This window comes from Indicator indicator, chromosome 13 (genome assembly GCF_027791375.1).
Source record: "Indicator indicator isolate 239-I01 chromosome 13, UM_Iind_1.1, whole genome shotgun sequence".
In the NCBI taxonomy this organism is placed as follows: Eukaryota; Metazoa; Chordata; class Aves; order Piciformes; family Indicatoridae; genus Indicator; species Indicator indicator.
In genome coordinates, this window is record NC_072022.1 from 26,541,586 (window position 1) to 26,676,072 (window position 134,487).

Consider the following 134,487-nt stretch of genomic DNA (forward strand, 5'->3'; position numbering starts at 1 on the left):
CAGGAGAATACTGGATGGGAAGGATGCCTACACTTAGCACTGACAAAATGTTAAGCAGTGGAGTTTGCTTCATAAGATGTTGTCAGAAGCGTTGCAGAGCTTCTCAATTTTTTACATATTTATGGGAAATAAAAATATGGCCACTAAAATAGTGCTGAAAACTTCTAAGGTTCAAAACCCACTCAGACCCACCTGCTTTAGAGCTTAAGTGCCAGCCACAAGAGCTGTATCAGTGTAAACTGCTGTAACAAACACCTTCACAAGCAACAGGCTGCATCAAAACATCAACAGTCACTACCAAAAGCACAAGGAAGGAGCAAATGGAGCTTAAGGCTTCTTATTATGTCAACCATGGCTTTTAAAACAAACAACCAAGTGTCCATCTGTCCCAGCTTTGTAGTAGCTATAATTCAATTTGTCTTCCTATGAGCAACTAATGTAAAGAATGCAGGGCATGGGGAACGTGATTGCTGTTGCCCAGCCCAGTGAACAGAACTGCTGCATCTGCATTGTGAACAATCTGGAAGCCGTGGGGAAACATTGATGAAAATCCTGATAAAAGACAATGAAAAAATAACCAGACTGTACAGTGAGAAAAGGGTGAGATGTTGTTTCAATGTCTGCACAGGATACATAATGCCTGTGTGAACTCTGCAGATAGAAAATCATCACCGAGCCACGCCTGACACACAGGGACCAATTCACAAGAGAAGGCATTGTCAAAAGTAATTATGCCCAGCTTCCTAATATGGCCCCAGAACATTTTTGAGACATGCACTTTCTACTGCAAGGCAGCTACAGTCGACACCTGTTGTACCTATCCTGAAGAGTAAACTTAAGGATCAGCCTTTTAACGTGAGGAGATTTACTTGGAGTGACACACCTGAGACAGCAAACATGCCTACCACAGCCAACAGGAATGCTGTAGATAAGGCACAGCAAACACACACACACACGTGTTAAAGAAAAATTGCTTTCTGCAGACTTTCAGCAGAAAAACAATCACCCATCTCTAAAGTGGAATTCACAGCACTACAGCACACAATCAGCCTCATTCAGTTACTGTTCACTAAATATATTTCTGTTTATGTCCAGCCTAAGTATTTTTCAGCACTGAGATAAGACCTCTGTCCTGACCTTCTGATTTTAGCAGAGAGATGGAGTTTAACAGGTGCACACCATTGATAATAAGCATCTTGTAGCCTGGATTAATGACCTCTTTATTATGCAAACCTGAGCATCCTAAGATAAAACTCCCCTTAAAGATGACCTGACTAATTAGCCCTCAGCACACTGGCACACTTAGGTGGAGAGCCCAGGAATGTATACCTCTAGGTCTGCATCATTCTGCTCTCGTGAGTGGAAAACCTTGTCAGTGAGGTCAGGTGTGGAAGCTGTCACACCACACATCTGCATTGCTGATGTTCTATGCAGTCCTGAGGAAGTCAGGTAAGAAAGATCAGTGTTGAGTGATCTGAAGGTCCTTCAAGGCAAGGAATTGTTTCAGCAGCACTGTTGTTGCTTTATGCTAGCATAAACTGCAAACTACCTTCTCATTTCACTTAAATGAGCCCTGTAATAATCTGCAGTAAAAATCTGTGTGGTAATAGCTGACTGCTCAGAGATGTGGGATTAATGCCTAGGGGTTTGACAACTATAATTGCTCAGCATTATTGTTAATGTGTCACTTCTCTAGTAATGTTCCAGTCCTAAACAAGGATCCTGGGTTTGTCTAGTTTGGGGAGAAGGAGGCTGAGGAGTGATCTCATTGCTTTCTGCAGCTTCCTGAGGAGGGGATGTAGAGAGGGAAGTGCTGAGCTCTTCTCCTTGGGATCCAGGGACAAGGACACCTGGGAATGGTTCAAAGCAGTGTCTGTCACTGCTCTGAGGTTGAGTCTGGACATTAGGAAAGTTTTCTTTACTGAGAGAGTGGTCAAACACTGGAAAACGCTGTCTGGCAAGAGGGTCTATGCCCCAAGCTTGTCAGTGTTTAAAAGGCATTCAGACAATGTCCTTAAATAATACGCTTTAACACTGGGGCAGGCCTCAAGTGGCCAGGCAGTTGAACTAGGTGACCCTTGTAGATCTCTTCCAACTGAATTTATTCTATTCTATTCAATTTGATTCTGTTCTATTCTGTTTGATTCGATTCTAGATGCAATTTCACTTCACAGAATCACAGAATGGCCTAGATTGCAAAAGACCTTTAACATCATCAAGTTCAAGCATTAGCCTAACCCTGACAAGTCCTCAACTGAACCATATCCCTAAGTCCTATGTCTTAAATACCTACAGGGATGGGGACTCTACTACTTCCCTGGACAAGTGTTGCAATGCCAGATAACCCTTTCAGTAAAGAAATTCTTCCTAACATCCCACTTAAACTTCCCTTGGCACAACTTCAAGCCATTTATTCTTGTTCTGTCACTTGTTATTTGTTTGAACAGACTGACCCCCACCTCTTTACAACATCCGTCCAGGTAGTTGTAGACAGCAAGAAGGTCTCCTCTGAGCCTTCTTTTCTCCAGACTAAACAATCCAAATTCTTTCAGCTTCTTGTTCTCTAGACCCTTCACCAGCTTTGCTGCCCCTCTTTGGACATGCTCTAGTACCTCAATGTCCTTCTTATAGTGAGGGGTCCAAAACTGAACCCAGTACTCAAGATGTGACCTCATCAGAGCTGAGTACAAGGGAACAATCACTTCTCTGTTCCTGCTGGCCACACTGTTCCTGATACATGATGCTGTTGGCCTTCTTGGCCACCTGGGCACATCACTGGCTCATCTTCAGCTGGCCATCAATCAACATCCCCAGGTCCCTCTCTGCTGAGCAGCTTTCCAGCCACTCCTCCCCAAGCCTGTAGCACTACTAGGGGGTGTTGTGGCCAAAGGGCAGAACCCAGCATTTGCCCTTGTTGAAAATCATGCAGTTGGTCTTGGCCCATTGGCCTAGCCTGTCTAGATTCCTCTGCTCACAAACAGATCAACAGTTCCACCTAGCTTGGTGTCATCTGCAAGCATACCACAGGTGCACTTGATCCCCTCATCCACACCATTGATAAGGATGTTAAACAGCACTGAGCTCTGGGGAACATCACTTGTGACCAGTTGCCAACTGGATTTAACTCCATTCTCCACAGCAGTGTGGGCCCAAATGTCCAGACAGTTTTTCACCCTGCTAAATGTGTGCCCACCCAGGCAATGAGCCACCAGTTTTTCCATGAGAACATTGTGGGAAACGGTGTCAAAGGCTTTAGCAAAGTCCAGGTAGACAATATGTACTTCTTTAGCTATAAAAGGGGTGTATGAAGCATCTGAATTTAATGATACTAATGTCTTCCCAAAGGAAGTAATTTAATAAATTTCATATTCATCTGCAATGTCATTCCCAGTAGACCAACTTGATTTTTTTTTTTTAATTTTTATTTTCACCTGAGACTAATGTTGGCCTAAGCTAGAGGAAGTACTACCTTGAAATTCAGCACAACTCTAGCATGGAACCAGAGCATTGTTGTAAAGTCTGAGTAACTTAAAATCATAGATTCATAGGAAAGGATCTTAAAGATCACCTAGTTCCAACCCCCCTGTCATGGACAGAGACACCTTCCACTAGATAAGTTGCTCAAAGCCTCATCCAACCTGGCCAGCTCGGTGGAAGTATTGCCACTGCTTCTTCCCAAATCTCTGCTAGAATCTCTACATCTTAAGAACTTTGCATCTCCACAAATTTTATCTTCTGCTAGTTTGTTAGTTTCAAGTATTAAGAAGTTTAGCACTCTTTGTACTAAGGAATGAGATGTATGTTAAAGTGAGGTATTGAAAGTCTTCTGGAAGAGTTTAAATTCTAGTCAGCACCTCTGTGCAAGTTAGAAAATGTAAGAATTCTCCATTCTACTGATGGAGAAGCACCTAGGACTTGGATACATGACTGGAGCTTCCCTGTACAAATACACATCCCTGTACAAGATACACTTACTGGGTTTAGTCAGGTGGTAGAGGGGGAAAAAAAAAGAGAAACAAATACGTAGCTGCACTGCCTGTCCTTATTGTCAGGGCAAATAAGGAGCAGGACTGGTGACAAACTCTTGCTTTCTACCCCTAGCCACATGTCCTAATCAGTAGGTCTTGTGGCCTCCCCTCCCAGAAGAATCACTAGCAAAGGGGAACAGACAGAGATGGAGCAGAGGGCAGGTTAGGAGCAAAGCACATGTACATGTGGATGTTTAGGCCATTTTCCAAAGGAGAAGCAGCTTGTAAAACCATTTGTATGTGGTTCTGTGGTCTCCAATTTCATTTTAACCTTTTCATTAAGTTTAAGAAAGCAGAGAGAGGTCTCAGAGCAACTGCTTTTTAACAGTGTTGTAAAGACTGATACGAGAGAGGTAACTATTTCTCCAATGAGAAAAAGGGCTCAGCATCAATTGACTTCTTAATAGATGCCACCAGGAGAAAAGCTTCTATTATAGTACGCATTATAGACCACTGAGATGATATAAATCAAAACAGAGACCTACTCACTTCACTGCTCACTTCACTTTTACCCTGGTAGCTAGAAGAAATCATAAGAATTCCTTAATCTGCTAAATGTGCACACTGCCATGTGTTAAGCATCACACCCCAAGCAAATACAAGACTGACAAGTTAGAGCCTAGCTTTTCAAAGCACATCTCTCATAGAACAGTAAGGTTTGAAGGGGTCTCTGAAGAATCATCTAGTTCAAAACCCCTGCTACAGCAGGATCACCTAGAGTAAATCACACAGATACACATCCAGGTTGGTTTGGAACATCTCCAGAGATGGAAATCCCACAACCTCTCTGTGGAGCCTGCTCCAGGGCTCTGCCACCCTCAAAGTGAAAAAATTTGTCCTTATGTTTACTTGGAGCTTTCTATGTTCTGGTTTGTGTCTCTGTCCTTTGTAATGTCACTGGACACCACTGAAAGAGTCTGGCTCCATCCTCCTGGCAGTTGCCCTTTATATACTCATAAGCATTAATGAGATCCCCCCCACCAGTCTCCTCTTCCCCAGGCTAAACAGCCCTAACTCTCTCAGTATTTCCTTGTAAGGTAGATGTTTCAGTCTTCTAATCACCTCAGTGGCTCTCTGCTGCACTCTCCAGTAGTTCCCTGTCCTTCTTGAAATGGGGAGCCTAGAACTGGACACAATTTTCCAGATGTGGCCTCACCAAGGCAGAAAGCAGAGCCAGAGGAGAACCTCTCTCAACCTGCTGGCCACACTCTTCTTAATCATCTAAAGGATACCATTGGCTTCTTGCCCAATGCAGCAGAAGGATCTTTTTTGAAGGAAACTAGGCCAAAACTTCAATTGCTCTAGGTCAGACAAAGAGAATGCCCATTAGGAAAGGAGAATGTGAAAGACTGAAATAAGCTGGAGTGACAGATTCATATTTTGGTTATTCAGATAGAAACATGAATCCTATTGGAACACTGCATTATACTGAAATCCAGAGCCAAGAATTAATTTCTATGCAGGCTATTCTAAGTTCTCAAATAATAAATGACCAGTTCAACATCACAGTGAGGTCAAGGTGAGAAAAGCTTCAAAAGCAGAGGGGATGACCCAGAACAGTTTTTTGTCATCAGAGAAGTTGTGACAGGGCAAGACAAAGATGCCAGGAGAAAAACTGGGATCAAACCTCACAGTAGAGTCTTGAACTGGGCTATATTTTTTTAATATCTCCAGGTATGCACTGTAGAAGCCTCTCTCCTAGCCAGACAGATTATTATTGCAGTTGCAGTGTTGTGAAAACTGAATCCCAGTACTTTAAACTTGGGACTGAACGCATGGAGTCTGTTTTCCCTTCTGTCTCTCCACATTTTGCAGAGACAGAAATTAGGTTTTATCCCAAAACATTCCCCACAATGTTTTATTAGTGCAATGGTTGGACTCACTGTGCACATTTACAAAATTATGGCCAATGAATCAATTAAGGAATGGCTAATTAAGTGCTTTAAAAGTTTATACACTCAGCACACAGTCCATTTACAGGAGCAGAAGTTTCTGTTACTGCTGTGTAAATCCCACCTATATTTCAAAGCTAGTTCTTAGTATTTGGTGGTTTGGGACATCTTTTTATTTAAGTTATAGACAAGCTCCTATTAAAGTAACATTATTAGTCATTACAAGTTGCAAGCTCTATAATGTGGAATGGTAATTTGACTTCTATGACATGCATTGTGATGTAATTTTTAAACTGCATTATAAAAAGCTCATTTTCCATAGGACTTGCACCTGTCCAGTGCACTTCATGAGCTGCTAGGAAGCACTTGGTCCATTCTTTCTGAATTCTATCTCTTCATCCAGTAGAATCCATTTATTTTTCCTCCTCACCAGATTTCTATCGAGGCCTGTGGTGTGCTGACAAATGACACAGTTTCCCTGGCTAGTTCCTATGCTCATATATTTAGCTTTCACCTAGTCTTAAATTTATCCTATTCCATCAAAAGCGAGGCCAAGATGTTTTTTTTGCTCAGCTTGTTCTAGACTTAGATGCTTTCCTATCGTAGCTCTCATCTCATGAGAGCTTGTCCCAAGCATTTCTCTCCTTTTTTTTCTGGCTTCTCCCCTTTCTATCCTCACATCCCATGATCTTTTCTTCCATTTAAACTGGAAGCCAATGGAACACCTATCTCTCAGGTTCTTCCTGTGACTTTTCGCCTCCAGGTTGTGGGGAAAGGAGTGTAACCCTTGTATGTACAATCCAGTCACACACAGGAACTACAGAATTTACAGCCTGTTCAGCCACAGACACCTGAAAAATCTCAAACCAGCATGTGTATACAGGTGTGTGCACAGAGGTGTGGGATTCTTACAATCATGGAATGGCTTAGGTCGGAAAGGACCTCAGAGATCATCTACTCCAACCTCCCCACCACAGGCAGGGACACCTCTCAAGCAGACTCAGCTGCTCAAGGCCTCGTCCAGCCTGGCCTTGAACACCCCCAAGGAGGAGGCAGCCACAGCCTCCCTGGGCAGCCTGTTCCAGTGTCTCACCACCCTCCTCCTGAAGAACTTCTTCCTAAGAACCAGTCTTAAACCTACACTCCCCCAGCTTCAAACTATTCCCCCTTGTCCTATTGCCTGTTGTCCACCCTTATGCAAAGTCCCTCTCCAGCCTTCCTGTAGGAATGCATCAGGTATTGGAAGGCAGCCATAAGGTGTCCCCAGAGCCTTCTCTTCTCTTGGTTGAACAACCCCAGCTCCCTCAGCTTATCCTCAGAGCAGAGGTGTTCTAGCCCTTGGATCATCTTTATGACCCTTCTCTGGACTCTTTCCAACATCTCTGTGTCCTTCTTACGATGGACATACTCTCTCTGTCAGACTGACAATCCTACAGTTTGGTTTGGTTTGGTTTGGATTGTTTGTTTGGGTTTAACATGCAAACCAGAAGGAATGATGCTCTTTGACTCCACTCTAACACAATACAAAGGAGCTGGGGAGGGAGGGGTGGTGGGGGCAGGGAGGGCAATCACCAGCAGTGGCTATTCTATTGTTATCTCTCAAAAACTTGGCAGAGCAACAAGCTAGACACAGCTGAAATGTGCTGGCTAAAAATTTCTCAAAACTTTCATCTGAGACAGACTCAAAACCACACCAAACACCATCACAGAGACAGTTTGTCAAAGGCACAGACACCTGTAAAATAAAACACCAAAAGACCAGAAAATATTTGTAATGTCTACTCACACATGACACTAACACCATTATGATTCATGGATTTTTCATGCACGTGATGTTTTATAAATTACTGCTATGCTCCAAAAGCCTTTTCTGTTGTTCTTCATCTTCTTCTCAAGGAGCACTTTTCTTATTTGGGCATTTTAAAAAGTAACCCATTTTATTTTAAAACAGGTCTAAAAAAATTGTCTCTGCTCTAACATGATTCCCCATCTTGGGGAAATTTGGAGGTCATCAGTTTGCAGTCCAGAGTTTGTTTACTTTTTGAATCCTTTCATGATGAAACTCATTTGCCATTTCAGGTTAGGAAGAAATCCCCTACCTAACAGACTTTCCTCAGTTTATTTTGGTGAAAGAGCAGATACAGGTCATTGTCTTGTGGAAGATGATGATTGCAGAAAAGGATCTGGGTGTCCCAGTAAACACCAAGTTGAACATGGGCCAGCAACGTGCCCTTGGTGAAAAGAAGGTGAAGGTGTCCTGGACTGCAAAGTACAGCCAGCAGGTCAAAGGAAGGGATCCTTACCCTCTCCTAAGCACTGATGAGGCCATGCCTGGAGTGCTGTGTCCAGTGCTGGTCTCTCCAGTACAAGAGAGATCTGGACATAGTGAGAAGTATCCAACAAAAGACCACAGAGATGATGATGTGTCAGGAAAGTATGTCTCTGATGAGGAAAGGCTGAGAGAACTACAGCTGTTCTGCCTTGGGAGAAGAAGGCTCAGGGGAGCTCATCAATGTCCACAGATCCTTGCAGGGAGGGGTAGACTGAAGATGGAGTCAGGTTCTGTGGTGCCCAGTGAGAGGGCCAGAGGCACACACTGACACACAGTGGGGTTGCCTCTGAACATCAGGAAACACCCTGTCCCTGTGAGGGTGACCAAGCAGTGGCACAGGATGCCCTGGGAGGTGGTGGAGTCTCCCTCCAGCTTAAAAGGCATGTGGACACAGTCCTGGGCAACCAACTCTGAGTGACAACAAGAGTATTGGACCTGATAACCTCCAGAGGTGCCTTCCAACCGCAACCACTAGTCCTGTGATTTTTTGGACTAACTCATCTGTTCAGTCAGGGTATCTCACACATCTGTAACCTTCACCATTTGCCATCACCTTCCGTCGCTCAGCTATGACTAGTAGGTAGAGTGTCACGTGAGCAACAAAGGACCTGTACTAGAGTCTTAATACTCATAGTGCTTGCAAGGGTGATAGAGCACAAACACTTATTAGCACCTTTCCTATATTCCTGGAAATGTACAGCTTAAATGTCTTCAAGGACTGCAACTGAGCCACAAAGAAAATACTGAAGTATGGGCATAGCTCCTCATCTCAGCTGCTGATGCACTCTCCCTGGAGGTGCTATGCAGTGCCAGCAGTACCATGTTACCCGAACAGAAGCACAACAGTGTAAGCCTTCATCTGAAAGCACTTGCCTCATGTCTTTTGTAGGGCCCCTCTTGCCACCCCGCAGTGACCCCACACCAACAGCTGCATTTCAGTGCCTGACAACGGGTCCAGACCATCACAGAATCACAGAAACATTCAGGTTGGAAAAGACCCTCAGGATCACCAGGTCCAACCCAGAACCCTGTTCTGCGAAGTTCACCCCTAAACCATATCCCCAAGCACCACCTCTAAATGACCTTTAAACACATCCAGGGTTGGTGACTCAACCACCTCCCTGGGCAGCACATTCCAATGCCTGTCCACTCTTTCTGTGAATTTTTTTCCTAATGTCAGGCATGTGCATGTACTCTAAGTGCAGGTGGCTGCAGGTGGCTGCGGGCCAGGCCTGATTTTACTCCATCTTCCCGCAGTGCTGTCGACCGCAGGTGCAACAAGCCACAGCATCCTGACTCAGGCTCTGCCCCGCCGTGGCACAGAATCACAGAACCACAGCATGCTTGGGGCTGGAAGGGACCTTTAAAGATTATCTAGTCCAACCCCTCTGCAGTCAGCAAGGGCGTCTTTAACCGGATTAGGTTGCTTCCGCTCCTTTCTAATGGACAAAGGTTATTTTCACCATGTCCCAAAACAAAGAAGTATGTTTTTCCATGTCTTTTTGCAAGTGAAAATACGGACGGAACGTCTCGCACACTACTCACGATACGCAAACCCGCACGCTACTTCGCGAGAAGCGTACACACAGAACGCCGTCCACACAGAGCAGCACTCTCAAGCTCCGCTTGGCCTGGGAGCCACCGGGGGCAGGGTGGGTAAGGGGCCCACCCGGCGCTGTGCCAGGTCCGGGCCGACCGGGGGCCGCAGAAGGGATGACGTGACACTGCCGCGGGACACGATGGCGGAGACCCCGCCCCGCGGCGACGCGGGGGACTCCTCAGGGCGGGGCCTCCGCGCCCAGCCAAAGACGTGCGGCGCCTGGCCCCGCCCCTATATAAGGGGCGGCCTCCGCTCAGTACCGGGAGCGCGGCTGTCGCCTCAGCTTCAGCCGTTCTGCGGACTTAGCGCCATGGCAGGTCAGTGCGCGCGGACACACCTCCCCGCGGGCGCCTAGCGCAGGCGCCACGGCTCTCGAGGGCTGCCGGCGGCGCAGGCCGCGCTCGCGGGGCCGCCGTATGTCCGCCGCGTGCCCCCCGCGTGCCCCCCGGTCGCGCTCTGTCCGCGCGGGAGCGGGGCGGGCCGTGCCGCGCCTATTTTTAGGTGGCGGCCCCTGGCAGCGGTGCGCGCCGAGGGCGGGCCGGGGCCGCGGGCACGCGATGGGGCCGGCTACAGCCGGCGGGGCGGGGGGGGCTGGGGCCGCCGCGGGGGAGCGTGGGGGCGCGCGACCGCGTCCCGCCTGGACCCTCAGTGAGGCTCGGCCCGGGGCTCTGTCCCCGCACAGGAGAGTCAAGCCCTCGTCCTTCCCTGAGAGGGTGAAGAGCATGTGTAACCTGTGTACGCGCGGGTACTTTGCAATGAGCAATCCCTTACCACTTCTCAGGGTACGCCTGGCTTTTTATTTCGGGATTTTTTTTTTTTTTTTTCCTTTCTTCGTTTCTTACCTTCTCTGAAGCTGTCAGCAGAGCTGGTTTAACTTTCAGATCTGGGAGTCTGCTTCCAGACGCACGTCCTGGTTAGAGACACCTGTCTCTTTGGGAATCTTGTACTCGGAAATGAAAATCACAGTCAGATGAGGCAGTCTGTAACTCAGGGAACAGGGCACAGGCAAGCACCTGTCAACTCTGCCCATGCCTCTGGAAATGGTTCTGGGGGACGTTTTACAGCATCTGGGGCAAGCACTCTGGTCCCTTCTTGCATGCTGTCAAGTGAAAGCCTGCTCCTAGTCAGACTTCGAGGATGCTCTTGGGTGCTGAGGCTCTTGCACATATGATACTATAGCCCATGAGTTGAGTGAGTGGTCAACACTATCTCTGAAGCAGCTCTCTTGGCCTGGGTGTACCAATGGTGAAGCTCACATTGTCTGTGGTTTTGAATCCATACTTACTGTTAAGCATGTTTAAGGCATAGCAGTGACTGCTGTTGGAACACAACCTGTGGTGCAGGAAACTGTTACAGAGAATGGAGAAGAGGGAGAGGATGGGAAGAGAGACCCACACAACAGAAGTATTTGTGCTTGAAGTAGAGTAAAGGTCTCTTGTAGATGTAACTTACCACACTGAGGAACAGCTGATCTTGCCAAAATTGCAGTGTGGATTCATATGTCTGAACATACTTGTCAATGTGCTTCAGGGAAGGTATGAGACAGAAGGTGGTGTATTGAAAACTTTGGGAAGCCATTCTGACAGATGCCTTACAGGTTGCCCATATCCTCCTGTCAAGCAGTCATTACGTTTCCTACTGCAGCTGGATGTAATAGGGAGCTACAAACAGGAAGGTTGGAACTAGATGATCTCTAAGGTCCCTTCCAACCCATTCTATGATTCTTAGCCTTTACTCCATCATTAAACTGACTTTATTTCTCCAAGTGTGTGAATACTCAGTAGTATGAGGAGACAGTTGATGTATGCCTGCTAGCAGTTCAGTGAAAAAGGCTACTCTTTCAGTGACAAGGTCACTTTAAGAATTACTGTTCTACTGCTGGAATAAAAACTCCAACATTCAGATGAATGTTGGGCACAATCCCACTTTGTCCACACCGGATTTTAGTGAGCTGTCTGTCAGCAGAGTGGCAGACTTCTATGCATTGAGTAGCTGAGGAGTAACAAGCAAAATTAAGCGGTGAAAAATGCTGCCCTGTTAGGAGGATGTTCACACCACTTAAAATGCTGCACACTTGCTATTTGTAAATCATCAAAGAAAGTTGTTATGCAGATTTGCTGGATTATATGCGTTATTACAAATTGGGAGCTAAAATGAGTTGGGGGGGGTGGGGAATTGGAAAAAAATTCTTCCTGGCATTGTAGAAGCTGTTTTGGTTTTTGGTTTTTGGTTTTTTTTGAACTTTGTAATTGCCCACTATAATCTAAATCCCTTGGGACTAGTTGGTTTTGCTGCTAAGCAAAATAGAAGGTTGTGTAGCTGGTCTGTAGAGCTTGCAAACCAGATCTGCAGAGCTTATAGACAAAACCAGGCAATTTTCTGTTGTCAACTGTCAAAATGGTATTAGGTTAAAAGATACTGATGACTGTCTTATGGGGCTGAGGAGCTGTACCAAGCAACAATCTCTTTGGAAGTGGAGTGGTCAGTATTTTAACCTCCTTACAGGCCTTGGAAGTAAGTCTTTAAGTGCCCAGAAATCTCACTCTTGATCCTGATCTAAACTAGTTAGCAATCTGTAAAGAAAAGAAATCATGCCTGCTGAAAAACTTGAATGTGATTATTTACTCCTGAGATTACATGATGGTTAGGAAGAAACTTTCGTTGGTGTAAAAAAAAAAAAAAATGGTTTGGTAGAAAAGAACACGCTTTTTGATAGAGTGCTGTGAGTCAGGAGTACTACATGATGACAGCTAACAGTGAGTTGAAGTTTAGAAGCTATTTGTTTGCCTTTTTTTTTTTTTTTAAGTCCCATCCTGGCAGTTTAAAAGAATGTGACGACTGAAAGAATGCAAAGCTTGTACTGTGTGGCCTCGCTTAACAGTATATGACGAAGTGATCCCTTTTAATCTAGTTGTGAGGTACAGCTAGAGCGCAAGGTTAGACTCTATAGTAACAATACAACCTTATCTTTTTCTGCTTGAAGAGCAAAGACCACTGCTGCAAGTCTTAAATTGCTTGCTACTGCTTACACTCCGTTTAAATCTTGCATTCTTGTGATAAAGCTGTAATCATGGGTGGCAGAACAACTCATCCGCAAAATCCTGAGCTAGCAAAACTTAATACTGTTGGCCAAGATCAAATTCAGTGCTTGCTTCCATTTGAAAACGAAACACAAGTTTTATGCTACCCTCATTTTGGGACTCAGAGCTGAACCTAGAGTTAAGTACGAAACTCTGTTACTAACTTCAGACCAAATGCAAGCTTACTAACTCCCAGTACTTTTATCTTTAAAATAGTGCATTAGTGGCCCTAATGAAGCAGTTTAGACCTTTTGGATTGTCTCTGACCATTGGCATGCTTTATTTAACCTGTGAGCAAACTGGAAATGGTTTTCTCTTGCAACAGTCTCAATTTTTGTTGTTGGGTTTTTTTTTTTTACTACCTCTTGCCACATGTCAAATTACTAACAGCACGTATAGCTGTGCAAGGATAATCTGTTTCATTCAGACATGCAGGGTTAAAGGCCACACCTCAGGGGTCTCACAGCATGGCTACCTACCAATACTAGGTTTCTAGTACATATGTCTCAGGATATCATAGTGGATCATGCTAACTTGGCTAAGTTCTTTCTTTTCCAGACCAGTCTTTTGTGACTCTAGCCACAAATGACTCCTATGTGAAAGGAGCACTGGTACTTGGTTCATCCTTGCAACAGTACAGAACAACAAGGAAGCTGACTGCACTCATAACTCCTCAGGTCTCTGATCCTATGAGGTAAGATCCCTTGTATACTTCAAACTGCCACAGTTCCTGCTGATCTGAAGGCTGGAAAACAGATGTTCTTTAAACTTTCAAAAGTCTAAAAGCTTAAGGGCTAAGCTTAGCAGACTTCAGCTTACACTGTCTGCAATTCTGTAAGTGCTTCAGACACAAAACTGGTAGATTGTTTTTTTTCTTTCCTCCAACACAATGATTTTGATACTTTGTAGCTAGAGTATTAAGCTGTGACTTGATATTGACATTTCAAACAGATCTTTGCTCTCGTCTAGTCCTACTTAGACCTGTCCAACAGTTATTAATATTGCCTATGCATTCATTAGTGCTGTGTGTATGCATGTGGAGGTGGGAGTATGGGGCTGATATTTGTCTTGCAGAAGCATTCCCAATTGAAATCATGTACTAGAAGCTCCTTTGAAATCTAGCAGACACTTAAAATCAGACTTTATCATGAGAGAAGAAAATTAACAGAGCTAAAGTAGCACTAATTATGTCAAATTATCAGATCTACAGAGGCATCTAGTGAGGTCACCACAGTACAACAGGCAACTACTTCCTAAGGTCTCTCTAAAATAGTCTGTGTGGAGCAGGCTGGGTGCCCTGTCCACATGTAAGAGGAGGGTAAAAGCTCAATTAGCTTAATAGCTACATGAACTAGAGATGACAAGTCAAGATGCCTTACATGGGGAAAGTCCTTCTGAAAAGCTCTCTCAGTTTACAGAGACAATAGAGGAGTGGCTCGGTAATAAGTGGAGTGACTGTTCCTGGAGTCTCTTGGCAGCTAAATGGCCTTATCAATATAAAGATATTATAGATAGAAACATCCATTCTACCATATTAGGCAGGTGTGCTCTTAAGATGAATCATAAATGTGCTCCTGTGCTATTGTGAGCTAGTTAGTATTATGCCTTTAGACCAGTAATGCCAACCCACCTACCAGTGTAACTGGGATTTCCATTTCTCACTCAGCATTCACTAACAGGTTTGCCTTAAGTTCACAAGCAACTGTCCATACCACACTGTCAGTATAAATTAAGCCTTCCAGGGCAGAGTTCTAAAAGTGGCTCAAATTGTACTGATAACTGCTGAGTGTTCAAGATGCCCTGGAGAACACTGAAACTTTATGGATGCTTTAAGCAGCATGAACTCCTTAACTAATGGTAATGCTTTACTGATGGGAAAGCAAAGGCTGGATATCTGCCACAAATTTCACTATGCTGTTGGAAAGTTTGTCACCTTTAGGGCAACATGATACTGGATCAAAACACTCCTGTACTCTCAGTGATGATTAAGCAAGTCTTTCAAACTTTGTGATTAGCAACTGGGTCTGGTCAAATGCCCCTGACAGTCACAAATCCTGAACAGTGTTGTAACTACTGCATAAACTTCTGTCTCAACCGTTTAGGATTCAGCTGCTGTTCTCCTCAGGCTGCTCTAACATTTCTTAACTGCCTGCCCAAAGTATACTGAGCTTTTAAAAAACTGGATTCTGACTGAAAAAAAAAAAAAAGCTTTGTGGAAAGTTTATAGTACATAGCCAGGACCTACTGGAGTTGGTAGCAATGCCAACTATTTGTGGAAATGGGAAAAAAATCAAAACAAAAACCATCCAAACAAAACCAACAATCAAACAAAAAAACCTCCGAACAGCCAACCCAAACAAATTTCTTTGTTCCCCAAAATGAGCCCACTACAAGCTAGAAGCCTTGAGGCAGGTGTGCCTCTGTGTTCCAACACATGGAGTTAGCTCTTAGTGATGCTGTAAGAAATGCTGTCAAGTTCCCTGTTATTCCCCTTCTCTTTATGGAATCTGTCTTGTGGTCTGGTGCTGGAATAACAATAAAACTAAACCTTGGCTATTGATTTTCTCCCCAGGAAAGTGATGGAAAAAGTCTTTGATGAAGTCATATTGGTAAATGTCTTGGACAGTGGGGATTCAGCACACTTGGCATTAATGAAAAGACCTGAGCTGGGTGTCACACTAACAAAGCTTCACTGCTGGGAACTGACACAGTTTTCAAAATGTGTGTTCATGGATGCAGATACAATGGTAAGTGGTTGTCTCATGGTTCCTCCTAATGACCTAGTATTAGGGATTGTTGAATTTTATTTTTTTTTTCTGTGGATTGTTTTTTGGTTTTATTATTTAGGGTTTTCGTGGGGGAGGGAGGATAGGTGTTAAGATGAGAGGTAATAGAAGCCTTTTTGCTGTTTAAAGTGGTAGCTCTGGAAACTTATGTACTGCTGTTTTCAAATCTAAAGTAGTAGTAACATAATCTGTGGGGACTCTCTGTAAAAGCAGTCTTCCATAAGAAAAGAGCATTGGTACTTCCTTCATGTCTTAAGGTGGATATCAAAAAAACATTAAAACATGATACCCCGATTCCTAACCTAAAAAAAAAAAAAACCTAGAAGACTCTTTTTTTTGCCCCCTTTACAACTAGGTTTTGTCAAATATCGATGAACTTTTTGAGAGAGAAGAGCTGTCTGCAGCGCCAGATCCAGGCTGGCCTGACTGTTTTAATTCTGGAGTTTTTGTTTACCGACCTTCCATTGAAACATACAATCAGCTGTTACAGTTTGCCACAGAGAAAGGCAGCTTTGACGGTAGGTGGCAACTTGTATTTCAGTGTTGTGTTAGACCAAAATGGCAAGAGTGGTTGGGATGGCTCAGGAACTACATACAGGTCATGGGGGCTCTGTATGATAGAATTCTGACCTCAGTGTAGCTGCACAAAAGCCTATATCCTTCTCACAGCAGAGACTATCATTGCCATGTGTTGTAAGACTACTTTTTTTTAGACTACATAAAATAAAAACACTTAAGAGTTTGGCCTCCAAACTAGCAGCTGTAAGCATGAGCAATGTAGAACCACCTAACAAGAAATCTTAAGATGTGGCAAGCAGAGTACATGCCTTAGCAAGTGAAATTGCAGAACTGGGCATCATGCGGTCCTAACACTCCAGACTTGAATCTTCTATGCTAAGTCAAGCTGCTCTAGACATAACAGTACTGTTCAATTTGCGTGCAGCTTCAGAGAAACACATTTGAATTTGCAGCTATCTCTTCATATGCTCTATGACAGCTTCCTGTCATTATCAGCTGGTGACTGTCTTTTTCCTAATATCAAGTGCTTGTAGCTTTGGCTGCTTCCCACCATAGGGCACTTGGAACTGGCCACTGTGCCAAATGTTAAGCTTCAGAAGCCAAGCTCTGCTGTCCTGTAAGTCTCCTGAACCTATTACCAAGCACGTGTTGCTTGAAAACTGCTACAGTTAAAGGCTTCTGAATGTCTGTCACTGCATCCTGATGTAACCATTGTGGTGCAAAACGGTCCAAGAGAAAAAGCCACAGAACACTACAGAAATAAGACTACAAAATGAAAACTCTTAATAGAAGGTATTACTTGCCTGTTTCCTTACCTTCCATACTTTGTAAAAAGCCAGCGTTCCCGATGTCACTCCTAATCTGCAGAATAATCCCTGTTACTGGGTGGACTCCTGTGTGTGGCCTCCTTTGAGGCATAGGAAGTCTCATGTAAATATGAGGAAGAATTTTTTTCACTGTGAGGGTGACAGAACACTGGAACAGGCTGCCCAGGAAGGTTGTGGAGTCTCCTTCTCTGGAGATATTCAAAACTCGTCTGGATGTGTTCCTGCGTAATGTGGTGTAGGTGATCCTGCTCTGGCAGGGGGGTTGGACTGGATGATCTTTCAAGGTCCCTTCCAGCCCCTGAAATTCTGTGATTCAATGATTCTCCTAAAGAACATTAGCTGCAGTTGGATGCTTAGTGCTGCCATATGAATAAACTCTAGTGAAAACAAGTACTGCAAGGTGATGAAGGGTAGCTACTGACAAGGGTAGCAGTTGGTAGCTGTGGGAGTGCTCTCAAGTATTTGGTGTCAGTTAATCACCAGCTATGGCAAAAGCTGTAGCTCAGTACTGAGTTGTTGCTATTAAAACTAACAACAAGCAAAACAGTAAATAAGAAACCAAGAAACCCCCATCTTGTGCAAGCTGACTGATGAGTAGCACCAGGGTTATCTGAGACTTGGTGACTGTGTCCTCTGAGCTTTGTGCTTGACTGCTAGCAGATCCCATCTTCTAGGCCTAAGGCCCCTGTCCTCTAAAAGAATAGACTTGCTTCCACAATGTACTTTGTGACTTGAAAGCTAAAGCCACACAGTGGTGAAACTTCCTCCATGTCCTAACCATGAAACAACTGTTGCAGCTCTTAACAGCAGAAATGGTGGGTTAATGGTTTAGGTACCAGATTTCTAGATCTGTAATTTGTCCTTCAGCTTTAAGGGTTATTTCATTTTTATTAAATGGGAGCACTGATCTGAATAATGAGACCACAGAGACTTGTACTACCTGCATAAACTACTGCTGAGCTCATGAACTTGGTGGGGATAAAAGGGGATTTAAACACAAATTCATCTAGACAGTATTTAAAGTTCCTAGGAAACTTTTACTAAGAGAAACAAACACCTGTGAAGGGCCACTGCCCTTAGTAGGACACAGGGGTACAAGCTCAACAAGTTACCAGGTGATGCATAATTGAAGTCAAGCTTTAAGTACCCTATCAGCAGTAGTAGTGTCAAGCAAATGCAGGACTTCTCAAAGTAGTTAATGTTTATAACAGCAGACAGATTCCTGCTGTAATGCTGTTGCCCAGAAATGGTAGTGATAGCTAACTATGTACAAAACTGCTTTGCTTGAACTTCACCTTTTTTAGATAATGAAGAATATTTCATGTGATAATTCTAACTACAATCTAAAAGTTGTGGAGGGTGAAAAAATGCTTTCAAAAGAAATCTGGTAGCACTGCTATCCTAAGAACATTGCTATTGCTTCAACATTCCTCTTGCTCCTTAGCCTGGAATCTAAAATGTTTGCTTTTACTTGAAGATACAATGCAGCAAGGCTGTAGGTTGGCAGCTAATGTAACTGCTGCCTGATCCTTTTGCCTTATGTCTAAGGTTTTTACAAAACTACTGTTAAGTCTGAACTAGGACTGCTAAATGCTGCTTTTATGTGCTGCTTTAACAGCAGTGCATGAAATCTGTTTTACATACTCCCCTTTTTTTTTCAATCTGAGTGAGAGGAGGTCCTGTGGAATAAGTTTTCATATGTTACTGCCCCTTCAGTTATGAGTTATCTGTTCTGAGGGGGCATCCCAGGCTTTCCTCTCTTTTAGATGATCTTACTGTTAACATACATATTCTTAACACAGCACCAAATTAAAATGAAAGAGCTGAGTAAAGACCAGAGGACTAGTGTTTAACTTATCTCATGATGGGCATGACTCCTTCAAAACTGCTTTCCTTCCTTTGAGTGAGAGGCCAGTGAGAGGTTTGCAATTACTGGACTGAGTCTCTAAGCAATTCCTCACTCTGCAATCTGCATGTCCTGCTGACAGCTGTAACAGGATACCTAGAATTTATATTTGTCAGTGCACTGCCTTAGGTCTAAGTTTGTGCCCAGTGTCTAGATTCTTCAGTTGCAAAAAGCAAATTCTGCTCAAAAAGCAGTGAGGGTGTAAAACCTAGTACTGTCCTAAATCTAATCATAGGCCAATTAAAAAAAACTAACTTTCCTAGGACAACAGAGAGTGAGGGCTTTAGAAAATGAAGGATTAACATAAAACTTTGTCTTGTCTAAACTATGCATTTACCTACTTCTTAGCAATGCTACTTCCAAGTACATTACAGCTGAAGGGAAGACAGCAAATGAAAGCTGAGGGACTCCTTTAATATCCTTCATAAGAGGAACTATTAGCACTTAAAGATTAAGTATATTCATTGCAATAAAGAATTAATGGATATAAATAAATAGTTTTTACTGCTTTTGGCCAAAGGCTACTGACAGACCAACTTCAGACTCATTTGATCTGCTTACAACCTCTGCTTGCAAACGAAGACAACCCCCTCTCAACACAGTAGGTCTGGCCATAATTTAGATTGTAATCCTCACTCAGAGGATAGTCATCAGCTTTTTAGTGCAGAACTAGGAGTGCCTGTTGCTTGCTAAGGGTTTTGATGAAGCTTTATAGAGTTGTCACCAAGACTCCCTGTGCTTTCCTTATTGGATCCCAATGTTTGTAGCTGCATCCAGGGCTGCAGGTCTAACAGCCAACTCATACCCTAATTCTGGTGTTGAAGATGCTGATCAGCCATCTATAAGCACATATAGTAAAAGTAATTGTTTACACTTGACCTTCTGAGCTACAGCTTTCTTGAAGCTAAACAGCACTCAGTTCTGTCAAGTCCTGGGTTTTAAGCAGTAAAGGGAACTGAGTGGGAACTAAATTGGGGGCAGTTTGCTGTCTTACAGCAGAAGTAGCCCCATACATACTATCTTTTTAATTCTCTGCATTTTATTTATATATATTTTTTTACATTTCAAAGACTGCAAGGTTTAAAGGGTTGTTGACAACTGGAACTCTAGTGCTCTGAGCCAGACTCCTGCTGGACATGACTACTGCATTAGCAACTCTTAATTAGTGAAGTGATTGAAAAAGATCTTAAAGAAGCTTTGTGATGTCTGTAGCCTATTAATGGTTTCTCTTTTAGGTGCAGATCAGGGGTTATTAAACACCTTCTTCAGCAGCTGGGCGACAACAGACATGAGCAAACATCTACCATTTATTTATAATTTGAGCAGCACTTCAGTATATTCCTACCTTCCAGCATTTAAAGCGTAAGTTCAAAATCCTAAGACTTTCAGAGCTTATATAAACTTAATTTCTTGTACAGAATGAACAGGCACAATGTAAACCCTCAGTTTTTCTAAAGGGAGATCATTACTGTCACTGACAGAAGATATAGTATTTTCCTCTCTTAAAAAAAAAAAAAGTTTAATCCTAGTTAAGTGAATCATCCCATGACAAATGCAGAGTGAGAGCTGTATCTGTAGCTTAAACAACTCATTCCTGATAGTAACACTGATTTAGAGGAAGCACATTTGGCAAAAGCAAGTAACCATCCTCCAGTATGGGATGCTGTCTATTACAGCTCTAACCGAAGGCTAATGATCTTGAATCAGCTTGAGCTGGCTTCAGCATGTCACTGGTGGTATTGATCCCACCTAGGTAACTTGCTTTCTCCTCGCTTAAATCACTTAAGGTATTTAACAAACAGTGCTTACATTTTGTCTGATCAGCCTGTACCAATTCAAATAAACATGGTGAACAAAGACTTGCATAAAACTAGAATTCTTTCCCAACAGTCTTTCCAGATCTTGAACAGTTCCTTAAGTCATAGCAAGCTGGAACAAAGGCTACAGTATGTTTCCTGTGCAAGGAAAACTGTATCCTCCCTAGCTGTCAGTATTACATTTGGCATGTGAGTAAACCATATGTCAGTGGCAGGGTCACTCAGTGTTGCAACAAACATAGGAGGAAGGGGAGGAGCAGGGGAAGCTGAAACCTTACACAGAATCTGATTTAAGTGCTGCAAAAACAGCAGGGGAAGGGGGGAGGGGAAGTCCCAATTGCAGGAGAACAATCTGATCTCTGAATGACATCAGGTTACTAGTGTCCAAAGCAGCAGCTAGCATAAGCAGGACTGTTGCTGGCTCAAGATCAAACTATGTCTTGTGATCAGAATACCATTTGAAATCCTGTCATGCTAGAAGTGGAACACTTATTTAAAGAACTATATGCAAGCCTAAGAATGACTAAGTAGTCAGCATTCAATAAGCTAACCAGCATCTATTGTAAAGTATGTCTTGTTCCATGGCTGGCTGGTGGTCCATTACATGACCTTAAATTTACAAATGACCTCCTTGCCACAAAAGGCTGCTTAGACCTGGGGGCTCCTGCCAAAAATTCCATGTAACTGACGGAATCGATTGCTGAATGGAATTTAGCAGAATGTTGGAAGTACAGCCCCTTTTAAGTAGTATCCCTGTCCAATAGGTGAAACAATTTCCCGTGGTTAGATCAGCAGCTACGCTCCTGATAATCAGCAGTTGGGATGAAGTGAAATTTAAAGCTAGTGACATCAATAGCTAAGTTTTTCGCAGCTTTGTAGAGCGAGACTACATTTCACAGCAGCCTCAGTAATCCTTTTTCCAAAGGAAAATGCCAATTCATGACAAATGCTCTCTAACTTCAAAACATTGATGAAGGACTTTTCTGGGAGATAGGGAAAGACAGATTAGTTGCTGAGGCCAGTGTGGACATAAAGCTTCCTAACAGTTGAGCTTAAATGGCAAAGGAAAGTATTGCAGACCTAGAAAGTATCTAGAAAGCAGATACTGGAAACGTCATAGAAGCTTGGTGTCTATCAGCTGTTGTAGAGATCTTAAGTGGACAGAAAAACTAAGAATACACTCCTCCATTTGCAGTAGGTCTAACATAACACTTGTTAGGCATTCTCTAGTTTACATAGCCTTGATTTGTGAACAATGACAAGTTTTCTCAGCTGTTAAGTAGTCCTGTGACAGCTAATAAAACTATGGTAGTTCCCTTACGCCAAATCTTAACTCTTTGCTTTGAAAGTTAAAGCTGAGGAACTGACCTCTTGAAGACTGATCAATTGTGTTCAGAACATTAAGCATGAATATTGAAATGCAGTCAGGGAGCTGGGTCTCCTTAGTTTGGAGAATAGGAGACTTAAGGAGTAACCTCACTGAAGTTTATAAAGGTGTAAAGGGTGAGTGCCAAGAAGATGGAGCCAGGCTCTGCTAGGTGGTGCCCAATGACAGCACAAGGGGCAGTGATGGAAGCTGAGGCATAGGAGGTTGCATGGAAACATGAGGAAAAGCTTTTTCACTGTGAGGGTGACAGAGCATTGGAACAGGCTGCCAGGGGGGTTGTGGAGTCTCCCTCTCTGGAGATATTCAAAAGACCTGCCTGGATGCATTCCTGTGCGATCTGCTCTAGGTGATCCTGCTCTGGCAGGGGGTTGGACTGGATGAGCTTTCGAGGTCCCTTCCAGCCCCTAACATTCTGTGATGCTGTAATCTTACAATAGTATGAAAACTACCACCCACATGCATGCTGCCTTGTTTTGAGTATTCTAAAGTTTTGGAAACCAGCTGAGTCCTATTCCAAGTGACCAGGATGTACCTAAACTGTTAAGCAAACTAGTTTGGCATTATTATTCATTTCATTCAGGTTATGTGGAGAAGAAATCCTAACATGCTACAAACTGAACTAGGTGAGACAGTTGCTGGCAGAGACTGGTTTTGCTTGTTCCCAAAACTGACTCAAGCTGAGCTCTAGTTCTGGAACCACAGAAGAGTGGAATGAATGCCATCTTGCTAAGTGCTGAGTGCTTAAAAAGGGGTGCATCTCATTTAACTCTTAATACCAATGACAAACTGGTAATATTTGGGCCACAGCTAGAAGTCTATGTTGAACATGGAGTTAAAATAGCTTTTAAGAAACAGAAGCCCACCAGCACCATGCACCCCACTCTTGGGTTAACTAAGGTTATTTTGAAAGTATTTGAAAATAATGGTTGGTTGTCTGGCAAGACCCAGCTGCACCAACAGCTCTCTGAATTCTCTGAAATGCTCAGGTTATACAGAGCTGTTATTTCACAGGGACACAGTTATCCTGCAGCAAGGCCTTCTAATGCTGCTTTTTTCTAGGGCTGTAAACTGAAAGGGTAACTCTAACACTGCCCCTTCTCAACCTAATGCTTGTCATGCCTAACTGTCTGGATCACTGACTTTGGAGTAGAATCTTTTTCACTTTTAAAACCAGTTCTGATTGCAACGGCTGCTTGAGACTGCTCTCTCCTGAGCTATGGACATCACTCTACCTAAAGACTTGAGTTGGCTGTAAGTACTTAAGTAGCCCAGACCATTAGGTTTTGGCTGTATTCTGACTAGTGTAATGTAGAATTCTGGTTGCATTTCTATTTTCCTGTTGTATAGTGATGCTTTCAGTCCCAGTAGGTGTTGGCAGTTTGATCATTTAGTGTTTAGCCTCCTAAATACTATTGCTGTTTTGTGGACACCTACAGAAACTGCAGGTTAAAAAAAAAAGTAGCCTGCCAGTCAAAACTCTGTTTTCTAGACACCTGCACAAACTGTGGGTTCTAACTTTTTCTGTCCAATAGGTTTGGTGCAAATACTAAGGTGGTGCACTTCCTGGGAAGTACAAAGCCATGGAACTATACATATGACTCCAGAACAAAAAGCATAAAAGGCAAGATGGATGACTCTAAAATAGTTCACCCAGAATTCCTCAACATGTGGTGGGACACCTATCTAGCTCATGTTTTACCATTACTAGAACAGCATGGAGTTGCTAAAGAAGCCACAGGTGTAAACATGGTAAGTGCTCCAGTGTTCTTATACAAACTACCCAAGTATGGCTGGCAGGTTCTTCACCATTCTGCTCTTTTCCTTTCCCTCTGTCTCAAAGCATGGATGTGGTTTAGTTTGTGGGATGCAGGGTCTTCTGGTTTTCTGCTTTTAAGCTTGGAATAATTAATACTACAGAAGAGAAGCATGCTATAGTGGTCTTGAACATAGCTGTCTGCTTGCCTAAAACAAGCTATGTAAGCAACTAACGGTGCCCCAGAAATCATACTGTAGTGACCTCCTTAACACGTGCAGGGAAGGGCCCTCACTCCTAATATGTTGGAGCTAATAAGGTTCTCTAGCAGAAGCAGCACAGTTCAGCATGCAATAGACACATCTAGATCTTGCATGGTGAAAGAAATCTAAGTAATCCTAGGATAGCTAGACTGGCAGTGGTCAATCCCAATACTTACAGCCTAAGTAATGCTTCTAACTAGTTCTCATTCACAGAGTTCAGTAGCTTGCATCTCCCTGCAGACTTGCTAGCTTAGTACATGACCCAGTTTAAGTTCTCAACCTTTCTAAGACCAAAGTTACTGATCTCTTAAGATGTGCTTTCTCTTGTTAATCTTACATCTTTCTAATGAACTATTTGCAGCTATCGGGCTTGGTCTATGCTCTGGCTTTCTCTTGTGGCTTCTGTAGAGAGGTATGAAGAACTTAAACTTTACTTCCCTTTTTTTAATTTTTTTCCTTCCTCCCTGCTAACTTCTGTACCTCTGCTTTGTTATTTTGCTAGGAAAGCTGCACAATCCCTGCCCATTGGCAATGCTTGCTGCTGCGCATGAGAAACATCTGCTTCGTTGTCCCATTCTATGGCCTGTTGCTCACTTTAGCTGTGCAAAGTATTTCTGTATTTTTCACTCTGCCTTTCCTTTTAGGCAGAGGTTACAGAGGCAGTATCTCACATATCAATATCAACACCACCAGTATTACCAATTGTATCTTCAGAAGAACGCAAGGAACGGTGGGAACAGGGCCAAGCTGATTATATGGGAGTGGATTCCTTTGACAACATCAAGAAGAAACTTGATACCTACCTTCAGTAGAAATGCCCGTCTCAAACAGTGGTGATGCAAGGACTTGTTCCAGAACTAACAGCTAGAAAGGTGTAGATGGTGGTCAGTTACACTTGCTAGTAGCTTGTTGAAAAACTTCTTGGCTGAAGGCCTCTGCAGTGCTACAGATGAAGACTGAGCAAAAGCTAGGAAGCAGAATTCCTTGGGCCACCTATAACTGCCCAATTTCCAATTCTCCCTACTAGATAAAACCAGGTATTTTCAGCTTAAATTTTCCTTCTCTTTTGATCAATTGGCTCAACGTATTCCTTGCAAACTGGGTTTGTTACCTCACCTCATTAAGGTGATTTAGCATTGATTCCTTTGCTTGCTGTTTTAGATGTTAAAAAGAAAAAAAAATCTCTTTCATGGGATTGCTCATACACTGGAGTGGTAGCCAGTCTGCTTTACCATACATGTATTAATGCCACTGGGATACAGACAGATGTAATAGTCATAGCACTGCTTTGCTCTTCCAGTCACAATTGCACTGAAGTTTTGACCAGGTTCTTACGCACAGTGCCTACAGCATGGCAGAATGCCTTTTTCAGTTCTGTATACTATGGGACTAGTAAACTGGGTTTATCTGTTACCTGCAATGTTGCACTTGATACAAAAATAAAATGTTGTCATGCATTTCTGGCTTCCCTAAACTCTTGAGCAATCTTAAAAAAGGGAGCTCTAAAGCAGTCCCAGCTAAAATGTTCAACAGGTGTAACCCTTAAGCCTTGCTAATGCCATTTGAGCTGCTGTTAGCAAGTGTCTGGCTGTTAGTTTTGTAATTATGTACAGAGTATCTAATCAGTGGCTAGGGAGCTGTTTAGGGCTAATCCCCTTATTAGCTTACCCTAAGTGTAGGGCAGGGCTATGGGGAAAGTACCTACTGAAGCTATTCATGGAGCTTGAGAAGAGGGGAATCTGCTGGTGGCTAATGAAAGCTCATCCCTAACCACGCCCTGTCCACTGACCTCTTTATCCACAAGGGTGATGCTGTTTTGGCAAATGAAGACTAAATAGCTGCTTAAGTAACAGCACCTACCCTGATTAGGAAAACTATTCATTCCATGTGTGCAGAGTCAAAGGAAATGCTTTTTGGCCACACTCAGGCTACCCACTCCATTCTAAGACACATGGAAAAGCAGTAAAAATATCACAGGAACAAAAGCGTGCTGAAGACAGAGGTTGGCTCTTAACTGCACTAAGTTTCAGATCCATCCTTTTAGCCAACAGCCTAAACAGAACCAAATTGTTTAGTGTTATGTCTTTGACAGCTCTACTCTGTACTCATCCAGAAACACTAGGAAAAGATTCCATTATTCCCTAATAAAGCAGGATTTTGGCAGGAAGCTACTGAGGGTGCTAAACTTTCAGCCTAGAAATAAAATCAACAAGCTCTCACCATTTGCTGGTAAAGCAGAAGACAATCTGAGTATGAGAGCTAGTTTAACTTAGAGCAATTAAGTAGCAAAACCCAAGACTCCTTGGTCACTATTTAGCAAAAATACTAAGGATGAGGTCCAAGCCTATGTAGCTTGTAGCTATTTAAAAGTACATAGTATCTGAACTCCTAGTTGTAACTAGCCCTTTCCTGTGTGGATTTTTCTGTTGCTGTGTTGGGGTTATTTCTTTTTTTTAACAGATAAATTTGAAGTGTGCAGGCAGGAGAGATTAGCAGTTATAGTCTGTAGTAACAAAAGTATACTTTTTCCAACAGCTACAATTAGTAGAGTTCTGCATGCTCACAAAATACTCTGTGGGGAAAATGGTAAAATACTTTTGAAGACAGCTCAACAGTCTTAGTTTTGCTCCCCTTGTCTGTATTTGTACTAGAAAAATAGACGGCTGCTTTTTTTTTTTTTTTAAAGCTTGGAGTAAACAAAGTGCTAAGGGCATGAGACTATTCCAACCTAAAAATCTGGTTTAGCATTTAAGTTTTGTTACATTAATAGAAGAAGATAAGGAGAGATGCTGAATAAGATAAAAACCTGCATATTTTGGGTTAACAAATGTAGTTAGTAAAGAAAGAAAACTTCTAAAACCATTCTGTCCTAGCCTCTTTGACTCATATGATGGTCAAGTGTTTACCTGCAGCCTCAGGAAAGCAAATGGTATGACCTGTACCATACCCTATGCATCTTATTTTCAATAGAATCACCTTTATGTCATTATCTGCCACTATTTCCTTCATAATTATTGCAGGCAGCATTTGCAGAAAAACTGCAGTCTTTTTATCCCTTGTAATAGCATCACTTGATGTATCAAACCATTTTCTGTTGGAAACTATAGGTACTCAAAGCAGTAACTGCTTAGATTGTGACTCAAGTATTGGAACTCCATTTGCCTCTAAAGAGCATCTAATCTATGGTGTTCCTTAGATGGTGACAACTCAGAGCAACCCTTAAGAGTCTTATGAAGAACAGCTGAGGGAACTGGGACTGTTTAGTTTGAGGAAGAGGAGACTGAGTGGAGTCCTTATTGCCCTCTACAACTACCTGAAAGGACAATTATAGAGAGGTAGGTGCTGGTCTCTTCTCACAGGTAATTAGTGATAGAACAAGAGGGAATGGCCTCAAGCTGCACCAGGGTAGGTTAAGGTGGGATATTAGGAAAACTTTTTCACTGACAGAGTGGTCAAACTTTGGAACAGGTTAAGTCACCATCCCTGAAGGTGTTCAAAGGTCATTCAGGTGTGGTGCTTAGTGGTGAACTTGGTAGAGGAGGGTTAATGGTTGGACCTGATGATCTCAAGGGTCTTTTCCAATCTGAATGGTTCTATGAGTCTGTAAGTCAGAATGTGTGAATATGCATTTCTGTTTTGAAGAGTTTTTATGTGTTCTTAAACATTGTACAGACTAAGCAGCATTTCAAAGACATGGGACACTAGAAAGATTTCAGGAGTGCACAAGAAGTTTATGCATTTCTAAATGAACATTCAGGAGCAAAGTCATTTTTATCATTTATTTGAAGCCTTTATCCTTTAACCATGAAGACAACAAAAGTAAAAGTTTGCATGAGCCATTGTAACTTGAAGGGTAATATTAACTAAAATATTAAATGTATTATTTACTCAAAATACCACAGTTCTAAGCTATAAATCAATGAGAGTCTTAATTTCATTAATTTTGGCTTGTTTTACTTCACTTGCTGAAGGCTTTTTGGTAGCAAAGGCTCCTGCTGCAAGTTCCCTTTTCTTGTTTTGAATTTTCAGCATATTTTCTTCCACTGAATCCTTCACAATGAACTGAAACACAAAGAAGCCCTACTTTAATGAAGGGATTCATCAGTTACTAGTTAGTATAAGAAATTTAAGTAGTTTGTAGGGGTTAAAAAAAAAAAGAGAAGAGGTAAAAAGCCAAGCACCCTAAAGCACATTGCATGGTTCCATTATTACTTTGCAAAGAAAATGCAAGGGGAAAAGGGGTCTAATGCAGCTGGAGGCCAAGGGTTGGCATTTAAAGATATTTTAACACTTGGGAAGAATATCTAAGTAACAGAAAAGAGAAGCTGACTTCAATTTCCCAAGTATCATTGTTCTGACTGGGTATTAACAAGGCAGACCACCTGTTCTTCTGAGAACAAAAGCAAAACCATTCTATATACCCTCAAGACAAAGTGTAAGAGCCAGGCTAGGTGACAGCAATACCACTCTATTTAGTCACTCCAACTTGCCCTACAAGGCCATATAATGCTTAAAATTATTTCTGTAAAGGCAGTAAGATACATTTAACAAAAATCTTACAGTCCAAAGCCCATCCTTCAAAAGAGAAATCACACCACAGTTTAAAGTGTACAATGTCACTGTTGTTCTAAAAATGCAGTAAAGCTTTTGGGAACGTCTTTGGATTTATTGATGACCAGAGAAGTGTTGGAACAGCTCACCTCACAACTCACCTTAGTAATAACAACATTATGCTTCTGGCCCAGCCTGTGACATCTGTCAAAGCACTGGTCCTCTGCAGCAGGATTCCAAGCCTGTCCAGTAAGCAACGATGAACAAGTTAAATAACCTCCCTTCAAAATACAAAGTAAGATAGATGTATATGGAGCCACAGAAGAGTTATTGTATCATCACCTTTTGAACAAACATTGCTTTTAGATTATTATTCCCAACCTAATGTCTCACTCCTAATGAATCCCTCCCACTATAAAGAAAGCTTATGCAACTTCTGGTTACATTTTTGTAACCAGCAGGAGCTTGTCAGGAGTCAGAGACATCAAAACAAGCTTGTTACAGTTTTAATGCTGAAATAAATACTGCAGCTACTACCTGCCTCAGGAATCAGAGACATCAAAACAAGCTTGCTGGAGTTTGAATGCTGAAATAAACACTGCAGCTACTAACTGCCTCAGTACCCTTTTGCTCATGACAAATCTAAAGTAGGTAAGCACAGGCAGTTACTAAACAGCAGACTAAGAGCCCTGAATTAAGAAAGTCCACATCTGTTTCCATTAGTATATGCAATAATCACCAAGTTAAGTAAACTTACTGAACACAAAATGGAAGAGCAGCAGCTCCTACTTATGCTTGGGGTAGAACGCCAAATAAAAGGATTTGTGAAATGCCAAGTCTGTGCTATGTGCTTTTGAAGCATGTTTTGCCTGAAACAAGAAACTACTAGTTCTCAGACAAGAAATACTTAGATCACCCTAAAATGTAACAATGTTTTGTCTGTGATGAGCAAATCTCATGCAGTTTCCAGGCACCCTTACTAGGAGAGCCTGAGGGAGCTGGGGCTCTTTAGCTGGGAGAAGAAGAGCCTGAGGCGTGACCTCATTCATGTTTATAAATATGTAAAGGGTGAGTGCCAAGAGGATGGAGCCAGGCTCTGCTCAGTAATGCCCAATGACAGCACAAGGGGCAATGGTGGAAGTTGAGGCATATGAAGTTCCATGGAAACAGGAGGAAAATTTTTTTCACTGTGAGGGTGACAGAACACTGGAACAGACTGCCCAGGGGGTTGTGGAGTCTCCCTCTCTGGAGATACTCAAAACCCACCTGGATGTGTTCCTGTGTGATCTGCTCTAGGTGATCCTGCTCTGGCAGGGGGGTTGGACTGGATGAGCTTTCAAGGTCCCTTCCTACCTCTAACAGTCTGTGATTTTGTGATAATGAAAGAGTTACCTAGGAACTCTTCTTAATGAACCTTTTCCACAGAAGCAGGGAAAAACCAGCAGCAGGCTAAGACAAAAAATTAATTTTAGATTCTAAGAACTTGATGCCTAAACACACTTATGATATCAAGCTGCAAGATAAAAGGCAAACCTCATTAATCTAAGGCAGTGAGTGGAAGTGCAACAACTGATATATCCATCACCACAGGATGAACCTCCTGGCAAGCCTCAGACAGTAAACAGTTCCAATGCCAACCTGACTGTACAAACAAGATGATGTCTTCAAAAAAGTCCAAATATGCACAAGCAGGTTCCATTTTATCCTTGCTGTGGTTGAGAGGACACAAGGGTGCTACTCACCCTCTTCTTCTCTTTGCCCAGCAAAGGGAAACTGAATTGCAATACCTCTATACCATTTCTGTAATATCTCATACCTAGGATACTGTTTTTCACATGAGAAAATATGAAGGAGCTTGAGCCTCAGAAAAACTTCTGTATACTTGTGATACTTTCACATTAAAGGTTTGTATTTCTTCCTAAAGATGAGAATTCAGCAGACATTTTTGTATTCAAGCAAACATATCTTTTTTTTTTTTTTTTTAAGGGAGGCTGAAGGGGGAAGAAAGTAGTCTACAGTTGGATAAACATTCCTCCCTTGCACTGTGGTATAGAATCATAGAATGGTCTGGGTTAGAAGGGACCTCTGAAGGTCATCCAGTCCAACCCCCCCTGCAGTAAGCAGGGGCATCCTTAACTAGATCAGGCTGCCTCTGAGAAAGAATGAAGATCTGTAAGCTACAGTTCTACAACAAATCCATGGAACTTGAGTAGAAAAACCGGTTATTCCACTGACTCCAGAGCTGCTGCTGCTGCTTAAATCCTGTTAGTGCTGCTAATTCACTTCAAGAAATGCTAATGCATGACTGCATTTCATTCAACACTGCACATTCCAAAGTGAGATCAGAAAGGATCCACTGCCCCTCCATCAAACACTAACCAGCCACTGCACTTGGGCTGGTTACCAGCAGGATGAAGAGAAGTTGTTCAGTGGTGTACAAGGGCTGCAGCTGCATTTGGCTCTGGTGTGTAACTGCACACATTAGCCCAGTTGGTGCTAAAGTGCTTGCCATAGGTTCTTACAAGGGCTCACCCCATGGCAGTGTGTGCACCATACCTCATTAACTTGACAGGAACTCAACATCTTCCTGGACTTCCCCATAGTTTTCTTACTCAGAGAATTGTTTTAAAAATAAAGTAAGGCAGCTGGACTAGATAGTGTTGCAGGTCCCTTCCCAATGACCTATACAGAAACAACAGTTACAAAGATCTGCCATAGTCCATGAAAAACCTTTCTCAGGGCAACATCTCCGCACTCTGCTCCTATTTCATTTCTTTAGTTTATTCAGTAAATAGCTTTTGTTCTCGTGCTGTTATTTTCACTAACCTGGTGTCCAAGCCAGTACTTTTTCTTTACTAACTGTGTTACCAGATGCCCAAACCAAAGCTAGACTTAATTTCATTTACCTAAGTTTTGCTTTCAAATGCACAAGGTACAGAATGCCTCAGTTTCCAAGTACCTAAAAACTAGGATATCAGAATAGAGGAGTAAAGAATGGGGAAGGGAGGAAGTGAAGAGAGAAACTTTGATTTTGTACACTGAGACAAGACATGAACCAGTTCTGTTACGAAAATAATTTTGCTACCCATTAACACAATTCACATTTTTATTCCTCACTAATAATTTTGTATTCCTGAGTTCTTTAATGAAAAGGAAAAAAAAATCCTGAATTTAGATACTATCTGTCTAAGCCTCCTAGAACCACAAAAGGTCACCTCAGACTTTATTTATAAGTAAATTCACAAAAATAACAGAAAAGAGTAGAGCAGAGGAGCACTGCATTATAACACAGGAAAAGAAAAAAACACTGCTCCTGAAATTCCACTTTATGGACAGAACAAACAGGAAGCCACATTCAGAAGTATCAGAGAGGAAGAAATAGAGAAGGAACAGGTATCAAATGACACTGTAAGGTGTTTGTTAACAGCATTCTTTCTGTTCACAGCACAAAACCATTGTGTTAAAACAAAAACTTGCCAGGGAAACAAATGAAGAAAGGTCCCATTTGCCCCTTAATACTCAGTGTTGTTCATTTGCAGAGGCAGTTTCCTTCTGCCTCTTAGGAAAACACTAAAGGAGCTTCACCTAGCTTAAGCCAGATCATTATGAACAAGCCACTACTCACAGGATCCATTAAAAACACTCGGGAAGCTGCTGTCAGATTTAATCCAACTCCACCTGCTTTCAGAGACAAAAGCATTACAGTTGGAGATCCTGCTTGGCTGCTCTGGAAACACTGAATTGCTTCCACTCTTTTCTTCTGTGCCATTGACCCATCCAAACGAGTGAAGACAAACCCTGACTCTCTGAAGAGAAAATAAAAATGTTCAGTTTAACCACTCATTTTTTCTGTGCCAACAGGAAATACATCAAAATCCTCAGCTCCATTTCAAAACCTGTATTTACAATTCTGCCTTTAACTGGTGACACATTAAAAGTAACAAGAATGAGCTTCATGGCTTTTTTCCCCACTAAATGATGTTTAAGTAATCTGTTCCTCTTCTGAAGTTCTACAAATCAAAAGGATGCTACATAATCTTTGTCAGATCTTTCTAAAGCACCACCAAAGCACATGTTTATTAAAAGTGACATAATTTCTACTTACTTTAAGGGATTTTCTATCAGTGACAGGAAAGTTGTGAACTGAGACACAACCAGGCACTTAGCAGTCGGATTTTCCCTCCGTAGTTCTATCAGAGCATGCATTAGAGCATTTATCTGAAACCAAATGAAGACTTATGCAGCTCATTCTGACTTGCTTTGATTCCACACCTTCTGGTGCTTTGGTAAGTACACAGCAGTTGAGAAATCACTGTTCACTATTACCTTCTAAACAAATTAATCTGAAATTGGGTGAGGAGGGGTTCTTTCGGTTTCCAAAGGAAACTAAAGGTTGAGCACTGTCAATGGTCACAAACTACATGGTGATTGGCAGTGCTGTGGGGAATAGGATTCAGAAACCCATTTTCCAGACATTCTCAACTGTCAGGAGTCAACAAGTTCCCTACCTCCAGGGCATATGGAAAAAAGGAACAGAGTAGTGGAACTCCAAATAGGCTTAAAGCAAGGGACAGCCACAAGCCAAGTGCTCTGCTGTAGCAATGCTCAAGAAACTGAAAGAGGTTCCCCCAGGAATACTCAGGCAAATTCAGGCAAGACCCTGGATCAGATAGGACAGAGGATAACGAAGGGCATCTGAAGTGTTCCTGAGATCAGCATGAGTACAGAAGAGGAAAGGAATTGGATCTGAGGAAGAAAAACCATTTCCAGTTTTCTCATGTAATTAGCTATGATGAGGTAAAGAACCACTAATTAGAGAATACAAGCCACTGCACCAGGTCCAAACAATTTAGTAACAACAACAACAACAATTATTCTAGACCACAAAGTCCTAAATTAGTTCTTAGGTCTTCACGTAAGGATTTTTAGAGAATAAATTTATAACCAAGTTTTGAAAGGACAAGAGCTTCATTGCAAAGGAACATTTAAAATTCAATGGCTTAGGAAAGTAATCTCAAAATGGTCAAAGCACAAGGAGGAAGATATAGGTCTTATTTAGATTATTTAGATTTTGTAGCTTCTAACTCAATTAAGAGGTGAATAATTTCACTAGTACTACTCTCTTTCTAAAAAGAGGAATAAAAGGCAAAGCAACAGCTTCCCCTTCAGTACCTGAAGGGATCCTACAGGAAGGCTGCAGGGGGACTTTTCATAAGGATGTCTAGAGACAGGACAAGGGGGAATGGTTTGAAGCTGAGGGAGAGTAGGTTTAGACTGGATCTTAGGAAGAAGTTCTTCAGTACAAGGGTGGTGAGAGTCTGGAACAGGTTGCCCAGGGAGGCTGTGGATGCCTCCTCCCTAAAGGTGTTTAAGGCCAGGCTGGATGAAGCCCTGGGCAACCAAGCCTAGTTGAGAGCTGTCCCTGCCCATGTCAGGGGGGTTAGAGTATATTATCTCCAAGGTCCCTTCACCCTAAGCCATTCTATAATAGTGAAAGCTGTATTCAGTTAATACTGCACAAGTAAGATACTGCACAATGATCAGCATCCAATCATAGTTGGTGCTCCTTTTGTCTTGTTTCCCCTCTGCAAAATTTGTCTGTGAGGAAATTTAATTTTTCTCCTATGCTGGCTAGAGACACTGCATAGATTTTACAAGACTAATTTAAAGTCTCTTGTGCACATGTAAAGCATGCTCAGCATATTTACATAAAAACTCTGAAGTGCTCCAGAAAACCATAATGAAAGCTGAGGAAAGCACAATGAAATATACCTTTGAACTGGATGTCCATCCCTGATCAAACCTCTTCCCATTACTGGAGTCTGCTTCCTCTTCTTGGGGACATTCCACCAAGTGCTCTGCTCTAAGCTCATTCCTGCAGAGAGGGCATTTGGCATTTGGCTAGGAAAAAGCCCAAACATTAGAAGAAACACATGAAATCCAATCATTTATAGTGAGCACAAAAGATCACCTTTGCCAAGCACCTTTTAGGAAATCATTGTGTTGATGTTCAGACAAAAATACCCTCCAGCAGCACATTCATTCTTGTAGCACATTTTGTCAATGCTGACATAACAAATGAAAGTAGCTATTTGTGACAACATTAAGGCAACATCAAAACTATGTGTTTTGACACTCAGCCCTTCTTAAAAGTGGTCTGAGAGTATTTATACTTGAAATAAGCAGCCTGAGATTTAAAAGCAAGCAAATACTTGGGCTGTGGGGAGAAGACCACTGAAAACACCAGAAAAATAAACCATCTTTCAAAGACAAGATCTTTCTTAGCTACAAACAAAGAATGACCTTTTACCTCTTCAAAGCCTGCACAGAAATAATAGCAGTCTGATGAAATATGCTTTGTCAGGGCCAGACACAGTGTATCTTCTCTTTTCCCCCAACAGACGTGAGAAATGAGACATAATTTAACACCCAAAGCTTTTTTTTTCCCCTCTGAAGCAAGAGGCAAAGTTTAGAATATATATAATAGATAAGGCAAAGTTTAGAACTGTGTAACAGCACTTCCACAAGACTGCTCACAACATGTAACAAAAGACCGTGGGAGCCACACAAACACTCGACTCTGTGAAGCAAAAATGACAGACATGAAAAAGTAAATAAATCTGCCTAACAGAACAAGCCTTTAAAAGTAACTAACTTGGTTTGCACAGCAATCTGGTCACAGAACCAAAGCATCTTTAGGCAGGCTGCAGAGCAGACCTCACAAAGCACATGAAAGAAACAAAACAAAAAAAAACTAAAGGGCATTCAAAAGATGCTCATCCACAAGTTTGTTCTGGAGAATATCCAGAGAAAGACCATAAAGATGGTCCTGCAGCAAGGCAGCCCCTTCACTGTAGAAGATAGCTTGGAATAAGGAGAGTAGATGTGATTTTATTTCAACAAACAACTTCCCAAACAGAACAAGGGGCAATGGGTGGAGGCTGAGGCATAGGAAGTTCCATGGAAACAGGAGGAAAAGCTTTTTCAGTATGAGGGTGACAGAACACTGGAACAGCCTGCCCAGGGGGACTGTGGAGTCCTCCTCTCTGGAGATACTCAAAACCCACCTGGAAGTGTTCCTGTGGATCTGCTCTAGGTGACCCTGCTCTGGCAGGGGGATGGACTGGATGAGCTTTTGAGTTCCCTTCCAGCCCCTAACATTCTGTGATTCCAATACACAACTCTGGCCTCTTTTAAGCACAACAACAGATACATGCATCACAACAGACATGTGCAGTGAAGGGGCATCCAGCCACATGGAGGTATACAGTGCTGCACTGGATGCCATCACTTTGACCCTAGGGACACAGTAAGGTAAGAACTAGGGAAAAGCATTTGCAAATACTGATAGACTTGGAACACTTCAGTTTGCTAAGCTGCTCTCTCCATAGCCTGACCTCAGGGCAATAGTTTTTATAACCCAGCTGATAACTTACACTGCTCACCATTTCTGTTTTAAAAGAGCAGTATCTAGCTGGCCTTCTGGTGACAGCAGTTCGTGATCGCAATTCACTGTAACCACAGAGAAACCAACCTGTTCACTTCTGATGACTTCAAAGATGCATGGCTTACAGAACACGTGTGCACAGCGTGTTATCACAGGCAGGGTCAGGGATTCTAAGCAAACTGCACATTCTTCATCTGAACCAGAGCTCAGCACCAACTTCATTTTACTCACTAATGCCTCACGCAGTTCCTCAGGGGTTGTATTATCTGTAAACACAGAAAGATGCTTTAAAACCCAGGAATTTCCATACAGAAAACGCTTTGAGCTGGCACACATCTACACAGCTCCAGTGATCAAAATGCAGTTAGGACAGTTAATGCACAATGAGGATATAGAAATACAGAATGGCCTAGGCTGGAAGAGATTTTAGAGATCATCTAATCCAACCTCTGTGCCATGGACAGGGACACCTCTCAACGAGATCAGGTTACTCGAGGTCCCATCCAACCTGGCCTTGAGCACCCCCAGGGAGGGGGCATCCACAAACTCTCTGGACGATCCATTCCAGAGTCTTGCCACCCTTGTAGTGAGGCATTTCATCCTAAGATCCAATCTAATCATATTCTCTTTCAATTTAAATCCATTTCTCCTTGTCCCATCGGAGGACACTCCTGTGAAAAGTCCCCCTGCAGCTGTCCTGTAGGATCCCTTCAGGTATTGGGAGGCAGTTAAAAGGTCACCCTGAAGTCTTCTCTTTAACAACCCCAGCTTCCTCAGCCTCTCCTCACAGCAGATGTGTTCCAGGCCCTGGGTCATCTTTGTGGCTCACAATGTATAAAACACAAGCTGCCAAATCAGAGGGGGCCTTTTCATCTAGTAATAGGACAAGAAGGAATGGTTTTAAGCTGAGGGAGAGTTGGTTTAGACTGGATCTTAGGAAAAAGTTCTTCAGTATGGGGGTGGTGAGACTCTGGAACAGGTTGCCCAGGGAGGTTGTAGATGACCCCTCCCTGGAGGTGTTCAAGGCCAGGTTGGATGAGCAACCAGGTCTAACTGAGAGACATCCCTGCCCATGGCAGGGAAGCTGGAGTAGATGTGAGGTCTCTTCCAACCTAAGCCATTCTATGACTCTACAGAAAAGTATTCAGCATAATCTTACTTGGAAAAATGGGAATGGGGATTCAAAGAACCTCAGCTGCATGCCCAGTGATAAATACCTGTGTGACTCAATGCCTGATAGGAACCAGCAACTTTCTAATGGCAGCTGTTCAACCAGTGGCAATACCATAGAGATGGCACTGCTGATAGTTCAGATTGCTTTAGTTAAGCAAAGGAAATTAAAATCATACTTTCTAGTTACTAATTAATTTCTAAATAATTATTGAACAATAATCCAATCATTTCTCCATCCTGTATTTTTCAGGAAGATAAATGGCAACCTTCTAGCAAAGGTTCTGGTCACATCTCATTGGTCTTTCAGTTGTCTGAAGAAAAAAAAAAATAATCACACCTATAGCAATTTAATATTCCTATTCCTCAGAATAGGAATATTAAATTTGAGAATTTAGAGTGTTTCAAGCAGGCTATTCTTTCTTCTGGAAGAAATGCAGATAATTTTTAACACCATGCAGCTACATAGTTCTGTCCTGTCAAAAAAATCAAATCCCACTCTCCTTTCAGTCCTGTGTTCACCCTTCCTTACAGCTGTAACAAAGTCAACAGTTTCCTATTCTGCTGAAGAGGCAATGGTTCTGCTGACATGGCTACCAATCTACAAGCCATTCCCCAAAGCTCTTCCACATCTTCTCTCCTGAGGCAGAGAAAAATAACTGCTGTCAAAGCGCTTCTGTTAAGTTATTACAGCAACAGATGCATTGCTCTTTAACAAGCTGCATTTGGCTCTGAAGAGGATCTCTTCAGTCTTTTCTGTATGGGCTGTCATATCTTTCTTACTCCTGCTTCTAGCCCATGTAACTACTCATACACTTCCTTGCTTTTGTTCATATTTTAGTATGTGCTCAAGCATCCACTTCTTAAACACATTCAAACATACTACAGTAAAAATAAAAAGTCACAAACCAAAAAGTAGGTAAAGCTAAAAACCAAACTGAAAAGAAGCCAGTAAGCTTGGAAAACACACAAACATATTTCTGAAATTTAATACAAAATGCAAGTCCTGTTTTTAGCAACATGGGAACCAAAAGCATTCACTCACCAGCTGCAAAACTGGAAGGCATACTTATGCAAAGACGAGGATGACAGCAAAGCTGCCTTAATCTGAGCAGGACACCAAGGATGTCAGCATAGTGACCTAGTACAGTCCCTTCACTGAAAAACCTGAACAAGAGTTTGATTGTTAGCATGCAAAGCTACAGCCTGAAGTAACAGATGGCATTAGGTGATCATGGTTTAGCTGTTATAATTATGGTTTCATTTTTCACTTTCCTGTTTGAATACTTTTTATTAAATCCTCTTCTGTAACAATGATGTCGTGGTGTTAGGTCATAGGCTGGACTTGATGATCTCAAAGGTCTTTTCCAGCCTCAATAATTCTGTGATTCTGTTTATCAACTGCTACCAATAGCATATTCTACTAGAAGAAATGCTAACAAGTGCTGACAACAATTCTAAGGCCATTCCTTACATATCTGCTATTTTTCTGTTTCTTGACAGAACAGTCATGCAGTAGCCTCTACTTCAGGAGCAAGCAGAGGTTACACTATTTTGCAATGATTAGCTCATGGCATCCAAACTGACACATGTAGCTACTAGAGTGAGCCATCAAAACTTCCAAAACACAAGTTTGTGATATCAAACTTCAACCTTCAGGACGATAAAAAGCCCTTTATTTACCTGCTAATAGCAGCTTTGCCCTCATTCTTCACAGACTGATAGATCTGTCTCTCCTCCTCTGTAAGTGTAATGTGCTGAATGAGTACTTTACGTTCTGGTAACTCCAAAACAGGCTTTCCTTTGACTTTGCTTGTTTTAGTTCTTCTGAGAGTAATACTCCTAACAAGAGACTGTAAACGCCTGAAAAATACATAAGAGACAATACATTACCCAGCTGGGGTGGGGCAGTTGGTTTTTTTTTGATCTGGGTTTGGTTTTAGCTTATTGCATAAATACATCTTCTGCACAAAATCCAAGCCCAGCAATACAACATCATTCATTCAGCTGAAACACTAGGTAATTATAAGTAATTATAATTATTTAGCATTTATCAATTTGAATTAAAAAATTAAATAAGAACTGATCAGAGATGCATTTCAATGTTAAAAGTGAAGCAGTCAGACAGCCCAAGCACTGCCAGTCATACTCAATCACAGGCCCTCCATACCCAAGCCCTCCTGGAGCTCCCATTGTGATCGGACGTTGAATTGTTCTGTGCCACCACTCTCGGTCAGTAAAAGGTTTCAGTTTTAAGAAGGAAATAAGAGACCACAGATCTTTGACAGAATTCTGAATAGGAGTGCCTAAACAGAAAACAAAGAAAGACTGTAAAACCTCAAACCCCATGAACTACACATTTTTAGTCAAAGTGGAAGTTCTGTGCTGTCTCCAAACCATCCACCATGGACAAGGTCTCTCATAACCAGTTTAACAGCTCATTAAGTATAATACATATTATTTATTTAATTAAAATATTGAAACCCACTTAAATGTAGAAGAATGAGAAAACTGCAGCTCTCCCTACTAGGAAAACTTGGATGTTAATCCTTCTACTTCAGCTTCACCAGCAGTGGCTAATTTTAAAGATCCTTCTCTGGAGACTTTCCAGACCCACCTGGTTGTGTTCCTGTATAGCCTGCTCTAGGTGATCCTGCTCTGGCAGGAGGGGGTGGACTAGATCATAGAATTGTCAGGGTTAGAAGGGACCTCAAGGATCATCTAGTTCCAAGCCCCCTGCCATGGGCAGGGACACCTCACACTACAGCAGGTTGCTCACAGCCACATCCAGCCTGGCCTTAAAAACCTCCAGGGATGAGGCTTCCACCACCTCCCTGGGCAACCTGTGCCAGTGTCTCACCACCCTCATGGGGAACAACTTCTTCCTAGCATCCAATCTGAATCTACCCACTTCTAGTTTTGCTCTCTTCCCCCTAGTCTTATCATTACCTGAGATCCTAAAAAGTCCCTCCCCAGCTTTCCTGTAGCCCCTTTCAGATACTGGAAGGCCACAATAAGGTCTCCTTGGAGCCTTCTCTTCTCCAGACTGAATAGCCCAACTCTCTCAGTCTGATCTCAGATAATCTCTAGAAGTCCCTTCCAACCCTAACATTCTGTGATTCTGAACTGTGATCATATACCTGCATGGTCCCCATCAGTTTAAAATGAACCACTACATTTCAAAAAGCTACTGAGATTAGGGTAAGCACATTAAGAGTGTGAGCTGCTAACCAGACATAATGTGCTGGTTCATGAAGAGGTCATTTTTTACTTCCACCTCCACCAAACCTGCATATCAAGTTATTTGAAAATTTGTGTCAGCAAACTGAATAAAACCTGGAAAAAAAAGCCCAAACCAAAACCACCCCAAATCACGAAACCAAATTAAAAACAACTAAAAGAAGACATGCCTCAATCATTGCTCAAACACAAATTCAAAGCTATTCCAAATGAATCTGACACAGACAGACATTAACTATTGCCCAGAAAAAGCCAAAGTGGGAAACAAAAGTTGTTGTTATAGTATTGCCAATTATTTTACCTGTAAGTACCCATCTTCTGTGTCCCTCCAGATTTAAGGCAGCTTTAGTTTGCTGAGCATTTGGATTTCGTATAGTGTGGCCCTCATCCAACACAATCCTCAGCCATTTGACTTTGTGTAAAGGGCTCTCACCACCTCTGGTCTGAAACAGAGCTTTTTGTAAATCTTTGACTCAAAGTAAAATACTTTATTACACCTGGATTGAGCAAGGTATTAATATAACCATTCCATAACTGTGTGTATTGGCATCTTATTTATTCATCAGCACAGAAGAGCAAAATCTTTCAGATGTAATGATTGCCAGAAAGTGTTACCAAAATCTCCTCCTAACTGAGTATGGGGAATGAGCTACAGCAAAAATAAGCTAAGCTTGAAAAGAAGAAAAGCTTCAAAAGACAGAGCTATAGAAAATAGATCAGAGAACAAAATGAAAGTTTATATTACAGATAAAGATTAATCTTCAGGCTTTTAAAATGGCAGGAATTTCTATGAAAATATCACTTCAGAAATGCATCTCATGCAGGCAGAAACTTGGTTGCAGCCTCTGTGCAACAAGTACCTTGATGTTATGTTTTTATATGCTCTGCATTCTTTGAACCTGATAGGGGAAGGCAGAAATGGGAGCCTCATGCCACCAAAATCTGAGGAGATTTACACCCTTTACATTCTTTTCCATCCTTTCAAAGTCTCTTTAAGTTGTCACAATTGCAATCAAATAATTTTCTCTACAGGTGCAATCAACAAAAAGCCTCTCTGTGTTACTACAGAGAGCACATAACAAAGTACATAAAGCACAGCTACAGCCATAACCTGACTGCCTGCCAGAACAGCACTTAAATATACTGCCAAATTAGCCCAGACACCCAGAGTCCTGACCATGAAGGGACTTTCCAAGAACACTTTCTCATTTACTTACTCCATAATCAGTAGCTAAGATGTTGTATGTTGTCAAGACAACGTCTTGTCCTGAAAGAACTGAGGGGTCTTTGCTACGGTCAGAGCCATAATAAACATAAATCTTGACCTGAAAGTCTTGATGGGTATGTTGTTCAAACTGGTCCTGAAAGAGAAGTTGTCAGAAGTAATCCCAAAGATGCTGTCTTACTTTGCAATTGCTAGAATCATGCAGTCAGCTCTCAGTGAATAAAAGCCACTTCCTCTAGCTCTGTACCATTCGACATCCACTTATATAACAAAAGCTATTTGAATTTGGGTTTCTTTTCACCTCTTCACCCAGGTGAGAAGGACAAAAAGTAGGCACCTCAGTCACTGGAGCTCTAGCTCTACCTCTTAAACAGTATTAATTCACATCCTCATGGTATATGTATTTCAAAATCAAAGAACTACAGCATCATTAAGGCTGGAAAAGACCTCTAAGATCATCAGGTCCAACCTTCTACCTAACACCTCCATGACCACTAAACCATTTCAATTCTTTATCTTTCCCAGCAATGAGGCCACACCAAGTCTTATGACTTCCAGGCACTTTTGGAGACCTTGTACATGGTTTAAATTTTAGCATTGATTTAGTTAAAAATAAACTTACCATCCAATTGCTTAGGACAGACAGTGGACATACAATCAGTGTTGCCCTGGGGCCATCATCAGAACATTTCTTCTCAACTGACTGAATGCTAGTGGTACCTGAGAAAACAGGAGACATATTTAGTGGCTTAGCAGTTCACATTAAAGCAAAAGCAGAAGTTCAATAGACTTAGGCTTCTCTGATGTCCTCTCTAAATTTCTTCACCCAATCAGCATTGAAGGAACTTATAAAAAATTAAGTTCCTGTCTTTAAGTCAAATGTATAAAATCACAGACTGTATCTGGCTGGAGGAGACCTCCAAGCTCATCCAGTCCAACCCTTGACCTAGCACTGAAGGGTCAACACCAAACCATGCCCCCAAGCGCCAGGTCTACAAAGCGCCTGAACACCCCCAGGGATGGTGACTCCACCACTGCCCTGGGCAGACCATTCCAGTGTTTGAGAACCCTCTTTGTGAAGGAGTATTTCTTAACATCCAGCCTGAACCTCCCCTGGTGCAGCTTGTAACCATTTCTTCTGTTGCTTGCCACCAAAGAGAAGAGGCTGCCCCCTACTCCTTCCAACCTACCTTTCATGGAGTTGTAGAGAGCAATGAGGTGTCCCCTCAGCCTCCTCTTCTCCAGACTGAACAACCCCAGCTCCCTTAGGACCTCCTCATAGGGCATGTTCTCCAGACTCTTCACCAACCTCGCTGCCCTTCTCTGAACACGTTCCAGCACCTCAATGTCCTTCCCACAGTGAGGGGCCCAGAACTGAACACAACACTCAGTGTGTGGCCTTACCAGTGCTGAGTACCAGGGGATATCACCTCCCTGTTCCTGCTGGCCACAGTGTTTCTAATCCAAGCCAGGATGCCATTGGCTTTCTTGGCCACCTGGGCACACTGCTGACTCAAGTTCAGTCAACTATCAAATAATACCCCCAGATCCCTCTCCAAGTTGCAGCAAAGTGCAAAATTAGTATCATGTTTATCCCTTCATTACCTTTTCTCTTTGTTCTTCTTTTTAAACTAGTAGATGAAGATAGAAGAGCAGATGCAAAGTCTGTACTATCTTGGGTAGCACAGGAAGTTGCTGGAAAAAGCCAAACAGATTTTTCACACCATGCAGAGTATATGCATACATTGGGGTTTTAATATGTTTCATAAAAACCAAACCTGTTAACCAAATTACTTCTCCTCTGCAATACAATGATGTGGAATAACTGGGGTTGGAAGGAACCTATAGGAATCATTGAGTACCACCACCTGCTCCTCACAGGACTACCTAAAACTAAACCATATGGCTAAGAGCATCAACCAGATGCTCCTTGGACTCTTACAGGTATGTGCACAGAAATACAATATTTTATCCATGTTTCAGGTTACAAATCTGGTTACTTCCTGGTCTAGGTTGAGGATGTCCCTGCTGACTGCAGAGGGGGTTGGACTATATGACCTTTGGAGGTCCCTTCCAACCCTGACCATTCTATGATAGGAATGCATTTTACCAGTTATTAAGAATAGACAGTTTAGCATAGGTTTCACTCCAAGTACTTAAATTTAACCTAAAGTTAACTGCTTAGTCCAGAGTTCCAGAAGCCCTTCAGTTTTTCCCATGCAAGATACTTAGTTCAAGGAGTGACACATGTTCTTGCCTCCTCATGATCACATTTCAAGTGTTTACCACAAAAGATGGACTTAATGTTTTTCATTTGTTTTTCCAGCCCTAGTGCCTTGACAACAAGGATATGTCAAAGTCTAAAAAACTTAACAATTCTGGCCTTCACCCATCCATTTGACCCTTCTTAGAGCTTGTCTCCCCAACACAAACTCAGCTAAGGAAACAGCCTACAACATTTACAACTGAAACATTGCTTTCCCCTTCAGCAATTTCTAAAAATTTCTGCTTAAAGTTTTGGTTGAAAAACAAAAAACCCACAAACAAACAAACAAAATCCCAAAATCAAATTCAGCTAGTTAGAAATTCTTTTCACTTTGGCTTCAGAAAGCAAGACACCAGGTGTCACAGTAACCAATTAAAAACCAAAAATTCCTTGCAACTTACTTTCTGTTTCTTGCAGCTGCAATTCTTCAGACTCTACCAAGTCACTGCTTCCTGAGTATTTGGGTTTCTTGGCTTTGTCTCTAAGATACCATTATTAAAAAAAGAAAGAAAGAACAAATAAAACCTCACAGCTCTACTACAGTTTGATTTATATATTAAATCTAAAGAGCAGAAAGCAAATGACATTGCAAGTAAGATACCACTGAAAAAAATGTTCTCTTTAAAAGGTAAAAAAAAGGGAAAGCACAGAACACAGAGCAGCAGGGTGAATGATGTTCATAAACTTGGCACAGGTCATCACTGAGGTTCACACCAATTATCAAGAGTTTACTGCACTGGGAATGTTCAAACCCGTTAGAAAGCTCCACAACTTCACCAGCTCTAAGCTGTGTGTCAGAAGTATGCCTGTCAAGTATTTGACCACTTAAAAACCCAACTGATACTAGAAGAAAGATTCCTTCACAGCCAGTTTTTCAGATGTACCTCACTGATAGAATCAGACATCTTTACCACTGAAGGAGACATCCTAGCATGCAGTCATGCAAGCCATGTAGAATGAGTTAACACTTTTTAATACACTCCAAAGTGCAACACTGATACAGAACACATATGACAAATGTAAGCAGAGGGGTATGGAAACAGCAGGAACACATTTTAGGCCAAGGTTAATTGTAACCAAGTACCACTTTGTTTTTTATATCCAACCCACCACACCAACCAATAAAAAGATTATTCCAATTATCTACCTTTTTGGAAGACAACTTGAGTGCCTCAACACAGTAGTTTTAGGGTTTTTTACATTTGAAACACCAGGCTCCATCACACTGCTAGATTCTTCATAAAGAAAAAAAAAGTATGTATGAAAACATACAAAGTCTTCAGCTTGGCTATCAAATCAACTTTAGCATAACTTGATCAAGTACTAACTGCCTTAATTCTGCACAGCACAAGTACTGCTGACACTGATTTACAAACCATACTAACTGCAAGCATCTATAAATCCTCTTGATACAACCTGAAAACTACAGGTGTCATAAAATCCTACTAAACACTTGGCATTTGCTCATTACTTTAAAATATTTCCCCAAAAGGAACCTCCTACAGAATCTAATTTAACGTTTCCTGTTTTAAAATGCAAGACTCTAAACAGATGCATAACACTGCTCTTGTTTTATCCACAAGGAAGAGTAAAAAGGAAAGCAAAAGGAACCCAGAATCCATTTCCTGCATGTCTTAACTTTCCTGGCAAGGGGCAACTTTCTCACAAGGCACTTAAATCTTCTCACATGTCAACTGAAACATCTTTAAATACTTCTCTGAGATAGCTGATTAATGGTCTGTGACAACAAGCACTGACCACAGACTATGAGTAGCCCACTAGTAGCATTAATGATCACACAAACACTGCTGGACTTTTCACACTTTGCCATCACCTTTACATACTCTAGGTCCAACGCTGCTCATGCTGTTAGTATCAGATTCCTATTGAGAAATGGAAACTTTTATTCTTGTAGCAACTGGAAAAAAATGCCAAATCACATTATTAAACTAACCTGACCAGTGATTAATTACTGCTCTGAAACATGAAAGGTTTGTTTAGTGGCAAGTCAGTCAGTCACTTGGAGATGCTGAAAAAGCTGTAGGGTTTTTTTTTAAGTGGCCAAATACAGAATTCAAATTAAACTATAGAGAAGCAAAGGAGAGAAACCCAGTGTGCACAGCTGCCCTGTAAACAAAGCACATTAAAATGTCGACTGTGAGATATTATTAAAGTCACACACAGAGAATTATTTTGTTAAATTTTGACAAGTATGGCAAAACGAAACAAGCCTCCCAGCTTTGCAAGATAAATCATCTGATCCCAGCATTTAATTTGTTTCATCATCTTGAAAATCATGTCACAATGAAAGCAAAAAGCACTTCAACTACATTATTTAAGAAAAGCTTGCACACTGGTGTTAGTGAACTAATTGTAGCTTCCTCTCCACTCTTTATTTCAAGTATTTTACCAAAAAAAAAAAAAAAAAAAAAAAAAAAAAAAAAAAAATCAAGATTTATTTATGTGCTTTCTACAGAGACACTCTGTCTGGTACTTCCTCCAAACCACACAGGATCTATGCACATCCCTAAAAAAACACCACTTGTATTTGTGCAGTCACAGCTTGCATATAGGAGAAAGTTATAAGAAGTTTAAGAATTTGCAAAACGTAACATTGAAAAAGTTTATGCCTTCATAAATTATTCCTTACATTGCTAAGACTACAGTCTACAGCTCATTTATACACTCTGGAGTAACACAGTTCACCTCACTAGGAGAGACTGAGGGAGCTGGGGCTCTTTAGCTTGGAACAGAGGAGCCTGAGGGGTGATCTCATTCACATTTATAAAGATGTAAACAGCAGTGTTGGGAGGACAGAGCCAGGCTCTGCTCACTAATGTCCAGGGACAGGATAAGGGGCACTGGGTGCAAGCTGGAGTAGAGGAGGTTCCAGGTGAACACAAGGAAAAACTTTTTCACTGTGAGAGCAACAGAGCCCTGGAACAGGCTGCCCAGAGAGGTTGTGGAGTCTCCTCCTCTGGAGACATTCATAACCTGCCTGGATGCTTTCCTGTGTGACCTACTCCAGGTGATCCTGCTCTAGAAGGGGCATTGGTCTGGGTGATCTTTCAAGGTCCCTTCCAACCTCTAACATTCTGGGATATTTTCACTGATCTACACTCTTCTTGAATGTACTTGAATAATATTTTCTATTAAATGGATACAAAGTTCACCATACAGGAAGCTATTAGGGAGAGGTGTTTTTATTCATTGCTGTTAAATATTTTTTCTTTCACCTTACCTCACAAAACTTTGCATTTGTGACCTTTTCAGCAGGAAGAGGCTTGCCATCTTGAAAATTTGTGAGAATCAGTGCAATAGTAGTAAGTGTTTTACCCTGCATAACAGGAAAGAACATCATAGTTTCCAGAGATGAAAATGAACCAAACAACCAAAGAATCAAAAAACACACAGACATGCTGTACCAAAAAAAAAAATATAATTCCAGCTTGATAACTATTATTACCAGCCCCATATCATCAGCTAATATTCCTCCAAGGACATTTTGAGGTCGCTTCTTTTCTGCAAAATTGGTAAGTGTGTTGTAATAGAAGTCACTTCTCTCTTCCCAAAATGGTGGTAAATGGTTGCTGTTCTCACGTGAAACCATCCAAGCTAAAGCCTGCTTCTGATGGGGAAGCAAGGGTGTGCCAACAGCCTGCAAATCAAAGAGATATGTCATGCATTACTTGCAAATTAAATCTGCCCTTCCATTTGTGGAAGAAACTTTTTTGTTTTAATGAAGTTTTATCTACTATGGTTTTTTCCCCCCTGTGTCCAGACAAAGCTAAATATGCATCTAGATGTTTAATTATTTCTATTTTCATAGAAAACTGTTTCTAGTTAAAAAAAAAAATACCTCTGCTCCTTCCATTTCACAAGTTTTATCATCTTCCCTCAGATCCTCAAACAATTTGTCAAATTCATTTTTAAGCTGTAGAAGTGAACAGGGGAAAAAAATTGCAATTAAAATTACTGCAGTTGAAAATAACCTCAGTAAATAATCAATGGCCATTAAATTACAATTCCCTGTCATATGGTAATCAATATAGATAAATCTACCAGTTCAGATAAATCTAACTTAGACAATTCATATAATTTAGATAAATCTAATTTAGATAGCCCAACCTCATTTGCTGGAATACAGTTTGTTAGCTGCTGCTAGACAAATATTAAGTTTACTTTTACCAAGACAAACTCATGCCAGTACAAGCCAAGAGCTTCAGAAGGGATGGCCAAATATGTTCACATCCTCCCTGAAGTAACTACTTCTGCTTTGAAAGAGCAAACAAAAACCAAAGGCAAAACCAAACCACCTCCCAACCCTTCACCTATCATCCTTAGCCAAATCTGAAGATAAAGTCTGAAAGTCAGATTTCATTTTTATTTAAGACCTCAACATATTTGTTGTCTGGTAAAGCATCAGGACAAAGAAAAAAAAAAAAAAAAACAAATACATCCCCACAACAATTAAAATGAATTACTGAACAGCCAAAAGGCCCCCAGAATTACATGAGACTTAGAAACATCTGCAAATCTGTGGTTTAGAGAAGGAAAAAAAAAAGCAGCTCCTACTTCACAAGCACTGTTTTATTCAGTTAAAGCCCTCCCACTGTTAAAATTTGAATTTCCAGGTGTTTAAGTACAAAATCCAAACCTGTTCTGTGGTCAACTGCACAGCAGCATGAGTTGGAGCACTGTAACTTGGACCAGCTCTCCCAGAAACCCCCTTTGATCCAAAAACACCTTCTGAACCTGCTTGTCCTGAAAAAGACAAGATTTTGAAACACACCAGTATGATGACTTCCTAGTCCCAACCTTCATGAGTAACAATGGTGATCACATTGTGGGTGTAAGGCCACCTTTCACCATTGGTCTTCTAGCTTCAATTTATCCTTTACTTTCAAGGGGCCACAAAGGCTTTCTCCCAGAAGAAATGGATAAGGCACCAGTTAGGATCCTTTGAGATGAGAGCCATGTCTTACAAATAGTGTCACATGAAATTTGACTGTGTAACAATATGATGATTGGTAATGCAAAATGCTTTTTTACTCTTTACTGTTAATTACGCACAACAGAATCTGTAAGATAAAACCTGAAAGCTTGCTATAAGTAAAATAGATCTATCCCTCACCAGGTGTTTACTGCATCCTGACTCCTAACTGTCTCAAAAAAGTGCACAAGTGCTTTGTACACGAGGCTGGCTCTGCAAACCATCAGGTCTGCTAAGCCTATTTGTTCAAATATCACAATCTCTATTTGTTCACACCTCATTAGTAGGATACACATTCTAGCACTCTGCTAAAAAGCAGCACTGTCCCTGAACTCTCATCCTGTGAAAATGTTTAATCTGTTTCTTTACAAAAACAAAGCTTTTCAAGTCTGGAGAAACACTGAGAATCATTATGGATTTTTAAGGAACTTGTGGAAACAAGCAACAGAACATCAGAAAGGTAGCTTGCTCAAATGCTTCTCCAACAGAGGGTGGTGGGACTCTGGAATAGGTTACCCAGAGAGGCTATGGATGCCTCCTCCCTGGCAGTGTTCAAGATCAGGTTGGATGAGGCCTTGAGCAGTCAAATCTAGTTGAAAGGCATCCCTGCCCATGGTGGGGAGGTTGGAGTAGATGATCTCTAAGGGCCTTTCCAACCTATGGCATTCTATAACTCTATGATGATAAAAGCTAGGACACAAAAGCATACTTCCTATGAAGTTTAAAATTAATAGCTGTGGGCACTGCATTATTCCTCAGCTAAGCTAAAAATAATTTTGTGAATGACAACACTATGATGAGAATGAAGCCCTTTTAGATTTCTTCTAACCAGTGGCAAGATTAAGCTGAGTATTTAAAAAGGTAAAAAAAAAAAGCCCCAAACTGTAAGACTTACCTTTCACAGGAGGAGCCAGTTTAAATCCATGCTTTTTTAGCTCATTTAGCACTGCTTCCCTGTTTTCTTCTTTTCCCCAAAAGCTCATCTGTACAGGCATGGTAAAGGTATTTTTTGCTCCATAAGGGACAACTCTGACAAAGAGCAGGGAAAAAAAATCAAAACCAGCAATCTTCTAGGTTTTTTTTATAATAAACTTTGTTATTTCTTCAGCTAGAGCTACTCCAAAGTGCTTATTTTCATCAAAACACAAAATGTCCCAGATAGGTGTTAGTACTTGTACTGCATAAACCTTTTACACAGACCACCACATGCACTGAATTTAAAAGCCCCAAAATAACCTTTAAGGAATTTGCTCTCACCAGTGTCTCTACATTTTAACACCTATAGGAAAGAATGACCTCTGTGCAAGCAGAGCAGAACAGAGTCTGAAAACACAAAGCTTTAATCCTATTGCCCAGAAGTGTTCTTTCTGGCAAAAAGAGAAACACTTAAAGACTTTTCAGAATTTCCTAGGAGTAACAAAACCCATTTCCATTATTTCTGTTCTCAGAACTAAAAGCATAATCTTAACACTTACCCTTCAACTACTGCTAGTTTGTTGTCCATAATGCCTGCTAGTGCTGCTGCCAGTTCTTTTTTTATGTGGCCCACCTGGTCTCCATTCACATTATTCACTTTCACTGCATTTTTATCATAAGGATTATTAGGGTCCCTCTGAAGTGCAACCATCTCATTGTTATTAACCTATCAAAGCATAACAAACAAATGCCAGAACACATACATTTTGTTGCCAATTACACACAGAAATATCTATTATACATTTACTTAAAGACTGTGAAGATTAAAGATTGATTTGCCATAGCATTCTGTTCAGTTTACCAACCTACTACTTATTCCAAAAACCAAAAGCTACCTGATAAATGTCACCAATTGCAAAAATATTCCAGAGAACAAGAACTTGCCTTCAACGGCAAAGACATTTTGTAAGGGAACAGACATCCTTTTGTGTCCATGTAAACAATTCAAATCACAGAATGTTAGGGGTCGGAAGGGACCTCTAGAGATCATCCAGTCCAAACCCACTGCCAAAGCAGGATCACCCAAGGGCAGGCCCCACAGGAACACATCTAGGTGGGTTTTGAAAGTCTCCAGAGAAGGAGACTCCACAACTTCTCTAGGCAACTTGCTCCAGGGCTCCAGCACCCTCACCATAAAGAGGTATCTCCTCATGGTGAGGTGTTTTAGCAAGACAGTTCAAATCTGATTTCTTGTTTTCAGCCACTTTCATTTGCTTTAGGTGGGTGAGCAAGGCCACCAAATAATTGCACCAGATTTGAAAGCTTGCTACCTTAAAGTTTGCAATTAAAGTGTTAGACTATGTACTTCCTGTGACTAACACTGAATGCAGCAAGTTAGGAAATAAGTATCTATTAAAATTATACTTGGGCAAAAGCTCTCAGAATTTAATTACACATATTTTGTCTGAGGCTGACAACTTTTTCTGCTGCCTTAAAATTCAATCCTGCACTTACAATCCCTGTGTAGTATCGTAATCCAACAACACTTCCTCGCAAAGTTCCATACAAGACAGCAGAGTCTGTATCCTCCTCTGTTCCAGAAGTGTCACCTACAGAAGGAAAGTCTTCCAACCCAAGACTGGAATAAAAATCAGAAGAGAAAGAATGGGAATAGTTTCCTGTCTCCTCTGGAGATGTTATATTGAGAGCATCCTCTTGCAGAATCTCTGCAGAAGGACAAAGTGTGAAAGATTTGATGATTACTTTAACAATAACAGAATTATTTCTTGTAATCTGTTTTACACCTTTCATAAGGCTACCTATAAACCCCAGGTCTACAACTTTGCTGAAGTAATATTTACCTGGAAACATTTTAAAAAATAATTTAACTTAAGGGAAAACTTTGTCTGCCATTTTTTAATCCCAAATAAATTAGTTTAAGCCCGTTACATTGCAGAGCTGACTACTTAACTGACTAAACTATGGCATTTGTGCATTCCACCCCACCTTCTCTCACAGGATGATCTTTATCAGCAACATTAATAATTCTCCAGATTTGGTTACATTTCTAACTATACCTGGCAGAGCAAAGTTTCCATATATTTTCCTAACATCCATTTTTCTCATTTAAAGTAAAAAGGTGAATCCCCCACACCAGTTATAATTAACTGTGTATAACTTCATGCCTGTAGCCACAAAATCTGGAATGCTAACACTGCACCCTTCATATTTATTAATCTTGCCTTCATACCTTAATATCTGTTATTAATACTTTATAATAAACTTCAGAGATGATCAGCTACTCCAACCTAACCCAGGTAATCACACCGTGTATCTCTAACACAAACTTCCACCAGCAGGTTCCCCTTTTGCTGAAGGGATGCAGCCTGTAACTCACATTGCTGTGCACAAAGAAACGGAAGCATCTCTGGCCATGAGTTCAATGCATGTTTGGAGCAAAGATCAACACACCAACTACTGCTTTTCTCAAGTAACGTGTAGACTAAAATCTCAATGAGAGTTTCAACTGATGCACAATAATCATGACCTTAGGCATATCCCAAAACTACCCTGCAGTGCTCCTGGATTCATATAAGAATCAGAGAACTGTTCAGGGGGGAAGAGACCTCTGAGATCATGAAGTACAGCTGCTCACCATCCCACCACTACTGCTAAGCACCACATCCACACATCTTTTAAATATCTCCAGGGATGGGGACTCCATCAGCAGCCCCTTCCAGTCTTTGATAACCTTTTCCTGTGAAGAAATTTTTCCTAATATCCAACCTGAATGTCCCCTGGCACAACTTGAGGCTGTTTCCTCTCATCCTGTCACTCATTGCAAGTGAGAAGAGACTAACCCCTACCTCTCTACAACCTCCTTTCTGGCAGTTGTAGAACTTGATGAGGTCTCCCCTCAGCCTCCTCTTCTGAAGACTACACAACCCCAGTCTTAACACTTGTGTTCAAGTCCCTTCACCAGCTCCATTGCCCTTCTTTGGGCACACTCCAGCACCTCAATATCCTTCTTGTAATGACTGGCCCCAAACCAAACCCAGTACTGAAGGTGTGGCCGCAGCACTGCCCAGTAGAGGGGGACAATCCCTTTCCTGGTCCTGCTGGCCACTACTCCTGATCCAGGCCAGGGTGTCATCGGCCTTCTTGGCCACCTGGGCACACCCTGGCTCATGTTCAGCTGCCCATCAATCAACACTCCCAACTCCTCCTCCACTGGGGTGCTCTTCAGCCATTATACCCCAAGTCTGTAATGCTGCATGGGGTTGTTGTGACCACAGTGCAGCATTCAACACTTGACCTTGTTCAATCTCATGCTGCTGGCCTCAGCCTAGATCTCTCTGCAGTCTTCCAGCCCTTCAGCAGATTAACATGCACACCCAACTTTGTCACAGAATGGCTTCAGTTCAAAAGATCTTAAAGATCACCTAGTTCCAACCCCCCTGCCACGGGCAGGGATGCCTCCAACTCGCCCAAGTTGTTCAAGGCATCATGCAACATGGCCATGAACACCTCCAGGGAGGGAGCACCCACAACCTCCCTGGGCAACTCGCTCCAGTGTCTCCCCACCCTCACTGGAAAGAATTTCTTCCTCATCTCCAGGCTCAATTTCCCCTCTTCCAGCTCAAAGCCCTTGCCCCTCATCCTGTCACTACAAGCCCTTGTCAAAAGTCCCTGTCGTCTGCATTAAAGGAGTAAGTTTCCATACAGTAGTCACGGAGAACTTGGCAGAGTCAGCTGTGGTTTCTTTTGCAAACGATATCTCAGATCACTGTAGAAGTGCCCTTCTGTTTTCTCTGACAGAAAACCAAACAAGCACAAACATGTTTACACAGCGTTGCTGGGAGAAGCAAAAGCCTCTGCTTCGCCGAGGAGCCAGCAGGGGGGGGTGAACCAGAAGCCATTTTGCCACTGCCCTGCGGGCAGCTCTCCAGGAGCCCCGGCAAAACGCAGGAGGCACAGGAGCGACCCTAGCACCCAGCGCCAACAAGAACACGAATAAGGCGGCGGTGGCTGAATTTCCACGCAGCCACCTCAGCTCGCCCCCACCAGCAACCTGCCCCGCCGCCGCTCGCAGGACCAAGCGGCCCAGCACAGGAGGAGGCCGCTGCGGTGCAGGCACAGCACAGTACCCACCGCTACTACCCCCGTCTCACTTGGGCAGCCTCCATGACATGGCAGCAGCACGGTCCAAGCGCCGCAGCCCCCAGGCAGCGCTACTCAGACGTCCGCGCTCCACAGCCCACCGAAGCAACCACCAATCGCTGCCAGAGCTCCACAGGCCCGGCCAATGACGACCCCGTGGGCAGGAGAACACCGCTCTTTCCCCCACCGAAGCAACCACCAATCGCTGCCAGAGGCTCCGCAGGCCCGGCCAATGACAACCCCGTAGGCAGGAAGAGGCTGCTCTCTCTCCCACCCCCCTTCCGGCGGTGTGGGGGCAGCTGGAGCTGGATGTGCCGTCCAGCAGGTCCGTTAAGCGCCCCTCCCCCAGGGCTTCCCGGCTGTGCCGGTGATATTTGATTGTTTTACTATAATCCAACGCCCTTTTACAAAGATTATACTTTTTATATTAATAAATTAAAACCAGAACATAAATTTTAATTTTAGTAGGTTATTCATTAAAAACCCTAAGATAAAAGGGATAAATTGTTCACAAGCAATTACTCCTATCTTTTTTTTGGTTTCCAAACCAGATACAGGATTGCATTCGTCTCATGAATTGTTCCAAGACTTGCCTTACCCCTTTCAGAACAAGAAGGTTCCTTGTTCAGGAGGCTCCTCCGGTGCATCGATGATAGCTTCTTGATGCAAATGGTGGATGAGCCAACTAGGAGGGGACCACTGATGGATCTTCCGCTTGCTACTAAGGAGGGTCTGGTTGAAGCAGTAAAGGGTGAGGACAGACTTGGCTGCAGCGACCGTGAGATCCTGGAGTTCAGGATCTTGTGTGGTAGGAACAGAATATCAAGCAAGACCACAACCCTGGACTTCAGCAGGGCCAACTTTGGCTTTTTCAAGCAATTGCTAGGGGAAATCCCATGGGACAGGGAACTAGAAGATAAAGGAGCCCAAAATAATTGGTTCATATTCGAGGACCACTTCTTCCAACCTCAAGATCACAGCATCCCAAACGGTAGGAAATCAAGAAAGGGAGCGAGGAGCGCCTCACAGTTAAATAGGGGACTGCTCGGCAAAGTCAAGATGCCATCTTGCTTTTGATTAGCAAAGTACTTGCAAACGACCTAAAATTTGCTCCCCCGTGCACGGAGCCGCCGGCCGCGTACGGCGCCTGACGCTGGGGTCGGGGAGGGTGCCTGAATATGCGAATACAGCCATGGTGTCACGCTAGCACCACACAGAAGTCCGCCTGACGCAAGATGCAACAGGACGAGACAATGAAGACAACCCCGGCACTCCCCACGAACACCCACGGCCCGCCGCCGCGGTTGTGGCCGGACCGGGCCGGGCCGGGCTAGGCCAGGCGCAGGGCAGAAGGCGGCTCCGCGCGCGGCGCGCACCGCCCTGCCGGCGGGCCCACGAGCGCCGGGCGGCGCGCGCTGCGGAAGTGGCGCGCAGCCGCGGGAGGCCTGCGGGAGCCGTCCCCGCCGCGCTGGCGGAGTCTTTAAGGTAGCAATGGTGCAGCTTTACAACTTGCACCCGTTCGGGTCGCAGCGAGTAGTGCCCTGCAAGCAAGAGCCGGCGCACTTCTGCTGCGGCCGCGATGTGCTGTTCGTGGCCAGCACGGCGGCCAGCTGCAGGGTAGAGGTCTTCGCCGTGCGCGACCAGGGCCTCTGTGAGCCTCTGGGCTCCTTCGCCACACTGGGTCCCGTGCTGCGCATGGCGCACAGCCAGGCAGGTCAGTGCCGTTCGCCAGTGGGTCCGGGCGTGCCCGGCTAGGGGCTGTTCGGAAGAGGCCCTACAGCTCCTCCGAGCGGAGGCGCTTCATCTGCTTTAGGCTGGGCCGGCGCTGTGGGAGGGTTAGGCCGGGCGGGAGCAGGGCCTGGCGCTGCCTCCCCGCCTCTGCCCAGCGCGGTCGCCTGGGCGCTGAGGGCGGGTTCAGGTGCCGCTCACTGGAGCGGGCTGTCAGCCCCGGTGGGGAAGCGCAGGGCCGGCCCTTGCTGAGGGGCTGGAAATGCTGCGGCTAGTCAGGAGCGCGGCCGGGACATTGGCTTTTCTGACAGGTTCCTCGCCCCGCCTGGAGCCTGTGTTCCTGCCCTTCGTTTTGATTTCAGAGTACAGGGCGGGTGGGCACTCCAGCCGGCCCCACGGCCCTTCATGAGTCTGTGACTTTCCCTCTTCAGAGAACAAAACATTTTCTCATTAATAAATATTTGGACACACACACTTTACTATCACAGCCCGTCTTGTGGGTTCGCTTAGGAGTTTGTCTGATCTAGAAGTCCTTATTTTTAATGGTATGTGAAGTATGGTCCACCTAGCAAAGGAACTTTGGGTTCCTTTATAGAAAAATACTGGTGAAAATACCTAACTTCGTGTAAAAATTGAGAATTAAGGTGTTCTTTGGAGTGTAGTACAGCAGGTAAAGATCTCAAAAACTCATCTGTTCTTTCATGATATATCCCTGTTGCTGCTGTCTTTTAAGGAGACTATCTGGTGACAATTGAAGAAAAAAGCAAAGCAACTTTCCTAAGGGCATATATGAACTGGAGATGCATGTCTGCAGGGAGCTCTCGTGTTTGTGTTCGGATGGTTGGTCACAAGATGGAAGAGTCATACAGTGAAACCTTAAAAGAACAGATGTCAATTGTGGAAATGCCACTTTCAGATCCTCCGCTGTGCATCTCCTGTTGCCCTGTAAGTGGAGACCTTCTTGTGGGCTGCAAAAATAAGCTAGTCATGTTCTGTTTGAAATACCTGGTCATGAACCAGAATTTGACTGTGTTAGACTTCGAACGCTCCTTAATTTTACACATGGATAATGTTACTCCTGCTGAAGTTGCATTTTGTGCCAGACATATAGCCGTAACAACAGAGCTGGATGTTCTCATCCTGAAACTGGAACTGGTCCAGCAAAGTGCAGAGGGGACAGAGCAGTGTGCACTAGAAAAGCCTGTGGATGGAGGTAAGTACAGGAATTAAATTTCTGGGAATCTGCTAACCAATTCCTGTTACTCTCAAAGCAGGCTCAAACAAGGTCATTGCCCTTCACAAAATATTTTCAGGTCATCTTAGTGCTATCAGCTGAATGTTCTAGTGCATGAAAAGTTATACCACCTGGAGGTAACACTTCAATGTGCCATCAGGCTGGGTGTCAAGGGGCTCTTCTCTGTTGTGCCCTGCAATTGGACAAGGGGTAATGGATATAAACTACAGCATAGGAGGTTCCACCTCAGCATGAGGAAGAACTTTTTCACTGTGAGGGTCACGGAATGCTGGAACAGGCTCCCCAGAGGGGTTGTGGAGTCTCCGTCTCTGGAGCCTTTCAAGACTCATCTGGATGTGTTCCTGTGTGACTTGCGCTAGATTCTATGGTCCTGCTCTGGCAGGCAGGTTGGACTTGATGATCTCTGGAGGTCCCTTCCAACCCCTAACATCCTGTGATCGTTCTACTGACACTTTCAGGATAATTCAAGCTCTACAGACATAGAATTAGGTCCCTGTTTTTGAGCACCACCATAGGCCAAATCAAAGTGATAGTAGCTGAGCGTGCTGTGCTCAGAAAAAAAACGATTCTGTCAGTGTCACTGCCCAAATACACATCCATGTCTCTTCAAAGGGGCAAGTGGGAGGTCAAATAGAAGAAGCATCTCATGGCCCTTGAAATGGAGCATGCATACTGGCTCACTTAAGAATGCTTCTGTGGCAATGCATATGCTTTTCTGTAACTAGTAGTAGGCTCAGAACTGCATAAACAAGGTGTCAGTAACTTATTCTATTCAGGGTAGAATCCTAGAAATCCTAGAAGGAGAGCTACTCAGTAGGTTTCATTACCATGTATTGCAAGAAATCAGTCCATACATAGTCAGTTTAGTTTAAGATAACACAGCTTTCTATCATAGCTGCCCTTCCCTTCTTAAGACTTCTTCAACCAAATGACCGCATTTATTGATGGCCAGTCATTTACAGCACAAGTTGCCCTGGACTTGCCTTGTAATGCCTTGGACTTGCCAGTTTACCTTTTAGAAGTCTTGATTTTTAGGTATTCAGACTATTGAGGCTTAACTGAAGGATTGTTCACATCTTCTAGCATAGCTCTTTTCAAAATCTGATGGTCTGAAGAAACCAGTGCTAGCTAGGTAGCTGTAATTGAAGTATTGAATTGCTATTGTGTCATATAAATTTCTTATTGCTAAATGGAATGGTTTGAACAATTAACACATCCTTTTCCTTGTGAAGGTCTAAAAGATGAAGGTCCTTCAAAAGATAACTTGCAGCTTGAATTAGATGAGTTCATCATATGCCAGAAGCCAGTGGAATTGCTTGGGGAAGAGTGTAAGCTGTGTGAGATACCCATCACACTGGAGTCCACAGAGTTACCTACTGAAGACACAAAGCACTTCCAAGTGCAGTATCTGCTTTTCAGGTATTACAAATGTGTTCCCTCCCTCCTTCATGGCTTAACTGACTACAAGAAACCAAAATGAGCTGTGGCTCATTTGAAAGAAAAATCCTGGTATGTTCACTTCTAGGGTTTGTGTAAGGGTGTGGTTTGTTGTTTGTTTCTTTTTCACTGAGGAAATAATGTGATACCAAAGAAAGCCCCTTTTTAAATGGAATCTTTTAGTTCAAAAGGATCTACAACAATTACCTAGTTCAACTCCCTGACCACTTCAGGGCTGACCCAGTGTTAAAGCATATTATTTAAGGGCTTTCCCAGATGCCTCTGAAACACTTGGGACATTGGCTATCTCTCCAGGAAACCTTTTCCAGTGTTTGACCACCCTCTCAGTAAAGTTTCCTGATGTCCATCCTGAATCTCCCCTGACTCTGCAGCTTTGAACATTCCCAGATGTCCTGACCCTGGATCCCAGGGAAATGAGCTCAGCACCTCCCTCTCCATGTCCCCTCCTCAGGAAGCCGTAGAGAGCAATGAGATCACCCCTCAGTCTCCTTCTCCCCAAACAAATCTAGAGTTGTCAGCTGTTCCTCACAGGACACATCTTTCACTGTCACTAGGTTGTTGTCCTCCTCTGGACATATTCAGGTACCTTTAACATGCTTCTTATAGAGTGAAGCTCAGAACTGCACAGGGTACTCATGTGTGGCCGCACCAGAGTGGAATACAGTGAGAGCAGCTGCTCAGACTGTTTGATGCATCCCAGCATGTGGTTTGCCTTCGTGGCTCCAAGGCACTGACTCCTCTTGAGTCTGCTGTCAGCCAACACAGCCTGATCCCTCTGCAGTGCTGCTCTCTGGCAATGCCTCTCCCAGTTTATTTATGCTTGTGCCCAGCATTGCTCTGTCATAGGTGCAGAACCCAGCACTTGGACTTGGTCCATTTCATGCTGTTGATGATGGCCCAGTGCTCCAATCTGTCCAGATCCCTCTGCAAGGTCTCTTGTCTCTCAAGATTCAGCCACACCTCCCAGTTTGGTATCATCAGCAAAGTTGCTGATGTTGCAGTCAACTCCTGTATCCAGGGAATTGATCAAAATATTGAACAGCACTGGCCCTGGGATTGAGCCCCAAGGAACACTGCTGGTGGCTGGCCACCAGCCAGATGTAGCCCCCTTCACCACAACCCTTAGAATGCTGCTGTCCAGCCAGTTCTTCCCCTAGTGTACCCCTAGAAGTAGCTCTACAAAAAAGTATTCCTCCTTTCTCCAGCTAACAAAGGAATTGACTGAGTTTCTCAAGCACTAAGAAACTTTATTAGTTATCAAAGACTTGAAACTTTGATCCAATACTGAGGAAGAACTGATGTGACAGCAGTGAATTCCAAAGCAAAGAAGGAAAAAGGGTGACACAAAGTAGGAAAGTAGGATTTGGGATCACAAAATCACAGAAACACCCAGGTTGGAAAAGACCCTGAGGATCACCAAGTCCAACTGATAACCCTACATGAATGGCACCATGTTACATGTAACTCAGTTAAATAAAAAAAGGGAGAAAAAACCCAAACTGAGGTTCAAATCAATTGCCACATGTCTTGCAGTGATCCCAAACGTTGACAGCAGAGAAAGGGGATTTTTGGTTGCAAGAACTCAAGCTGATGGTCTCTAGCTGTGCTACAATGCATTGCCATGCTAATTACAGTAGAGCAGGACTGCAGGTGGTTCTGAGTGTGAAAACATCAGCTCTGCCTATTACAGCTGGTGCTGTTTACTTGTCCAAAGTAGCTCATCATTTCTCACTCAAGTCCCATCTTGTTTTGGATTCTTTTCTCTAGACATTTTACACCTGACCAGTCGCCTTTTGGGTTCTGTGAGGAGACAAAGTTGCACTCTGTTCAGCTGCTCCCTGTGTACCAGACAGGTATATGGATATGAATGGATGCATTACAGCTTGTGTCACAGGAGACCTTGGAAATAAGGAGCTTTTCCTGTTTTATACTCTGTTTCTGTGTGATTTGGTTTTGAATTAAGGTCTTTCCTCCCTTTTCAATGATTTTAACCGAGCAGCTTCTATTAACAAAAAAATCTAAGTTTTTCCAAGGTCTGCATAAACTTTGAACTAATGTATCAATTCACCACACCAGAAGAAGACAACTAAAATCAGCTTTTATTAATTCTCTGGTGATTAATTTTACATCACAAAGCAGTCACTCTTTACATTGCATTAATAAAATTATTCTCAGTGTTGTAAGATACTAGGCTGCCTCTCATTAGTCAGCAGTGGAAACCAGACTAGTAAACCTTAATAATCATTAGCATAGAGGTTACCTTTCTGCCAGGCTTTAGTTAAGATTGCAGATTTTAGAGGTTCACTAATACTAGCTCAAGTCTCAACAGACTTGTGGCAAAACTTAATGCTGTATGGTATCAATCAGCTTTATTGACTGCTCACTCAGTTTGTTGTGCTTGGCTGTTTGCTGAGCACCAATGCCTCATTTAAGTTACAGCTGACTCAAGAGAATGAACTACTTGCTACTGAAGTCCACCTACCTTATGTTCTCTTGTGATTTCCAGCCTTTGAGCAGAGGGTGTGTAGAATCTGAACACAGCCTTTACCTGCTAAAGTGGCTTCACAGGTAAATTCTGCTGTTCCCAGCCTTCCTTTCTCTTAAGTGAGGACCTCTGTGTTGGTGTACTGCAGCTGCAGCTCTGGATGAACCTTCATCCCAGCTCACAAGCAGTTGTCTCAGATCAGGCTGCTCATTGAATCCATGGGTGCTTAGCTGTGCTGAATCTGCCAGGACTCTCAGATGCTGTTACATCTATAGAATCTCTCCACTCAGTGGTACATTTGTTAAAAACGCCTCCAAATGAGGTAAAGTGACATACAAATTTTTGATCTGTGTGCTGATCTGAGCTGCACACTGACCTTCATGCAGTTCTTTTTCTCTCCTCTAGCTACTAACAAAACCAGTCAGGTTTGATAGGCATCCAGTTGCAATTAGGCTTGCAAAGAGATTGCCAGGTTTTCATTTATGAGGTATATTAAATGCCTTTCTTATTCTTACATCCAGGAAGTTCTGTGACAGCCCATGAGGAAACTGAGAACAAGAGAGAACTGCTGAGTCTCTTCTGCTTTTTCTCTTTACCTCATGTTGGATATCTCTACTCTGTTGGAAATGTAGTAGAACTGATTTCAACTTACCAATATTCAGAGAAGTCAGAGCAGGCAGTTCTCACTCCACAGTTCCTGCATGTCATTACAAGGTACTATGTTTCTGGTTGTGCTGGCAGTATTTCTGCCTTTCTCTGTGCTGCTGCTTTTTCTTGGTTTATTATTTTTCTCCCCTCTTCTATGTCCATCTTTCCCTCCTGGAACTGTCTGGGTAGGCTCATGTAACATTGCAGCACAGGCTCCTGCCTAGGCTTTAAGGCCTATTTCTACAAAAGGAAAAGATGTGATTCTCTGTACTCTTGGCTACTTGATTTCTGTAAGTCATCTTTTTTCTTTTCCTTCATCATTTTGGTTTCTTCTTTCCCTCTAGTGAGAACCTACAGTGCTTCACAGTGCGGTGCAGTGCAGCAGCAGCTCGTGATGAGGATCCATATATTGATACAACTGTGAAGGTGCTCCTCTTGTTATCTTGAGGGCAGTAGTATGGCACTTATGCTGCCTTCTGAAACCCTGTTAGTTTCTATGGGCTGAACCAATAAAATAACACCCCAAATTATGAATATTTCAATTTGACCTATGGCATATTTTAGTTAAATAGTGCACAAATACCTCAGTGAAATAATCTATCAGAGCCATTTAAGATTCCAGACCATTATTAGAATGCTTTAAGAAACATCAAAAGCTATAAAATCGCTTAGAGTTTCAAGTAGATTCCATACTTTCCACAAAGATGATCCAAGGGCTGGAACACCTCTGCTGTGAGGACAGGCTGAGGGAGCCTAGGCAAGAGAAGACTCTGAGGGGACCTTAGAGCTGCCTTCCAATACCTGAAGGGATCCTACAGGAAGGCTGCAGAGGGACTTCTCATAAGGGTGTCTAGAGACAGGACAAGGAATGGTTTGAAGCTGAGGGAGAGTAGGTTTAGACTGGACCTTAGGAAGTAGTTCTTCAGTACAAGGGTGGTGAGACTCTGCCCAGGGCTGTGGCTGCCTCCTCCCTTGGGGTGTTTAAGGCCAGGTTGGATGAAGCCTTCAGCAGCCGAGTCTAGTTGAGAGATGTCCCTGCCCATAGTGGGGAGGTTGGAGTAGATGATCTCTGAGGTCCCTTCCAGCCTAAGCCATTCTCTGATTCTATGACCATCTGACACTAAAAACAGTCACTGTCTTTTTTAATTTCAAGTGCTTCACTTAAGCAAGAATCAAAATGCTCAGAACTGTGACACAGAGAATTTAACAGTGTGTAAAGGCAGCTCTAAGGTCCCCCTGGAGTCTTCTCTAGGCTTGAGCAACCCCAGCTCCCTCAGCCTATATTCATAGCAGAGGTGTTCCAGTCCTTGGATCATCATTTCCCTCCTCTGGACTCATTCCAAAAGCTCTGTCTCCTTCTTATGCTGGAGACTCCACAACTGGAGGCAGTATTTGAGGTGGACAAAGGTTAAATTGTTTTGTTTTGTTTTTTAGTACATCCTAACTGAAATCACAAACCACTTTTTTTTTTATAGGCTTGCCCACCTGTCACACTGGATGTCTGCACATTAAGAATGCAGCTTTTTATAGGACCAAGAGCCATCTGCCACTTCAAGAACCATATAATTCTTTTCACTAAGGCAGTCACAGAAGATATTACTGAAAGAAGAAAGCCTACAAGGAGGATGCTGTAAGGATTAGTGTCTTTTGGGGAGTTGGTGTTTATGGCTCTGTGTACAGGGCTGAATTTGTAGGTGTTGGAGTTGAAGAAAGGTTATTCTGTGGAAGAACTGTTTAATGCACAGGAACAGACCTCAGGCATACATTTCAGTTGTCATTCCTGTTGAAGCCTCCCCTCTGTGTTTCTGGACCCTGGGGCAAGGTCTCTTACCCCTCAGGCTGTACCATCCCTCTTCTCAGGGTGTGGCCTTGATTTGACTCTTAGTGATCTCCAGCTGGAATAGTAGTTTTCCTGTTCCTACTCCAACTTGCCCTTTCTCTGATGAGAATAGCCACACACAACACAATGTCTATTCCCATTGTGTTATCAGCCATTATAATTTAAATTCACAGCTTAGCTCTCAAGTATTTACAAGCCTGCATTTCAATTACCAAGGGGAGGGGGAGTTGGAGAGGGTGGCTACATAATGTTTGGACACTGATAACTTTTTTTTTTTCTCCCTAGTTCCAGGAAGGCTGACAGCATCAAATCCAGAACAAATTCTGAGTCAGAGCCTGGCTGGAATTTATATATTATAAACACTGTTTCAACAATTCAGCTTTACAGAGAAATGGTATTGCCCAGCTCCTGCTTTTGTTCTTTGGTGACTAAAAATAAGTACTGTTAATTAATCTCTGATGCATGCCCTTGCTGACTATACTGCAGTACCTTCCTGTGAACAGCCCATAACCCTCTTTCAGATGTTGTTGCTTCTGTATATTCCTGATTTTTCCAGCAGCCTAAGCATGTCTTGTGTCTGTTCTAGGTAGACTACAGCAGGACTTATGAAAACGTCAAAACTAAGAGTTGCATCCATCTGCTAAGTGAAGCTCACTTACTGGTCAGAGCAGCTCTCATGGACCCTTGTTTCCTTAACTCAGATGAGAAAGAAGAACTTCTGACAGCGTTCAGAGAAAGTTGTGCCTTCCTAGGAGACTGCTACAGCAGGTAGATTTTAGATCATGGAATAATGGAATCAGTAAGACTGGAAAAGACCTTTAAGATCATTGAGTCCAACTGTAACCCAGCTACCATGACCACTAAACCATATCCTGAAGCACCACATCTACAGCTTCTTGAACATCTCTAGGGATGGCGACTCCATCAACTGCCTGGGCAGCCTGCTCCAGCATCTTACCACACTCTCAGTAAAGTTCTTCCTCTCTCCTATGGAGACAGACTGAGAGAGCTGAGGCTGTTCTGGGCCCCTAAGTTCAAGAGAGATGTTGAGGTACTGGAACCTCAGAGAAGGGCAGTGAAGCTGGTGAGGGGCCTGGAACACAAGCCCTATGAGGAGAGGCTGAGGGAGCTGGGGGTGTTTAGCCTGGAGAAGAGAAGGCTCAGGGGTGACCTCATTGCTGTCTACAAGTACCTGAAGGGAGGTTGTAGCCAGGAGGGGTTTGGTCTCTTCTCCCAGGCAGCCAGCACCAGAACAAGAGGACACAGTCTCAAGCTGCGAGGTATAGGCTGGATGTGAGGAGGAAGCTCTTCACAGAGAGAGAGATTTGCTATTGGAATGGGCTGCCCAGGGGGGTGGTGGAGTCACTGTCCCTGGAGATGCTCAAGAGAAGACTGGATGAGGCACTTAGTACCATGGTCTGGTTGATTGGATAGGGCTGGGTGATAGGTTGGACTGGAGGAGCTTGGAGGTCTCTTCCAAACTGGTTGACTCTGTGATTCTATGTTCAGTCTGGAGAAGAGAAGGCTCCAAGGAGACCTTATTGTGGCCTTCCAGTATCTGAAGGGGGCTACAAGAAAGCTGGGGAGGGACTTTTTAGGATGTCAGGTAGTGATAGGAATGGGGGGAATGGAGCAAAACTAGAAATGGGTAGATTCAGATTGGATGTTAGAAGAAGTTTTCCACCATGAGGGTCATGAGACACTGGAACAGGTTGCCCAGGGAGGTGGTGGAAACCTCATCCCTGGAAGTCTTTAAGGCCAGGCTGGATGTGGCTTTGAGTAACCTGCTCCAGTGTGAGTGTCCCTGCCCATGGCAGGGGGGGTTGGAACTGGATGAGCCTTGAGGTCCCTTCCAGCCCTGACAATTCTGTGATTCTATGATTCCTAATGTCCAGTGTAAACCTCCCCTGGCACAAGTGAGCTTTTGTTTCCAATAATGTAACCTCAAAACAAAAATCCATCATTCTTTGCTGGGTTACACTAATATTTACATACATGTTGTAAAGCTATATGCATATATTTACTATATATATGTAAGTATATAATGTAAACCTTTAGGTTCTACAAAACCAGTTTGATCTAAGTAATTTCTTCAGCTCTTGGTTGTCTTTATTGCCACTGAACACAGAATTACAACATTACATTGATTATGGGCTATGCATTTGCAGGTATTGGTGTGCCTGCAGTTTTGTTTGATGTATTATTTTAGTTCTTCCAACCAGTGATGACAGAAGTGTTGCCCTTGGTTGTTTTGTCCTTTTTTATCCCCCTCCCTCTCTGTTGCTTTCAGGTTTGACACAAAGGATTACCACCTTGCTTTGCCATACTACAGAATGTCAGGTTTATCCATGGCTGAAGTTTTGAAGAGGCTGGTTTCAGAAGGTGATGAAATGCAGACCTACGAGAGAGGATTTGTATTTTACTTAACTCACTCTCTTAATGAAGACTTAAATGAAGAATTAAGTAAGGTAGGAACAAGTTTGGGTTTTTTTCTTAACTTATTGCTTTAGCTCTGTTTTTAAGAACTGTGTATCAAATTTTAATTTCATTTCCTTTGGAAGTGCTGAGTTGCTTGTAAAATTTTACAGTTGTTTTTCACGTGGGTTTTAGTTTCCTTTTATTGTTGACAAAACAGCAAGCAGCACTTGGGATGCTTGGGGCTGCTTTCATGATTTGGGTATCATGTTGCATGTTGATAATGATCTGGTTCCCACCTGCACACACAGACACTTCTCTTTCAGGAAAGCTCTGCCTCAAATTTATTCCATCCGACATTTCTATGACAAACCCACCTGTTTCTGAGTACTGACAAACTGTAAGGCTGCTAAAACAAATTCACTGTGGTGCTGGATGTTCTCCTAGCACCACAGAGTACAGGTTGAATCAGTGCCACTTAGAGAACCTTTTATCAGTAGAGAGGAAAGAGGCAGGAAAGGCATGTGAGCTAAGTTGGACTTGTTTGTTTTATTAACAACCAAACCACCCCAGCAATGCTTTCATATGCCATGGAATACTCTGTCTGGGAGGGTCTAAACTGTCAAGTGGCTTTTGTTTCAACAGGAATCAGCAAATAAAGTTCTCCAGATATTCCATCTTGCTGATCCTGTGCAGCTGCCTCATATCCTCTGCAGCACCTGCATGAGAAATGTGTCCCCTTTGACAGCTGTGAATTATCTTCAGAAAATAGAAAAGACTATGCCATCAGTGGTTCTGACACTTACTAAGGCTTTCATGGCTCTGAAAATGGGAGACCTGGTGATGTATGAACATGAGATGGACTCCTACAAGGAGGTAAAGTGTGATGGAAGTATGCAAAGCCCAAGTCAGTGGCTTTGGCTTGTAGTTCTCACCACTCCCATGGTGGTGAGACTCTGGAATAGGTTGCCCAGGGAAGCTGTGGCTGCTTCCTCCCTTGGGGTGTTTAAGGCCAGGTTGGATGAGGCCTTGAGCAGCTGAGTCTAGTTGAGAGGTGTCCCTGCCTGTGGTGGGGAGGTTGGAATAGATGATCTCTGAGGGCCCTTCCAGCCTAAGCCATTCTGTGATTCTATGATAGTTGAATTTTACAGTAAAAAAAACCCTAACAATACCTTCAGTCACTCCTCTTCCTCTCAATATGCTGTGTAGGCTTCACTGAATGTCTGCATGAGGCTCAGCAGGGCTCTGGGCAAACTGATCTAGTTGAGGATGCCCCTGCTTACTGCAGAGGGGGTTGGACTAGATGACCTTTGGAAGTCCCTTCCAACCATTCTATGACTGTGAACAATAGCATGGAGGGCTGGCATACACTGGGACTGGGCAGTTTACCCTTAGTCTTATCTTGTCAAAGCATTACTAAATAAGCAGAAGTTTTGAAGCTGGTAAATATAACTTTTGGATGAATTAGATGCTGCTTTCTGGGGTGTAACAAGGTCTGCAGAGCCAGCGCTCTTCAACAGCATGGCAGGATTGTATAACAGCATTTTTACACTACCTGACCCCCTACCCAATCAGGACCCTGTGGGTTGAGGCAAGGACAGTTTAATAGAGCAACACCAAGAGGAAAAGAAGAACAGTAATAACACTGATGGTAATGAAGTAACAGGTAATGTGTGTGATGCTGGACAAGCAACTCACTGCCCCAAGCAGCAGGCCCCACCTTTCCTCCCCAGCCAGCCCTCCCCTTATCTAGCAGGTAGCAAATACCCCAATGGCTGGTCCAGCTGGGTGTGCCCCTTCCAGCCTCTTGTGAAAATCAACCCTATCCTAGCCACACCTGGGGCACTCAGGTGCACAGAGCCTTCAGGTTTCACCAGCCTGTGCCCCTCAGTGCTTGGGCAAAGGGTCTGTGGTGTGGGAGTCGCTGCTCTGGCAGAGGGTTTAGAGCTTGCTCTCTGCAGAGCTGTTCTGGCCATTGTAGAAAGGGTTTCATTGCCTTCCCTGACTTGCCTTCGTTTCATCTTTCTAAACTTGACTGCCTGAGGAAGTGCTGAGTCAGATCATGTGTGGTTTGAGTTCTTCACCTGATTTACATCTGGCTCTTTGTAGACAGTGCTGGCCTGTGGCTTCGCCGGGCAGCCGAAGCTCCTGATGCAGCGTAAGGAAGGAGTTGTTACACCAACAGAGTTTGCTGTTCACCTGAAGGAGGTGCAGCCTGGTTTACTGGTGGCTGCCACTGTGGCTTTACATGAGAACAGCAAAATTGAACTGGAAGAAGCAGATACCTTCTTCAAGGTTGGTGTGTGATCATTTTTTGGTTCTAGTTTTCTCATAGTGATGTTGATAGGGGTAAGCAAAGCAGTCTCAGTTGCTCCTTCACTCACATTTCAGCATTCTAGTCACTAGAAAAGTAGAAACTGGATGTTCTGTAAAGAAATACTGGTTAAATCAAGAAAAAATAAAATACAAATCCATGAAGTTCTTTGTTTTGAGCCTGTCATTTGAATGGAGAATACCCTGATCTCAGAGATCTTTCAGTGGCTTCCTAAAGCTACTGAATTTAACAGAATTTAACAGATAAGTCAATTCCAAAAGCTCCTTTTGAAGAAATCATTAGGATTGAAACATACTTCTAAAGAATCAGATTTAAATTTGAAGGTATATAATGTTCTGTGTAAACTGCTGGAAGCAGAGTGGATCTTTGCAATTTATAAGAAGACAGATAAATAGAATAGTTCTTTCTAGTGTCAAGATTTCTTTATTTAGACTGGAAATAGACAAACCTTTTTTCTCTACAAGAAATAACATGGTTTGGATTAAAACAGTGTATTCTTCAATGTAGCTATGGTGCAGTCTTGTATCTGTTACTGTGAAGGGCCTGTATCAGAAATACTAAGTCATGAAATGCAAATCAGAGCAAGTGGTGCTGTTTAAAGCCAGTTGGAAACCAGGTTAAATCCTTTTCACTGACGCACCAGACCTTCAAGTATCTCCCTTGTGGGTCCTACCATTATGCCCAACTGAGCTACACAACATCTCTTCATGACCTTCAGATTCTTCTCTTGAAGACACCTGCTTAGCTATTACCATACCTAAAAGTCCTTCAAATCAGTAGTCTGTAATTAATTGCTGACAGTCTCCTGATGTTTCTGGCAGTGGAGTAAATTTTGGAGGAAGAAATCAAATCTATTGTTTAGAATTTATCACAGTAAAATCATTCCCTGAACTTTATATTTTGCCTGACACTGCATTATGTAGAATCCCATGCATTAAAAATACATCAGGACAAAAAAGGAACCAAAACTGTTCCTCCTTCTCTACTAATAATTAGCACAGTCTCTGCTAACTTGCTGTCCTCTAACATTTTTGTTCCCAGATACTGTGTAGTAACAGTGAAAACACTGTTCCTCAGCTCTTGATGGATTTTTGGGAAGCTCTTCTTGTAGTATGCTCTCAGGAAGAAGTACTTCAGGAGCTTTTATTGAGGGTTACTTCTCAGTATGTTTGGAGAATATCGAAGCAGCAACTTCCTGAGACTAAGCCATTGAAAACAGCAGAGGATCTGGTACGTAGAACACTCAGAGGAAGCTTTATAACTGCATTATCCCTTCAAAATCTATCCAAACACTTCTAATTCTGGGCACTTTACCTCTTAAAAGAAGCAAGACTGAAAGCAAATAAGGCAATGCAAGAAAAACATCTGATCTTATCAGATGGATATTGCTATCCATTCCAACAGGAATGGATAGGAATATGGGGCTAAAATGAAACAATGAGAATTTGTCAGGTGTAGTGTTTGCAATCTTAGAAAGCTGACAAAGTGAGGAAAATGTGTGACTGATGAATTTCAAAGGATTCTCTATGGGAATCTGAAAGACAGCATTAAAGAGAAGTTCCCAGTTTGTTTGTTGTTAAGCTGTATGAATCAGCAGGAAGAGTAGCTGCTTTTGCAAACTATGCTATTTGAGAGTAAAATTTTCTTCCCTTGTGGTGGTTCTCACATGGAACTGTCACTAACAGAAATATTTCTTTTATTGCAACTCAATTCTTATATAGATAAACTCCTGTAAACATTATGGACTGATTTTCCCATGGATAACTTCCATAATGTCAGTGGGATCTCCATCTGATAAAGATTACCATGAAGATATCTCAAAACTACAGGTATGAAACTCTTCATCTTACTCATTACAGCTTAGTCCCATTCTGCAGATGTTCCTGTATGTATGAACAACTTTCTCTAGCAGGCTACCCTCCTCCTTCCATCCCAGGTTATCCATATTGAAATGATGGAACCAAAAAATACTGAAGCAATATGAAAATTATAACAATGATACTTAAATTTTCAGTCCACTCAAAACTTGCTTTCTCAGTTTTCAGTACCATTTATTAAAGAAAGTATTGCTGTGAAGAAAGGGACTTTTTGGGGCTGGTGGATGAGAAGCTCAGTATGAGCTGACAGTGTGCACTTGCAGCCCAGAAAGCCAACCACATCCTGGGCTGCATCGAGAGAAGTGTAGCCAGGAGGTCCAGGGAGGTGATTCTCCCCCTCTACACCACTCTGGTGAGACCCCACCTGGAATACTGTGTCCAGTTATGGAGCCTCGATTACAGGAAAGATCTGGAGGTGCTGGAATGTGCCCAGAGAAGGGCCACAAGGATGAGCAGAGGGCTGGAGCTGCTCTCCTATGAGGACATGCTGAGACTGTTGGGATTGTTCAGTCTGGAGATGAGAAGGCTCCAAGGAGACCTTATTGTGGCCTTCCAGTATCTGAAGGGGGCTACAAGAAAGCTGGGGAGGAAATTTTTAGGATGTCAGGGAGTGATGGGACTCAGAGGAATGGATCCAAGCTAGAGGAGAGGAGATTAGATTAGATGTTAAGAAGTTCTTCCCCATGAGGGTAGTGAGAGACTGGCACAGGTTGCCCAGGGAAGCGGTGGAAGCCTCATCCCTGGAAGTCTTGAACGCCAGGCTAGATGTGGCTCTGAGCAACCTGGTGATCTAGTGTGAGGTGTCCCTGCCCTTGGCCAGGGGGGTTGGGACTAGATAATCCTTGAGGTCCCTTTCAAACCTGACAGTTCTATGATTCCTAATGTCCAATGTAAACCTCCCCCGGCACAAGTGAGCTTTTGTTTCCAATAATGTAACCTCAAAACAAAAATCCATCATTCTTTGCTGGTTTGCCCTGATATTTACATACATGTTGTAAAGCTATATGCATATATTTACTGTATATATGTAAATATATAATGTAAACCTTTAGGTTCTACAAAACCAGCTTGATCTAAGTAATTTCTTCAGCTCTTGGTTGTCTTTATTGTCACTGAACACAGAATACAACATTACATTGACAATTACATTACATTGACATTGGCAGGGGGGGTTGGAACTGGATGATCCTTGAGGTTCTTTCCAACCCTGACAGTTCTATGATTTCAGAACTATTCCAGTAAGTAAGGGCTTCTTTTCTGAGGTTTTGGTTAGCATGTTTTTGGCAAAGTTTGTCTTAAACCTCAACCATACTTCTTTTTCTTCTTCAGTCTCTTTTGTGTAGTCAGTCAATCGATATAGCTTCAGCTCTGCCTCTCTTGGAGCCTCTGTCAGAGGCAGGCAGCATCGGCCTGGCCGTCCGTGTTCTCTGCAGCACTCGCCTAGGCCAGCACGAGCAGGCCCTTGACCAGCTTCTCAGAGGGAGCCCTGCTGCAGCTGTGCTGTACGCTCAGCATGAGCTGAAAGACGAGAGGAGGGTGAGCTACTTTCATTGCAGTTATTCAGTATTTCTGGAGGTTTGTCCTAACCAAAATGCTTTTGTGTACAGATGGACTCAGGATGGATCAAGTATCCAAGCTTTCAAAGTAAATTATTTGGCTTGCTTTGAACCTCTTGCTAGGCATTTAAATTTCCTAACTAATCCCCACTAATTTTAATTATTTTTTCACCCATTTTCTTCTGTGACTTCTTGTATTCACCCTAGGAAATTTAAAGCATGGCATTTGCAGATGGCAGAGTGCCTCACCAAAGGGAGTAGAACTCTTTCTTCTTCTCCTGTAAATCAAAACCCAGCTAGTTTCTCACTAATCAGTGTTCTAAATATTTTGGCAGTGTTGTATAACATGAAAAGTTAGTGGTAAGATAACTTATAAGAGAATATAGTCTTTCAAATGAAAATCACACACAAGTGCTATTTGTGCAACATATTCTGACCTTATGACATCAGAATGCTACTAGTGCTCTAATGGAAAGATTATGTTCTCTATGTCCCATGTTCCCTTAGGCCTCTATGCAGTTTTAATTTTGGAACTGAAAGTCTACTTCCATTGCCCATCACAGCTGTTTTGCTGGCTAGAAGGAGCAAAGGTGATCCTCTGCCAGATGGACATACTAGAACTCTGGTCAAAAAACAGAGCTGTGCTTTTTATTCAAATCTGAAATAGTTTCTTTGATTGTTCCCAGGTTAGCTATAGGATTGAATGTAAGGCTGCAATACAGAATCAGAACACAGGTGGAAAAAAGAGTTACCACATTTTAAATAAGGAAAGAAATCCTTTTCCCTCTCTCTCTAGTCTTGCCAACAAAATTACACACAATACACAGCTCACTCTTAGAGTTGGTGGGAGTAGACAGATGAGGTCTGGAGACAGAGCAGCCTTCTTGTAATGCTAGTAACACTTTGCATGGAGCTGTTTGGAGGGAAGAAGAACTTCATCTTCTGCCTGTATCAGTCTTGCTAATTCTGTGACTTTTTCTGCTTTGATGTGTAGAGGCTGTAGAGGGCACTGTATAAAATTTTTCATGTAGAAAAAGATGGAGCTGCAAACTCACCAATGCAACCTGTGCAAAATGTCAGCATTTCAAAGCATGGCATAATTACTGAGTTCATTGTGACCTACCTCTATCTGTACACCTCTGAGCTTAGATCAGTGTATTTTTAGCAGGTCTTTCATACTCTTTCATTGCAGTCCTTGTTAATGTACACTTCTGCTGTGGGTTTTTGTGGATTAGGCCATGTGGTGGAACAAGCTGCTTCCTGAACTTTGCAAGAAAGCCAGACTCCTTGGAACTGATTGCCCCGTTCTTATCTCAGCACTGAAAGGTAAATCAGTTGATTGCAACTCAACTCCTGTTTATGTCATTCTAAACACTAAGGCTAAGGAGTACTGGTGTGATAACACAGACAAAGAAAAGGGGGACTTTTTCCACAGTGAAAGCTAATGCAGCTCAGCAGCCTTGCAACGGATTCTGCAGCGTACAGGCTGCTGCCTCTTTTGTATTGAAGGCAGTTAAAGTGTTGGAAAGGAATTGTTTCTGTGTCAGTCAAGGACAGGCACCACTAGAAAGACTTACTGACTAGAACTAACAATAATTAGTTTGTTTTTTTTTCTAGGCTAAGTAACTGTATGGTTCGAGGCAATGACAGTTATTGTTGATAAGCCAGTGAACGTTTAAGTGTGTTGATGATTACCAGTAGGTGTTTAAGTGATTAGGTTATAGACTGAGAAACACAGAACCTGTCTCTCTAGGAGTGTAGAGAAATCAGCCCTGGTAGGTGATGTAATCCTGTTGTTAGGCAATAATATTGTGTAAAGCTGAGGGGCCAGTGTGTTTGTTTTGCCAGACCAAGGAGACTGACTAAAGCACATAGACATAATGTGCATTTTAATTGCCAGTGTAACACCTGAGAGCAGCATCCTAGGGCTGCATTCTGCATCAACTTCCAGTTTCTTTTTGAAACTGTTTTCATGCAGTAACTGTGCTGTAATAGCGTAACACCACCTTGGTCTGAGAAGCTGCTTATGCTGCTTCCTTTGCCCTGATACAAACCATGTGAAGCACTAGATCAGACTTCATAAGCATCAGTGCCACAGGTGGAACTGAGGAGTTGAGCTGGAGATGTGGTTTTCATCTAAGACTCAACTGCAGTTTACTTTTGAGATTTCTTGTAGTTGTATTTGCTCCCAACTGGGTGTGTCTCAAATTTCATCCCAGTTGAAACATTCAGATAATGTGATGACTTCAGTTACTAATTACACTGGTAATGGATTTTTTAATGTCTTTGTTCTAACCCCAAAATCCCTAACCAAGATTTTCTCCCCTGCTCTGAGCAGAAACTTTATCAGTTGTTGCAACAGAACTTGAATTAAGGGATTTCCTCAGCCTTCTACCAGAGGATGGAGCTGCAGCATTTTTCCTGCCACATCTTCTTCACTGCAGTCAGAGAAAGCTGCTCACCTGAACCAACAGTTGGGCTCCACTTAGGTCATTTTGCATCCAAGACATTGCCTTGAATTACAGCTGGCCAGGCTGCTCTGCCCTGTTAATTACACACCCACACAAGTCTTACACTGAAAATCTTTCCATGTAGCAATCCAAAATGAAAAGGCCATAAATGAAAGAGAAATGCAAGTGTCCCAAGGGGAACAGAAGATGGAGACTGCTGCTTGCTTGATTTTGTTTTCTTTTTTCTCCTGTTGCATTCAGGCAATGTTGTGAGTATTCGAAGTATCAGTAGGCTGAAAATCCAGTTGAAAACTCTTTTTTTTTTTTTTTTTTTTTTTTTTGTAAGCATCTCAGGTACTTGTGTATGTGTATACTGATGATTGTTGTCTGTCTTTGTCAGAAAACATCCTTCTGTTCCTTCAGCTGGAGGTCAGTTATAATAAACTATCACAGTATTTATTACTTGCTTATGAATGCAGTTTGCTTTTTGAGAGTGTACCACAAACAGAAGAGTGACTCCACAAGCCTGTAGCCATCTAAAGGTGTAATTAGCTGACACTGACTCTTATCAAATCTGTTTTCACTGAAGTTGTAGCAGTTACCTAAACCTGCAGAAATCATCAGAAGAGATCATCTACACTGCAAATAAAATGTATTTAAAAAAGAGAGACAAATTAAAAACAGTTGAATAGTTTAACTTACGCATATAGCATTATGTGCCTGGGATTGCCCTGACCCAGATGCAGGACCTTGTACTTTGCCAACCAAAAGTGGCAACCAAATTCCTATTTTCCAAGCAATAATTATCTGACTAGTAAAATGTAGCAGCAGAAACCTATACATGTTTTGCTGTTCCACATGGTTATTTACAACCTTAAGAGGAAAGTACATTTCATTTGGCTCTTCCTCAGCAGCTTAATAACATGCATTAGGCATTATGTAGAATATGTTTAGCATGCAAGATACTTTTTTTTTGGAGGAAAAAGTATAAGTTCTTCTATCCATTCAGCTCTCTTAACCTACTGGCCTTTTGCTAGCTGTGGGCCACCAAATGAAATCTTCAGAAGCAGCCATGGAGATGATGGTGCAGGAGATGGCATTGCTCAGGAAAGGCTTCACTGAAGGTAGGCCTTGGGGATTCACTGTGCTAAAGGGCTTTCATCATTCCCGGGTGTCTGCTGTCCTGTTGCACTGGAGCTGGTGGAAGAGTCTTGAGAACAAAGATTGTTTGTCTGTAAGGGGGGGAAATAGCTTTTGTTACACACATTTCAGCAAAGGAAGAATCTATGCATATGGACAGCAGAGTCCCGAGTAAGGTGCAGTGGGGCCCAGTACCGTCTAGACATTGTGAATTAGATTGAACATCAGCTTCAAAACCCACTAAAAGGTACAGTTTAATGCACTTCAGTTGACTGATTATGGAAAATCCAACACAGTGCTTCTAACAGTTAAACTCTTAAGCAGAGTTCTGTGCACTTCTAAGTCATCCATTTTATTATCTCTGCAAGATTTGCCCAGTGTAAATCAGAGTAGCTTATAAAATGAATGTTTAACATTGCAGTCTGTATTTTTAGCATGGATACAGGTGCACATTGTGCAGTTTTGTATCCCTGTATCTGTGTGCAGCTGTGCTGTTCTCTTTCCCTCAGTGAACATCACTGTACAGCCACTAAGCTCTGTCCTTTGAGTACAGGAAAGTGTTGCTTTTAAATTGTATCCCCTTTGTGGAAATAACTTTTTAACTTCTTCAGGATTCACAGAATGTTAGGGGTTGGAAGGAGTTCAAGTTCTTTCACAGATAGTATTGCCAGAGCAAGGTAGCAGCAATAGAATCTGTAAAGCTAAAACATGTCCTTTGGAAAGAAAACACCATTCCAGTTTTGCAGTGCTGTAACTGCTAGGCATGGTGACTTCAGCTTTATTTACCAACTGTTCTTTGTGTTTTAAATGAAGATTAAGAAGGGGGGGTCTGACCCACTCTTTGGGTACAGAAATACCCTTGTCTCAAAAAGAACTCATCTAAAATCTGTTATTTAAATGTAACTGATAGGAAGCTGAAGTGCTAGTTAACATCCAGTCCTTTAGCTGCTTCTGTTTTCTGAGTGGCAGTGCTGAAGCAAGTATGGTCAGGTGGCTTGCAACACTCTGGCCTCCAGACAGCAATATTAAGCCCTGAAATACTGATGGGTGTCTGAACTGTTGTGAACAGGCTAGCCTGTCTGTGAGCCCCATTCTACAGCTTTAAACATAATGAGCATCACTGAGAGAGATGAGCTCCTACCTTCCTTTGGCAGCACTGTGTAGGTTGCTTCCATGCCTGCGTGGATGTGGTCAGTGACATGGCAGTGTAACAGCCAGGTGCCAGGGTTCTGAGGGGTCATTTCCACAGTCTGAAATGTCCCAGGGAAGAGATCAAAGACATCTGCCCTGTAAACCCCTGTTTGCTTCAGGACAAAAAGAAACAATGCTTAAACACTGCACTGTTACCAGATGGCAGTCATTTCGGCTACCTTTTATCCATATTCCCACCAAGCTTCTTAATCAGTTGAGTGAAAAGACTTCTCCTGTATGGAATTTCTACAGAAGCTTCACTTTGTGCATCCATTTCCTGCTTAAAAAGAATAATAAACTAGCAACTAAGTGGAAATGAAGAAAACTTCTTGCTACAGCCAGGAAAATTCACAGCTACCTTGTGGAAGCAATCTGTGAGGCCACTAGTCAGGAAATCCTCCTAGTGTCTGTTGTATGTTGATCAAATACAGGTCTGGGACATAAAAACTTTATGATCAAATTACAAGTCTGGTTTAAGATTGCAATGTCTGACTTTTCCCCAGAGCTTACAGTCCTTGGTACACTTGAGCTACCTCTCCTTTTTAACACAGCAAGCACTGAGTGCAGAGGATCTCTTACCTTATAGTCAAAGCTGTGCCCATGGAAGTGTGCTGTGTGAATGTCTATTTCATTGCCCATTGCCATCAAATACCAACTTACTGTATCCCCAACGTGCATAGTCAGACCATGGAGATTTCCAAACACCTTTCCATTAATGGCTGAAAAGAGAGGAAGCACAAGACAGAAAACGAAGAAGGTTTTGTGGGTTTTAATATTCTAAACGTTACTAGAACACAAGATTTGAAAGCCAGGGCCAGGCAAAGGGAATGGCTTTGGGTGGTATGTAAAAGCAAAGCATATTATGGTATATAAACCCATGAATGGGTCTGGCTATATTCCATAGTTAACTGGAAGGTAAGAAGGGGTTGAAAGAAAAGTTCTTTGCTGTACACTATTGTCAGTACTGCATTTCTTGCAGCTCTTTCTAAAGAGGAAGCTTTATCAGGACAGGCTTTTGGGGTGATCATTGCCTTCCCAACTTAGCTAGAACATCTCTTGGCTTACTTCAAATCGGTATTTCAAATCCCATCTTCACTCTTTTTCTCATCAGAATTTCAACTTGGGACCATTTTTGCACAAGTTTAACAAAACAAAACAAACCAACCCAAAGCAAATAACACAAACAAACAAAACCTAACCAACCAAACCAAGCCAAACATTAAAAAGACAAACAACAAATCAACAACCCCAACCAACCCAAACAAAACAAAGTTGTTTGGTGGCATTAGGAGTGTTTTCAGATAGCTTTGAGTGAAATTTCTGAGGCTTTCCACCCTGCAGTTGGAAATGCAGAGGAGATGAGGAAGTTGAACTTCTATGCAAAACTTTCAAATAGATAATTTACAATTCTGTAGACCTTCCAGAGTTATACTAACAAAATTGGAAACTTACCATGCATTTTATTACTTTCAAGGAATTCCTCATCCTCTTTGTCAACAAGTTGAGGGTTAGTAGAGTAGGTTTTAATGTTTTCATCCAAGTACCATGACTCATTTTCATCAAAAACCATAAAAAGAAGAGCAAACTGAACTTTCTTTTTAGTATGAAATGATGGCAAATAATGTCTGTGACACACAACAAGTGTGCCTATCAATCCACTGTAAGTGTCCTGAAATGACAAAAGAAACATCAGTGCAAGATGGGCCTAAGCAGAAGCCCTTGTTATGCCAGACATGAATCACAGAATCATAAAATCACAGAATTGTCAGGGTTGGAAGGGACCTCAAGGCTCATCCAGTTCCAACCCCCCTGCCATGGGCAGGGACACCTCACACCACAGCAGGTTGCTTACAGCCACATCCAGCCTGGCTGCAAAAACCTCCAGGGCTGAGGCTTCCACCACCTCCCTGAGCAACCTGTGCCAGTCTCTCACCACCCTCATGGGGAAGAATTTCTTCCTAACATCCAATATGAATCTACCAACTTCTAATTGTGAGTGAGGTAATTAAACCAACAGCAGAAGAACCAGGGAGCAAGAACATGAAGGGTTGTGATTCTCAAATCCTGCCTCGACTTTCTTGTACCATTCAAGACACATTTAAATTCAAAGGTATGGTAATGGGGGGAATGACCTGACAGAGAAGGCAGGAAGAGCTTCAAACTCATCTCCCTTTTGCTGTAAGAATGTGATAGAATCATAGAACGGCTCAGGTTGGCAGGGACCCTAGAGATCATCTGCTCCAGCTTCTCAACTAGACTCAGCTGCTCAATATCTGTGTTGAAGTTGTGATTGATGAATACCTTAATGATGTCCACTGTCGAATGGTATGCCCATGCAATACAGTGTGGGTCTCCTCTCCCAGAACTTGATCTCTCTGGGATTTTCCAGACATATGTTTGTGTTTCACCTGTATTAAATAAACATTGATGCATTTTAGAAGTTTTCTGTGTGCTGACTTATAAGAGGTCACCCTGAAACGGACTTTAGCTTTGTTTTGAGCTTATATTGGTCTTTAACTTCCCTTTCCCCATTACTGCACTGGCTAGCTTATTGTTATTTCCCTTCTGTAGATCTCTGACTCTCCTTCCCAATTTCTTGGGGTTGATTTGTGTGTGTGGCTGCAGTGCCCAGTTTGCCATACTCAATAACCAGCGGTATCTTTGTACAGACTGCAAGAGGAGCTGAAGTCTGAGCTGGCCTAAGCTGTTCTCTCCCATGTAGCCCAATCTCTTTGCTTTCAGGAAAGGTGCAGCCACACTGTGTCCAAAAAAATTACTGAACTGTCAGGTCAAGGGCTAGAATACACAGCTTAGTTAGCAGGGCCAATTAATTGTTGTCATAATCAGCATCAAGAACTGAAGAACCTGAGGTAAAAATAAACAAACCTTTAGTCTTTCCAACTATGTAAAATGGAAGCTTGCTAAGCCTTTCTAGAAGGCTTGATGTTACCTGCTGGGAATCAACAAGGATGCTTTTGATACCTGGGTTAGTTACAGGAACAACAGAACTGTCTGTTTTCACTCCATGGGCATGTATTGAGTAAGGTCTTGATGCCAAGTTCTTAAAAACTATCTTAATTTTATCTCCAAGATTTGACATAAGCAGTGGCCCTGTTGGATGGAAAAGAAAGATTAACTTGGTTTTACAAAAGGTCAGAGTTGAGAGAGAGACACAGTTTGTTGTGTTCAAATACACAATAATGGCTTTTAATTCAGCTAAAAGCTCTGCATGGATGGTGCCTCTCACTGTGAGGTACCAGCTGGAGTAGCTGATGTGAGGCATCTCAGGAGAGGCCAAGGTCTCCAAAGCTCTGAGCACCAACTGTATATTTGAGGCCAGTTTGGAGGTTGCTGCCTAGGTTTATGCTGGCTGAAAATAGTCACCTGTGATCAGGCTGCAAACCAGAAGGGTCGTTGTGCCTTTTAGAGCAAGCAATGTAATCCTGCAAGGAAAGCACCATAATCCAAGTAGCAATTCCAGGCACTTTGTGTGGGTAGAACTCTACTCTGTATTGTTCAAATAGTATCTTTTTTGTTTGTTTCACTGAATTTTTCCCCAGTTTCAAAACTGAACTTCATGATGATTATACCTTGAATTTCCAGGTGCTGCTGCTCCTCTGTTCTGGCTTTGGGAGTACTGAATGTCTGGTCAGTGTACTCACGGTACACCACCTTTCTGTATTTTGAGCCAATGAATTTGTCTTCTTTATTTAAAAATGGATTGCCAGGGCTGAGGGGGAAAAAAAAAAAAGAAAGAAAAAAGAAGGGAAAAAAATTGGAAAATGAAAGGGGAAAGAAGGAAAAGAGAAAAACAAAAAAAAAGAAAAAGAAAAAAAGAAAAACACAAAAGAAAAACACCAAAAAAAAAGGAAAACAGGAAAAGGAAGAATAAAAAGGGGAAAAGAAAGGGGAAATAGAAGGGGAAAAGGAAAAGGAAAGGAAAAGGAAAATGGAAAGGAAAAGGCAAATAGAAAATGGAAAAGGGAAAGGAAAAGGAAAATAGAAAATGGAAAAGGGAAAGGAAAAGGAAAATAGAAAATGAAAAAGAAAAAACAAAGACAAAGGAGAAGAAAGGAAAAGGGAAAAAAAGGAAAAGATAAGAATATGTTGTACATTTATTCATGTATTTAAAAACATCTTTTGCAGCTATGTCAATTAACCATCAAACAAATAATCCTCTTAGTGAAACTAATCTCATAGGCAACTGCTATCTTCAAGATGAAAATGTTAAATTGGGAGGTTTCTCTTCAGCTGGAAAGCTAAAACCCCACACTACAAAAGCTATGCAGCATTTGAGAGAATGCTGAGTGCTTGGCCTGGGAGAAGGTTATCAGAAGTAGTCAGCATGGATTCACCAAGGGGAAGTCATGTCTGCCTAATCTGATAGCCTTCTACAAGGGCATCACTGGATGGATAGATGAGGGGAGGGCAGTGGACATTGTCTATCTTGACTTCAGCAAGGCTTTCAGCACCATCTCTGAGCACTGTCCAGGAGCTGCACTAATCTGCAGCTGCCCCACGGATGTATGTTGGACCATACCATGAACCTCTTGCTACCTACAGCTACAGGGTAACATTAATGGAGAAGGGCCACAAACTGAAGTGAGCCCTAACATAATGCAAAGAAATTGTGTCTAGAAATGCCTAGAGGAGGAACAGTCCAGAGGATAAGCGAGTTGCTCCTTTGCTTTTTGTGTATTTTCTCCCACAGCACCTTTCCTCATGGTGCTGATGGCGCTCAAATTCCCATGTCCTGTTAGGAGCATAGTCCCATTCGACCTCCACTGCAGCAATGTAGTAAATCTTCTCATGGAGATACATAGATACATCCACATTCCACCAATGGCATTGGTTCACTCTGTAGTTCTGCTTCATGCCCCCTCTGTAGTGATCTGTTGTCAGGCACGACACTTCAAAAACTCCTAGATGTTGTACAACAAACAAAGATTTGAGAACAAGAGTTTGTTACTGGTACATCTTGACATTGTCCTACCTACACTGACTGAGCCACAGGCTCTTGCTCATATGACATCCAAATTCTCTGTGTGGTATACAGGTGGAGAGAGGTGATTCTGCCACTTTGCTCTGGTGAGACCTCACCTGGAGTGCTGCATCCAGCTCTGGTGCCCTCAACACAAGGACATGGACCTGATGGAGCAGGTCCAGAGGAGGGCCATGAAAATGATCAGGGGACTGGAGCACCTCCCCAAGGAGGACAGGCTCAGGGAGCTGGGGGTGTTCAGCCTGGAGGAGAGAAGGCTCCAGGAAGACATAACAGCAGCCTGCCAGTACCTGAAGGGGGCTTACAAGAGGGATGCAGAGGAACTGTTTCCAAAGGCCTGCAGTGATAGGACAAGAAGCAATTGTTTGAAATTAGAAGAGACTTAGACTGGATGTCAGGAACAAATTCTGCACCGTGAGGGTGGTGGAACACTGGAACAGGTTGCCCAGGGAGGTAGCTGAGACCCCATCCCTGGTCAGGGTCGACAGGGCTCTGAGCAACCTGATCTAATGGAGGATGTCCCTCCTGACTGCAGGGGGTTGGACTGGCTGATCTTTGGAGGTTCCTTCCAACCCAAACCATTCTATTGTTCTATGATTCTGTGGCTTCCTGTAGTAATAAAATTCAGTACATGCAGAAGCTAGGAAAATCAAGGCTTTAGCATGAAGAGCTTACATCCTATGAACACAAGTTGTTTGCAGGCCTTCAGACAGTTTTAGCATCCAAAGGATCAAAATATCTGCTCTTTAAAACTTGTCTCTAAGCATAAAATGTTCATAGGGAAACAGTTTCTAAACCAGTAACAGGATTTTTTTTCCAAGACATTTACCTTCAGAGTCAGGCTTCATGACAGCTGTCACAAATGTGTGTGGAAACAGATTTGCTGTGTCCCTTCTTGTCCCTTTAGTTGTGAATGTGTTTTCTGAAAAGTATATCCCATGGACATCAACTTCTGACCCCAAGCCCATCAAATGCCAGGACACCACACTTCCTTTACACATCTCCAGGCCAGGCTGATTTCCATACATATAACCATTGATGGCTGTAGAAGATTTGAGGAAGGAAAACCCCACCTTGATTAACACATTCCTTAATTCTGCACTCCAGATGAAAGAATCCCTGTTTCAGAAGTAATGGGATGCCTCAGACTGACAGAAATAGTAATAATAAATCATTACATCAGCCAAACTATAGAGAAACAGTTCAAGCAAACCAACCTTGCAAACCCAGTGCCTAAAGCACAAGGAGCTGACTTGACCAGCTGGCACTTCCACTGCTTCACACCCATCAAGTATGCAGGATACAAGTAAGAGGAGTGGTCCCAGCAGATGATGGATGTCATATTGCAGCTGCTCTTAGTCACACTGAGCTGGAAAGCAGCTTGGCAGAAAAGGACCTGGGTGTCCTGGTGAACACCAAGTTGAACATGACCCAGAAATGTGTCCTTGCTGAAAAGGTGGTGGTGTCCTGGACTGCAAAGTACAGCCAGCAGGTCAAAGGAGGGGATCCTTCCCCTCTCCTCAGCACTGATGAGGCCACACCTGGAGTGCTGTGTCCAGTGCTGGTCTCCTCAGTACAAGAGAGATGTGGACATAGTGAAAAGTGTCCAACAAAGGGCCACAGAGGTGCTGACAAGACAAGAAATCAACTCTCCTATGAGGAAAGGCTGAGAGCCCTACAGCTGTTCACAGCCTGGGGAGGAGAAGGCTCAGGGGAGCTCATCAATATGTACAAATCCTTGCACGGAGGGTGGAATGAAGATGGAGTCAGGTTCTGTGGTGCCCAGTGAGAGGGCCAGAGGCACACACTGACACACAGTGGGGTTGCCTCTGAACATCAGGAAACACCCTGTCCCTGTGAGGGTGACCAAGCAGTGGCACAGGATGCCCTGGGAGGTGGTGGAGTCTCCTCCCTCCATCCTTGGAGATATTCAAAAGCCAGCTGGACACAGTCCTGGGCAACCAGCTCTGGGTGACCCTGCTTTAAGCAGGGGGTTGGACCAGACACCCTTCAGAGTTGCCTTCCAACCAGTCTGTGGTTTTGCAGAAGTCCTCCTTTCAGCTACATCACCTGTAGGGCAGAGGTCAGTTTTCTCTTGCTGACTGGTTGCATTCACAGGGACTGCAAATGGGCTACAGACTTAACTCCTCCTCCTCTCTGCTCAGAGTGGTATCATAACAGTGCTAAATGCTCAACTGTTGTGCAAGATGTTAACAGCTAGTATCATATTTTGATGTACCACACTTAGCTGAAGCTGAATTGCACTCCAACATGGTTTTCTTCCCAGTGGAATGGAATGTGACACTGCCACTGTACAGTGTCCAGGTCTCCAACATGACATCACAAATCTTATTCTAGAAATTAATATTTGGCTAACTAATAATTTTCTTACAGTGCATTTTGTTAGACTCTTGAAAGTCTTCATCATCTTTGTCAATTTTATCAGGATTTAGTGTAAACATCAAAATATTGTCATCCAAATACCAGCTCAGGTTCTCATCAAATACTGTAGCAAGTAGAAAAAACTCCATGTCCACATTTTTCTGTTGGGAAGAGAAGCACAAAAGAAAATAGAAAGGAGTTAACAGCAAATGTCAGGGGGAAAAAATAATAAATTACTGTGTGTAATAATTGCTGACTTTAATTCACAAAGTAGGACAGATGCATGCCTTGATATTTCCTTCTGAGAATCTCTAATTGCTGTGTCTGGTGACTCAATCTCTGCTGCTAATACTCCTTCTACCAGCAGGAACCACCTCTGGCAATGAATGTGTGTTTTGGTCTTGAACATCTCTATGTTTCTCTACTCATTTTCACCAAGTCACTCAGACTTGGGCTCCAGGGGTGGTTTCACAATACAGAGTCTGCCTAGCAGGAGCCAGACTGCTTTTCTCTTTTAAAAAACAAAGCCAAAACTCAAACCCACTTTCTTAATTTTATGTGTTCCCCTCAGCACATGGGTGAGACTACCCTGTGGAGAGGAGTTAGTGCTGAGTGGCAATGTGGCAGAGCCTGGGGGCACCATTCAGAAGGATAAAGCAGATTCAGCTACAATGATACAAATGCTTGGTCTGGAGAAGACTAAGAGGAGATTTAATAGATGTTTATAAATATCTGAGGGCTGGATGTCAAGAGGGAGGAGACAGGAAATAGATATAAACTACAGCACTCCTTAACATGAGGAGGAACTTCTTCACTGTGAGGGTCACAGAGCACTGGAACAGGCTCCCCAGAGAGGTTGTGGAGTCTCCTTCTCTGGAGCCTTTCAAGACCCATCTGGATGTGTCCCTGTGTGACCTGTGCTGGATTCTCTGGTCCTGCTCTGGAAGGGAGGGTCAGACTCTGTGATCTCTGGAGGTCCCTTCCAACCCCTAGCATCCTGTGAGCCTGTGATCCTTTCTTCTTTGACTAACCTGTTTCCCAGAAGGATGAAGAGCTCCTTTCCTGCACACCAGGAGAGGACCCACAAGGCCAGAATTGGTGTCTCTGACTGCATCCACAGCTGAGTAATAAATCCAAGTTAAACAGTCTGGGTCTTGCTCTGTGGGGCCCACATCTTCTGGCACATCCCACTCGTATGTAAACGTAGCACCAGGGCTCACATGAGAGGCTGGAGATTCAGTGCCTGTTGGAGAAATCAAAGGTCATAAAGGTGTCTAATGAGCAGTTTATTTCACAGGATCACAGAATCAGACAGGTTGGAAGAGGCCTCTAAGATCACCAAGTCCTACCGATCACCCAACCCTATCTACTCAACCAGATCATGGCACTAAGTGCCTCATCCAGGCTTTTCTTAAACACCTCCAGGGACGTCAACCCCACTACCTCCCTGGGCAGCTCATTTCAAAGGGCAATCTCTCTGTCTGTGAAGAACTTCTTTCTTCCCCCTGCACAGCTTGAGACTGTGTCCTCTTGTGCTGCTTGCCTGGGAGAAGAGACCAACCCCCATCTGGCTACAATCTCCCTTCAGGTAGTTGTAGAGAGCAGTAAGTTCTTCCCTGAGCCTCCTCTTCTCCAGGCTAAACCCAGCTCCCTCCGCCTCCCCTCACAGGGTTGTGCTCCAGACCCCTCAGCAGCTTTGTTGCCCTTCTCTGGACACATTCGAGCAACTCAACGTCTTTCTTGAACTGAGGGGCCCAGAACTGGACACAGTACTCCAGGTGTGGCCTTTGATCCCCTTCAAGAGGTGAAGGTGTTGGCAGCTTGCCCTGGGGTGGTGCGGGGTCCCTGCCCACACCTCTGGCGGCGCCGTAGGCGGCTCCCTCGTGGGCCTTGCGGTAGCTCACGCCGTGGGGCTGGAGGCTCAGCGGGCGGCTGGCGTTGTTCCGGAAGGTCACCCTGATGTGCTCTCCCACCTCACCCCTGATAACAGGCCCTGGAAAAGAGCACATGAGCTAATTACAGGATGTTTCTATCAAGTGATGTGCAGATCACAGAGTCACAGAATCAACCAGGTTGGAAGAGACCTCCAAGATCACCCAGTCCAACCGATTACCCAACCCTAAAACTGATCAACCAGACCATGGCACTAAGTGCCTCATCCAGGCTTTTCTTAAACACCTCCAGGCACATTGACCCCACCACCTCCCTGGGCAGCCCATTCCAAAAGGCAATCTCTCTGTCTGTGAAGAACTTCTTTCTAAGATCACCACCAGCTTATACCAATCAATGGCTGGATGCTTCACCCGCCACACTGGGAGCTGTCGCTGGGACTGTAGACACAGACCAGGTCCCTGGTGACTGGCCTGAACCACGTGGCAGCCTAGCAGCAACAGGACTGCTCCATTCCCAATTCCTCATGGAGAGCCAGTGCCATGCAGGACATTTCCTCCCTTTGGAAAGGGACCTACAGACATTAGCATTAACATCAAACTCAGTCCAGAGCCATGCCAGAAGAAGCCAGGTTATAAATAGAGCTAGACCTGCCTAGCCTGGCCTTGTAATTCAGAGCCTGACCTTCATATATCATGACATATTCCCATAGCCAAGAAAGGGAGTACCACAGCACTGCCTTCAAGATCTTTCTTACACCATGGGGTGTCTCTTGGAGGAAGCCACAGACACTGGCATCTGCAGGAGGCAGGGAGAGCTGAGGGTCCCTCCCTTGGAGGTGGAGAGCCACTGTTGGCCAGCCAGTGGAAGTGATAGCCTACTTCCATAAATATTTTGACTTAAAAGAATTTTAGGTATCTTACCTAAGAGTCCAAGATGTTCTTCCTCCACGAGTCTTTTTTTATGTACAGTGAAAGACCCATCTGTGTATTCTCTGTAAATGGCTTTTTTATAAGAGCCACCAATTCTTGTCTCACTTTGTTCAAAAAATACACGAGACTCACTGTGGAAGAGAAATGGCAACAGATGCCAACAGCTCAAGTCATAATGCTCACATTTACAAAGGCAGTCAAGACCTCGACCCTATTTTCTGAGGTATGATGTGCAGAGGTTGTGTTTTGGTGCTCCTTTCAGTGACCTGGCCACACACTTACGTGCAGTCCCACATGAAGATGTGCAGGAATCCATTATCACTAAGGAAGGATAATGCACTGTGCTGTATCACGCTTACAGAATCACAGAATTGTCAGGGATGGAAGGGAGCTCAAGGCTCAGCCAGTTCCAACCCCCCTGCCATGGGCAGGGACACCTCACACTACAGCAGGTTGCTCACAGCCACATCCAGCCTGGCCTTAAAAACTTCCAGGGATGAGGCTTCCCTGAGCAACCTGTGCCAGTGTCTCACCACCCTCATGGGGAAGAATTTCTTCCTCACATCCAATCTGAATCTACCCATTTCTATTTTTTCCATTCCTTCTAGTCCTATCACTCCCTGACACCCTTTAAAAGTCCCTCTGCAGCTTTCTTGGAGCCCCCTTCAGATACTGGAACGCTACAAGGAGGTCTCATTGGAGCCTTCTCTTCTCCAGACTGAACAGCCCCAACTCTCTCAATATATCCTCATAGCAGAGGGGCTCCAGCCCTCTGATCAACCTCATGGCCCTTCTCTGGACACCTTCCAGCACCTCCAGATCCTTCTTGTAACAGGGGCTTCAGAACTGAATGCAGCTTGAACCAGCATGCTTAGAGACTGATCAACAGTGATTTCTAGTTAGTATTTTGTAACCTGAAGTCGAGTCTTTACAACTAATTCAACAAGAGTGGATACAAACACCAAGAACATGAACACCTAAATAGAAAGGGGGAAGATTCAGCCTACATGTTTTAATCTACCTTTTACTACTCTTCAAAGAAAGGCCCTTTCAGTATTTTACAATCACTGTTCAATTGACTGTGCCTTATCCCTTGTGGAGCAGGTAAATATTCTTTAACTCACAGATGAAAAGTCTGAGGAATCAATGTATTCAGTGGCTTGACTCAGCTCTTAATTATCAACACAGAACAAAGGGGAAAGATGCCTCTTGCAAATTGTTTGCTAGATGAGGTGCCATTAGCATGGCTCTCAGCAGCTCAGGAGTTGGTCATGAATTCCTGGCTTTGTTCTTTAACCCAGAATAATCAACCAGATTGGATCATCAGAGCTCTCAGCCTACATATGGCATTGCAATTCATCTTCATCCCAGTGACATTACTAGCACTACAGCAAGATTACAGCAGGGAAAACAATAGACCTCATTTGGCCTGATATTTATCTTAGCATTAGTATTTAAGCAGAGGTGAGAACAATGAGAAATTCTGCCTAGAAGTCAGTTCCTCCATATGGCACACATTATTTAGCATGTTTGTATCAGTCCTGCTTGGAAAGTGAAACTTCTTTACCTAGAAGCATTTACCTGTCAGCGATTAATTCTTGTCCTGTAAAATGGTTCATTGCAGAGGGGCCATAATTCCAGATGATCTCTTCAGCAGCAATGAAATACTGTCTTATCTTTGTACTCTCAGTGTGATCTCTCAGGGATTTCCTACAGTCTCTTACTTTAAAAAGGGCCTGCATACCACCTGGGAAAAAAATGAGGAGGTAGAGAAAAGGAGGGAGAAAGAACTATACTTTCTTTTCTCTTTCCCTGCTTTCAAGTAGCTCTTCTCTTCCCTGGGGAACTCCCATACCATTGCTGGATATGCAAATCACAAATGGAAAGGATATAAAAGACTGCATGCCAGCTGAGCTAGGATGCAGAAACCCATCCATGCTATTTACACTTGGCAGGAAGGTTAGGTACAGTGCATTCTGCTTGTAAAGCTGTGACTGACACAGGAGTTAGGGTGGAGTGGAAACAGCACTGTTGGTTAGCATTTCAGCTGAGGCCAGGTGCCACCAGCCTGACCATCTTCCCTCACAAGTCTAATCAACATCTTACTTGTGAAACTCCCTGTGGCTTTACACCTCAGGAGAAAGGTCTGCCAGTAAATCTGCTTGCTGCAGATGCAAAATAATACAATAAATGATAGTTCTTGTGCAGCTATGGATTAAGCCAACTTGTAGAATTCAAGTCTTGCCTGGGATGCTTCAGTCATACCAGGATGGTGCTTGGTGTGACAGCTGTTGCAAAACTTCCAACCTCAGTGTGGTTGACTGTGTGTTAAACACACCCCTTTTAATATCAGCAGTTCTAGATCTTATAGAATCATTCTGATTCTCTGTTCCTTCCCACTTATGTGAAAAATTACTTTTCTGACTCACTTAGAGGACTATAGACCATGGCAAATTAGCTTCTAAGCATTTCATATGGTTATCAAAAACTGGAAATAGAGGAAGAGACAGGGAAGGGAAGTGCAGATCATCTCTGCTTATTGGCCAATGCACCTGCCACAATATGTCTTTGTCAGCAGACAAGTAAGCCTACCTGTCCTGTGCCCCTTGCCAACTTTTTTACTGGTAAACAGAAAACTGTGATTAATTAACTTCCGTATGAGGCAAACATCATGCTGCTGTTTGTCTAAAATTGAGGCTTTCAAAAGTACAGTTGGAAGACTTGCTGCTAACTGATAATAATTCCCATTACAGAGAAGAATTTCCTTGATTTCCATGGCTCAAACCCATCTAATACACTCCTAAGGCATTTCAGTTATTTCAATGATTTTGTTACCTAGAGGGGAATATCATCAGCTGGCATACTACCAGCTCAGGAGCACTATTGAAGCAACTCAGTAAACTGCTAGCTCAAGGTAAAAGCATTCAGATCACTGGAACTGATCCTGTACCTTCAATATGGTCATTCACTTGGCAGCTGAGCAGCCATTCCCCAGGACTCCTTGGAATCATGACAGCATCAATAAACGTGGCTGGGAAGAGGTTGATGGTGTCGACTCGATGATGCCTTTCTATCAAGGTCTGTCCATGAAAGTAGGCTGAATGGATGTCAGCTTCATTACCCATGCCAAAGAGATACCATTTTACCTTGTCTTCCACACACATGGTGAGGTTTGGCAGGTATCCATACATGTACCCGTTGATTGCTAAAAGAAATGGTATTTGTTAGTTACCTCAGGATCTTTGCTTCAAAAGCAGGGGTCATAGAACCATTGCTTTGTTCTTCAAAACTGAAAGAGGCTCAAAATAAGGCTACACACCTTTGAAAGCGAGCACAAATCAGCCACATCCTTCATCTGTACAACCACCTGCATGACCAGCACTTCCTGCTACGATTCTGCAGTCCATGTCATAGAATCACAGAATGGTTTGGGTTGGAAGGGACTTCTAAAGGTCACCTAGTCCAACCCCCTCTGCAGTAAGCAGAGGCATCCTCAACTAAATCAGGTATCTTCTTTGTTGACACAATAAAATCTGTTTTTCTAAACTGTGATATTATGGTACAGAGTTCAGGACTAAGAAACAGAACAAAGTAGCATGAGTCTGTTTAGAGTGCCTGGGAAATTATACTGGCCAAGAAGATCTTGGCCCCTAAGTATTTCATATCACAACTCCAAGGGATTGATTGTGTAGCACTTGCCATCACTTCTTTGCTTTTTGCTTCTTTTTCCTTATTTAAAATGATCTTTCTTAATCCTCCAAGAAAAAGCCCTGCTTAAAAACCCAATTATCTACATTTTGCCTTTAAAAGAGACAACACATAAAAATATTACTTCACCATGCCACTAAGAAGCAACATTTAACAAAACATTCTCTCACAGTGCATTTTATTGCTCTCCTGGAAGTCTTCATCATCTTTGTCAACTTTGGAAGGTTCAGAACAGTATGTCCTGATATTGTCCTCTAGGTACCAACTGAGATTTTCATCCATCACAGAAAACATAAGGATAAATTCAGCATCAAAGAGTTCAGCACTGCCCTCATCCATTGTACCTGAAAAAAAGGAGTGGGATTTTCAAAGTCTTTGTCAAATGTCATGATCTTTTCATCAGTTCTTAAGTGCAGGATCAGTAGGGCTGGTAACTGTTTACTTCATAAATTTTGTCACTTTCCTTGGGTGTCAGTGTTCACAAGCTCACAGACACTTAGAAAGCAGAAATGGAGTTTGAGAGCTACTATAAAATGAGCTTACTAAGAATAAATGTTGCATGTGATAAGATTACACCAAGTCTGCCTCTCATACCAGTACTTACAGATTGCTTTTGCATTACTGCCATGAACACAGCTCACTCACATGGATTTGTGGACAAACTTCTATTACTGTCACACAAACCAAAAAGCCTTCCTGTACTGTTGAAAGGAAGCTAACTGAGAAGACAAAATGCTGCTGTACCAAATTAACTGCAGTCTTCTCTTCCACGAAATCAATTCACAGCCATCATCAATCACCTTGCATATGTATTTATTTTTTAACTTATTTATTTATGGTTTACCTTTCCTGCAAATTATTAAAGGCCCAACAAGCCCTGAGGCAACATCTCTTGGAGCATCTATGTGAGAGTGGTAGACCCTGGTTATGCAGTCTGCATCTCCCTTAGCTGGACCTTGATCTTCTGTCACATCCCATGTGTAAGTGTACTGGCCTCCAGGCTTCACAGCATCATCTCTCTTCTGCAAATCTTTGGTGTTGTCAGGATAAAAGGCACCTGAAGAACGCCACAAAACCACCATTAACAAAACACATTCACCATATGGTGTCAGGATAGCACCTTCCATGCTACAAAGTTGACTACAGGAGAGCTGGGGAGGGATTTTTGGCAGGGGCTTGTGTGATTGGATGAGGGGCAATGGCTTTGAGCTGGAAGAGGGGAGATTGAGCCTGGAGATTAGGAAGAAATTCTTTCCAGGGAGGGTGGGGAGACATTGGAACAGGTTTCCCAGGAAGGTTGTGGATGCCTTTCTCCATGGAGGTGTCCAAGGCCAGGCTGGATGAGGCCTTAAACAACCTGGGCTAGTGGAAGGTGTCCCTGCCCATGGCAGGGGGACTGAAACTAAGTGCTCTTTAAGATCCCTTCCAACCCAAACCGTTCTATGATTCTGGTTCTTCATAACAGCATTGATCCTCAATATCTCCATCTGTCACATTCCTTTATACCCTTATTTCAGGTGAAACATAAATACTCTTATTTCAGGTAAAATGTTCCAAAATGGCTGCCTTTATGAATTCCACTCTTCAAAAAAATGATCAAACTTATTAGCTTTCTTGTGTCCTGGTTTAAACCTTTATTTACTTGACGTTCTCTCTTATTTACTTGATATTATCTCTTTAATGAGAGAATATCACTTAGAGGAATGGCTAAGTCTTGATAAATTCTGGCACAGAACAGATTGAAGCTTACCTTCGTTTTCCTTTGTGTATCTTACACCATGTGGATGCAGCGTGTAGCTTCTGGATGCAAAGTTCTTCAAGTGAATAATAATGGAATCTCCAACTTCTCCCTTAATGATAGGGCCTAAAAACCCCAGCCAGGAAGGCTTTTCAACTACCACATCATATAAATGATTGGTATACTGAGTGTAGACAGCTTTCTTGTAAGTGCTTCCTATCCTATGTGGTCCTTGTTTGAGAAAGACTTCAGCCTGCCTGTGAAGAAAGTACACAAACACATCTGTAGTGGCAGATCCTCACTTTCTATTGGAATGGTGTTAATTAGTAGGGTTTCAAATAAAGAGCAGACCTCCACAGTGCTGGGCACAACTATATCTGGGTTTAGGTGCAAACAAGTCTCCTACCATAAAGAATTAAGGACTCAAGTGAAGGTTAAACACTAGGCACCAACCTGAGTTTTTTTCTACATAATTTGTAGACTGAAGATAAGGATAATTGATACCATTTCAGGCAAATTGGAGGCCACGTGGACAAGGCAAATAATAGTTTTTATTGCCTGGGAGTTTTGTACTTGCATGCTTAAATTGCTGTCTAATTTTTCCACACACAAACAATGGTTTTAATCACTATGCTATTATGTTGCCTGAATAGTTCTTGTTCTAGTGCAATGAGAGGCAGAGTTCTCAGCTGTAAAATACATATAATATGTCTGGACATGAGCAGAACCTCAAGGTGCTGCTAATGCCCAGGGTGGGCATGCAGGCTGCAGAAATGAGAGATGAAGCCCTCGGCTTCGCTCACCAGCCATAGATGCAGAAGGATCTCAGCCTCAGAGCTTCATAAGGATTAGCCTTAATAAAGTCTCATTTTTAGAGATTCAGCCCAAGAGTACACAAACAAGTTATGTGAGAGCAGGGAACCAGTAATGACCCCCTCAATCACCAGGTGCCTTAACTGCAGGACCATGGCTCCTCTCATTTCATGGGACAGTGACATTGAACACCAGAGCTTGGCTAGCATGGGAACAGTCTAACCCATGAGCTAAAATGCGACTGCTGGAGGTGGCATTTCCTGCACATGGCATCAGCACCTCTGAACACTGCACCTAATGTGGATGTGCTGGCCAAGCACCACCAGCTGCAGGCCAGGGTTCACTGTGTTTCTCTGACAGCTATCTACTGGGAACAGCTTTGGAGCCAACTTTTGCCTGTGCTGAGGGTCAGATACCTTTACTTAGATATTTTGCTCTCTGAGCAGAGTTCTCTTTGTGGAAAAATTGGTTATAGTGCTAACCACAATGGTGAGAGAAACTGCCATCACTGGCTGCTCAAACCTATAGTGCTGCTGCTGGCTGCTGCTGCTGTCAGCCCAAGCTCTGAGTCTCTTTAACCACAAATCCTCCTGCACACATCCCTGCCCATTTCAGGAGAAGTAGCTGTGGAAGCAAACCTACTTCAGGAGCAGGCAATCTTGGGAGACAGGGCAACACCGCCAGAAGCTGGGCAGCCTCCTGATTTCTCATCTGACATGGTGAGACACAGGTCCAGTTTGGTTTCATATTCCCAGCAGGCCACACTGGGAAGCAAGCTGACACTGCCCAAAAATGTGAAGTGTTTCCCACAAGGCTGAGCATTGTTTGAGCATGTGGGGAAGGATTGTTCGTATCTTGGCAAGAACAAATCTGTAATTAAAATGCCAGTTCAGAGCTCCATGAAACTTGGAGAGCAAAAACTTAGCTTGCAAAGGCTGAGTTACTGGAAATCTGCGTGCATGAAGCTTCTTAGCCACAAAATAGACGAAATGAATATGTATGGCTCTTCATGGGCTGTTTAAACAGCTACCATTTAATTGTAGAGTTCCTTCTAGCAGGTACACTGCACTCTTCCCCTCCTCTCTAAATACCAAGCTCTGTACAAGCACAGCCTCATAATTGAACAGTTCAGGACAAGAAAAACTGGAGAGACTGAAAATGAAAAGTGCAATAAAAGGGAGCAGCTCCTTTGCAGGCATATAACCACTGGGTTGAAAAAAAAGGGGGAGGGCGGGAATTAATTTAGCCCATTGCAGACTGTCATGGAGCAAAGCAAAGCAGTGAATAGCGCTGGCTTGTTGGATTACAACACTGCCCTGCAATTTCCAGACAAGGTGCCCTGCTTTCAGAGTTTACTAGCCTGCTGAACCACTGTCAGTGTCTCACATGTCCCTCAGCTCATGAGTAAAACAAAGAGGTTGGCTGCTTCATCTCATGCCTGATGAAGTGGCAGATTATGGCTGAGATATTGTTTGCTCTCAATAGGGAAAAAACCCACAGGAAACCTAATCCCTCATCTACAGACTAAATGAGAACTATATTTGTGAGATTTTTCTAATTTCTGATTTCTCTCTTCATTGTTTTTATTTTAGTATAATCCTATTTCACTTCAAACACACTGAAAAAAAGATAGAAGGAAGGAACATTTCTTCTCTCTCAAATATTTTTCTAATGCCTTTTATAGCTGAGGTTTTTTATTGATTTTTCATGTCCTCAGGGTGCTCCTCTCCTCCTCATCATACTTATTCCCCATTCTGCTTATTGCTCTCACTCTGCACCCTCCTTGCCTTGTAACAAGCAGCCCAGCTCCTCCACTGTGATCAGAAGGACCCAGCTGTGCTTGCTGCAGCACTGGAAATGGCCAATGCCAACAGTGACTGTCTAAAAAAGGAAGCCTGTGCCCAAAAGGCACAGCTGCCAAACTTCCACATTTAAAAACATAGCAGCAAAAGTCTTCTCTTCAGCACTGCCCTCTTAGCCATTCAAAATTAAACATCATTTCACTGCCACAAATTCATAACCCCCCTGCATATCTCAGTGCTTTTAATCAGGAGAGCATTCAAATGCAGTTCTCAAGCAAGCCAGGAAAAAAACCAAGATTCCCTGATACATCTGACAGAAAATCCACTGACAGAGTATGATGATTCACCTCGCTGCCCTCACCAGGTCTGCAGACCTAAGGCAGACAGTGCTGTAAAATCAAACACAAGCAGTGTAAACTGTTTTACTTACTCTTCTGCTGCAAAAGGCTGTCCAGACACGATATTGGTATTGCCAGGAGCATAGTTCCACTCTGTCTCTGTGATGCCAATGTAGTATTCCCTAGTCACTGCCTGAGACTGGCAACAGCAAGAAAACAGCAAGCAACTTAGGAAGAGCAGCTTCATTTTGCTTTCATGAACCTTGTGGAAAATGTGAAATAAAATCCCAGGACAGTGACATCAAATTCCCTTTTATAAGGGAACTCCCACCCCCCACCCCTCCTTACCTCCCCCCTTCCCGCTCCTGTTTGCTTTGGTGAACACAATAAAATGTTGCACAATGTCTCTGTGTGTCAAGAGTAAACAAAGGATTCTGGTAACCTCGTCAGTTCAGATAATCTTCAAAGAATTTTTTCAATTTCTGCCAACCCACTAGCCCACAAATTAGCCTTTAGACTGTTAGCAGATCCTGAAGCTTGCAAGAGCTGCAGATTTAAATGGATTTACAGACTTTGGCTTAATTACCTTTTCACTATCTTGATCACTCTGTAGTTTGTATGCTACTGAGAAAATCATGTCTGTGGTGTGTGGCACAAGAACATGACTTTTGAAGTGCCCTGTGACAAGCTCTACCTGACAGCCCTTTCCTCTGGGGTTCCTGTGCTGTGAAGGGCCAGCCCTGTCCTGCAGACCTGCTGCCTGCTTCCCCTGCAGCTGCTGGATCTACAGCTCGCTGCTGCTGCCACACAGAGAGATAAAGGAGGGCTGAGGCCACTGGTGTCAGAGCAGAGCTGACACACTGATGTATACAAGGAGAAGCTCTGCTAACCCACCACAGCTCTCTTGGAGATGGACTTTTAGCACAAAGTGTGGCACATGCAGCGAGAGATGAGAGGGCTGCTCACAGACAGAGGCAGGGACGCCTGCGTCTCACTTCAAGCAGTTTCAGCATTGCCCAAATGGAAATGAGGTTGAGAAATTCCACAAAATTACCTCCCTGTGCTACCTACCTCCTAAGTCTACACCAGACAGAGCATGCCACGTTCTTCAATGATTTAAAGCATGACAGATGTATAAAGCTCCAGATGTTACCATGACTGCCCAGCACAGAAAGCTGTGCTTTTGCTTCATTTGAGTCCTGTAAGCACTGATCTGTTAATGTCATTGAAAAACAGGAAGAGAATCAGATTTTTAACCCAGGGTGTTTAAAAAACACCTAATGTTTTCAGCTGATTTTTTTTTCATCTCACATCATGGTTGAGTCTGAAGCTTTAGACGAAAGCCACCTGTAAATCTAAAAATTGTGGAGATTTCTGTTGAAAACCAGAAACATATCTACAGTATAGATATTTATGTTATAGATGTTCATTTACAGATATTTATCTATATTACAGATATTTATCTATAGTATAGATATCTATATTATAGATATGTATCTGTATTATAGACATATATCTCCTGTTACTTGAGAATTCTCTTCTGCACTCTGAGCATTGACACAGTCACACTCATCCTAAATGACTTTTTTTTTCATTGTATGGCAACTTAAAAATGTCTGTAATAGACACAATCTTCTTTAAAGCTATTTTCTTACTGGTCAGAAAAATCATGATTACTTTGGATAGAAGCCTAAGATTCAGAGCATAACTTATGCATGAAGTGCTTCCTTTAATGACATATAAATCTAAACCTTACTTAACCAGGACTGTGGTACACAGAGAAATTATGAATTTTATTATTCATACACAGAAAAAAAGAAATCAGGCAGTATCAGAATACTGAAATTCATCATCTCACTTTAACTGCATTAACTGAAGGATTCTGCTTCTGTCTAAATGACTACGGCCAAAGCCAGGTTTTTGAAATCTGATTGAATCTATGATGAAATTCTGGAGTTTCCCAGGTTGGTGTCACATGCTCAAAATTATTTCTGCAGGGATTTTTGTTGTTTTTGTTGTTCTTTGCCATGGATGAAGGTCAGTGGTTCAGTGGAAAGATCAGCCTGTACAGGTTGCATCTGTAAACTAGCTGAGTAAAAATGAGAAAATGTTACTTTCTCTTACACTACTTCAATTCAGACTCACTGCTTAATATTCAGCTAACAGAGTTCTTCATCCACATATGGGCTAACTGGTTGATTTTTGTTCACATTTCCATCAGGATGAGGCAGAGTTAAAAAGCCCCACAAGCAGCACCCTTAAAATCTCCACATTTACTTGAGGGTAAAAACCTGAGCATTTCTTTGCCTCAGCCCCCTGACTCCTCTAAATTACTCTTCCTTTTTTTTTTTTTTTTCCCCCCCAGAAGAACCTACATGTTGCTTTTATTTCAAGGTAAAACAAAAACTTTGGACAGGAAAGATTTTTCCATTACCATCCAAACTTGTAAGACTTTTGGGTGCCTGAGCAAACTCTTGTTACCTTTCTCTTAAGGAACTCCAAAAACTCACAGAGGTGACTCAGCTTCCCAAACCTGTATTATTATCTTCAGATGGTGCTTGAAGAACAGGAACCTCTCTCCTCTGACAGACAGGGCCTAAAAAGACTAAACAACTAATTTAATTGGTTCAGTTATGAGTCTGTAGCTTGGTGTCATGAATATCCCTCTCATTTCTCATGCTGAGGCTGCTGAACTTCTGTCTGTTCTGAAAGACCTCAAAATTGGTTTGAAAACACAAAGCTGATCTTTTACTTCAAACACAATCAACACTCCTATGGAAAAAGCTCTCAAGCTAGATACTGTTGGGTCTGTCTGCCAAGCTCCAGACTTTCTACGATCAGAGACAGAAGTTATTGAAAAGTGGCAAGGACATATCCAGGAGCAAGATAAAGGGTTAAGAGTTTCCAGGTGTGATTTTAAGGAATTGCATTGCTCTCATCCAGCATAGCAAAGTCTTTCTGTTTGCTTGAAGTTAAGTCTGTATTTTCCCCATGACTGAGCTGGAGTCTGAACAGAGTATTCAGAGAATCAGAGAATGGTTTGGGTTGGAAGGGACCTCTAAAGGCCATCTAGTCCAATGCCAGCATTCACTTTAGGAATATTTAGCAGTTCTAGGAGGGGTTGGCTTTGAAGGTCTACCCCACACATGCAGTTTTTTCATCCAAATAACCAAAACCTGTTTAAAAAAAAAAAATCTTTCTATGAATTTCAAAATAAACAGCAGGCACAAAATCAGCAAGATCCTCCAAGATGTTTGGTAGAAGTATGGGTTGATTGTTTTCTTTATTTTTCTTCTGTTCACAAACAACACACACACAAAAATCTGTAAGAATGTGGAATTGTCATTTAAGTAGATATATGATATGATGGAGCTTTAAGCCTAGGGAAAAACAAGTATGCAGTTACAAACAGTGCCCATGTTATAATCATGGCTTTTTAACTTGCAGCTCAGAACATCCATGCCACCTTGAACCATCTCCCAAAAGAGTAGGCTCCATTCTTAAACATCCTTCCTTTTTTAAAATTACTTTTTGTAGCTTAATAAAAAATAAGCAATTACAACTTCAGATGTATTCTTCAAACCTCACAGGAAGAAATCAGCTTTTCAAACCAATCTAATAAGAGAATATCAAGGCAAAACATCAATATTGTCTTGAAACACAGTTGAATTACTGATATATTCTATTCTTTTTCTCAATATCTTACCCACAGCTGCTACTTATTGTTTGGCTTGCAGTCCTTCAGTGTTTAGTGTTAGATGTTGAGACAGCTGAATCCCACCCAGGGCATTACTGCAAGTCAGAAGTATGTATTTCACACAGAATCACAGAAACACTCAGGTTGGAAAAGACCCTTGGAATCATCAAGTTGCTTTCCTCTGGGCCTTCCTTCTCTCAAAACCAGTGCTGAACACAGCCAAATGCTGCCCATGTGGCTGCAAGTGAGCCACATGCCCCCCAGCAGTAAAAAAAAACACAATTTGAGAAATTAAAAGAACTTTTTTGGTCTGATTATTATTGTCAAGAATGTTTGCCTTCCATTTGCAGCAAGGTCAGATATTTAGAATAGTATCAATAAGATAGCCCTGGGTGCTCACAAGGTTCCCTCATATGTTCCTTCAAGTCACAAAACAAAAGTTTGCCACCAAGTAGAAAATAAAAAGGAACCCAGTGCAGCTATTAATGTGTACAAATGAGCAGGGCTGACTCCAGAGCTTGGCATCTGATCTTTCAATCAGATCCTGGATGCCTTTCTAAAAGCCTTACTGAAGACTTGATTGACCTTTTCAACAATTGTTCTGTGCAGTTAAGAACTTCCAAGACAGAATGAGTAGGATCAGCTGCTGCTTTTCATGGCCATTAAGGTCTTTCTGCAAGGAAAATTTATTCATTTAGGAATCATGGCTTTGTCCATTCTCAAGGGAACAGCCCCTGCTGACATACTGGGCTTTGATTCAGGCCTGTTGGGAAAAACAAATACACCTTTCTTCTAAACAAAGGGAGTAGAGAAGCAGTTCAATAGAAGTTTTACAGCAGTTTATTCCAAAAAGGGTGATTTCAATACAAAAGCAGTTCCATGGCCATCAAACCTCCCTGTGGTCAGAGCAAGCTAGAGAGTAAGAAGAAAAGTCAATGCCAAGGACAACCAGACTGGTTAGAAAACAACTGGCAAAAGGTAGATGTCAAACAGTTCAAATAACTTCGTCCAAAACAGAGAGGCTTGAGAGACAAAGATTTAAGACATGGTTACATTGGTCTTTGCAGCACCCAAATCTACCATGAGAAATGTTGGAGAAGGCATTTCTCTCTTTCTGGAGGGGGGGTGGAAGAGAAGCAGTGAAGATTTCCTTGCCATTTTCAGAGAATATTGGCCTGCAAATAGAAAAGGAAGGAAGTAGTTGTCCTCTTTTTATTAATTCAAGTTAGCATGAAAGTTGTTTGACTGTTCAACACCCACATCCAATCTAAACCTGACATGCTTAGAGCTCCAGAGGTGACCCTGTTCTGCACCCAGGAACAAGCTGACAGCATTGCTTTTTGACTTCACTAGAAGCTGGGCTGGGTCCCAAGCTGATGAGACTCTCATTGGCAAGTAGAATGTTTTGAGAAATTGCCCCAGGCCTTGACCTTATCTTAGGCTGCTGTTCCAGTAAATTCCTACAAGAAGGCCTTCCTTGTCCTCTTGCTCAAGGCCCTCTGTGACACCTGCAGTTCCCCTGCCCCAGCTGACCAGCACTGATCAGGCAACTTCATCCTGCAGAGGCACTGCCACCCTGCCTGTTCTGGCCTCCCAGTGTTTCCCCCTGACATGGCAGAGCTAGCCCTGCTGTGTGTATTCAGGTGGACACACCTGTCCTTGCACACGTGTCTGGGTGTGCAGGAATGCTCTGAGGGTTGCTGCTTCTCTTAACTAGAAATCTTTCTTGAATGTGCTGTCATCACTGAGACTGTTGGCTATGTGAAACCCCTGAGGGCTTTTTGATCCCAGTGCAGATGGAGAGGGAGAGGTGAGCATGTCAAAGTTCACCCTACCACCCAAAACTAGGCAAGCTGAATGCCTCACTTAAACCACACCACTCCACACCAGCGTGCAGTTTAGCAGCATCAGTCACTTCAGCTCTGGGGTTCCAACTACTTCTTCTGTCCAAAGCAGAGCCCTCTCAGTTATTTTTCCAATAAGCTACTGAAAATGTAGCAAACACTGATGCCTAGACCACAACTGCTGCCTATTACCTCTGGCATCTTCTTCTGTTTGCTGTGAAGCACACACACCATTAAGAATGACTTTAAATTGAATGCAGGAAGAAAGGTGCTCAGCAGCCTTTTTTTCTTCTCAATCCTAGCCTTAAAGGTCAGAGTGAGCAGTCACCCATCCCTGTATAGCACAAGGAATTAGTGGATGAATCAAACACAACAGATTCGATTATCAGTACATATTCTCTGGTATTTTTATCAGGAAATGCAGCAGCACAGAGAATGCATAAAAACAAAAGGGTAAATCCTCAATTGAGAGAAACTGCTGGAGCTAGACTGACTTGGAGATGCTGAAGAAATTACCTCAAATATTTTGTTACCTGGACAAAAACAGAATATGTCCCACAGAGTGTCCGTTTCAGCTCAGCAGCCACTTTGAGAAAACAGATGATCAACTCCAGTCCACTAAGTGCTATCAGAACAGAGAGTAAAATGATGTTCCACTCCACTACGTTAGGAGGTTCAGTGCACTGAGACCAAGAAGGATAATCTGTGAGGTACCTATTAGAGAAACAGCAGCGTGACACTCGTTGAACATGGTACAGGCAATTCATCATCATCATCATCATCATCATCATCATCATAGACTGGATTAGGCTGGAAGGGACCTTAGAGATCATCTACTCCAACCTCCCTGCCTGCCATGGGCAGGGATGCCTCTCAATTATACTTGGCTGCTCAAGGCCTCATCCAACCTGGTCTTGAACAGCCCCAGAGAGGAGATATCCACAGCCTCCCTGGGCAACCTGTTCCACAGTCTCATCACCTCATACTGAAGAACTTCTTCCTCAGCTCCAGTATAACCCTATCCCTGCTCAGCTTCAAACCATTCCCTCTTGTCCTCTCTCTAGACACCCTTATGAAAAGTCCCTCTGCAGTCTTCTTGTAGGATCCCTTCAGATATTGGAAGGCAGCTCTATGGTCACCCCACCCAGAGTCTTCTCTAGGCTGAATAACCCCAGCTCCCTCAGCCTATTTTCATGGCAGAGGTTTACCTGTAAAACATGGAAAAAATCAGACTGGGATTTATATGCTTCAAGTTAAGGAGCCAGACTCTAGCCTTTCATTACACCAACATAAGTCCTGCATAGGGCTGTCAAACACAGCTGAGAGGAAAGATGTATTTTCCTCAAACACATCTGCTTCCTTAGCTTCCCTGACACCCAAGCATTAGAAAGACATAACCATTCTAGGTTTCTTACCCTCCAGCAGTGTCTTTGAAGATATAATCCCATCCACCTGATGAATTGCAGAAGGGGCCTTGGATCAACCCCAAGGTAAAAATGATGCAACTGTATCCAGAGAAAGCAACTCCAAGCAGGGCAAGCACAATTGAAATAAAGCTCTGAAGAAAGAAAAAATATTACTTTGTGGGAACAGTATGCACAGCAAATACAGTCATTCAGCCTGCCAAGCTACTTCCTTGTGGCTAAATTTCACCTTTCATTGTCTCAGCCCTCAAAATTCAGAAAGAAAAATCCCAGGTAAAGAATCAGAAGCATGCACATACAAAATAAAGATTAAGGCAGAGTTTAAGGCAGTTTCACAACTCTCAGTTAAATATTATTTGAGGATTTTTTTTTTGTCTAAACTTGCACTTCTACAAAATAGTTTCTCCAACTTCTAGAGGAACACAACCAGGTGTTAAACATTTTTGAGTGCCAGATAGTATATATTGAGTTTTTACTCCAAAAACCTCAAAATAATACAAGCAAGGGGATGAAATGCTTTAGCTGGGGCACTTCACTGAAACTCTCAGGCTTCTACATTCTTCATTTACTTTACACCAATTTTTTTGGTTTTGTTTTCGTTTAATTTTTCTTTCATCCTGCTTGTGCATCAGAAGGAAGGAGCCACACTTTCTGTGACCTCTCGACCCTACTTAGAATATTTCTCTGTGAAAGGAAGCAGAAGCAGAGCAGTGGAAAGGACAGAAGGATGTGCTGGAAAGACAGGAGCAGGAAAGCACGCAGAGAAAATGCTGGAGATGCACAAAAATAAAGCACAGACTCACCCTGTAGGTCTTGTTGCAGCTCTCGCTCTGGCAGCACCGATAGAACAGGTTACCCTCCAGTGTTATGAGAATTACTGCCAGCAGAAGGATCTGTAAGGGGATGTTACAAGGTCAGTGAAACAGCTGAAGATACTAAGCCCAAGATTTCTTCACCTAAAGGCATCTGCTGAGATGTTGAAGCTGATCAAAAGGCAAGCACAGTTACTCAAGAACTGGGCTCTTCTCATTATAGAATCATGTAATCACGGAATGGTTTGGGTTGGAAGGGACATCCTAAAGGTCATTGAGTCCAACCCCCCCTGCAGTAATCAGGAACATTTTCAAACTTCAGGTTGCCCAGAGCCCTCACCTTGAACATCTCCAGGGATGGGGCCCCAACCACCTCCCTGGGCAACCTGTTCCAGTGTTCCACCACCCTCATGGTAAAGAACTCGGTCCTGCCACTACTTGTTTCTTGCACTAGAAAGACAAGAGTACAGTGTCTCCTCTCACAGCAAAGCATCACTATGGTGTGGTAGGGACACAGCCATACCAGTGAAGCTGAAAAAATAAAACCAAGCTCACAAGTAAAGCAATACCAACAAAAGCAAGAATACTTTATTGATACACCCACAGCAGTCCAATAGCTACTAGCTGGCACAGTTACACAGAGCAGGGTATCACCTCACTCACCAACACAGCTTATGCTAGGAAAGTTCAGTAGAAGCTTTTTGTTAACTTCACCTGGACTTGCATTTGCTTTCTCTTTCTGTTAACTTCACCTGGACTTGCATTTGCTTTCTCTTTCAAGTATCCATGGTATACTTCTCAGACTGCTGGATTATTTAAACCTGATGCTGGATTATTTAAACCTCACATTCAATAAATAAAATCTGGACTCCATAACCACAAACTACCACTCATACAAGCACTGGTTGGAGAGGGGAAATATGAAAAGGGAATGTTTCTGAATCACAGCACTAACCTCTCACATGCTGCTGCCCTGTTGTAAACAGAATAACATAGAGGGGTTTAATACATTGGTAATAACCCTAAGGCTAAAAAATCTTCAAAATATGAATGTCACTACTGCAATTACCCTGTCCCCAAATTCTCAGCTGTGCTTTTCTGTTCATACTCTCTGCTTGATGTGTTTTTCCTCTGCTAGACAAGAGGTTTTTCTTACACTATTTCAAACTAATGGTTCCTGTTTTAATAACTCTTCCAGTTCAGCACCTTCATAAAAACACCCTACTTATTACTTTTAAGTACTGATTGTCTGCGTGCACTTTTATTATACATCTGCTTTCTGTCCCTGAGGCTACATTTTTTTGTGAACATAGAGAACAGTATGAGCAGTGGGCAGCTCTGTGTTTCATTGCAGATGAGCCCATTGCAAGAGTCATAGAGAAAAATCCTGCTACACCAATCACAGTCAGATACCTGCTGCATTTAGCCTAGCAGGGGCACTAGGCACTGTGAACTGTATCCTGTCCTCTAAAGACTGGACTGCATACAGCTCTTAAGCACATCTGGACAGTCATGAGAAGCTGGTTTAGGTTTTGTTTGATTCTGGTTTGGTAATAGAGCTCTAATTCAACCTCCACAAGGGATTAAATCCATAATACCTGCCTCTGTAATACAGACATAAATTACACATAAACAAAAACTCAGTAGAAAAAGACACAACCAACCCTGGAAAATCACTGACATGAAATTAAATAGTATGCAGAGCATGTCATTCAGGATATTCACAAACATTTTCAGTTTGGGCAAGTTCTCCTGCCTGCAGTGTTTTTGCCAAAGGAATCCACACTCTCTCTACAAGCACAGCTCCATCACTGCTCGGCAGCCCAACATCGCTTTGCAGTAGAAACAATTCATTAAACATCCATGGAATCAACACTTACCATCATGCCTGAGAAACAGATCCCTTCAAAATACCACACGTAGTTGGGAAGCTGGTAACTGGCAGCATGGGAAGCCCTCCCATTAGGGAAGTATAAAAGGATGTTAACAACAATACTCCAAAGTGCAAGAGGTATCAGCAGACAACTCAAACAGCTTCCACATGTCTCTAAAGCCATCCCTCTAGAAACTTTAGAAGACTTGTCCTTCCAAGCTAAGAAAAGATCAAAAGGTTTTAAATATGAAAAGCATTTGCTCTCCTCATATTGATTCGGTCATTTCATGTCCACGGGAAGCAGGTGACTGCTGTGAGATTCCAGAGACAGGGAAGTGCTTCACAGCAGAACAGCAGCTGAATATTGCTGTCTGAACTGATTGGCCACTCGAAGCATCTGTCTTTAAGTGGCAGTTTCTCTTCCAAAAGATCCTCCTTTGTGATCTTCCAAATGAAACACGTCTAGGAGCCAGACTCAGGAAGGAACTTCAGAGATCTCACTTCCTAGTGCCTGCTCAGAAGCGCACTCCTCCTGAGCACACTGAGTGTGATGCAGATACTCTGACATGAGGCAGGATGCTCAGCCTTCCTGCAGCTCAGTGTTTTTCCTACCTTACATGGGGAAAGGACTGTCAAATGACAAATATGTCCAGTCCCTGTACAGAAGGCCACACACTGCCTCAACATTACAGAGGAATCAATGTACCAGAGCTTGGCAGATAAGGCCATAAGGGTGAGCCAACACTTGCTGCTATCTTAGGGCAGCCTCACAAAATCACTAAGCTGAGTCTCAGCCACCTTGCAGAGAGTACAGAAGCCCAATGGCACTGGTTAGAAACTGCCAGGCAGAATTATTGTCACACTGTAATTAATCACTGTTTCCTGCAGCATTATGAAGCTGAACTGTTTTATGAATTAAATTCTGCTATTTCTCCAGCTGCTTTATGCTCTGCTTAGAGCTGAGCATGCATAGCAGCAGATCTGACCTAAACACACATGACTTCTTGTGCAGAACAAAAGGTCTGGCTGTGTTTTGAAATGCCTGCTGTTTTGCACTGTGCAAAGCCAAAGCCAGACAGTTTTTCCATTTTCCTGTGTCATCATTCCCTAAGCCCTAAGCAACTAGGCATCATCCTGGTAACACAGAGCTGGGGCTGTGTGAATCCTCACAGCATGATCCAAGCCTTCCTTCTATGCCCCAGTGAATCACCAGAAAAGTAACTGAAGAATAGGGTTTGCTCAGTGGGAAAGTCATAGTCAGAAAACAAAAACAAGTTGGGCTCTAGCAAAGGCAAGGCTGATTTTAGAACCAGTGATGTCATGGTAGATTTTCCTTCTGTTTCCTCATGAGCTGTTTTAGGCTCTGCACGCATGAGGCTTCTCCCACGTTCTCATAAAAGCTGTTTGTTGTAGCTAATTCTTTCCTATTGCTTCAAATGAGATCATTCAAGGAAATGGGCCTGGTGGCACATATGCATTATACCCTTTTTCTACCTGTTCTCTGCTCTCTACTCTCTCATTCCCCTCTCCTTTTTTTTTTTTTTTTTTCTAAGAGGTTTCATTTTGAAGTCCTCAGACTTTACTATGAGGCTTTTCCCATATTTCCTGTTTTGCTCCCTAATCACTATGGAAACTTTTTTTCAGGCCTTCCTCTAGCTGAAATTAGTGACAAAACTCCCTTTGGAGGCTCACAGGCATGGAGAGAACTTAGATCATCCACACTAGAGATCAGAGAAAATAGGCACACCACATCCCCAGGACTTATTTTCTATTACAAAATTCAGAGATCACATAAAAGGCTGAAATATTTCTTCTCTGAAAGCAAAGGCCAAAATGCTTAGCATGCAGCTTAGTTTATTATCAAATTTTCTGGTAGTCCCCATAGTAATTTGTTCTGATTAGAAGAAACCTACTTGGAAAATGACACCTGGAACAACATCCATTTTGCAGTGCAGCAGTTTACATCATGATTTATTTTGTATTTAAATTGAGCTCTGTAAATACCAACTCAAGCTGTGCTGACTTTTTTTTTTTGTTGTTTTTTTTTGCTGGCACACTATACTGCTACAACAGGAAGCAACCATTTTATATTGAATATTAAGCAAACCTGGCAAACAGTTTCTCAAATATCTTACTTACCAAGTGTTGCAACAACTGCTTTCTTCTCAGTGCCAACATCTAGGAGTCGATGCCAAGCCCTTTACCGAAACATCAGGTTTACTCTGGATGAGTGACATCTCTGCTAAATGAAATACATATAACATAAACCAACCACTTCTCCATGATATACCTGATCAAACTCCCAGAACACTGTCTTAATCATGGAATCATAGAATGGCCTAGGTTAGAAGAGACCTTAGAGATCATCTACTCCAATCTCCCTGCCATGGGCAGGGACATCTCTCAACTAGACTCAGCTGCTGAAGGCTTCATCCAACCTGACCTTAAACACCCCCAGGGAGGAGGCAGCCACAGCTTCCCTGGGCAAAGCCTTATCACCCTTGTACTGAAGAACTACTTCCTAAGGTCCAGTCTAAACCTACTCTCCCTCAGCTTCAAACCATTCCCCCGTGTCCTGTCTCTAGATACCCTCATGAAAAGTCCCTTTCCAGCCTTCCTGTAAGGATCCCTTCAGGTATTGGAAGGCAGCACTAAGGTCCCCTCAGAGTCTTCTCCAAGCTGAACAACCCCAGCTCTCTCAGCCAATCCTCATGTTCCAGCCCTTGGATCATCTTTGTGATCCTCTGGACGCGTTCCAACAGCTCTGTGTCCTGATGCTGGGGACACCAGAACTGGATGCAATATTCAAGGTGGGGGTCTCTTTTTAAATGACAGCACAGTGAGTAGTAAGGTTGTGTGTTAGTGCTATGTGGATTTGAGCTAAGGTTTTAATTCTAAACTTTAGCCTAATTATTCTGTCCATTGGAACTCTAAAATAGTTTCAGTTCTTCAATTAATTGTCCATATCAGAAAGACAAAGAACAATTATGCAAGCATAAAGGCAAACATCCCTCAGTTGTATGGTTTCCATCAAGAGCCTCTTTTTTCTTCTGCACCCTCCTGCAGCAGGGCAAGAGAGGGACAAACACAACAAGCAGAAAGGCTGTGCTAGACTGCCCTCGACTTTGTATTTATGCATGAATAAACTGTGTTGCAAGAAGTGACTATCCTGAGTTTCTAAACACAAACTCCTCCCATCTCTGAGTCCTTTTGCTGCTGTGGATGTGTACATGCAGTTTCATTTCCACCCTTAATTTTTTTTTTTTTTTTTTTTTCAGAAGCATATTGGTACCAGGCAGACTTGGCTGTGAGGACAGCCTGAGATGCACCTCAAGGTGCTGCCCACCTTTTAAAAAGCCACCCTACAACAGCACTGAGTATATGCTGACCCCTCTGGGAAATTCCTTTTCTCCCACAAAGAGAAACTAACCTGCCTGTTTTCAAAGGCTGCATGAAGTGCTAGATTCCAAAACTGAGCAATAGTGGCATTCAGCCTCATTTCTTTGAAATGCCACAGTCTGGGTTTCACTTGAAAACTGCCATTGCCAGTAGCATGCTGTCCTTGCCAGCAGTGCTGTTGGCAGCCTATCATTCAGATTGCCTTCACCCTGAGAGAGAGCATTTGCTGTCACGTGCTGCAAGCAACACTGCAGAGGTTCTTGCACAGAATGTCAGAATATGGCCTCCAAGCTGCTTACTGCTGAAGTCAGATACTTCAGATTAGTCTATCACCGCTGACCTGAATTTGCACTCAATTTTCTGAGCACTGCTACTACACCCAGGAGTCTGATGAGCAAGGTAAAATACAGGACATAGACTCACATTTTGTCCCAAGACTCTAAGCGTTCAGGAGGTAAGCTCATCTTGGGAGAGCAGGAGAGGACACAGAGCTGTGGCTCAGCTGCACAGAAACCTCCCTCCAGTCCTGGAAGAGCCATCAGCAACGAGCTGCTAGCCCAGACCCAGGATTAAGACTCCACTAACATGGCTGTGTCTGTCACAGAGCTGTCATTGAGCTATCATACTTTTGTTGCACAAGTGCCTGGCTCAGCTGAATGATCTAAACCAAATAATGAAGTAGTTCTCACCCTCAGAGAGTCTGCTGGAGAGGAAAACGAGATTATGACTGACTGCTTTTATATTCATGTTCTCCTACCACCACTGTCCTTCACTCTAAGTCCAGGAAAGCAGCGTTTCAGCACAGGCAGGAAAAAGAATCACTGACACCTGCTGGGTATTTGTAATACAAATCTTTATTTGTGAAATATGGGAGATGATCAGAAAAAAAATCTGAAAAGGTGAAGTCTGCCTTCAATCATCCACATTTTACTGCTGCTTTCTTTTTGCTGCAGCTGAGCATTCATTTGTATGCAGGCCAGACTAGAATGGGTTTGTGTTCGTTCCAATATTAGAATTGAAGTGCAACTTTATTGGGAAAACAGCATAAAGTAGGGAGCTGTTGTGCTAGTAGAGAGAAAAAAAGCCAAACCGACAACATCTTTAGTCACACATGTTTGGGTAGTTGCCTGTGCTAAGATGAAATGAACCAAAGGAATTCAGGATTCAGTTTGCCTCTAGATATGGACAGGTTGGTGGAAAACCTCCATATGATTCCAGCAACAAGGGCTGACCCTATGTCAGTTAAGTTGATGGCAAGAGCACAGTTTGGCAACAAACAATGTGCATTTTGGTATTCATGGAATATAAAATAATAAACCAAACCACAGAATACTCAATACTCCACACACATACACCGAGGTCAATGCACTGTCAGGTTTCTAGCAACCATATGTCTGTGGGGGGAACAAAAAGAAAGAAACACACATTAAGGGGAAGAATGTTAATATTGTATCCATAACTATAAGACCTCAAATTAACCTGACCACATTTAGATAACTTTAGCATGCTCCTTTATACTGAAGTTACAGCATGGAAGGTACAGAAACGAGAAGACAGGAACAGCTTTGAAAGAGCCCCAATGTTCAACTACATCCATTAAAAACATGAAACACATTCCTAGCCATAATGTGTGTGACAAGAATCATACCCTAAGCCACTGCAATTCCAACACTGCCACTACCATACTGCTTTTAACAACATGCTCAAGCTTTCTAACAAGACTTTAAAGAAATCTGGGGGAAGTTCCTCTTCCTCACTTCAAAAAAAAAAAACAAAGCCCCAACTTGGAAAAAACCTTTGGATCTGTCTGCAGGCTTTGCTAGCTATGTGCAGAACTGCACCATGTTGTGCCACAATGGCTCAGGCTATGGCAAGGAGCACTAACAACCAGGATATCTGTATTGCAGTTGCATCACCTACATAGTGCTGATGAATGCAAGTGTCATAGAGGGCAAAAAAAGCCTTGCAGCTCCTGTACAGATTAACTTCATGGTGACAACTGAGGAATCAGCTGAATGCATGTGGTTAAATACTACATGGAAATGCTAAACACAACAGGGCTATCAAAAAAAGAAGTTTTCCACTGAATTGCTGCTTGAGAATACCTAAAAATTAGCTGCTGAGTAAGACTCCTCAGTAGCATCAGTGATAGTTTCCTGTTCGCCTGAGAAGCATGGTTCTAAGTACAAACAGCTCACCTCCTCATGACGGCAGCACGCTCCATACAGTCCTCCAAGAATGCCATTGATGATCTGGATGAAGCACAGGATGAACTCTATTGCTCCCAAGACAAGGAGGATGGAAAAGAGGGTGATGTTCCATTGCACAATGTTTTGAGGTTCTTGACATTCAGACCACCTGTTGTAATCAAGCAGGTACCTGTACATAGCAATTAGAAGCACATTAACATTGTGACAGTTTACCATACACTAGAACCAAATTACGTCTAATCTGTAACTGCTTTGAAGATAATCACTATAAGTGGGAATTGAAAATGCAATGGGTTATTCCACACAGTGCTTGCTCTGTTTAAGAACATGTTGTGCTGTCAACCATACACTTTTGTTAGGTTTTAATTTCTCTTTAAAAAATACAATATCTTAGCTTTCAATATAGAATCTGCTATTACTGAGAGAGAAAAATGAAAGAGCAAATCAACCACAGAGCTTCTCAGGACCAGGTCTTTATCCTGAAGACAGCAGTTACCTATCTGAAGGTCACAGAATCACAGAATGTTAGGGGCTGGAAGGGACCTTGAAAGATCATCCAGTCCAACCTGCCTGCCAGAGCAGGATCACCTAGAGCAGATCGCACTGGAACACATCCAGACAGGTCTAGAATATCTCCAGAGAGGGACACTCTTGTGCTGCTATCTTTGGGCCCTCACCTGCCCACACTGGAAAAACAAAAAACAGAACAAATTCATCAAGGACTTAACTCTATATTCAGTCACAGTTGAGGGGGAATGAGGGAGGAGGAGTGTCCCTTCTTGGGAGAATGTAAAATCCAAACTCTCTGCAGCAAAGGATCTTTAGGTGGCTTCTCAACCTGCCTGGCATTGGCCATAAACTATTACTAGAAAGAGCCCCAAGGTTGCCAAGCACACAGACACTGTAAAAGCATGTCATGAGCCAAACTAAAGCCTCTTCCAACTGACAGGCTTTGTGGGGATTAATGGGGAATAGCATACCGATCAGCTACAGAAAACCTGGGGAGGGTCTGTTTACAAGGGCATATAGCACTAGGACAAGAGGCAATGGTTGGAAACTAGAGAAGGGTAGATTTAGATTGTACATTAGGAGGAAGTTTTTTAATGTGAGGGTGGTGGAACACTGGAACAGGTTGCCCACAGAGGTGGTAGAGGCCCCGTTGCTGGAGACATTCCAGGTCAGGCTTGATATGGCTCTGAGCAACCTGATCTTGTTGGGGATGTCCCTGCTTACTGCAGAATGGTTGGACTAGATGAGCTTTATAGGTCTCTTCCAACCCAGCATATTCTATGATTCTAAGGTATTATGCCAGTTTACAAAAAGGCAAAGCAACTTCAGAAGCAAGCCTCACAAAACATCAGACAAATTTCATAACAACTGCTAGTCATAGTACGGAAATCTGTCCAAGCCCTACAACTTGACATTAGGGATGTTTATGGACTTGAACTTTATATGATCTATAGAATTATTACCTGTTTGTATATATGTTCAGATCCCTTTTTGTAGGACAGAGGATTGATATTGCTTTGGTTACAAACCACAGCAGTGTGGGAAACTGATGCCATCTCTTTAGTTCTTAGCAAGTGAGAAGCAAATGCTTGTGAAGGGATCTTGGTATATGGTTACTTGGCATTTCTGCAAGGTACTGAAGTAAAACTATGTCTACATGGGTAAAGATGAAACATCCTCATGAACAGAGAACTTACCCTCCAGAGGTTTCAGTGAAAGGGTAGATCCAGTTTCTTCCTAGGCGAGTATAACAATATGGTCCATAAGACAAGCCGAGTGCTGAAATGATGATACAGTATCCAGAACCAAGGAGTCCAATTAAGGCTGCCACAACTGAGGACAGCACCTGCACAGCAAACACAGAGATGAACTTCCAACAGCCATCACCTTGTCTTTGGGATTACCTGGGACTGGGGCATGAAGGCTCACTTACCACACAGCTCTTCCCACAGTTCTCATAGCCATAGCAGCCATCCTTTTGGAGCACAATGAATACTATAGCTGGGATGAGTACCTGGGGATGGAGCAAACAAACCACATGGAGCTGTATTGTTGCACAGACAGGGCAGACAAAACACAGTCCTCGCACTGCATTCCTTAATATTGCTGCTGAGCAGGGGAGAGGGCAGCAGCCTGTGTAGATGATTCAATTTTACTTCTATTTAACAAAGCCAGCATCTTGGCTAATGATGTCAACACCAGCGCAGGTATATGTCTGTTTCCACTTTGTGTATACACAGCACTTAAGTGCATAAAAAGCCTGCTGTGGTATTGCTGCAATTTAAAGCACTTCAGCTTTACAAGCTTTTATTCACACTAAAGGCTGTATCCTGCAAATAAAATGCTTTGGGAAAAAAAGCCAAAACAAAACAAACAAAAAGACCCCCCCCAAACATTCATTTTCTGCCAAATGAAGACTACAAGGTAAGTCTTTCATAAGTATTTCTTTAAAAAAAAATAACCAACCACCACCAACATATTAATTATTGAAGAGTAGTCATCACTGGCCCTGTGACAAACCAGTCTGACCAGAGTAGAAAGTCTAGGAACATTTTGCCCAGTTCAGGAAAACATCTCCTTATAATTATTCAGCTTTTTCTAGGTTTTTCACAACCAGTTTCCAGTGACAGAAATGCAAAATAACAAAGCAGAAACTATCTGTAAGAAACCTAAATCATCCATACTCCAAAGCTTTTAGCATAAAACCAAGGATTGTAATTTAATTTCATGTAATCTAATTTAATCTAATTTAATTTTGATTTAACAGAGTATCCTCTCCCACCAGCACTAACTCTACACCCAGGAATACATTGCAAAATCCTAAAAAGCAATGTGCTACCTGCACACTGCACAGATTTACTCAACAAGATAACAAAATAAAAACTCTTCAGCTGAACAGTCACATATTTGTCAGGCTTTACTCAAACCTCTTGCTTAGCCCCAATGCTGCACATCCAGCAGAGGCTGTACAAGTGTGTTCCAGGAGCAGTTCCACTGATTTCACTTCAGTTCCTGCATGTGAAGCTCAATCTTTGCCAGTCCTTGTGGCAGGGCTGTATCACAGCCACAAGCACCTCTCACATGGTGGAGGGCTTTCCATGCAAGTATTTTCAACCTTGAGATCTGTAGGCTATTTCTAAGAGGACTTTTAAAAGCAAATGGAAGAGGAAGCCTGGAGTCAGGAGCTTAAACATGCTACAGTGTGGTCTACAAAATTGAAAAGGTGGAATAGTTTCAGATTAACATACTCAATTTTTCACCCCTTGCTGCTACTCAAATGCAAAGCTCTGATAACTGCCACTTGATTCCTTTGCATAGAGAGCTAAGCAGAGAAATAAGTGCCAACATCTCAGGTAGTAGAAATTAAGGAATTGTAACTACATGCTAGTTATCTAGGGGCATTCAAAAAGAGAATTGCTCAATAACATAACAAAAATGTAAGATTTAACCCTTTACACAAACCATGACCTGCTGAGAAGCTTGGTTCCAGTTTTGCATTTGGATTTTGTGACCTAGAGCCCTATCATTTTCTCAGCTTTAAAGTATCATAATGCTGCAGATAATAACTACTAATACTAACTAATAATAATTGCAAAGTAATACAGCTAATTTCTTTTGACACAACTTCAGAGATTCCTGTTGATATTTGATCAATAAATCAATGTAACTGCTAAAGAAAGAGCAAAACCAAGTAGCTCCAAAATCAACCTGAAAGAAGCTGCTAGCTCATTACTTACCAAGAAGCCTCCACCTAGAATGCCATGAAGGCACTCCACATATTTGCCAAGACGATTCGCTGAAGCAAATCTTGTTTCACCGTTGGGAAAATACAGTAAAGCATTGGCCACGATGCTGAGCAAGGCAAGGATGAGCAACTTATACCCAACACACCTAGTACACCTTCCAAAACACATGGCCTCAGCTTCACAAACCCTTCCCTCACTAGCCCAACACAACCTATCTCATACCTGTCCACGCCTAAAAGAAGACCAGCCTTTATCCTCACCTCCTTAAATACTCAGGCTTTACCTAGCTAACCTGGGTGACGTTCACATCTCTCCATAACCACCATTCCCAATTGCAGAGTGAGGGAGCAGGGATGGCAAAACGCCACCACTCCTGGTAAATGCCCTAATTGCTGTCAAGCCAAATGCAACCAAGGAAATATTGAATACTAGGTAATTCCCCTCTAATATGCATGCTTGGAATTGGCACCAGTGAACATGATTAGACATGAACAACAGGATTAAACCACAAGTGGTGTTAGGAACTGAAGGGAAGAAAAGGGGTTGTTTTCTTTGTTAGAAGCAGCTTTGAGTTTTTAGGTTTATAGACTGATTCAGAACAACCTGAAGCCAGGGTAAGACTAAGCTACTTCAACAGCATTGAGTCAGAGTTTTGGGCATAAACAGTAAGGATACAGCAATGAGGAGTATGTAGAGCAACCTATCACTTTGCTATCCTGTTGATGAATGGAATAAGAGCAAACCTCATGAGGAGGCTGGAAAACAAATAAAATGGACAAGTAGGCTTCTAAGGAATGTCCTCCTTCTTGCCATTACAAGACACGCTGAATTTAGATTTAATAGCCACTTGTTAAAGCTAAACCAAGCAAACACTGCTGAAAAATGCTGCTTCAAAAAGAGGATTATAACATACAGTCCTTGAACTGGCATTTCATCTATAGAAACATAAAAATCCCCAACCCCAAACAGAGAGAAAAGTATCATGCCAGGGGTTTCCAGACTGTGATGCATGTACTAGTAACATTAATTTGCACAGTAAACAGGGAGGGGGAAAGTGACTTGGAAAAATTAAGCTCCAGCCTCTCTTTCAAACAAATTTTTCTTGGTAGCCAAAAGCTTTCCTCACCACACACATCCACCTCAACACAGAGGCTTGAGCTGCCCACTACCATCCATGACAGAGAAGAACTCAGAAATGCACAGGCCCTGACCACATGTGGGAGGTGGTGCTGCTGCCATCATCATCAGTATCACACAATCTAAGTGTCATTGCAAAACCAGCAGCTAGACAAACTGAGTTTGGGAATGGACAGGATATCAGAAGACTTTTTCAGTTATTTAGGGGGAGAAATACTCACTCATGGTTTTTGTTTTCAAGAAGGGGGGTTTGTATTATTTATTATTGTTAACTGTATTGCACTGTAAACAGAAGTCCAAAACAAATCCTTGGTGTTCTTGCAGGTGACATGAGCAACACTTCAGCTGAAAGAAAGAGAGAGAGAGAGAGCTCCTGCTAAAAGGAAAGGGGTGGGAGGGTGGGTGCAGGAAAAGAGCAGACTTGAGCAGATGTGGGTTTGTGATGTAACTTCTCCGGGTATTGTAGCTCTTGACCTTGGAGACTTCCTTCGCTATGAGAAATATCCTCCAATTGTAGAGCCACAGGCTTACTATTATTGTGCACTTCACCTCTGGTGACTAAACCAAGCACAAACATCATCATGCAAGTTTCCTCTGGAGGAAATGGAGATGGCTGCTCAACTGAAACCTCCCTTTATTGTGTTATGCTAAAAAACCAAACCACTCCCCTTCAATAAACACCGCCCAGCACTCTCCCTCCCCCCAGCCACCACCCCATACAGATGGCAACTGAGAAGCAGACTTAAAATCTGTTCTATTTATAACCTGTGTAACTGTTCTCTAAGCACACCACCTGAAATAAAATTGTCATATAATCAAGAACTTCCTCTAATTAAAAATCAGTTCTGTACCTTACCAAGCACATGGGGCATTGCAGTCTGCCGTTACCACCAAGCCTGCCCCCCAAACAGTACAACAGCAGTTCAGATCACTCTCTTACATCATCATGTAGATCACAAAAATCTTGAGCTTGTTTATTTCTCACGTCTGTTTGCTCCATAAATCCTCCTGTTGCTGCTCAAAGGGAGCAGTGGTGAGTTTCTGGAATGCATGGTGGGTTTGAAATGTGCCTCTGGTGGGAGTGCAGGCAGGCTGCACCTTGGCTGTGGGTGGGAAATCATCTCATGGGCTGCACAGATCATTTGGAAAGAGCGGGCAGCTTTACACATGCATTGACACAGGTTTGAATTGACACCTAATGCCCTCACAAGCTGTTCTCATTTGTTCTCCTCTCACTCTTTAGTGGGTTATTGCTCACAGATGCAAACAGTAGCTCAGACAGCTGCTTGGAACACATGATGAACCTGCAGTCACCTATTAGCTAAACTAAGGGGAGCCTCTGGGCCAGGTCTTTAGACAGAGCAAGCTCTCAGGGACCTTAGGAACACTCACAACTTCTCTTTAATCAAATGGAGAAATGCCCATCCATGCTACCATCCATTCTCCACCTCCAAGTGATCCACTGATCATGTTTTCCAGCTACTGTTCACAAAAACACTATGTTGTAGCTACAGTGGTCCTCAGGCACACCACCTCACAAGTGCACGTCAATGAGTGGAGGTCATCTGGACAGTCATGAGAGGAAATTGCTTCCCTGAAGACCTTGGTGTCTACAGTCTCCTGGCCCAGGCCAGAAGAAAGTTTCCAGATTACCATTACTAATTACATGACAGGTCCTCAGGTGAACTAATGAACTACCTCTGAGAGGAAGCAACCAGCTGTTGCCATGAGACACATCAGTGAACATAAACTCAATCATCCCTTAGGCAGCTATAACACATATGGATACATTTGCTGGCCACCTCTGCCATCACTCTGAGACAGAACTCTCTTCTGAACCATACAAGAAGTCAGCTTGAAGCAAGCACACACACCTGAATGCAACAACACTCATTGACACATATAGAGAAGATTTATTACTAATAATACTGACCTAAGAAGGAGTCAGCAATGATGAAACAAAAGCAGTTTGGACACTTAACCAACCAGCCTGGAGGTTCAGAAGCATACAGCCAAGACAGAGCCACCACTAAATGAGCCTGCAGAAATTCCTTGCTCTAAAGAGCCCATAAACCTTAATTAACAACAACTATTACTGACCCTAGACTTGCAATGCCACTGTAACATCATTCCACAATCCAAATAACCACTTCAAAAAACAGTTTTCTGGTGACATATAAAAGCCATGATGTAGCCTGCATTCATCACTTCTTGCAACAACCTTAATATGATAAAAGTAGGGCAGAAGACAGATTTGACTTCTATTTCTGCCACAGCCTGTGGGTGAAACCTCAGCCATGAGTTTGTTTGCCTTGGACTGCAGCATTTGCACACGTTTGCCTTCTATATTTTAAGTCTATCCCTACAATTGTGACATTAGTGCAGAAGTTAACCAAGCATGAAGCACTGCCATGAGTCTTCCACACTGCCATGACTGATATTGCAGCATGCTGTGCTTGCCTGCAAATCTTTCAGCACCAGTAGTGAATGGAATCACATCCATCACCATCAGAGGAGAAAATCAGATGTGACCACAAGACTCTTGAAATGCACTCCCACTTTTCCATCAACCTTCATTATCATTTAAATTGGAACTCTGAAGTTGATATAACAATACAAGTGCACCGGATGTGCGCTACTAGCTGGTTCTTAAAGCAGCTGTCAATCGTGTGGTCAACTGTTTCATGGCCATCTACCTGCGCCAGGCACACCACGACCTTAAAAATGCCAAACAAAAGTAGCAGCAACCCAATTACAAACTACACTTAAATGTAATGTTAATGCTCTTTTAATCTGAGCAATGTTTAAAGGAGGAAAGTGAAGGAAAATAACACTTAACACTGATTATGTTTTAATCAATTCTCAGTTCTTTCTTTAAGGACATCTGCTGAAACAATACAACTGAGCCTGCTGGATGTATGAGGATGATTAGGGGACTTGGGCTTCTCCCCTATGAAGAGAGACTGAGAGTCCTGGGGCTGTTTAGTCTTGTGAAGAGAAGACTGAAAGGGGATTTGATCAATGTCTATAAATATCTGAGGGGTGGGTGTCAAGTGGAGGGGGCCAGGCTCTTTTGGGTGGTTCCCAGTGATAAGGCCAAGGAACAATGGATTCAAAGTAGAACATAGAAGATTTCACCTCAACATGAGGAGAAACTTCTTTCCAGTGAGAGTGACAGAGCACTGGAACAGGCTGCCCAGGGGGGATGTGGAGTCTAATCTCTGGAGACTTTCCAAACCCACCTGGATGTGCTCCTGTGTGGACTAACCGAAGTGATGCTGCTCTGGCAGGGGGGTTGGACCTGATGATCTCTTGAGGTCCCTTCCAGCCTCTGATATACTGTGACACTGTGATGTAGATGTACAGAATGCCTGTCTGCCACACAACATAGTGCCTTCACCACACACCATGCCTTGCTGTGGCTGCTCCTTTCACAAGACCTTTCTAATTCATAGATGTGGTGTCATTCTAACACACTGCAATTTGCTCTGAAGGGTGGGGAAAGACTAAGTTCCTGAATTAGGAGCTTTATATTCCTTTGGACTATCATTACCCTTAAAAGTATTCATGTGACCAGTGCACCTAACCATGGAAGAATTTCACACTTTCATCCCAGAGTAGTACTCCTTTCCACAGCCATCTCATCAGGGATCAGATGCTGCTCACAGGATTTTCTGCAAGGGTTTGGAAGACAGAGCTCCAAGATTTCCACCAGGTCCCTCTAGTGATAATCAGGCTATGATCAAACAGGCTCTGTGGTACTCACTCACAGGCCACTAGCTCCACTGAACTCTGGCTCTCAAGTCTTCAATGAAATACCATCTTCGAGTGACAGACACCACCTGCCTTCTGCACAAGAAGACAACGCTCAGTAACAGCTATTGGTGGCACAGGAGTCAGGCACAATGCACTCTGCAATAAGAGGACTGAAGCCAACTCAATGCCTGAGGGTTCACTAGGGCTGGATTTGGTTCAGGTGCTATTATTAAGAGAGCTCTTCCAGAAAGAGCACTACTATATGGTACATAAAAAAAAAAGGAAGCAAACCAACAGTCTTCTTTCACAGACCCTACAAGCAGGTCTGTTCTTTGTGCTCCACAAGGACAAAGGAAACAAAAAAATACTGGAAGATTGCTCTAAATGAGAAATGCCAAACCAACCCAACCAAACCCCACAGCCCTTCCCTGAGTCAAATGTCACTTTCCCCTTTGAGGAAAGTGCAGCCAAGCCAACAGCAGCATTTTCCTGTCCGGCAAAACTCTCTGAGGAATTTTTGTGGTGCTCTCCACCAACTCCCAAGATTTTGACTGATTGCACTCAGCCTTGATTTGAAGACATAGGGCATACTAATTGAGCACTACTCAGGGGCATCCAAAAGGCTGAAGGAAACTTGTGTCCTGTACGTTACAATTACACAGCCATTACACAATTCTTCGTATGTAAAGCTGGTAAGCAGGCTGCTGATTAATTCATCCTATGATTAACATGCAAGGCCTCTCAGAACAGGAATGAGCTTCCACAGCACCTCACAGAAAATCTATTTTTATTAGATTTTGTACCAAGCAAGCAGAGCATTTCTTTACCAGAGGGTTAAGAGCACTAGGCAGTGGGACAGCAGAGCACCACTGCTTCTGCCCAGAAAGCCTGTGAAGTCTCCTTCTCTGGAGACTTTCAAAACCCTCCTGGATGTGTTCTTGTGCAGACTACCCTGCTATATACAGGTGATGCTGAGAGTGCTGGCTACGTGGTCCTCAGCTACTCCTGCTGCTATGCCTGTGCTACAAATGGAAACTCCTGGCCTAATCACTTACTTTCCAAGCTTTAAGTTAATCATCACAGAATCAATGAATGGCTTAGATTGGAAAGGACCTTTGAGATCATCTACTAAACCCCCTTCCATGGGCAGAGACACCTCTCAACTAGACTTGGCTGCTCAAGGCCTCATCCATCCTTAAACATCCTCAGGGAGCAGGCAGCCACAGCCTCCCTGGGAAACCTGTTCCACAGCCTCACCACTTTCGTACTGAAGAACTTCTTCCCAAGATCCAGTCTAAACCTACTCTCCCCCAGCTTCAAACCATTCCCCCTTTACCTATCTCTAGAAACCCTTACAAAAAGTCCCTCTCCAGCCTTCCTGTAGGATCCCTTCAGATACTGGAATCATATCTCTCTTTGAAGAGGCCAAGCAAAGCCAGGCTGCAGCTAAGGCTTGTCAAGAATTCATCCCAAACTCCCAGTACATTTAGTAGCATCTAGCAAAGCTCTACAGTGAGGTAGAATGCATATAATACAACAGATCCTTCAAAACATCACCTGACACCTCACAGGAAGACTGACATTTTGCAAGTAAGCTGCCTTTGTGAAAATTATTTTAAATTAAACTTCAGAGGCCTGATTATTTTTCCCCATAGAAGTCCAATGCAGATATCTTCATGCTAGCAAAGTCAAGGGCTTGACAATAACTGGAAACAGAAATTGAGGAAGCAGAAATTTGCTTGCATGTCCTGTCTTGTCCTGTTCTTGAGGCTCTACATTCTAATGAAATCACATTTGAGGACTTTACAGGAAAAGGCATGTGCTGATGTATGACACAAGAGATGCAGAAGACAACGGATGTTCCTCTGGCTCTTAGGAACATCATAAAGGGAAGGAAAAAGGAAGAGAGTTACTGAAGTAAATATAATAGATGTATAAAACCCAAACTAAGCTCAGTTTGGTTCCTCACCATATCTGCTTTGGCTATTTTTTTAAACTGTTTGTAACTTGCATTAGCTCTCATCTTCTGTCTGTAGGAAGCTGTCTAAGGAAAGCACAAAACTGCTGACAGAAGTGGTTATAGACTCCACCTGGCAGTCTGAGGGAGGAATACAAGATCTTCAGTCAGCTTCAGCTCCTCATCCTCTCATCCCTCTCACTTACACTTTCTATTTATCATTAGCACATTCCATAGTAGTAAACCAAAGTGAACAAAACCACTGAAATGTGTAAACAGGAGCTTGTTTCTACCAGGGGCTATCTGAGTTCAGACACTGTCACAGGTGAGTGGTCAACAATTTGTACAAGTGCAACTTGCTAGAGTTCAATGACAAGGTTCACTCTGTTACTACATGGAGGAAACGAGCCAGGGAAGATAAAGTTCAAATCTATTTGGAATGATTCACATGGAGATTGGAGATGCAGTGAGGTAAGAGAGACCCTTGCATTGTCACAAGGTTCAGAATGAAGCCATTTGCTCTCTGAACTCATTCTCAGGGAGGAGTCTGAGTGGGCCTGATGCACTCCTAGTCCCAGACTCAGTCAAAGGAATTGTGTCAACAGCTGAGGCATTATAGGTGTTTATGGCTTCAGGACTACATGCACACACCCAAGCCTTTGCATCACTTAGCTGAGATTTCAGAGTTTGAGCATACTTACTCTCCATTCCCTTTCCTTCCCTCTGAGCATTCCACGTTAGCTTTCTCTGAAATGTGAATCCTAGGTTTCCTGGAGTAGACTCTCAGGCACTGGATTTTACAAAATTCAATCATTTAATAGAGTGGTAGGGCACCAGGGTCAGCTTGAAGTGGATGCCTCCAGGCAGAGAATGACCCAAACAAAAAAAATCCCTGGGCAAACGTAAGGGTATTACAGAGTATACACCCTCCACCTTTTCCACCCTTTGGTCAAAGAGTGATTCTGTTCTGCCATCTTCTGACTCATTACTGACCTCCTTCAGTGTCTCCAGATAGGCTAGTTGCAGGTGCTGTTGATGGTTGCAGCCCTGAAGCTTCCTTATCTTCACACACACACAAGGACAAGGGGCAACAGCTGCAAGCTGGAGCGTAAGAGGTCCCATGTGAACATAAGGAAAAACTGGGAGGGTGACAGAGCACTGGGCACACTGCCCAGAGAGATTGTGGAGTCTCCTTCACTGGAGACTTTCAAAACCCATCTGGATGTGTTCCTGTGAACCCAGTCTAACCGATCCTGCTCTGGCAGGCATGGTCGGCTAGAGGATCTTTTGAGGTCCCTTCCAACCTCTAACATTCTGTGATATCTTCTGGTTTGTTTTGTCTCTGAAGGCTCTTTTCTGGTTAAGCAGATACAAGTTCAGTATACCTAAGTGAGAATTCACAGCTCGGGGTCTAAAGCTTCAGCAAAGCCAGGTAGTCATGATAAGTAAGTAAGGACAAGCAAACAGCATACTAAATTACCCAGCACTCTCTGATCTTGGACTCTCATCATCTCCTCTATGAGTCCTCACACATACTAGAATTTGTTACACAGGGAAATATTTTTCTTACTCACAGAGTAAATCCTCAGCCTTCTGGAACCAGTGCTGTGCCAAGACCCATGCAGCTGCACTTCACGAAGGAGCAGGCATTGCCTTAAAGATCCGCCACAGTCTCACTCCTAATGGCAAGACATTTTCACAGTAAGGGGAAGGGACCTCAAGAGATCATCGAGTCCAACCCCCCTGCCAGAGCAGGATCACTTAAGGTAGTCCACACAGGAATGCATCCAGGTGGGTTTGGAAAGTCTCCAGAGATTGAGACTCCACAATCTCTCTGGACAAGCCTGCTCCAGTGCTCTGTGACCCTCACTGTAAAGAAGTTTCTCCTCATGTTGAGGTGAAATCTTCTATGTTCAAGCTTGAACCTGTTGTTTCTTGTCTTATTAGTGTGCACCACCAAAAAAAAGTGGCCCCTTTCACTTGACACCCACCCCTCAGATATTTATACACATTGATCAGATCCCCTCTCAGTCTTCTCAAGACTAAACAGCCCCAGGGATTTCAGTCTCTCTTCACAGGGGAGATGAACTAGATTTCAGAAATGGATTTCTTACTGCTCTGAAATGCAGGAAATAATAAAATTCAGCACACATTAAAATTCTGGCTAAGATTCAAAATAAACCACTGTATACCTATAAAACATAACTCACTCTATCTTGTGAACTGTCCTACTTGAACCAGAGAGTAGATTCATACAGCAAATAAAAGGGCCATGAGGATGAGCAGAGGGCTGGAGTACTTCTCCTATGAGGATAGATTGAGAGAATTGGGGCTGTTCAGTCTGGAGAAAAGAAGGCTCCAAGGAGACCTTATTCTGGCCCTCCAGTATCTGAAGGGGGCTACCAGACAGCTGGGAAGGGACTTTTTAGAGTGTCAGGGAGTGATAGGACTGGGGAGAATGGAAAAAAAAAATAGAAATGGGTAGATTCAGATTGGATGTTAGGAAGAAGTTCTTCCCCATGCGGGTGGTGAGACACTGGAACAGGTTGCCCAGGGAGGTGATGGAAGCCTCATCCCTGGAGGTTTTTAAGGCCAGGCTGGATGTGGCTGTGAGCAACCTGCTGTAGTGTGAGGTGTCCCTTGCCCATGGCAGGGGGGTTGGAACTGGATGAGCCTTGAGGTCTTTTCCAACCCTAACAATTCTATGATTCTAAAATATGACCCTAATTCATTCTTGCCTTATTGAAGCAAAGGGCTAGATCAGTCTAGACTCCAGACTGCAGAAAATTTGAGACTAACCCCAAACTGGCAGTATAAACCATAATCTGCACCAAACATGACACACCAAGTTTCACATGGACACTTTGAAACAACAGATGTTGGCATAGGAAAGACTAAGTTTTGGATGGAGCCAAAGTCCTCTTACAGCCACGTAATGTCCATATCAATAAGGCATTTCAACGTTATAGCAATCTGACCAAGTTCAAACACAATCCTGCCAATAAATTAAAGTAAACACACCTATCTAAAATACACAGAAGCAGACTAACACGGCCTGGTACCTACACACATGGGAATTTCTACCTGTGCATGAGTACTCTCTGTGCTCACAGGACCTTCTTCATTTTCCTTTCACAGTAAGGCTGCCTTTGTACAAAACATTAAGATGACTTGGAGCTACAATATCTTGCTAAGCATGGACCTTACTGAATTTGGCCAGACTACAAATCCCACCAGCCTGCAGTATTTCATTTCTTTCCTTCAAACACACTAATGGAACAAAGTCATTACATAGAAAGAACAGCGCTGGCTGGTAAGGAAGCAGAGACACATGGAGTCTGTTTGGAGAGTTTTACTGCAGCTTCACCTGATGCTGGGTTCACCTCCCACTTTCTGGTCCACGTGTGCAGGTGTGGTTCCTGTCATGCTGACCTCTTGGCTGGGGACAGAAATTCAGGGCTGGGACATTTGCCAAAGAAAGCTCCTAGGAGAACGGCGGTCACCTTTGAGTGAAGGCAGGTTCGATCCCGCTCCCTCTGCCTGAGGGAAGGGTGCTGCTGACACGGTATTTACTGCCAATGTGATAGGAATCGACAACTACAGATAGACAAAGAGGCAATGACCCTGGGGTGTGCCACAGAGTCTGTGTGGTTCTCTGGTCATGCTAATCGAGATTTACAGTTTCAGCAAAATTTTTATCTTTTTTTTTTTTTGCATTCTTCTTTTTTTCTGTTTCCCGACTGTCCAGGCAAAATGTTTAGTGCTATTCTTCTGCAAGAGGAGAATACCCTGGAGTCATTATGGGGCATTTTTTAACTTGAACATCTTAATCTAATTTTTAACAAAATACTTTAAGACATCAGTGCACCTCTGCCCCTTCTGTACATTTTAGTACATTCTAAATCTGCAGATTGATTGTTTCTAGTAAGTCTTTACTGCAATTTATCAATTGTTATTTGCTCTTTTTCTACTGCTTTCCATTTTTGTAGTACAATGATGATGTAACTAACCTTAAAAGCAAAGCTTTAAGCCAAATTATTTAACAGAGACAGGCATACTTCAAACTAAATGATTCTGAGGGAAGTGTTATCAGAGAATCATAGAATGCATTGGGTTGAAAGAGACTTTTAAAAGTCATCTAGTCCAACACTCCCTGCAGTCAGCAGGAACACCCCAACTAGATAAGGTTACTCAGAGCCATATCAAGCCTGACCTTGAATGTTTCCAGGGGTGGGGCCTCCACCACATGTTCCAGTGTTCCACCACCCCCATAATAAAGAACGTCTTCCTAAAAGAAGGATGGATTTATGACTATCGTATGTAGAGAAGCAGATTAAGAGCTCTAGCACAGAGTGTTCTTGCATGCCAAGGCCATACATGCAAAGGAAGAAAAATAATTTTTAAAGTTAATTTTACAAGAATCCTCCTTAGAGTTGCATCTAGACAGGATTTTTGTCTAGGTACCAGAACTTTGTAGGGGTCAGCATAGTTTGAGACTACCATCAGTGAAGCTTTATTTCACAGCCATGCAGAGGGTTGGCATGTTTGAATGCAGCAACAAAAGCAGAGAGCAGAGGTACAAACAAATCTGATGTTTCATATTGGTGAGCCCTAAAGCAAACACCTTCTTTAACACCTTCGTGAACATGAGCTAACCCAAATTACGGTGCTAAGTCTGCAAAAAGGCTGTAAAGTTCTATACCTGCTTCCAAAGCTGCTGTGTATGGTTTTGTTTTCAGTGTCTCTCAGCACGGGGAATTTCCAGCTTTGGAAACAGGAAATTCACTCGAGCAGCAGGTAGCCCATGGATCCCTGTCCTCTGTTGTTCAACTTGGACACAACTCCCATTGATGCAATTGGTTTCCTCGAGCAAAGGCTGCTGGCATGGGTGTGAATGTAGCCAGGTGTTTCAAAACAGCCTCTGTGAGCCATGCTTGGACTTCTGCTTCTTTCTAAAAATATTTCTCAATAGGCAATGGGTGTGCCACTGAATGAACCACTGGTGACTTTTTCCTGCCAGCCCTGGATTAGAAGCAATGCTTGCTCTTGGGACCAAGGAGCGTCATGGCATTACAGGACACTGTGCCTACCAGGTGGACCTGCAGAGGCAATGCAAGCAGGAACCCAAACCTTCCCTTTCCCCACACACTTTGCAACCCAACCATCATTTGGTTATCTATAAATAATAGTATAAAACAGTGCAGAATTAGACAGAACTACACAAGTTTTCAGAAGTGCGGTGAACATTGGGAAGTATTTTACAGAGTTTCACAGAATATGTATCTGGTTGGAAGAGACCTCCAAGCTCATCCAGCCCAACCCTCGACCTAGCACTGAAGGATCAACACTAAACCATGTCCCTAAGCACCAGGTCCACAGGCTGCTTGAACACTCCCAGGGATGGCGACTACACCACTGCCCTGAGCAGACCATTCCAATGTTTGAGAACCCTTTCAGCAAATAAATATTTCCTAATATCCAGCCTAAACCTTCCCTAGCACAGCTTGTAACCATTTCCTCTAGTCCTGTTGCTTGCCAGCAAGAGAACAGGCCCTTCAGGTCGTTGTAGAGAGTGATGAGCCTCCTCTTCCCCAAACTGAACAACCCCAGCTCCTCAGATGCTTCTTATAGGCCCATGTGCTCCAGGCCTTTTATGAGCCTCATTGCCCTTCTCTGGACACACTTCAGCACCTCAGTATCCTTCCTATAGTGAGGGGCCCAGAACTAAACTCAATACTGGAGTGTGGAGCAGTCAAGAAGCTATGGAGCCAGCCTAAGTGCCAACAAGTTCCTAGCACAGCTACCTTTGCGGACACCAGAAGGATATCTGCCTGAGGGTTGCAAGGGTTTCCTCACCAAACATGCAGCTACTCCTGGTGCTGTTCATACTGACAGTGGCTGGAGTTCACACACTAAACCCCAAAGACTTCACTGGGTGTGTGGGGATATTCAGCACCTTAAAATGGAGGTCACCTGCTCTGCTGCCTAAATCATAGGTGACTAACTTTAGAAATCCAAGTTTGACAGTGGTGCCCTTAAATCATACCTGGTTATAAAGAAGGAATGGAGCCTGTCACAGAAAGGTGAGGAGATTCAGTGTTTTCACTAGTTTGTGGTGCTTTGACAAACAGCCTTTTATGAAGTAGAACAGTCTATTAAAACACTAAAGAAAAAAGTAGCAACTTCCTAGGTTTTTTGTCTCTCTTTAAATGGAAAAGCATGCCATTAAAAACCAGGAGGTTTGAGAAAGTCAAAGTGCTGATCTGCCACACCTAGGAGCACCCAGGTCTACCTGTGAGCACAAGTGTGGGGCACCATATGATATAGCTATGCAACCCCAGCTCTGGAATTCTGGAGAAATGGCAGTTTTATCCCATCTACATGCACATATAAACTATCTTAGAACATTTCAATGCTGTTGTCAAATTTACAAGATGAGCTCTAGCTACATTCAAATTAAAGAGACTGGTGAGTAGGAGTAGGTAAACCCAGCAGAGTATGAAGATGAAGCTGTGTATAAGCACCTGGGTTGTATTAAGATGATACCTCATGTAGCAGGTCAAGCAGCTTTGTGCTATTATAGGTAATTATATTGCAAGAGTGTACAAGACTTTTACTCAAGAAAGGCAAGGGTGTGACAGCACTTGCATGAAGCCATACGGTAATGACATTCAGAGGAGCTGAGGAGAATTTGCTGTCAGGCCAATTAAGCACAACATGGCATGACATTATGAGACATCCTGGTGATCATCTGAAAGAACCTACTTTCCTACAACCAAGCTGCAGGGTTTACTGAGGCTTTGAAATATATTCATTATCTTTAAAAAAACCCTTAATTCTGCCCACCTCCCCAGAAAGGAGTGAGATACCTGGTTAAATCTGAAAACAGTTATTCTCAGCTGCTCTAAATGCTGTGAGGATTGCCTACCAGCAACTTAAACAAGGTAATAAAATCAGTTCACACACAGAACTTGAAACTATTAAATTAAACCCTTGGTATCACATATGTAAGCCCATTCTCAGTTCCTAAAATCACTCCAGATAGCTGGTAGTCCAAAAAAGGAAAACAGACACAGAGAGGTACCTCAAAAAGAATTAAAATGACACCTCCACCTTAGGTGAACCAAAGCAGAAGACCTCAATGCAGTAAGCTTTGCCAGTTTCCAAGCAGTATCCTGCTGCTAACCCACATCTCACATGGAGTTTGTTAAATCCCTGACACACATTTTAATCAAATCATGGACTGTGGAAGCCGAACTGAGGTATGACTGACAAAAACCATCCCTTGAGGCTGTCCCTTCCCAGGGCAGGGAACATCATTGGGGAGACTCATGTACAGGGTAGCCAGCAAGCATGGCTGAATGCTCACAGCCACGACTTTGGCAAGAAAAAAGGAAAAAGCTTTCTTTGGCCTTAATTCCCCTGTGCCTGCCCACCAGCTGAGCAGGAGGGAGGACAGGCGAAGAGCCCTGCTCATGGATTTTCACCCCAGGCACACTGCACAGCATACAGGGACATTCAGAAGAGCAGAGGGGATCACGGCTGTTAGCATCATTCCCAAGGTGCAATTTAATGGCTGAGTTAAGCTGGTCTAACTGCAGACTGTTCTCTACTTGCAGTGATATATTTCTGCTTATAGAATTATAGAATCAGGTACGTTGGAAAAGACCTTCAAGATCATCAAGTCCAGTCATGGTTCTTCCCTAATACTGGTCCTGGCATTACTGTGACCTTTCTTGGACCAGATCAGAGAACTGTGATCCTGTGAACTAAGGTGGATGATAAGTAGCCTGGCAATGAAAATTAAAAAAAAAGTGAATAAACCACTAGTTTTCAACCAGATCAGGCCCTTGGTGCTCTGCAGAGAAGAATGAGCACTGCTGCCCACAAGCCAGTGCCATCCCTCCTCCTCTGGGTGGTGAAGCACCAGTGGACATAAGCCAGCTGCTGAGCCCTGTTCCCAGTCACATCAAAGAGCTGATCTCTGCCAGCCCAGTCACCAAAATGCTGTCCCTGCAGGCTGGCACCCAGCCATGCTGGCACTCCTCTTTACAAAGAACGTGCTCTCTGTCCTTGTGTTCAAGTACAAAGAACACAGCAAAGGGAGAAGGGGGAGAAGCTTAAAGGGCTTAGATAGCTGCCAAAGAATACCAGGGTCTATACATTATCATGGTGTTTCTTCAGATCGCTGTTTCTGCAGCACGAAGATAGAAGGCACTAAGTATTTCTGTTATCAGTGTCGCCTTTCATTCAGAACGATTGTGCTCTGTTGAGCAAGCATGGACATGGGTGACAGCCAGGGGAGCAGCAGGTGAGTCACGGCAGTGACTAGGGAAGAGGAAGCAGCAGCAGCAAGCAGCCTAGCTCCAGCAGAAGGCCACTGGTGACAGAAGATAGAGGAAAACCAGCAGGCTGCTACAGTCCCTTGACACCAGGCCAGCTTCAGAAGGGTCAGTGCATGTTTCACAAGGAGATACAGATAACTAAATAAAATTATTTCTAATCTATGAATTTATTTCTACTGATCTAATCTATTTCTAATCACTATGAACAAGACCAGAATTAGGCTCTTGGAATCTTAACTTTTGCACGGTCAGCATCCATCACAGCCTTTACACAAAGACAAATGTCACAGAAGCACTGGGCTTTTGAGGCTGGACAGCATGCTTTATTCCAGACATCTGACATTCAGGCAGGAGATGCATTATCTCTGAAAACAACAGGGGAGTGTTCTGCAGATAGCAGGGTACAGCCTAGTACCAGGCCATTAAATATTAACACAAGCGATAACCAATCTATTCCAGGTGAGTCAATGCCGACCGCAGTGTTAACGGTTTACAAAGCAAGAGGTTTAACAAACCAAGCCTTAGCTACACTGTGACTTGCAAAAGCATGTGTGAAAGATCAGAATTTTGTTTTGCTGTCTGAAAATTAAAAAAAAAAAAAAATTTGTCACCAATCCTGAGCTTGAAGTTCTTAAGAGTTGTGTGTAACATCCCAGCCTTTTGTATTCAAGCTGGATTACTTCCATGCCTTCACAAAACCAAGTCAAACCCCTAGACCCATCCAGAAGCACACAGAATCACAGAATGTTAGGGGTTGGGAGCTACCTTGAAAGGTGGAGTCCAACCCCACTGCCAGAGCAGGATCTCCTACAGTACGTCACACACAAACACATCCAGTTGGGTTTGGAAAGGCTCCAGATAAGGAGACTCCACAGCCTCTCTGGGCAGCCTGTTCCAGGGCTCTGTCACCCTCACAGTGAAAACCTTTTTTCTTATCTTCACATGGAACCTCCTCTGCTCCAGCTTGCACCCTTGTCCCTTGTCCTATCGGAAGCACAGAATCAAACACAGAGTACCAGGATGAAAGAGACCTCAAGGATCATCTGCTCCAACCTTTCCAATCCCACCCTGCTTCCCACATCTCCAGCCTGGGCTCTGCCACAGACACCTGAGAGCCGAAGACCGGCACAGAAACATCCAGCCAAGGACATAGCTACAATCCCCCCACATCTGCTCTCCTCTCCCAGAGCAGGGTCAGGCAGTGCTGTTAGGAAACACAGCAAAGAGCCAGAGCAGCCACAGAGGCAGAGAGACACAGGGGCAAGAAGATAGTCCCACCTCTACAAGCTTCTCTGGCCTCCTAGAGTCTGCAGCTTTTGCACTACCCTCAGCTCACAGCTTCCCTCCTGCCCCTCACTGGACATCACTGAGAAGAGCCTGGCTCCATCCTTCCACTCACCCTTCACATATTTATAAGCATTCACAGAATCATGATATACCTCTGAAATAAACAGTGTCCTGGTGAACTTCTCTCTGGGCCTTCTATTGGTAAGACAGTTGACTTCAACTCTGAAGCAGGAGAGCAAGAAGGGTTTTGTATAGAATAGATGAACAGTTACCTAGTTCTAGTCACACTGGTAAACACAATAAAACTTCAGAGCAGAAAGAGGGAACACCAAAAAAAGCAATGCATTATGTTTCCTGCAGCTGGGATCCTGTGTGTGCTTTTAACATGGATGAGCTAGCACTCTCAATGGGCTCTCACTCTCAATTACCTATTTGGTTTTGCTGACATTTGGTTCTCAGCAACCTGTAACATTACATTCCCTACACAACAAGGTTAAGTGCCTATATTTATCTGTTCGCGATACGGAAATGTATTGTAGTTGCCCACTTAGCGCTACACAGAAAGGTCTATCTTTCACTCACTTCAGTCTTGCACTTACTGAAATGAAGTTAGCCAGGAAGCAGAAAGAGTTGCCATGGAAATAAAACCAATTTAACCAGAGGCTGCTGCAAAACCTCCATTAATTCACTTATTTCCAGTAAAACCATTTCTCCTCTCATTAAATGCAGTTGGTATCATTTCAGTGACACAACAAGAAAAACACAGCAGCTCTTCACCTCTTGTATATTCCATGCTTTAGTGAGAAATGCTTCAGCATGCAGCCTTGCACAAGTGTGGGTTTTTTTTTTTATATTTCATGCTGGAGGTTTTTTTATGTTTCATGGATCTGTGTCAATTTTGAGCATGCAAGTGAACGTCAATCTCTAAAACTGAATACAACTCATTCCTGGGAAAAAAAAAAAGCAATAAAGATTTGTCTTGCTTGTTTTAGAACAAAAAGATCTGGTTTAGAATATGAGATTAGAATTTGCATTCATTGCTGACATCTAGACTGTCAAGTTCTGTCAGAAAATGTATTGTGAGTGTTTTCAAGAACTCTGTTGACAAAATCACAGAAGCACAGAATGGTCCAGGCCAGAGGGGACCTCCAGAGGTCATCTAGTCCAACCTCCCTGCAGACAGCAGGGACATCCTCAACTAGACTATGAAATGGTTCATGTCAAACCTCAGAAAATAAAAGGAAGTTTAAAGTATAGAGCATATTAAAAGACAAACCTGTGAATAGTCAACACGTTCCAACTCTGCTCTTGACAGGATACTGCACCTAAAAATCACATGGGCTTTCAGTGAGGGAATAACAGCTGATTCAGTTTTAAACTGGGACAAACTGCCTGGGAAAAAAAAAAAAAAGATGAAGGTGTAAGAACTTAAGGAACAGGTGGAATATCCTTTTGTTTTCTAACAGCTCAGCAATAGATCCTTGACTAACCACACACAGCATAGTGACAATGACAAGAACTACAAGGAGGGGCTGAGCATACCCAGAGGCATGATTTTTCAGTGCCAAGGATCATTTGAAGCCTAATGTGGATGCTGTTATTTACCAGCAGTATAATTCTACTACTCCTAGCCTGGCAAATTTGATAACAACAAATCAATAATTACCAGCCACAAGCAGAATGAAATGCAAGGCAGTTCCTATGCCCTAGACCATCTGGATGTCTGTTTACAGAGCAACCAGCATTGCTGTACCTAATGCAACTTTCATGATTGCAAGGTGATTTTGTGGAGGGAGAGAGAGGAGAGAGGTACACCACCCTCCTGTGATGTTTCCAAGCCAGGAAAGGGGGAAAGTTTCTTAAACCTGCTGCAGCAAAGAAAGAACTGAAGGGGTAGAGGGGCTGGGAGAAGGTGTGTGGGGTATCTGTCCTCCCTCCAAAACTCTACCCGAGAAATCCAAGCTAGCAGCAACAGTCTGCTAATAGCAAGAGCATGTCACATTCTTGTCTCCAGGGGCTTGTCTTTGGATACCATGGGACTGTCAACAGACAGTATACAATTCACAAAACACTCACGATTTCATACAAACTTCCCCAGAACTGGTGAGAAATTAGACTGACATTGCATGATCTGCCTCATTTTCTATGTATTTAACTGAGAAACTGCTCAGATTCTTCTCTCCTCTACAGCAGTGCCAGGCCATGAATTCACTGCAGGTAAGGCCTCTGACAGGCAGTCATATGTTGCCCATAAAGGTAGGTGCTCCAAGAGCCTATGGAGCCTCATGCTGACAGTTGGGAGTAGGGAGACTGCAATTTGAGACATGTTGGGCAAAATAATGCACAGTCTTAATTGTGGGTGAAGAAAGATTTTGGTAAGACAACTCAGTTCTGCATTTCTTCTCCAACAAGGCTTCCCACAGAAGTCAGTGGGATCCATGGACACATACACGGCACCTAACTAGAACCTTAATGTATAACTACAAATTAAATGAGTTATTGATTTTGGAAAAACAAAGAACAAAGTCACATTTGTGACTTCTAGGCATCCCAAAGCAAAAGCCCAGCTGGTTCCTTCCTTTGGAACTTCCTGAGTCTTACTATCAGAGGAGAAAAACTGGAAGAAAATACTATTTCATCGTGAAAATCTCTCTTTTGAAACTAATTCAAGCAGAGGATCCTTAAACAAACAAAGGAAGAGGAAATGAAGTGTAAAGGTGGACTCTGACCCCATTCTTAACAAATGTTGCTAGTCAAATTGGCATTGGAGATGGACCAGCCAGCTGGAAGCATGATTGTCAGTAGGAAAAAGATAAAAATGAGGCATTAAGCTTCCCAGTTGCACACCAAATGGATGAAATGAACGCAGGACATAACAGCATTCTTATTGTCAGTCAAAAGCTGTACAGGACACTGGTGTCAGAGCTGGGCAGCTTCCCTGTGTTCTCCACAGCATTGCCTGTACTAACATCACCTTTCACTGCAATGAAGATTGGGCTAATGTGAAGAGAGACATGTTTCAGCTCAGTCTTCTTTGTCCTCTTTTCAAAGAAAAGGATCTTGGTCCCCAGTTTACCAGCCTCTCTCTGGTCTTCAGTGGAAAAGCACAAGTCAAAAGGAAATGCAACACCATGTTAAGTGTGTCCAGAGTGGTTTTATGCAGGAACTTCTCTCTGTATTACCTGCTTCAGATCAGTGTGCCACCATATATGCAGGATAGACATAAACACTATGTAGAGACAAATTCACTTGCTGCAGCAGAGGCTTGAACAGGTATGGTTTCAGCTGTGCTACTGTAAGTCCAATCCTACCCATACATTTGTAGCAAAGTCTACCCTGTCTTAACTGGAGGCAGAAGCTCCAGCTATCCCATCTTCATTTAGAACATGGCAGTGGCTACACAAATCACAAAAGCAAGAACTCATGACCATGAGTCCTAACTGTCTAATAACTTCAGTCATTGACACAAGAACTGATCAAGATAACCCTATCTACAATTAAACACTAATAGATGCATGAAAATGCTCCTTAAGCCACATTCATCTATCTGAACAAAAATCAAAATATGATTATCAAGATTAGCAAGAAATCCATGGCAACAAAGTAAAGGAACTTCTTGTGATAAGAATCCTGGTTGTATCTCATGGGGCTAGTCCAGCCACTGAGGAAAGGATGGTAAACTCACTATGATGCAAACCAGGGTAACTCACTCTACTTTCCAGGTTGCTACACCTGCTTCCTCCAGTTATGGAACTTTCTCATTTACAGCTACCAGTTACCATGCACTCTGCAGCTTTATGTGTAGCCACAGGGCAAGTAGCTGTATTTACATTTATCCTTTAGATCTATC

The 134,487-nt window shown here is 42.9% G+C and overlaps 6 protein-coding genes across 9 annotated transcripts; 2 read left to right on the forward strand and 4 right to left on the reverse strand.

The window, feature by feature from the left end:
* Positions 1-10,110: 10,110 nt before the first annotated feature.
* Positions 10,111-25,655, forward strand: GYG1 (glycogenin 1). Of its 2 annotated transcripts, XM_054385922.1 has the most exons (8): positions 10,111-10,169; positions 13,491-13,626; positions 15,505-15,679; positions 16,074-16,236; positions 20,206-20,332; positions 23,707-23,923; positions 24,552-24,602; positions 24,835-25,655. In XM_054385922.1, the coding sequence occupies exons 1-8, from the start codon at positions 10,163-10,165 to the stop codon at positions 25,000-25,002; spliced, it is 1,044 nt and encodes a 347-aa protein (XP_054241897.1). In that variant the 5' UTR covers positions 10,111-10,162; the 3' UTR covers positions 25,003-25,655. The 2 variants fall into 2 exon arrangements, with proteins under 2 accessions (XP_054241897.1, XP_054241898.1); XM_054385923.1 differs by lacking the exon at positions 24,552-24,602.
* Positions 25,656-28,070: 2,415 nt separating this feature from the next.
* On the reverse strand, positions 28,071-53,917 carry HLTF (helicase like transcription factor). Its single transcript, XM_054385760.1, has 24 exons — positions 53,845-53,917; positions 51,513-51,859; positions 50,558-50,724; positions 49,978-50,111; positions 48,747-48,847; positions 47,949-48,023; positions 47,556-47,747; positions 47,331-47,426; positions 45,924-45,972; positions 45,238-45,324; positions 44,491-44,580; positions 43,429-43,518; positions 42,446-42,543; positions 41,812-41,959; positions 40,900-41,034; positions 39,529-39,664; positions 39,042-39,221; positions 38,404-38,525; positions 36,276-36,454; positions 34,514-34,642; positions 32,847-32,959; positions 32,367-32,547; positions 28,903-28,983; positions 28,071-28,252 (listed from the first exon to the last, which is right to left on the reverse strand). Exons 1-24 carry the CDS (start codon positions 53,915-53,917, stop codon positions 28,100-28,102), a joined length of 3,156 nt encoding a protein of 1,051 aa, XP_054241735.1. The 3' UTR covers positions 28,071-28,099.
* A 1,732-nt stretch (positions 53,918-55,649) lies between these two features.
* Positions 55,650-74,492, forward strand: HPS3 (HPS3 biogenesis of lysosomal organelles complex 2 subunit 1). 3 transcript variants are annotated; one of them, XM_054386033.1, is made up of 17 exons: positions 55,650-55,872; positions 56,620-57,099; positions 58,374-58,560; positions 60,367-60,452; positions 61,606-61,798; positions 62,077-62,158; positions 63,208-63,362; positions 63,858-63,966; positions 64,159-64,340; positions 65,863-66,040; positions 66,633-66,863; positions 68,097-68,282; positions 69,364-69,552; positions 70,044-70,151; positions 71,529-71,735; positions 72,991-73,081; positions 74,094-74,492. In XM_054386033.1, exons 1-17 carry the CDS (start codon positions 55,650-55,652, stop codon positions 74,219-74,221), a joined length of 3,015 nt encoding a protein of 1,004 aa, XP_054242008.1. In that variant the 3' UTR covers positions 74,222-74,492. The 3 variants fall into 3 exon arrangements, with proteins under 3 accessions (XP_054242008.1, XP_054242009.1, XP_054242010.1); XM_054386034.1 differs by having other exon boundaries at positions 58,383-58,560; XM_054386035.1 differs by lacking the exon at positions 56,620-57,099 and having other exon boundaries at positions 58,389-58,560.
* A 1,923-nt stretch (positions 74,493-76,415) lies between these two features.
* On the reverse strand, positions 76,416-95,388 carry CP (ceruloplasmin). The gene is made up of 18 exons (XM_054385761.1): positions 95,234-95,388; positions 92,201-92,445; positions 91,295-91,507; positions 90,621-90,794; positions 89,693-89,947; positions 88,324-88,489; positions 86,734-86,873; positions 85,776-85,913; positions 84,952-85,163; positions 83,931-84,081; positions 82,368-82,580; positions 81,251-81,458; positions 80,127-80,266; positions 79,519-79,647; positions 78,838-78,944; positions 77,989-78,205; positions 77,116-77,255; positions 76,416-76,649 (listed from the first exon to the last, which is right to left on the reverse strand). The coding sequence occupies exons 1-18, from the start codon at positions 95,386-95,388 to the stop codon at positions 76,416-76,418; spliced, it is 3,237 nt and encodes a 1,078-aa protein (XP_054241736.1).
* A 4,603-nt stretch (positions 95,389-99,991) lies between these two features.
* TM4SF18 (transmembrane 4 L six family member 18) lies at positions 99,992-104,975 on the reverse strand. Its single transcript, XM_054386155.1, has 5 exons — positions 104,799-104,975; positions 102,910-102,999; positions 102,098-102,240; positions 101,216-101,396; positions 99,992-100,013 (listed from the first exon to the last, which is right to left on the reverse strand). Exons 1-5 carry the CDS (start codon positions 104,973-104,975, stop codon positions 99,999-100,001), a joined length of 606 nt encoding a protein of 201 aa, XP_054242130.1. The 3' UTR covers positions 99,992-99,998.
* A 4,594-nt stretch (positions 104,976-109,569) lies between these two features.
* Positions 109,570-114,323, reverse strand: TM4SF1 (transmembrane 4 L six family member 1). The gene is made up of 5 exons (XM_054385762.1): positions 114,147-114,323; positions 112,343-112,423; positions 112,107-112,255; positions 110,389-110,569; positions 109,570-109,584 (listed from the first exon to the last, which is right to left on the reverse strand). The coding sequence occupies exons 1-5, from the start codon at positions 114,321-114,323 to the stop codon at positions 109,570-109,572; spliced, it is 603 nt and encodes a 200-aa protein (XP_054241737.1).
* Positions 114,324-134,487: the final 20,164 nt, after the last annotated feature.

What these genes read in the sequence shown, in the direction of transcription:
- GYG1 (XM_054385922.1), top strand. An exon ending in AGAGAAAGGCAGCTTTGACG is followed by an intron (nt 16,237 to 20,205) that starts GTAGGTGGCAAC and finishes TTTCTCTTTTAG; the next exon opens with GTGCAGATCAGGGGTTATTA. An exon ending in TACCTTCCAGCATTTAAAGC is followed by an intron (nt 20,333 to 23,706) that starts GTAAGTTCAAAA and finishes TCTGTCCAATAG; the next exon opens with GTTTGGTGCAAATACTAAGG.
- TM4SF18 (XM_054386155.1), bottom strand. Translation starts at nt 104,975, where the DNA reads ATGGCTTTAGAGACATGTGGAAGCTGTTTGAGTTGTCTGCTGATACCT. An exon ending in TCTGTTTCTCAGGCATGATG is followed by an intron (nt 103,000 to 104,798) that starts GTAAGTGTTGAT and finishes ATCCCCTTACAG; the next exon opens with ATCCTTCTGCTGGCAGTAAT. An exon ending in GCTGCAACAAGACCTACAGG is followed by an intron (nt 102,241 to 102,909) that starts GTGAGTCTGTGC and finishes TTCTTTCTTCAG; the next exon opens with AGCTTTATTTCAATTGTGCT.
- HPS3 (XM_054386033.1), top strand. Translation starts at nt 55,650, where the DNA reads ATGGTGCAGCTTTACAACTTGCACCCGTTCGGGTCGCAGCGAGTAGTG. An exon ending in CATGGCGCACAGCCAGGCAG is followed by an intron (nt 55,873 to 56,619) that starts GTCAGTGCCGTT and finishes CTGTCTTTTAAG; the next exon opens with GAGACTATCTGGTGACAATT. An exon ending in AAGCCTACAAGGAGGATGCT is followed by an intron (nt 63,363 to 63,857) that starts GTAAGGATTAGT and finishes TTTTCTCCCTAG; the next exon opens with TTCCAGGAAGGCTGACAGCA.
- TM4SF1 (XM_054385762.1), bottom strand. Translation starts at nt 114,323, where the DNA reads ATGTGTTTTGGAAGGTGTACTAGGTGTGTTGGGTATAAGTTGCTCATC. An exon ending in TTCTAGGTGGAGGCTTCTTG is followed by an intron (nt 112,424 to 114,146) that starts GTAAGTAATGAG and finishes CTCCATCCCCAG; the next exon opens with GTACTCATCCCAGCTATAGT. An exon ending in ACTGTGGGAAGAGCTGTGTG is followed by an intron (nt 112,256 to 112,342) that starts GTAAGTGAGCCT and finishes TTTGCTGTGCAG; the next exon opens with GTGCTGTCCTCAGTTGTGGC.
- HLTF (XM_054385760.1), bottom strand. Translation starts at nt 53,917, where the DNA reads ATGGCTTCTGGTTCACCCCCCCCTGCTGGCTCCTCGGCGAAGCAGAGG. An exon ending in AAGAAGAACAAAGAGAAAAG is followed by an intron (nt 42,544 to 43,428) that starts GTAATGAAGGGA and finishes CTGTTTTCTCAG; the next exon opens with GTACCACTAGCATTCAGTCA. An exon ending in CAGAAGATGGGTACTTACAG is followed by an intron (nt 39,665 to 40,899) that starts GTAAAATAATTG and finishes TTTTCTGTTTAG; the next exon opens with GCACTCCTATTCAGAATTCT.
- CP (XM_054385761.1), bottom strand. Translation starts at nt 95,388, where the DNA reads ATGAAGCTGCTCTTCCTAAGTTGCTTGCTGTTTTCTTGCTGTTGCCAG. An exon ending in TGTTCCTGTAACTAACCCAG is followed by an intron (nt 78,945 to 79,518) that starts GTATCAAAAGCA and finishes TATTTAATACAG; the next exon opens with GTGAAACACAAACATATGTC. An exon ending in GGCACAGCTTTGACTATAAG is followed by an intron (nt 76,650 to 77,115) that starts GTAAGAGATCCT and finishes TTTGTCCTGAAG; the next exon opens with CAAACAGGGGTTTACAGGGC.